Source organism: Delphinapterus leucas, chromosome 3 (assembly GCF_059928025.1).
Source record: "Delphinapterus leucas isolate spDelLeu-1000000601 "Yukka" chromosome 3, BTC_Dleu_Yukka2, whole genome shotgun sequence".
Lineage (NCBI taxonomy): Eukaryota > Metazoa > Chordata > Mammalia > Artiodactyla > Monodontidae > Delphinapterus > Delphinapterus leucas.
This window is the reverse complement of record NC_143131.1, coordinates 155,624,818-155,750,792: the sequence shown is the minus strand read 5'-3', so window position 1 is coordinate 155,750,792 and position 125,975 is coordinate 155,624,818. Positions and strand designations below refer to the sequence as shown.

Genomic DNA, 125,975 nt, shown 5'->3' with positions numbered 1-125,975 from the left:
AGTGTGAACAAGATAGCATTATTTCTGTTATGAATGAAAGCAAAGAAAGTTTTCTTTATGTTTTCAAATTTAGTGCCAAAATATAAGATATTATTTGAGATTATACTTTTTAAGAGTAAAACTGTAGCAAACATTAATTAAAACGGACAAACCAAAATTTACACAAATGGCAGATAAGCACTTTAGAGTATCTATACTGTCCATATGTATCAAACTTCTAATAAAAATTTTCTCTAGGTTTTTGAGTTAAACAAGACACTGATTTCCTTGATCGTCCAATATTTCTCCAATAAGCTTATAAAAGTTTGGAATTCTGAATTATTATCTTTATTTAAACATATACATTTTTAGTTTTAGTAGGATATTTACACACTACTGATTTACCAAAGAGTTTGTTTCTTCCTGTCTTCAATCTACTCACATACTGATAAAAGAATATATTCATCTCTGTGGGAAACTGTTTATTCCTCAGTTTTAGCTCACTCAGTTTGGATGGACTTAACCTGTTCTCAATTTCACAAGCAGGCAATTTTTTTTCCTAAAGGAACAAAATCATCCTATCCCCTTGACCACAGTTCATCCTGTTATCATTAGTGTAAGAGAAAGACAGACTCAGGACACCTACTTATTCTTCCTACTAGATAGGAGGTTAAAGTGACATTACACTTAACATTGCTGTAGCTACCCTAGGGCTAAGGGAAGAAGCTTGCTGAAAATAAGATCCACACAAGGAAAAGAACATAAGCTATGAGATGTAAAATTGCTTAGGAATGGAGTGGCCTCACTGTTAATGAGCTACTTGAGCATATCATGGAGTAAAATGATGTGATGAAGTACTCTAAGTAGATATCAGAAGATAATCCCAGGCAGAGGAAGCAGAACTGGTGTAGGTGGGAATGGGCTTATTGTCAAATTTGGCCTAATGTCCAAAAAATAAAAGTTACTGTATATCTAAAATAGCGGGAAGGTAATAGAATCATGAGGAGGTGCAGATAACATCCATGCTTGTAGGTCATCGAAAGATTTTGATTTTATTCAAAAATAGGTAGTGACTAGAAGATTTTGAGTAGTGGAATGACATGATCCCATTTACATCTTTAACTTGATAGTCAGAACCCTAAATGGAGAAGAGTTCTGGGGTGGAGTAGGGAGAGTTGCAAGACAAACATGGAAGCAGGAAATCAGTTCAGAGGTTAGTGCAGCTTTCCTATTGACAGCAAGGGTGCTGTTATTGAAATAAATAAATATTCAGAATAAGATGTGAATTGTGAAGAGTCTAGAAATGTGATGGCAGTTACGAGGTCTTGTTTTATTTCCCCTGCCATCACATCCAAATATTAGCTGCATTAATGTGAAAACACAGAGGTACTGTTTAGGAACTAATGAACACTTTATGTAGTATAAGCTGTGGGGGGTGCAAGATCTTTAATAAAGAAAAAATGTCCATCACTGTACTCTGATTACACTTGCAACGTTTTGATTAAATTGCTTGTATTAACTATGAGCTAGAAAATTGCTGATATAATATGAAACTTGAAAGTATGATCTAAAATGCATTTAACCTGCAGAAAACTAATGAAGCAATTGATAATAAGATGGAATAATTTGGTATTTACATAGTTGCAAGTGGGCAGCTTCCAGACACTCAATTAGGAGAATTAGAACACTAAGTGCTATTTTTAAAACAGATTTTCTAACATGGGAAATCTAAGCAGTGTAAAGAAATTCAGACTGAATTATTTTTTAGAAATCACATAAGGACATGGTTATTGATACTATGTCTCTCTAAAATTAACTTGTTAAATGCATGCTTATATATTTATTAGGTTATAAGCTTTATAAATTGTATCTCTGGAATGAAATCAAAACATTGTATTTGTGTAGGTGCAATACTTAAAAATTTTTTTTTAAAAATGTTTAAGGAGATGCAGTAAAATTAATTTTCCTCTAGTGGACTCGGGGAATATTTGTTTTTAGGATTAAAAGAAAAATATTCTCCTCTAATCCATTTTAATCTCAGAGAAAGATGATTAATGGGTACTTGTGCATTTTTGAACTAGGAAATTGATCTTTTATATCTTCCCTCACTTAAGAACATCACCAGCTCCAAAGCACGTACATCAGCTTTGTAAGGATATAAAGCCAATCATACCTCACATCTTGACATCTCAGAATGGCAATCATTCTCATACCTATTTAGTTAACACAGAATACAGAACACAAAGATTCTCATGGTTAGGACCATCTTCATGATGTAGGATTAAGCATTAGTGGCCATTCTGGATATGCAACCTCTCTCTCAACTTTATGGAGGGGTAAAACATATCAATTGTCAGTTTTAGTTTTGTTTCATATATATGTGTATATATATGAAAATATATACATATTGTTTCATACATACTTTATTTACATATATATAAGGTGAGATGTAATTCCCATAGCATAAAATTTACCTTTTTAAAGTGTAAAATTTAATGGTTTTTAGCACCTTCACAAAGTTGTGTAACCATCACCACTATCTAATTCTCCATTTTTCACACCCCAGAAGGAATGAGGTACCCATTAGCACCTATTCCATATACCCCTCTTCTGCCTGGCAACTGATAATTTACTTTCTATCCCTATAGATTTGCCTATTCTGGACATTTTATATAAACAGAATCCTGCAATGTCTGGCCTTTCATGTCTAGCTTCTTTCACTTAACATGATATTTTCAAGATTCATTGTTGCTGTAGCATCTATCAATAATTCCTATATTTTTATGACTGAATAACATTATTACATGGATATACCATATTTTATTTATAGATTCATCAATTGACAGATATTTGGATTGTTTCTACCTTTTGGCTATTATGAAAAGTACTGCTGTAAAAATTTGTACACAAGTTTTCGCGTGGACCGATGTGTTCAGTGTTTTTTGGTGGACTTTCTGGGAATTGCTGGACCATTAAGTAACTTTATGGTAAACATTTTGAGGAATTTTCAAATCGATTTTCTAAACAGCTGTAACATTTTATATTCCCACAAGCAATAAATGAGGGTTCCAATGTTTCCACATCCTTGCCAAAACTTTTTAATTTGCATTAAAAAAATATAGCTATCCTAGTAGGTCTGAAGTGCTATCTCATTGTGGTTTACATTTGCATTTCCCTAATAACTAATGGTGTTGAATACCTTTTATGTGCTTATTGGCCATTTGTATATCTTCTTTGGATAATGTTTAACCCAAGGGCTTTGTCCCTTTTTTAATAGGATTGTGTCAAGAGTTGAGTTAAACTACTCCATGGTATTACTGCTTTGGTGTCCATTTTGTTTGGTCAAGAAACCTGCAGTGACTTTAAACTGACACTAGCCCCCTCATTCAAGCACATGCCCTAAACAGCAGCCTGCAGAGTCACAAGCAAATGTAAGTTCCTTATATGATTTCCCAGCAGCCCTTGTGATTAAACAGTCTCCTCTGCCTTCCACTGCCATTTGTTTATGCTCCCCTAGGTAAGACCTCCATATAACTTACCAAAACCCTGCTCATTTAGTTTGAATTAACCAATCCAGCCCTAGCCCAGGAACCCCAAAGCACTCTATCCATGGACTCTAATAAACGCATGTGCTCCAGGTCCTTCCTCTCTCTTTCTGTACTCTGTCTTGATCTCCCCTTCAGGTCCCTCAGATTATACCAGATACTCCCTCCAGGACTTGTGAGTAATAAACTTCTCTATTTCAGTTCCTCTTGTGGTCTTTTGTTGAATGGTGATGTACCGTCTGGCACCTTCTCCTCCCCTTGATAAAGGTTAACTTGACAAATTCATAATAGGTTGCTAGTCTTACAACTTCTGTCTGTTTTCATATCTAAAACAGAGTTTCTTATAGACAGTATATAGAGGGATCTTATTTTTTAATCCATTCCTAAATCTCTTCCTTTTAATTGAAAAATTTATTACATTTACTTTTAAAGTAATTACTGTTAAGGACTTCTTTCTGCCTTAGCTATTTGATTATTGTATGTTGTATATTTTTTTGTTTCTCAATGTCTCCATCACTGTCTTTTTGTAATAGTTAATTTTTTGTTGTGTAAACTTTTGATCCCCCTCTGCTTTCCTTTTATGTGTGTGTGTGTTAACAACACAGTTTGAATTCTACCAACTAAATTTCAATAGTGTACAAACATTTTGTTCCTATGCATCTCCTTCTTACCTCCTTTATATTGTTATTCTCACAGATTAATGCTATATATGTGTGAATATTAATCTAGATTTATAATTATTATTTTATGTATTTGCCTTTCAGTCATATGGGAAATAAAGAGGAGTTATAAACTAAATGTAAAATAATACTAACATTCATATTTACATATACAGTAAGTCTGCTACATGAGTTCCATTCTGAGAGCACGTTCGTAAGTCCAATTTGTTCGTTAAGTCCAAAAACGTTAGCCTAGGTACTCAACTAACACAATCAGCTATATAGTACTGAGCCATGATAGGTTTATAATACTTTTCACACAGAAGTAAAGTACACAAAAGCACAACCACTTGTAGAGGTTGCACGCATGTGACAATGTACTCCAGACATGTGAACTAACTTACGTGATTGGACATCTGAATGCACGTTCGCATCTTTGAAAGTTCACAACTTGAAGGTTCGTATGTAGGGGACTTACTGTACAGTAACCTTTATTAAAGTCCTTTATTTCTTAATATGACTTCAGATTACTGGCTAGTATCATTCCATTTCTGTGTGAAGGGCTGCCTCTAGCATTTAATATATGAGAGGTCTACTAATAATAAAATTTCTTAGCTTTTGATTATCTGAGAATGTTTTAATTTTTCTCTCATTCTTGAAGGATGGTTTTCCAGATACAGAGTACTTGTTTGTCTTTTGTTTGTTTTTGTTTTAAACTTAAAACACTTTATGTCATCCCATTTCTTCTGGTCTCCATGATTCCTGGTGATAAATCAACTTTTAATCGTACTGATGGCCCCTGGATGTATGATTCACTTTTCTCTTGCTGCTTTAAAAATTCTCCTTGTTTTTGTCTTATGGTGATTTGACTATAACATGTCTATGTATCAGACTCTTTGAGTTTTTCATGTATGGAGTTCATTGAGCTTCTTGGATGTGTGTATTCATAGATTTCATCCAAGTTGGAATGTCTCCTTCCACTATTTCGTCAAATTTTTTTCTGCCACTTTTTCTCTTCTCCTTCTGGAACTCCAGTGATCCATATATTGGTGCACTGTGTGGTACCCAACAGGTTGCGTGGTTCTGTTCATTTTTTCTTAATTTCTTTGCCTGCTCTTTGGAGTGTCTTATTATCTTCAGTTTTCCTGATTCTTTATTCTGCCTGCTCAAATCTGCTGCTGAATCCCTCTAGTGAACTTTTAATTTTAATTATTTTACTTTCAGTTCCAGAATTCTATACTTTAAGGCCCAGAAATTCTATTTAGCTCTTTTTACAATTTCTCTTTGTTAACATTCTCTATCTGTACATACATCTGTTCCCTAAGTTTCTTTCTTTTCCCATTTTTTTTTCCTAGCACACTGAGCATATTTAAGATAGTTGATATAGGTTCTTTGACTAGTAATGTCAATGTCAGAGCTTCCTAAGGGATGGTTTGTGTCTTTTCCTGTGAGTGATTCATATTTTCCTATTTCTTTGTACACTTTGTGATTTTTAAATGATAACTGGATGTTTTGAGTATCATTAATGTGGTAACTCTGGAAATCAGATTCACCCCCTCATCAGGGACTGCTTTTTTTCCACTTGTTGAGGGATGCAGTCACCCATTTGTATAGTGGCTTTCCAAACTAATTTTGCCTCGTCTGTATATATTGTTGTGATGGATCACTGATGTTTCTGTTCCATTATCTCTTCAGTCAGGCTGTTACCTACAAGGGATGTCCTTAAATGTCTGGAACCATAAATAAATGTATAAATAATTTAATTACAAGTGTGTTGGTTTCTTTGAATCTTACAGTAGATAGTGCCGGGGAAGCTGCTGCCAGCAGAGGAGGCCAAAACAAAAGCACGAGCCTACACTGATGCATTGAAAATGACAAATTCACCAAAACACACAACCCCAATTTTGGAGGACAAGGTTTTTACTCTCCATTCTTTTCTTTCTTTAAATTGAAGCATAGTTGATTTACAATGTTGTTTTAGTTGCATGTGTACAGCAAAGTGATTCAGTTATACATATATTCATTCTTTTTCAGATTCTTTACCCATATAGGTTATTACAGAATATTGAGTAGAGTTCCCTGTTCTATAAAGTAGGTCCTTGTTGGTTATCTATTTTATATATAGTACTGTGTGTATTTTAATCCCAAGCTCCTTATTTATTCCTCCCTACTACATTTCCCCTTTGGTAACCATAAGTCTGTTTTTGAAATCAGTGAGCCTGTTTCTGTTTTGTAAATAAGCTCATTAATATCATTTTCTAAAATTAGATTTCACATATGAGTAATATATGATATTTGTCTTCCTCTGTCTTACTTATTTCACCTAGTATGATAATCTCTAGGTCTGTTCATGTTGCTGCAAATGGCATTGATTTGTTCCTTTTTTATGGCTGAGTAATATTCCATTGTACTATGTACCACATCTTTTTTATCCATTTATCTGTCAATGGGCATTTAGTTGTTTCCATGTCTTGGCTATTGTAAATAGTGCTGCAATGAACATTGGGGTGCACGTGTCTTTTTGAATAATGCTTTTCTGCAGATATATGCCCAGGAGTGGGATTGCTGGATCATATGGTAGCTCTATTTTTAGTTTCTTAAGGAACCTCCATACTGTTCTCCATAGTGGTTGTACCAATTTACATTCCCACCAACAGTGTAGGAGGGTTCTCTTTTCTCCACACCCTTTCCAGCATTTATTGTCTGCAGACTTTTTGATGATGGCCATTCTGACCGGTGTGAGGTGATAACCTCATTGTAGTTTTGATTTGCATTTCTCTCATAATTAGTGATGTTGACATGATCTTTTCATGCGCTTTTTGGCCATCTGTATGTCATCTTTGGAGAAATGTCTATTTAGATCTTCTGCCCATTTTTGATTGGGTGCATTTCTCTAATAATTAGTGATGTTGAGCATCTTTTCAGGTGCCTGTTGGCCATCTGTGTGTCTTCTTTGGAGAAATTTTGGTCTTGAGCCCATTTTTTATTGGTTTTCTTTCTTTTTTTTTTTGATACTGAGCTGTGTGAGCTGTTTGTATATTAGTATATTTTGGGAATTAAGCTCTTGTCGGTCAAATCATTTGCAAATATTTTCTCCCAGTCTGTAGGTTATCTTTTTACTCTCCATTCTGACACCAGCCATTCTAAGAATGTAGGCCACCATCCTTATGGCCAGAGTAAACCTGAGAAATGGTGAATGGTAGCAGGTTTGCACATTCTTCTCTCTTACCAGAGTTATGCAGTCTCTCCCTTCATCAAGCACTCCCCTGGTTGCTCTAAGTGTCTGATCAGGTTCTGGAGTTCCAAAATAGTCGATTCTTATAATTTTTACAAGTTAATTGCTGTTTTGGTGTTAAGACCGACTCCTGGAACTTCCTAATCTGCCATTGTTTGTGATGTCACACCCACATTTTAGTTTTTATTTTGCTAACGACTAAAGATGTTGAGCTTTCTTTCATGTGATTATCGATCATTTATAAATTTTCCTTGGAAGAATGTCTCTTCAAACTTTTTGCTCAATTTCAATTGAATTGTCTTTTTATTGTTGATTTGTAAGATTTCTTTATATAGTTTGAACACTGGCTTCTTATCAGACATGTAATTTTCAAATATCATCTTCTATTCTGTGGATTATGTTTTCACATCCTTGATTGTGTCTTTGAAGCACACTTAAAAAATTTATTTTTAATTTATTTTTTTTTTTTCCAGTACACAGGCCTCTCACTGTTTTGGCCTCTGCCATCGTGGAGCACAGGCTCCAGATGCGCAGGCTCAGCAGCCATGGCTCACAGGCCCAGCCGCTCCACGGCATGTGGGATCTTCCCGGACTGGGGCACGAACCCGTGTCCCCTGCATCGGCAGGCAGACTCTCAACCACTGTGCCACCAGGGAAGCCCTATTTTTAATTTTTTAATTGAATTATATTTGATGTACAATATTGTAACTTTCAGGTGTACAACATAGTAATTCACAATTTTAATGGCTATATCCCATTTATAGTTATTATAAAATATTGGCTATATTCCCTGTGTTGTACTATATATCCTTGTAGCTTATTTATTTTATACATAATAGTTTGTACTTCTTAACACCCTTCTCCCATCATGCTCTTCCCACTTCCTACTACCTACTGGTAACCACTAGTTTGTTCTCTATATCTGTGGGCCTGTTTCCTTTTTGTTATATTCACTAGTTTTATTTTTTAGATCCCACATATAAGTGATATTCTACAGGTTTTGTCTTTGACTTATTTCATTTAGCATAATACCTTCCAAGTCCATCTATGTTGTTCCAAATGGCAAAATTTTATTATTTTTTATGGCTGAGTAGTAGCCCATGGTATGTATGTATATGTGTGTGTGTGTGTGTGTGTGTGTGTATACACACACACACACACACATACACATAACACCACATTTTCATTATCCATTCATCTGTTGATGCACACTTTGGTTACTTTCATATCTTGGCTAGTGTAAATAATACTGCAATGAACACTGGATTGCATGTATTCTTTTGAATTAGTGTTGTCATTTTGGGGCGATATATACCCAGGAGTGGAATTACTGGGTCATATGGTAGTGCTTTTCTCAGTTGTTTGAGAAACCTCTATTCTGTTTCCCATAGTGGCTGCACCAGCTTACATTCCCACCGACAGTGTATGAGGGTTCCTTTTTCTCCACATCCTCGCCGACATTTGTTATTTGTAGTCTTTTTGATGATAGCCATTCTGTCAGGCGTGAGGTGATATCTTATTGTGGTTTTGATTTGCATTCCTCTGATGTCTAATGATGTTGAGCATCTTTTCATGTACCTGTTGGCCATCCGTTTATCTTCTTTGAAAAACTGTTTATTCAGGGCTTCTGCTCATTTTAAAACCAAGCTGTTTTTTTGATGAGTTGTGTGAATGCTTTATATATTTGGATATTAATCCCTTATCAGTCATATTTGCAAATATTTTCTCCCATTCCTTAGGTTGTCTTTTTGTTTTGTTCATGGCTTCCTTTGCTGTGCAAAAGCTTGTACATTTATTTTTGCTTTATTTACTTCGCTTTAAGAGACATATTTTTAAAAAATTGATTATGTCAAAGAAGGTTCTGCCTATGTGTCCTTCTAGTCCCTTTCCAGCCTTAAATTTAGATCTTTCATCCATTTTGAGTTATTATTGTATACAGTGTTAGGAATGTTGTAATTTCATTCTTTTACATGTTGCTGTCCAGTTTTCCTAACACCAGTTATTGAACTGCCTGTCTTCTCTACATAGTATATTCTTGCCTCCTCTGTTGTAGTTAACTGACCATAAGTTTGTGGATTTATTTCTGGGTCTCAATTCTGTTTCATTGTTCTATGTGTCTGTTTTGGTGCCAGTACCATACTGTTTAGACTTCTGTAGCTTTGTAGTATAGTGTAAGTTAGGGAGCATGATTCCTCTAGTTCTGTTCTTCTTTCTCAAGATTGTTTTGACCATTTGGAGTCTCTTGTGTGTCCATACAAAATTTTAAATTATTTTTTCTATTTCTGTGAAAAATACCCCTGGTATTTTGATAGGAACTGCATTGAATCTGTAGATTGCCTTGGGTGGTATGGACATTTTAACAGTATTAATTCTTCCAATCCATGAACACAGTATATCTTTCCATCTGTTTGTGTCATCTTCAATTACTTTCACCAGTGTCTTATAGTTTCCAAATACAAGTGTCTTACCTCCTTAGGTAGGTTATTCCTAGGTATTTTATTGTTTTTGATGTTATTGTAATGGGCTTGTTTCCTTAATTTCTCTTTCTGATAGTTCATTGTTAGTGTATATAAAAGGAAAATAGATTTCTGTGTATTAATTTTGTATCCTGCAACTGTACCAGATTCAGTGATGAGACTACTAGTTTTTTGGTGGCATCTTTAGGGTTTTCTCTGTATAGTATCATGACAGCTGCGAACAGTGATAGTTTTACTGATACTTCTACCTTTCCAATTTGGATTCATTTTGTTTCTTTTTCTTGTCTGATTGCTATGGCTAGGACTTCTAATATTATGTTGAATAAAAGTGGTGAGAGTGGGCTTGGGCTTGTCTTGTTCCTGATCTCAGAGGAAATGCTTTCAGATATTCACCTTTGAGTATGATGTTAGCTGTGGGCTTGAATATATGGGCTTTATTATGTTGAAATATGTTCCCTCTATGCCCACTTTCTAGAGAGTTTTTATCATAAATGGATGTTGAGTTTTATCAAAAGCTTTTTCTGTATCTATTGAGATGATCATATAGCTTTTAATCTTCAACTTGTTAATGTGGTCTATCAGACGGATTGATTTGCAGATATTAGAAAGAAATTTTTTTGATGCAGCTAAGTTTATTAATTTTTCTTTTGTTGATTGTGTTTTGATGTTGCATAAAAGAAACCATCATGTAATCCAACAACAGAAAGATTCAGGTGTATATTTTCTAAGGATTTTTATAATTTTAGTTCTTATAATTTGATTCATCTAGAGGTTTATTTTGTATATTGTGTAAGGTAAGGATTCAACATCATCATTTGCATATATACAATATGTATATCCAGTTTCTCAGAAACATTTATTAAAAACTATTATTTCCCTATTGAATTGACTTGATACCCTAGGAAAAATTAATTAAACATAAATGAATGACTTTATTTTTACACTGTAAATTTTATTTAATTGTTGTATGTCTAACCTTATGCTAATCCATGAAGCCTTGATTTCTGTGGCTTTGTCTTAGGTTTTAAAATCAGGAAGTGAGACTTCTAACTATTTTTGTTTGGCTTTTTAATTTGTTTTTCAAGTTTGTTCTGACTATTCTGTGTATTCTGCAATTCTATATGAATTTTAGTAACAGATTAGAAATTTCTGCAAAAAATCACCTGGAGTTTTGATACAGTCTGTGTTAACTCTGTAGATTAATTAAGGGATTTGCTATCTTAACAATGCTAAGTCTTCCAATCCATGAACACAATATGCCCTTACATTCATTTTAGTTTTTAATGTCTTTTAACAGTGTTCTGTAGTTTTCCACATGAAAATCATGTACTACTTTTATTCAATTTACTTCTAAATATTTTATTTTTTGATGCTATTATAGATGAAAATGTTAACTTGGTTTTATTTTCTGACAGTTTTTGCCAGTGTATATAAGTGCAATTTAGTTGTTTATTAATCTTGTATTCTGAAGTTTTGATAAATTTCTTTATAGGTCTAATTATTTTTTGAGGATCCTTATAATTTCCCATACACAATATCATGTTATCTGTGAATAGAGATAGTTTTAGTTCTTTCTTTTCAATTTAGTTGCCTTTTATTCCTATTCTTTTTAATGGCTAGAACCTATATTACAAGACTTGATAAAATAGATGCACTGAGAGCAGACATTGTTGTCTTGTTCTTGACCTTAGGGGAAACAAATCCAATCCTATTAAGTGTGATTTTAGCAATGTGTTTTTTAGAAATGTGTTTTCTTTATTTCCTTATTTTCTCCTCTCTAATTGTTTTGGTTGGAACCTACAGAATAATTTTGAATTGAAGTAGCAAGAGAGGACATTCTTGTCTCGTTCCTGATTTTAGGAAGAAAACTTTTGTTTTTTTACTGTTAATTATCAAGTTTGCTGTGAGTTTGTCAAAATGTGTTCATTGTTTATTAAGACCATTTTCATGTCTTTTGTTCTATTTTCATGGTATTTTACATTTATATATTTTCATGTGTTGAAACAATCTTGTATTTCTTGGACAAATCCCACTTGGTCATAGTGTATAATCCTTTTAATATTGTTCTGGATTTGGCTTGTACACTTTATTGAGGATTGTTACATCTATATCATAGACATACTGTTCTATAACTTTCTGTTCTTGTCATATCTTTGGTTTTGTTATCAAGGGAATAGGGAACCCATAGAATGAGATAAGAAATGTTTCTTCCTCTTCTGTTTTTTGGAAAAGATTAAGTATCAGCATTAATTCATCTTAAATATTTTGTATAGTTTTACAGTAATCTTCTTGTCTAAGTGTTTTCTTTGTAGAATATTTTTTGATTACTAATTCAATCTCATTACTTACAGGCATATTCAGATTGTCTTTTTCTTGTTGGGTTAGTTTTTGTTGTTTGTGTTCATCTAGAAATCTCCCCATTTCATTTAGATTTTCTATTATTTTTGGAATACAATTATTCATAGTGTTCCCATATAATCCCTTTTATTTCTATAATGTCAGTAGTAGTGTCCCCTCTTTCATGTCTGATTATGAAATTAGAGTCTTCACCCTTTTTATCTTGTTTAGTTCATCTAAATATTTGTCAGTTTAGCTGATCTTCTCAAAGAACTAACATTTAGTTCTGTTGAATTCATCTTTTATTTATATAACACCTGTTCTGTTATCTCTGCTCTTGTTTTATATCCTTTCTTCTGTTTGCTTTGGGATTAGTTTACCCTTATTTTTCTAGTTCTCAATTGAGAACATTAGGTTATTGATTTAAGAAAGAATTTTTAAAATAACATTTATAACAATAAATTTCTCATAAACAATGCTTTATTAGCATCCAATAAGTTTTGATGTGCTGTATTTTCCTTTCCATTCCTCTCAAATTATTTTATGATTTCACTTGTGATTTCTTATTTTACCCAGTAGTTATTTTGGAAAACATTATTCAGGTTCTCATAATTTCTTCTATTATTAGAAGAACATATATGATTTTAATTTATTTTAAATTTATTGAGACATTTTATGACCTGACATATAATCTAAGAGAATATTCTGTGTGCACTTGAGATGAATGTGTATTCTCCTGATGTTGCTAGAGTGTTCTGTGGATATGTGTAAGTCTATTTGGTCTGTAGTGTAGTTCAAGTCTTCCAAACCTTTATTGATCCTTTTCCTATATAATTAATCCATTATTGACAATGAGGAATTATATGTTCAGATGTGACTTAAATTATTTCCCTTTAAGTTTATATTTCTGGTTTATGTACTATGGAAATCTATTATTAGGTGCATATATGTTTACAAGTCTTACATAATTTAATGAAATGACCCCATTAACATTAAAACCCCATGTATCTAGGGACCCCATTTGTCCCTAGTTACAATTTCTGTGCTAAAGTCTATTTTTTTCTGATATTAGTCACTCCAGGTTTTTTTGATTACTGTTGCATGAAATAGTTTTTCTATCATTTTATTTTCATTCTGTTTGTGTCTTTGAGTCTAAAATGTGTCTCCTGAAAGCAACATATTGTTAGATTTTGTATTTTTATTCATCCTGCAGGTCTTTTCTGTTTGACTGTAAAGTTTAATCTATTAAAATTTAACATAATTACTAATGAGGTAGGATTTATATCCTCTATTTTGTTATTTGCTTTCTACCTGTTTTATGTCCCATTTGTCCCTCTGTCCTTCAATTACTGCTTTCTCTTGTATCTCAAGGGTGTTTTTCTAGTTTACCATTTTCACTCACCTGTTATTTAATTCACTATGTTTTTTCAGATATTTTCTTAATGGTTGTCCTAGCTCTTACAATTTACATCTTAAGTTATAACAGTCTTCTTCAATTAATACTAACATTTTCCATAGTATACAAAATGTTTTTCCTTTATATTCATTGTTTCTTTCTTATTTGTGTGGCTATTGCCATACCAATTACATCTTTATACACTACAATGCAATCAACAAAGATTTATAAATATTGCTTTTTTGTAGCTGTCATTTAATTCATATAGGAGAAAAAAGAGCTGCAAAATCTATGTATATAGTTACCTTTATTGGTAACTTTGTCTTCCAGTGGATTCTATGAATTGTCTAGTGTCATTTATTTCAGTGTGAAGGATTCCTAATATTATCAATTGATATCAATTATCAATTGATAATTATCAATTATCAATGCTAGCAAATCTGCTAGCAATGAAATTCTCAGTTTTTCTTTATCTGAGAATCCCTAAATCTCTCCTCTGATGGATAGGTGTTCTGGATATAAAATTATTGAATTACAAACTTTTGTTCCATTACATTGACTATGTCATCCCACTGCCTGCTGGCTTTTATAGTTTCTGTCATTTTTCGTCAAACTTGTGAACTTTTGGTCCATTATTTCTTCAAATATTCTTTCTATGCACTTTTCTCTCTCCTTTCCTTCTGTTCATCACAATAAGTCTATGTTGGTGCATGTCATAGTTCACCACAGATCTCAGAGACTCTTATATTTTTCTTAATTCCTTTTTCTTTCCATTTTTTGGACTAAAATAATTGAGACTATCTGAGCAACATAATCTGTTATTGATTAACTGAGATAATTGAGATGATCTCAGTTGAGCTCTCATCAAGTATGCTGTTTCTTTCCTTTGCCAAGTAAAAATTACTCTGGAGGGCTTCTAATGAATTTTACATGCTAGTTATTGTGCTTTTAACTTCTTGAATTTCTATCTGGTTCTTTTTTATGATTTCTAATGCTTTATTGATATTCTATATTTGATAAACATAATTCTTTGCTTTAGTATTAGGTATGTTTTCTGTAAGTTCTTTGAACATGTGTAACTGATTCACTATCTTTGTCTAGTAAGTCCAACATCTGGCTTCCTAAGGGACAGTTTTTATTGACCGTTTATTTTCCTTTTATGGGCCACGGTTTCTTTTTATATTTTGTGTTTTAAAATACATTTGTTAAATAATATAACATGGGAATTCTGGAAATCAGATATTTCCCCCTCTAGCATTTGATGTTTTTTGCTGTTTGTTTAGTGACTTTTCTGAATTATGTAAATTTTTGTAATTGCGTTGCCACTTAAATTTCTGCTTGTTTACCTTATTGGGCAGCTAATGATTTTATAGAGAATCCCTTAAATGTCTGTGATTAATTAGGCTTCCATTCTTTGCTGAGGATTTCTGCACATGGACTATGTCTCGCATGCAACCCTCAGCCAAGCACTCAGAACTTCACATGTGCATAGCCTTCTAGGAATATGTCAAAGCTATTCAAAGCCCTGTATGGACATCTCATTTTCCCAGCTTTTCCATTTAAGTCTTTTTGTTAGTCTATTGTTTGTCCCAGTTGTTACTGCCTCAGACATCGGTAATGTTAAACAATTGCCATTGATCGTTTTCAACAAATGCCCACCAAGAAAATTTATCTTGCAATTGGTTAACTCTGACTTAGGTCAAATAAATACAAGCCTTTTAACTGCATCTTTTAGGGAATTACCAGACAGTTCAAATATTGACGAGAATGAGGCTTTGAAAGAGCTCTATCCCATTTGCAGGTTTAATGCTGTCATGCTGCTGCGTTTCACTGTACTTTTAGGCTGTTGTTTTTTTACTCTAGAACATAGAGAGAGGGATGATAGTAGGACAAGATAAAATACACAATGCTGAATGCCCGGTGCATTCATACCTAGGTTTCTTTACCTGGGGTCCTCAGCCAACGTCTTCCTCAGGCACCTCCTTATCAGGGGAGCAGGGGGATATACCTTGAAGACACGTTTCCTGAATCTGACTCAATACTCAGTACTTCTCTACTTGTAGCCCTCTCTTTTCTTCCTACTATCTTATCTCCCCCTACCCCCAGCCTCAGGGTACATAAATCTGCAAAAACTTTTTGTTTAAGGATTCCTCCACAGTGAGAGGATTCCTTCATGTCTCTGCTGAGCCATCTGACCCTTGACTGGCAAACCATTTGTTGGGGGAAAACGAAATGGGGGTGCTTGTACTTTCTCCTGTTTAGATTCTTGCTTTTTTCATGGCAGTAAGCGATTAAAGCCTTAACTTTCATATTGGCTTTTTGTTTTTAATCAATTACTCCAATATTTTGCATCTCAGATCCTTCTCCAGCTCAACTGTGTGCCAAACAATACAATTCTATGTATGTAGAGATCTATATATATTTCTAAATGGTATTCACATCAAGTTAAGCATGAGTTGATTAGAGTCAGATGCATCAGTATTCATTACCACATGTATCATTTTAGCATCCTTCTCTATCTGTAAATTCCTATTCCCAAAGTGAGGAAACTGATTCCTACCATTCTCCACCCATTTACTTAATTCTTGAATGCTAGTATATGTGTATTTTAGTATCAGAATTATTAACCCACACCCCACTTGATAGTCATTTCTAGTTGAAAGACATGACTATCATCTAGATACAGTTCTTATGTGCAGTTTTCTTTACCTTTAGTCTTATGGATTACACTCATTTCCAAAGTCACTTGGATTGCTAATCTCTTGTACACTTTCCAGTGAAGTTATTTAATGCATTTCTAATACAGTTATTGATTTTAATATTCTGCATTCTATCCTGGAATCCCCTGATCTTCTATAGGACTTTAACATTTTTTCATACATTAAAGTTCAATTTTTATGCTCTAAAAGTCTGAGTATTGACAAATCTGTAGTTTCATGTAATCACCATTACTGTCTTATGCACATAGTCTCACCATAGTAAAATTCTTCTGCATTTCCCCTATTCAACCTATTCCCACATACTCATGGGGACCCCATGCAGCCACTGATCTGTTTACCATCTTTACAGTTTTACCTTTTCCAGAATATCATGTAATTAGAATAATAAATAGTTCTTACTACTCCACATGCTTATCAGCAACTGGTTTTGCTAGTTTTTGGATTTTAGCAGTTGTAATGGGTATCTTTGTAATAGGTACATGTGTTATATTATTGCTGTATTTTGCAAATCCCTCACGAGAAATAATTTTGAGTATAATTTCATATGATTAGTTACCATTGAATATCTTTTTTGGAGAGGTGTCTATTAACATATTTTGCATGTTTGAATTGAAGTTTTTGGTTTCTTACTGGTGAGTTTTAAGAGTTCTTTGTATATAGGTACAAGTTCTCTATCAGATACGTTTTGCAAACATTTTCTCTCAATATGTGGCTAGTCTTTTCAACTTCTTAATAGTGCCTTTGCAAAGAGTAGATTTTAAGTTAATAAAGTTAAACTTATTAATTTTTCTTCCATGTTTTATAATTTTGGTGTTGCATCTAAGAACTTATTTAAAAGAGCCAATGTCTCACAGATTTTTCTCTTTATTTTTTTCTGGAAGTTTTATAGTTTTGCATTTAACTTTTGGGTCTATGATCCATTTTGAGTTAGTTTCTGTGAATGGTGTAAAATCTGTTCCTAGATTTATTTATTTTTTTTGCTTATGGACATCCAATTTTTCTAGAATTACTTGTTGAAAAAACTATCCCTGCTCCATTGAATTGCCTTTGCTACTTTTCAAAGACTAGTTCACTGTATTTGTGTGAGTCTGTTGCCATGGGTCTATGTGTCAATTCACTCATGTTGATTACTATAGCTTTATAATCACTCTTGAAACTGGAGAACGTGAGTACTCCAAATTTGATCTTCTTGAGCATTGTGTTGACACTTCTAAACCTTTTGCCTTTTAGTGTCAACTTAAAAATCATTCTGTCTACAATAATAATTACTTACCTATTCAGATTATCTATTCCTCCTTTTGTGTGTGTTAGTAATATATATCTTTTAAGGAATAAGTACATTTTATCTAAGTTATCAAATAAGTTTGCATACAGTGTACATAGCGTTCTATGTCTTTCCTTTTAATACCTGTGGAATCAGCAGTGATGCCCCCATTACATTATTTTAATTTTGATACAGGTAATCTGTTCTCTCTCCCTGGCTAGAGGTTATCTATTAATTTTACTGAACTTTTCAAAGAGCCAACTTTTGGTTTCCTTGATTTATTGTTTTCTGTTTTCAGTTTCATTAATTTCTCCTTTAATTTTTATTACTGCTTTTCTTCTTCTTGATTTAGTCTTAAATTTCTGTTCTTTTCCTAGCTTCCTAAGATGGTCACTAAGATTATTGATTAGTTCTTTCTTGTTTTCTAATATATGTATTTAATGGTAAAATTTTTCCTCTTAGCACCACTTTTACTACATCCCATAATTTTGATGTTCTATCTTCATTTTAATTTAGTTCCCATTTAAAAAATTTCTTTTGAGATTTCTACTTTGTAGTGTCAAGTTTTATTTAGACATGCTTTATTTAAATCATATATATACATATAATGTTTTAAATTCACTTGTAGTGCAGATATAACAGATTATTCTCTCTCCCTTATCTCCTTTACTACATTGCTGTCATTTGTTTCACATATTTTATGATATAATCACCTAATACATGATTATTATAGTTACATTAAAATTATCTTTTAGATCAATTAAGAATAAGAAAAAAATAATTAATTTTCTCTTCATTTATTCTCCCTGTCCACTATTTCTGATTAATATAGATCTGAATTTCTGATCTAATTATTTTCAATCCTGGAGAACTTTTAAAAATATTTCTTCCATATAAGTCTGCTGGCAATGAGTTTCTTCAGTAATTTATTTACTTATGCTTTTTTCTAATAAAGTCTTTATTTCTCCTTCAATTTTGTAGGATAATTTTACTGGTTATAGAATTCTAGGTTTTTTTCAGTACTTTGAATATTTCATTTTATTCTCTTCTTGATTGTAGTTTTGGGGGGAAGCCCCATGAGTTTCTTATCCATGTTACTCTAAATGTATGTATTTGTTTTGAGTGTATTTGTTTTCTCTAATTTCTTTCAAGATTTTCTTTACATCTGGTTTCCTACATTTTGAGTATGATAATCCTACATGTAATTTATTGTTGTTTAATTATTTGGATTCTCCTTTTTTTTCTTTTTTTTTTTTAGGTTCACTGTCTTATGGTCCTTGCTTTTGGAATATTCTCAATCAGCATTAATTCAGATAATTCTATGTTCTTTTTTCTCCTTATAGTATACCAATTATGATTATGTTCCACCTTTGTAATTGTCCCACTGATTTGGACATTGCATCCTTTTATTTAAATTTTCTTCTATTTGCATTTCAGTTTGGGAAGTTTCTATTGACCAAGCTCACTGATTATTCCTTTAACCATGTCCATCCTACGGATGAGTCCTTCAAAGATATGGGTATGATACACTGCTTTTTATTTCTAACATTTATTTTTGATTCTTTTTTAGAGTTTTCATGTTTCTGTTTATAGTATTCATCTCTTCTTGCATTTGATCTACTTTTTCATTAGAACCTTAAACACATTGAACATTGTCATTTTATCTAGCTGATAATTTCAACATTTATATCATGTGTAAGTCTGGTCCTTAAGCTTGTTTCTCCTTGCAGACTAATTTTTCTGGCATTTTAGAATGACTTTTAATTTTTTATTGAAAGTAGGACGTATATCAGGCAATAGGAACTAAGTTACATAGGCCACTAAAGTGAGGATTTATGTTAATACAGATAGAAGTTGGACCCCTTAATATTTTCTGTAACTAGAGATTCCAGAGCCTTCATTTTGTGTCCTTGTTTTTATCTTAGTTTTGGGCTTCTCTAATTACTCCTCCTCAGTGAGTCTGCCTCTTGGAATGTTTCAGCTATAATCCACTGTTACTATACTAGAGCAATGTTGGTGTGGTGGTATGGTATGAGGGAAGGAACAAGTTCTATAATCTTATAATTAAATCTCAGTGTTTCCAAAGGCCTGTGTCTCTGAGCTGTGACCTTTACAAGTGTTTCTTTATTTGAATAGTTTTTTCTTCTTCCCATTTATGTGAGACAGGAAAACTAAATGGGGCTGTTTTGGGATAAATGTTCTTCCCCAGGTGGGATAAGACTATAGTTAAGTCTTTCCTTATGGATTAGCTCATTGTTATAGAGACTATTCTGTGCATATTTCAAAATGCTTAGTGTTGTAATGGAATAATGGCCTCCCAAAGATATCAGGTCTTAATTCATGGAATCTGTAAATGTTATCTTATAAGGAAAAGGGCTTTTTGCAGACATGACTAAGTTAATATATTGACATCAAGAAGATTATCATGGATTTTCCAGATGCGTCTTAAATTCAATTATATGTGTCATTATAAGAGAGGCATATAAAAGAGGAGGCAATGTGGCCACAGAAGCAGAGATTGGAATGATGTGGTCACAGTTAAGGAATGTAGCAGCTACCAGAAGCTGGAAGAGGGAAGAAATGGATTCTCCTCTCCTGTCTCCTGAAGGAGCATGGCCCAGGTAACCCTTTAATTTTAGGTCAGTGAAATTGATTTTCAGCTTCAGTACTTCAGAATTGCAAGAGAGTAAATTTCTACTGTTTTAAGCCATCACATTTGTAAAGATTTGTTATAGCAGCCCTAAGGACTTTCTTTTCCGACCCCCACTCCTAACACCAGGAGGAAATTTTTCCTGACTCTTTATTGTGAGAACTTGTGTGTATTTCTGTAGGTTAAAGGCCACAAAATTTTGAGATTCCCTTAAAACTGTAGCACCCGGGAGTTTCTCACTCACACTGGTTCCATACTCAGTGTTTAGCAGTTCAGCAATATTATGATTAAAGGGGCCCTACCATTTTATGGCTCCCGTAACTTTTTTCTCCAGATAAGCAGATCTTTGCTGTGACTACGTGGGTTCACCTGTGTTTCTAGACTTTGGAGTGGTGTTTTGCCCTGTAAGCTCTAGTCCATGTTGAGTCCAAAAAGATACATTGGTTTTCAGGGTTTTTGTTGTTGTTGTTGTGAGTATTAAAGGTTTGATTTCAATATTCTTTATGTGTTAGGACTGAAACCAGAAGTCCTGTTAGATATATATTTTAAATTGTGATTGAAGTAAGTAATGATTTAAAAGCAAAAATGGTAACATTCATAAAATAGAAAAAATTTTAGTAATAGATTGTCTGAATTCAATCTAAAGCAAAAGGAATGGAGCTGAGAAATGATTTATTTTGTGAAAATTATTATATCATGCTTTATAATTACATACTTATTTCATTTACAAATTTTATCAAATTTTAGTCCAGTAAATTATCTTCCTTTTGCCATTTGATAATCTATTGTTTGATTTTAAAACTCTGATAGAGTTTTACATTTCTCCTGAAATTGTTTTGTAAGTTTATTGATATTATTGAGTTATCTTAGCTGATACTGTATAATTAAAATGTGGGTTTGCACTCTTTAAGCATTTTATGTGTGACTGCACTGTGTGATGCTCTTCTATAAACTGTGAAGAAAATGAGCATTTAAATATTTGCAAATTTCAAGTTTTATTTCTGCAAAGAGAATATAAAACAGTTAAAAATAATTAAGAAAATAATGGAGTGAATCTGTCTTTAATGAGCTTGTTTTTATTTTGTATATTTATCTTTCACAATCAATTAATACTGAGATGCAAATTGTTAGCCAAATAGCAAACACATTTCATTTTCAAAGTGATCTCCATTAATACTAGTCAAAATGTATTATAAATTGCAGTTAGTACAAGCCTTTTCTACTTTAATGATCAAGTTAACATTAATATTTCATATTATTTTGATATGTACTTTATATCATTGCCAATGTTATTCTTGTCACAAGTAAGGACACCAGTGGACAAAAATCATTCTACTTTCACTGATAAATTATAAAGATTTGTTTCATCAAAACTATAAAATGTTTCACTCAGCCAGACAGTGTGGTATCTTGATTACATAACCCTTTGCTGAGTTTTGACATATGAATGTACCTGTTGAAGGGTACACTTCATATGCTTACAGATTGTTGCATGGTGACTGTACCGTAACCAAATAGTTATTCTCTGTAGTTTTTTTTCTTTTTTTTAACTTTGTTCTAGTGACAGGAAATTTCCTAGGTGCTACTGTTGCAAAGAGTAATAAGATACTTGTCACCTTGAGGCACACTAGAGTAAGTAGATACACTCATTAACAGATCTTTCATGTAATATATTCAGTGCTATGAATGACAATGCAAAGGGAAAAGTGAGAAGTACTATGGAGAGGCACTTAGCTTTGTGACTATTAGAGAAGGCTCATAGAGGATATTCAATGTCAGTTGAAACCAGAGGGATGAACAGTGCATTAGTTTCCTAGAGCTGCCATAACAGTTTGCCACAAGCTAGATGACTTCAAACAACAGAAGTTTGTCCTCTCACAGTTCTGGAGGCTAGAAGGCTGAAATGAGAGTGTCAGCAGCACTATATTCTTTCTGAAGTTTCCAGGGAAGAATCCTTCCTTGCCTCTTCTTAGCTTCTGGTGGTTTGCTAACAGTCCTTGTCATTCCTTGGCTCATAGCTACATCGTTACAATTTTTGCCTCCATCTTCACATGACCGTCTTTTCTCTGTATGATTCTATTCTTTGCATTCACATATCCTTCTCCTTTATCTTACAAAAGACACTAGTCATTGGATTTATGGTCCATTCTTATCAAATATGACCTCATCATAACTAGATTACATCTGCAAAGATCCTATTCCAAATAATGCCACGTGTGCACATTTAGGATGGTTTGAATTTTGGGGAGAATTATTCAACCCAGTACAGTTCTTCCATTGTTCCCTCCAAATTTTCATTATTTCTATATACAAAATATATTCATACTATTCCATCGTCACCAAGTCTTAATCCATTCCAGTATCAACTCTAAGTTCAAAATACCATCTCAATATAATTAATTCAAAAGTCTCAAATTGTGTATCTTCTAAATAATTTAAGTCAGACATGGGTGAAGCTCTGATATGGTCCATTGTGGGGAAAAATTGTTTTCTACTCATGGACCTGCCAACCTAGAAAAAAGTTATCTGCTTTCAAATTATAATGGGGGATATGTATAGGGTAGGTATTCCTACCTTAAAAGGGATGAATAGGAAGGAAAAAAAAGTCAAGGGTCTCAAGGAAGTCCAAAGCTCAGTATAGCAATTTCTGTTAGGTGCCACGACCAGAGAATAACACTCTGTGGCTCAATGCTTGGTCTCCTTACCCCACTAGGGCAGTGGGTCCACCTTCTTGACCCTATCCAGTGGTAGTCCTACTTACTCAAATATTTTCATAAAGATTAATATTTTACAGGTCAGATTTATTATAATATTGATTCCTTATTTCCATTTTATATGCTAGGAATTGGCAATAGGCAGCTCTAGGAACCTTGCAAGAAGACTATTTTTCTCACATTGCTTATTTCACTTTTACTAGTTTTATTTCAGGAACAGTTAGTCTACTCATGTTTTGTAATTATTTTCTCCTTTCCTGAATTAAGGTCTGTAATGTGAAATTTTGTTACATGTATTATAAGAGAAAAACATTCTATTGTTAACTAGATGTAGAAAATGTGGAATAATAGTAAACTAATCTACCTTCTCTTCCCTTGGCCTTTGTGTATGATAAACAACAAATCAGTTTTACAAGAAGTATTTTCTTTATAAAGCTACTTTAAAAATCACATACATCACTGTTTTGTGAGATATTATTTTTAACCACTTTTTGTTTCCAACATGATTATATCTGATTTATGCTAATATATTTATCATAAAGTGGAAAATATCAAATTACAATTGTTAAACAGTACATTTTTTCTTTTTGCAAAATTGTAGTCACTAAAAAAAGTTTTATCCAAAATTGTCTTCAGTCTCCTATTTTTACTAAATATGCAATGCATACTGACTTATAGATAATTTATGTGCTAAGTATTGTTAAAATAAAAAAGAGACCAAACTTGAAAACTCCCTGAAAAGACAAAACCAATTTAGCCATACAAACAAAGCTTAATTACTAGCTTGACCTCACTCATTTCTTGTTTCTGCTTCTGCAAATCATAAGCAAGACTTAAACTTCTTCTCAAGCTTGATAAGAGGTAACAACTAACCAATTCCCTATCACTTAAATTCTAATATTATAACCAATCACTGAAGAATAAGCAGTCACTGTCTTCTCACTAAACTGCTTTATAACAATTGCCTATGAGCCTCTATGTTTTGCTTTGAGTGTGCTTGGTTTGCAAACTATCTTTTTGGTGTGTGCACAACAAACTTTTACTAATTACTACTTCAGTGATTCATTGGTTTTACTTCTGTTATCTCTGAGCTTTTGACAGTATACTTATGAATTATTTTAATTCTCATAGGATCCTCTTGATAAGTCATACAAGGGAGTGTGGCGTTGTTACTCCATAACCAGCTTGTTATTGTTACTTTTAATTTTTAAGGTAAGACCTATTAACAATAATACTAAATCAGGGGTTTGGCATAGAGATATTAAAAAGGTCTACACTGGATAATATTCCTAAACTATATCTCCTTTATAAAGAAACAAAATCTCTTTTATAAAGTAAGAATAATATAAATTATTGATTAATATGTTAAAATAGTGACTGGTTTCCTTAAATTCTCTTTCTGAGCTTTTGTTGTTAGGAATGCAAGAGATTTCTGTGTATGGTTTTTATATCCTGCAACTTTACCAAATTCATTAATGAGCTCTAGTAATTTTCTGGTAGCACCTTCAGGATTTTCTATAGATAGTATTATGTCATCTGCAAAGAGTGACAGTTTTACTACTTCTTTTCCAATTTGGATCATTTTATTTCTTTTTCTTCTCTGATTGCTGTGACTAAAACTTCCAAAACTATGTTGAATAATACTGGCAAGAATGGACATCCTTGTCTTCTTGTTCCTGATCTTAGAGGAAATGCTTTCAGCTTTTCACCACAGAGATTGATGTTTGCTCTGGGTTTATCGACTATGGCTTTATTATGCTGTGGTAGGTTCCCTCTATGCCCACTTTCTGGAGAACTTTTATCATAAATGGGTTTTGAATTCTGTCAAAAGCTTTTTCTGTATCTATTGAGATGATCATGTGATTTTTATTCTTCAGATTATTGATGTGATGTATCACACTCGTTGATTTGTGGATAATGAAAAATCATTTCATCCCTGGGCTAAATCCCACCTGATCATAGTGTATGATCCCTTTAATGTGTTGCTGGATTCTGTTTGCTAGTATTTTGTTGAGGATTTTTGTGTCTATGTGCATCAGTGATATTGGCCTGTAATTTTCTTTTTTGTGCTATCTATCTTTGTCTGGTTTTGGTATCAGGGTGATGGTGGCCTCATAGAATGAGCTTGGGAGTCTTCCTTCCTCTGCAACTTTTTGAAAGAGTTTGAGAAGAAAAGGTTTCCTGTAATTGATTTCTAATCTCATAGCATTGTGGTCAGAAAAGATGCTTGATATGATTTCAATTTTCTTAAATTCATCAAAAGAAATTAAGAAAATAATACCATTTACCATGAATCAAAAAGAATAAAATACTTAGGAATAACCCTACCTAAGGAGGCAAAAGACCTGCACAGAGAAAACTATAAGATACTGAGATACAGATGTAGAGAACAGACTTGTAGACAAAGGGGGAGGGAAGGGGAGGGTGGGATGAACTGAGAGAGTAACACTGAAATATATACACTGCCATGTGTAAAAGAGATAGATAGTAGGAAGCTGCTGTATAGCACAGAGAGCTCAGCTCGGTGCTCTGTGATGAACTAGAGGGGTGGGGTGGGGATATATGTATAAATATAGCTGATTCACTTTGTTCTAGAGCAGAAACTAACCCAATATTGTAAAACAATTATACTCCAATAAAAAGAAAAAATATACTGATGAAAAAAATCACAGATGACACAAACAGATGGAGAGATATACCATGTTCTTGGATTGGAAGAATCAATATTGTCCAAATGACTATACTGCCCAAAGCAATCTACAGATTCAATTCAATCCCTATCAAATTACCAGTAGCATTTTTCACAGAATTAGAACAAAATTTTTTAAAATTTGTACAGTAACACAGAAGACCCCAAATAGATAAAGCAATCTTGAGAAACAAAAAAGGAGCTGGAGGAATCAGGCTCCCTGACTTCAAACTATAGCACAAAGCTACAGTCATCAAAACAGTATGGTACTGGCACAAAAAGAGAAATATAGATCAATGGAACAGGATAGCAAGTCCAGAGATATATCCAAGCACGTATGGTTCCCTAATCTACTACAAAGGAGGCAAGAATATGCAATGGAGAAAAGACATCCTCTTTAATAAGTGGTGCTGGGAAAACAGGACAGCTACATGTAAAAGAATGAAATGAGAACACTCCCTAACACCATACACAAAATAAACTCAAAATGGATTAAAGACCTAAATGTAAGGCCGGATACTATAAAACTCTTAGAGGAAAACATAGGCAGAACACTTTCTCACACAAATTGCAGCAAGATCTTTTTTGACCCACTTCTTAGAGTAATGAAAATAAAAGCAAAAATAAACAAATGGGACCTAATTAAAAGATTTTGCACGGGGACTTCGCCAGTGGTCCATTGGTTAAGACTGCACTTCCACTGCAGGAGGCACGAGTTCGAACCATGGTCAGGGAACTAAATTCCTGTATGCTGTGCAGCACAGCCAAAAATCCCAAAACCAAAACAAAAAAACTTTTGCACAGCAATGGAAACCATAAACAAAACGAAAAGACACCAAACTGGAGAAAATATTTGCAAGTGAAGTGACAAAGGACTAATCTCCAAAATATACAAACAAACAAACAGCTCATGCAGCTCAATATATATATATATATATATATAAAAAAACCCAATCAAAAAATGGGTGGAAACTCTAAATAGACATTTCTCCAAAGAAGACAAACAGATGGACCAAAAGCAAATGAAAAGATACTTAACAACACTAATTATTAGAGAAATACAAACCAAAACTACAATGAGGTATCACCTCACACTGGTCAGAATGGCCATCATCAAAATATCTACAAACAATAAATGCTAGGGAGGGTGTGCAGAAAAGGAAACCCTCCTCCACTGTTGGTGGGAATGTAAATTGGTACAGCCACTATGGAGGACAGTATGGAGTTTGCTTAAGAAACTAAAAATAGAGATACCATATGATCCAGCAATCCCACTCCTGGGCATATATTCAGAGAAAACCATAATTCGAAAAGATACATTGCACCCCAATGTTCATTGCAGCCATAAAAGTAGTATGAAATAATATCATTTGCAGTGACATGAATGGGCCTAGAAATTGTCATACTGAGTGAAGACAGAGAAAGACAAATATCATAAGATATCACGTACCTGTGGAATCTAAAAAAATGTTACAAATGAACTTATTTACAAACAGAAATAGAGTCACAGATGCAGAAAACAAACTCATGGTTACTGGGGTCGGGGGGGATAAATTGGGAGACTGACATATACACACTACTATATATATATATATAAAATACATAACTAATAAGGACTTACTCTATAGCACAGGGAACTCGTCTTAATACTCTCGAATGACCTGTACAGGAAAAGATTCTAAATAGGAGTGGATATATGTATACGTACAACTGATTCACTCTGCTATACAGCAAAAACTAATACAACATTTTAAATCAACTACACTGCAATAGAAATTTTTTAAAAGTCACAAGTATGATAATGGCAAAGTGTTATACTTTTAATAAATGATTAGGAACCATAAAAAATACATTATGGAACACAGTTTGAGGTCAATTTCAGTTAAAACAAACAGGGACAACACACATATTCTACTTGCAGAAAAAGATAGTGAATGGTTACATGAAGTCAAAGCAATGATATTTCCTAATTAATGCAGCTGCAGTTAAGAAATCTCCCAAACCTTCAATTCATTAATTTATTTATTTTTCCAAATAAATTTACTATTTAAAGTTTTACTCCATTCGAGTAAGAAAGGGAGGGAGTGGGGGAGAGAGGGAGAGAGACCGAAAGTTCCATTAGCTTTCAAGTCTACCAAATATTGCTTAAAAGAATCATAAAAAGTAGTACTAAATTATCCTATTAATGCACCCCTCTGTTTTCACAACCTTGCAACTTTAGTCTAATCAAATTTTAATGATAAGGTGTAAGATATAGCCTGATCTAAGTTCTGCCTTACTTTCCTTGTTTTATTTAGTCCTGGATGAAAATTATTCTCATTTTAAAAATGTTTCTTAGTATTGTGTTTTGAAGATATTTAACCACTTTTCTTCTCATGATGGACTGACAAGTAGATTAATGTAGACACTTGGTGCCCAGGGGTCTTGACTTTATATCAATTAAAGGAATTTGGGATAGAGAATAGAAAAGATAGAGGAGACACAAATCAATGGTGAAGATAAAACAGGCTAGTTGGAGGCACAAGGACGTGAGATTTCAGATGTTTCATGTTAAAGTAATAGTACTCCTCATATCTTAAGCCAAGTTGTTGTAATTTAAAATGTGTCCTCCCCCCCACAAATGTTGGAGTCCTAATCCCCAGTGCTTCAGAGTGTGACCTTATTTGGAGATAGTTTTTACAGAGGTAATTAAGTTAAAATGTGGTGGATAGGGTAAGCCCTAATCTAATATGGGTGGTATCCTTATGAAAAGGAAAATAATTTGGACAGAGAGACAAGTACAGAGAGAGAATAATGTGAAAAGACACAGAGAGACAATGGCTGTCTTTAATGTAAGGAGAGAGGCCCTTAGAAGTTACTAACCCTGTTGACACCTTTATCTTGAACTTCCAGGCTCCAGAACTTTGAGACAATAAACTTCAGTTGTTCAAGCCACCCATTCCTGATATTTTGTTACGGCAGCTCTAGCAAACTATTACACAAGTGATCCATCTTTCAGACAGACAAGAAAGAGAATTTCCTTTTGAGGCTACTTTACTTTTTTTCCTTTTTATAGGGACACAGGGCAAACAAAGCACACTTAGCCTCTAAGGTCAGCTGATTAGTGACTTACAAGCTCTGTTGTCATTAGAGTCCTTTACAAATTATGTCATAACATCCAACACAGAATTAATTAAACAAAGATAACAGCCAAAGTCATGGTATGAAAAAAGTTGAAGCCAAGGAGGATAAGTTTTTATTACCGAATTTCTTCTAATTATTTTTATTGTGAGAACTAAAATGAGTTAATTCATGTAATATGATTAGAATAAGTGGCCAAAACATGGTAAGTGCAATGTAGGCACTTGCTATTATTACCTAATTGGGATCCTGAATTTTCTTACGCTAATGTATTGGTCAGAGCGATCGAACTAAAATTTGAAATTATTGTGGAGATGAAGATGGTAGAGTAGGAAGATGTAAAACTCACCTCCTCCTACAAAAACATCAAAAATATATCTACATGTGGAATGATTCTCACTGAAAACTAACTGTAGACTGGCAGAAAGACTCCTGCACAGCCAAGGCTGTAAGAAAGATCCACACAGGATTAGGTAAGGAAGGGAAGAGAACTGATCAGATTTGGACCTGTGCACCTGGGAGGGGACTCAGAAGAGGAGGGAGGTTACACAAGTGGAGATCTCCCATAGAGAGTGATTGGCTCAAGTCACATACTGGGTGCCCCAGGGCTGGGGTCTGACACCTGGAAAACAAGTCCCCTTGGCTGGTTGGAGGACTGGTGGGACTAACAGGAGAGCTGTGGGAAGCCTGGACTCTGCTCATGAGAGTGCACACATGCTTGCTTACTTCTGAAACAGGGTGGAGAGAGTGGATTGAAACTGCACAGGATGCAGGCTGGTTTCCTAAGACCGCCCTGGCGTGCACCCCAGCCTGAGATGAGTGCCCACTCATGCCCCACCTGCTCATGACATAGGTTCACATTGGGGCAAGGGCTACCACTGCTGCAGGGAAAGCTCAGCTGTGAGGGACAAAGGCAGCTCAGACCAGGAGCTGCATCTGAGCAGGGTAAGGGCAACAATTACTGGTGCTTACTCAGGCAGTGCATCATAAGTGATCCAGGTCTCTGACTGTGTCTGGGACTGCCCTCAGCCTTCTCAACAATCCATGCTAAGCACCTGCACCAGCCCCACCTACTCCACAGCACAGCTCCACACTAGGGTGAGGGATACAGTGGCCAAGAGGAGAGCTCAGTTGTTAGGGACAAAGGCAGCACAGACCCAGAGAAGAGAGAAAAAAGGGGGTAGAAGATGTATTTGATAAAATTATTGCTGGAAACTTCCCAAACGTGAAGAAGGAAACATATCCAGGTATGGGAAGCACAGAAGATCCCAAACAAGATGAACCCAAACAGATCCTCACCAAGAAATACCATAATTAAAATGGCAAAAGTTAAAGAGAGAATTTTAAAGGCAGCAAGAGAAAAACTGTTATATACAAGGGAGTCCCCCAAAGGTTATCAGCTGATTTCTCTGCAGAAACTTCTCAGGCCAGAATGGAGTGGCTTGATATAGTCAAAGAGCTTAAAGGAAAAAACCTGCAACCTAGGATACTATACCCAGCAAGATTATCATTTAGAATTGAAGGAGAGAGAAAGAAATTCTGAGACAAGCAAAAGCTAAAAGAGTTCATGTATACTAAACCTACCCTAAAAGGAATGTTACAGGGTTTTCTCTGACTGGAAATGAAAAGGCTATAATAAGAAGTAAGTATATATAGGAAATGAAAAATCCCACTAGCAAAGGTAGATATATAGTAAAGGTTGAGGATCAGCCAGTTAAATTGCGCAAAGAATAAAATGCAAAAATTTGTAAAATCATCTACAATAATCAGTAAAGAGATGAAGACGTGACATTAAAAACACAAAATGTAGAGGATGGGAGTTAAAAATGTAAATCTTTTAGAATGTGTTTGAACTGAAATGATTACCTGATTAAAACATATAGTTATAGATCAACATATATGAATCCCATGGTAACCACAAATCAAAAACCTACAATAGATACACAAAAACTAGAGAGTAAGGAACACAAATATACTACTTAAAATTATCAAACCAAAAGGAAGAAACTAGAAAAAGAATTAAAAAACAGAACTACAAAAAGGAACCAGAGAACAAGTTTTTAAAAAAATGACAATAAATACACACCTATCAATAATCACTTTAAATATCAGTGGGCTAAATTTTTTTCAATGGACAAAAGGTGGTTATTGGAAAAAAAAATAGGACCCATCTATAATGCTGCTTACAAGAGACTTACTTCAGAGCTAAAGATACACACAGACTGAAAGTTGAGGGGATGGAAAAAGATATTTCATGTAAGCAGAAACAACAAAAAGCATGGTAGCAGTGCTCATATCAGACAAAGTAGACTTTAAAACAGAGGCTATAACAAAAGACAAACAAGGATATTACATAATGATAAAAGGATCAATAAAAGAAGAGGGTATAACACTCGTTATATATGAACCTAATACAGGAACACCTAACTAAAAGCAAATATTAACAGACATAAAGGGAGAAATTGACAATAATATTAGCAGGAGACTTCAGTACACCACATACATCAATGGACAGATCATCCAGATAGAAAATCAATAAGGAAAGAGTGGTCTTAAATGACACGTTAGACCAGTTGGGTTTAATACATACCTATAGGAAATTCCATACAAAAACAGCAGAATAGACATTCTTTTCAAGCATGCATGGAATGTTCTCCATGATAGACAACATGTTGGCCAAAAACCAAGTCTAAACAAATTTAAGTGGATAGAAATTATATCAAAGCATCCTTTCTGACCAAAATGATATAAAAATGGAAATCAGTTACAGGAAGAAAAATGGGAAAAAACATACACATGGAGACTAAACAGTATGCTACTAAAAAACCAGTGGGTCAATGAAGAATTCATTGAGGAAATCAGAAAATACCTTGAGACAAATGAGAATGGAAATACAACTTTCCAAAATTCATGTGATGCAGCAAAAGCAGTTCTAAGATGGAAGTTTATAGTGACACAGGCCTACCTCAAGAAACAAGAAAACACGTCATAAAAACAAGATGAAGTACCATCTAAATGAATCAGAAAAAGAAGAACAAAGTCCAAAGTCAGTAGAGAAAAGGAAATAATAAAGATCAGAAGGGAAATGAATAAAAGAGACAAAAAAAGAGAAATCATCAGTAAAACAAAGAGCTGATTTTTTTTAAGATAAACAAAATTGAGAAAAATTTAGCCAGACTCATCAGGAAAAAAGAGGATTCACATAAACAAAATAAGAAATGAAAGAGGAGAAGTAACAAACAATATCACAGAGATACAAAATAAAATCATGAGAGAATACTATGAACAGCTATATGCCAACAAATTGGACAAACTAGAAGAAATGGACAAATTTCTAGAAAGATACAATCTTCCAAGACTGTATCAGGAAGAAATAGACAATGTAAACAGACCGATCACTAGTAGTGAAATTGAATTTGTAATAAAAAAACAAAAACAAAAACAAAACTTCCCAGTAAACAGAAGTCCAGGACTGGATGTCTTCACAGGGGACTTCTACCAAATATATAAAGAAAAGCTAATACCTATCTGTCTCAAACTATTCTAAAAAATTTAAAAAGGATGGAATACTCCCAAATTCATTCTACAAGGTCACCATCACTCTGATATCAAAACCAAGGAAAGAGTCTACAAAAAAGAAAATTATAGGCAAATATATCTGATGAATATAAATGCAGAAATTCTCAACACAATATTAGAAAAACAAATTCAATAATATATAAAAAGGATATATATGCCATGATGAAGTGGAGTTTATTCTAGGGTCACAAAGATGGTTCAACACTTGCAAATCAATTAATGTGATATACCACATTAACAAAAGGAAGGAGAATATTCACATGATCATCTCAATAGACAAAGGAAAAGCATGTGAGAAAATTCAACATCCATTCATGATAAAAACTCTCATCATAATTGGTATAGAGGAAACATGTCTGAACATAATAAAGACTATTTACAACAAACTCACGACTAACATATTTAATGGTGAAAAGCTGAAAACTTTCCCCCTAAAATCAGGAACAAGACAAGGATGCCCACTCTTGCCACTTCTATTTAACATACATAGTACTGGTAGTCCTAGCCATAGCAATCAGACAATAAAAAGAAATAAAAGGCATCCAAACTGGAAAGAAAGAAGTAAAATCCCATTTGCAGGTGGCATTATACCATATGTGGAAAACCCTAAAGTCTCTATCCAAAAACTATTGGAACTAATAAAGGAATTCAGTAAAGTTGCAGAATACAAAATTAATATACAGAAATCTGTTGCTTTTTTATACACTTATAATGAACTATCAAAAAGAGAAAGCAGAACAAAATCATGTTTAAAATTGGATCAGAAAGAATAAAATACCTAGGAATAAACTTAACCAAGGAGGAGAAAAACCTAAACTCTGAAAATTATGAAACACTGATGAAGGAAATTGAAGATGATACAAAGAAATGGAAAGATATCCTGTGTTCTTAGATTGGAAGAATTAATAGTTAAATGTGTCCATACTACACAAAGCAATCTACACATTTGATGGAATCCCTGACAAAATAACCATGACACTTTTCACCAAATTAGACCAAATAATCCTAAAATTTATATGGAACTAACCACAAAAGACCTCAAGTTGCCACAGCAATCTTGAGAAAAAAAGTAGATAGCTCAAATTATCATGCTTCCTGATTTCAGACTATACTACAAGTCTACAGTAATCAAAACAGCATGACACTGGCACAAAAACAGACACACAGATCAATGGAAGAGAACTGAGACCCAGAAATAAACCCACACATCTATGGTCAATTAATCTACAAAAGGAGCCAAGAATATACGGCAGGAAAAGAAAGTCTCTTCAATAAATAGTGCTGGGAAAACTGGTCAGTTACATGAAAAAGAATGAAATCAGAACATTTTCTCACACTACATACAAAAATAAAATGGATTAAAGACCTACCTAAATATAAGACCAGAAACTATAAAACTCCTAGGAGAGAACAAAGGCAGAACACTCTTTGACATAGATCCAAAAAATATATACTGCAACAATTTATCTCCTAAGGCAAAAGAAACAAGAGCAAAAATAAACAAATGGGGAATAATTAAAGTTAAAAGTTTTTGCACAACAAAGGAAGACATTGACAAAATATCTGAATGGAAGAAAATATCTGCATATGATATGACCAATAAGGGATTAATATCTAAAATATATAAACAACTCATACAACTCCTTATCAAAAAAACAACCAGAGGGCTCCAATCAAGACGGAAGAATAGAAGGATGTGGAGCTCACCTCTTCCCACAAATACTTCAAAAATACATCTACATGCAGAACAATTCTCACAGAATACCTACTGAATCCTGGCAGCTCTCAGACACACAAAAGTGAAAGAAAGATCTCCATGTATCCAGGTGGGATGAAAGAAAATAAAAGGAAGCAGGACAGGACCTGAACCCCTGGAAGGGAGCTGTGAAACAGGAAAGATTCCTGCAACCTGGGAAGCCCCCTCACTGGCAGCAAGATCAGCTGGGACAGAAAGAGAACTTCAGAAGCTCAGAGGAAAGTACAGCAACCAGTTTCGGCAGGCAGAACAGAGAGAGACCTGCACAGATGGTCCGTGCCACCACCCTGCACTCCCTAGGCTGATAAGTGCCTCCACTGGTGTGGGTGGGGGCTGGGTGCTGAAACTCGGATATTAGAGGACAGACCTGGGGACAGGACTGGGATTGGCTGCACAGAGACAGCCTGAAGGGGCTGGAGTTTGGTACAGGCTGCAATCACGGATGTATGCAGAAGAAGCCTGGGCCTGCCATAGAAGTGAAATACCATTTTTAAGCGGCCTGTGAAGGGAGGGGCAGGGCCTGCCATAACAGCCTCTTTCTCAGTGAGCTCTCAGCCAGCTTGGTCCCACCTCTACAAGCTCTGGGAGCACACAGGTGCAAGTGCCAGCATGTTGCCCACAGGCAGAGGTGAAGCTGAAATCAGAGCTGATCTCCAGGGGCCATTCAACTTAGGAAGCAGGGCTGAAATCTGAGCCCTTTCCCCATGGCTATGCAATCCACAGATTTAAACTGCCACCACCAGCTTTGTAAAATCTGCACCTGCAGGACATTCAAGTGGACAATGGGTACTCCCACAGCCGGGACAGGTCTGGCCTTAGAATCTGTGGGCTTATAGGGTGTGCATATGTGGAGGCATGGCCAGGGTCTGGGCTGTTTCCATAGCTCCCATGGTGGGTCCAAGTGTGCAACAACTGTGGCCCTGTTACCTGATTTCAGTGGATCTGTGCCTATGGATCTGCACTGATGGTTTTGTGAAAGCAACACCTGAGGGACACCAGGGCCGATTTCTGGCATTCTCACAGTTGAGGCAGGTCTGAGGGAAGTGCCAACAACAGTGTACTTTGTGAGGCAGGTGATAGGTAACACCACAGAGCACACTCTCCAGTGGACAGCTCCAGCAGAGGAATACTTAGTGGCTTCTCTCTCAGTGGGAGTGCTCCAATCCTGCCTACCTCAAACCACAGCTCACAAACAGATATGGGGGCTTCTAGTCCAACAACTAGGGAGCAGATCCTGCCCCCAACAGGGCTGTGACAACCATAGAGCAAAGAAGAGGCCCCATTCAACATTCAGTGCAAGCTCTAGCTAGACACCACAACAGTCACATCCCCGAATGAGGGGATAACAGCCAGCACACACTGAGAAAAGAGGTCACAGGCATCCATACTAAAAACAGTCCTCACACCAAAAAACATTAAACCCATGCAGGCTACACAGGGATGTTCCCATGCAAAAATAGCCCTCCAAGACCACAGTAGATAGCTGTTTCTCCTAAACTCATAGAGTAAGAGAAATAAAAGTAAAGTGAAGAAGATGAGGAACCACTCCCAATGAAAAGATCAAGAGAATTCCCCTGAAAGAACAAACAAACAGACCTCTTCAGTCTAATAGAAACTGAGTTCAAAAAGGAGATAATGAAAATATTGAAGGAATTAAGAGAAGCTATCGACAGAAATGTGGATTACTATAAAAAGGAACTAGGAACTAGAAACTATAAGGAGGAGCCAAGAAAAATTAGAAAATTCATTTGCAGAGATGAAATCTGAACTAAAGGCAATGAACAGCAGAATGAATAATGCAGAAGAAAGAATAAGTGATCTGGAAGATAGAATAATGGAAATCAGCCAATCAGAACAGCAGACAGAAAGTCAAATTTAAAAAAAAATGAAAGCAATATAAGAGACCTATGGGATAATATAAAGCATGCCAGTCTATGCATAATAGGGATTCCAGAAGGAGAAGAAAGGTGAAAGGGGATCAAAAATGTAGTTGAAGAAATTATGGCTGAAAACTTCCCAAACCTAAAGAAGGAAACAGATATCCAGGTACAGGAAACACAGAGGGACCCATACAAGATAAACACAAACAGACCTACACCAAGACATATTATAATTAAAATGGCAAAAGTTAAAGAGAGGATTCAAAAAAGAGCAAGAGAAAAACAAAGAGTTTATTACAAGGAAACCCCCACAAGGCTATCAGCCGATTTCTCTACAGAAATGTTGCATGCCAGAAGGGAGGGGGAAAATATATCCAAAGTCTTGAAAGGGAAAATTCTGCAATCTAAAATACTCTACCCAGGAAGATTAACATTTAGAATAGAAGGAGAGATAAAGAATTTCTCAAACAAAGCTAAAGGAATACAGCAATACTAAACCTGTCCTTAAAAGAAATATTGAAATGTCTTTTCTAAACAGAAAAGAAGCAAGAACCTATAGGAAAGAGAAAATCACATTTGGAAAGTATATCACTTAAATTAAGGTAGTATACAGATTAAAAAAAGAAAAAATAAAAAAAAATTTGTGAAAGCAGTGGTAACCACAATGAACAGCAAGATGATAAACATGAAGATTTAAAAGAGGACATCAAACTCATAAAATGTTGGGGAGGAGAGTAAGAAAATGTAGGGGTTTTTTTCAGAATGTGTTGGAGCCTATATGACTATCAGTCTAAAGCAAGTAGATATAGCAAGGGGTTAACATTTTTGAAAAACAGTGTAGCCACAAATCAAAAACATGCAATAGGTTCACAGAAACCAAAAAAAACACAAACATAATACAAAAGGAAGGCATCAAAGTACAAAAGAAAAAAGAAACAAAGAAATACAGAATCAACTGGAAAGCAAGGTTTAAAATGGCAATAAATACGTATCTATCAATAATCACCTTAGATGTCAATGGACTAAGCATTCCAATCAAAAGACATAGAGTAACAGATTGCATTAAAAAAAATAAGAGCCTACAATAGTCTCCCTACAAGAGATCCACTTTAGGTCAAAGATCACACATAGATTGAAAGTGAGGGGATGGAAAAAGATACTTCAGGCAAATGGAAAGGATAAATTGGGGGTTGAAATACTCATATGATACAAAATAAACTTCGAAACAAAGGCCATTAAGAAAGAAAAAGAAGGACACTATATAGTGATAAAAGGATCAGTACAAGAAGAGGATATTACACTTGTCAACATATATATATGCACCCAATATAGGAGCACCCAAATACATAAAACAAATACTAACTGATATAAAGGGAGAAATTGATGGAAATACAATAATAGTAGGAGACGTTAACACCCCACTCACATCAGTGGCAGAACTTCTAGACAGAAAATCAATATGGCAACAGAGATCCTAAATGATGCAATAGAACAATTAGACTTAACTGATATTTTTGGAACACTACATCCAAAAAAAAGCAGAATACACATTGTGTTCAAGTGCACATGGAACATTTTCTAGGACTGACCACATACTAGGGCACAGAAAAAACCTCAGCCAACTTAAGAGTATAGAAATTATTTCAAGCATTTTTTTTTACCACAGTGGCATGAAACTAGAAATCAACCACAGAAAAGTAAATGAGAAAACAAAACAAAATGATTACATGGAAACTAAACAACATGCTACTAAAAGACCAAAGGGCCAACGATGAAACCAAAGAATAAATTTAACAATACCTTGAGATAAATGACAGTGAATACACAACCATACAAAAATTTACGGAATGCAGCAAACGCAGTTCTTAGATGGATGTTCATAGTGATACAGGTCTTCCTCAGAAAACAAGCAAAATCTCAAATAAACAACCTAACCTACCTCCTAAAATAATTAGAAAAAGAAGAACAAACAAAACTTAAATTTAGCAGAAAGAAGGAAATAATAAAAATCAGAGGAAATAAAAGATATTTTAAAAACAATAGAAAAAGAAATCAATAAAACCAATAGCTGTTTCTTTGAAAGGGTAAACAAAATTGACCAACTTCTGGGCAGGCTCACCAAGAAGAAAAGATAAATAATCCAAATAAACAAAATGAAAAAGGAGAAACAATAACCAATACCACAGAACTACATAAACCATAAGAGAATACTATGAACAATTGTATGCCAACAATTGGAGAGCCTTGAAGAAATGGACAAAATTCTAAACATTTACAGTCCACCAAAACTGAATCAGGAAGAAATAGATTATTTGAACAGACTGATCACTCACATGTATACACACATATATGTATATATGTGTCTCTATATAAACACACAGAGTATATATGTAATTATATATATACATGTATACATATGCACATAATATTTTGAGCTATTTTAGGGTAAGTTACACATGTATAAGAGTTTGACCCTTTATCGCTAAATATGTCAGTGTGTGTTTCCTAAGAATAGGGTTATCCTCTTACATTTTCACATCATAGTACAGTTATCAACTTTAAAAATTTACATGAATATAATCCTTTAATCTACAGTGCATCTTTCAATTTTGTCAGTTTCTTAATAATGTCTTTATAGAATAACCCCGACCAACTCCTCCAGGAGGCAGTCAACTGGGTCTGTGACTAAGCTCCAGTTAAAACTCTAGAAACCAAAGCTTAGGTGAGCTTTCCTGAATGCAAATTCTTCATGTCTATTAGCACACGTCATTGATGAGAGGAGTTAACACTGTCCATGACTTCACCAGGAAAGGACAGCTGGATGATCCGTGTTTGGAGACCTTCTAAAGTCTACCAATTGCATTTTTTCCTTTGTCTGATTTTAATTGGTATTCTTTCATTGTAATAGGCTATAGCCATGAGTATAATAGCTTTCAGTGATATTTGTCCGTTTTTCTAGAAAATTATCGAACTTGCGGGTGGTCTTGGGGATCTCTGAACTTGTAATTTGTGTCAAAAGTGAGGGTGATTAGGGAAATGCCCAGACTATTTAGATGGTGTCAGAAGAAAGGGCGGTATTGTGGACAGTTCTCTAGCATCACAGTATTACATTGACCTGCCCCCGCCCCCTGCCCCAGCTATCAGAAGTGCCCTGTGGTACCTCAGACACCTGGAAAAGGTCACCAAACTTAAGTTTGCTTACACTGAAATTGCCTTTACTGGGTGGGTTCTGTAATTTAATCTCAAACAAAAGATTGCTCTCAAAACACAAGCCTATTTCTTTTGTTCTGAGGGTATTTTAATAGTTGTCTCCAAAAGATGTGAGGACATGTACCATATGACCTGCTCTACTAGATAGCCTAATGACAGTTTTGGGAGAAAGCTTTCTGGGTGCAGCTCTTATTACCTCATTGCTGACTTTATGAGTTAGCGGGAGGTAAGGAAGAGCAATTCGATAGGATAAGACATGCTGGGTTTAAACCAATTTCTACCCCCCAAAACACCTTTGGAGACTTTTCATACTATAATATAGCACATACTTGAGAAATAGTTAATATTTTTCCATAGTGAATCTTGCTAGTGAGGGAGGGAAACACTACTAAAAGGAATAGCAGCCTAAAAATTGATTCAAACAAATGCGCCATTAGAAGCATGCAGTTAAAGTAGTGAGTAAAGATGTGATGCTTTATTTCTTACAGTTCTTTCTATGAACATCCATACTTTAGGACCCATAAAAAGGATCAATGGATGTTCTTTCTTTTTTATTAAATTTGTAAGTCATTGGAAAATATACAGGCCCACACTTCTTTGCTCATATCCCGTTCATCTGTGAGAGAGGGTGAAAATAATGGCTCAAAATGTTTCCCATCTTTGTCAGAGTCATATATCCTATTGATTGCTTGTTTCCAACAAATGGTGATGAGCCATAAACTCTAAAGCCCTCCATGCCCCATCTCCTTAACATTCTCCTCATAACAACCAGAATCAGGTCCATTCTATCTGCTTTTGTGATTTTAATCATTAGTTTGTAACTTTAATACCATCCATTTTGCTATCAACACGGTATGTAAGGGTTTTTTTGGATGAAGAAAAATGAACATTTTGCATTTTAAAATTGCATTTAATAATTTAGAACCACCATGGGTTTCTGTTCTTAGAAACTGCAACCAGATCTCATATCAGCAGATTTGATTATTGAAAGCACAGAGTAAAAGTTGCATTATAATGTATAAAGATGCTGATGAAGAGCAATGGAGTGCTGTGTGGTACAGCTTTGATTTACAGATCAACTAGGGTGGCCAGTTATTGATCATTACCTGTGAATTATTGATACCCTGAGATCAGTGAAATGGTTTCTTTTCAGCTTGTCTCAATTTACACTTCCTTCAAAGAATGCAGGTTTTGTTTGTAGGACTGTCTTTGTTTGACTTCCCTGAAACCTAATGGTTCACAGTACTTGTTAGAAGAGGATTCTATTGCATCTTGATATTTTAGGGGAATAAAAGTGTCTCCTTGGAAGGAAAGTCTTTCCGTTCAGTGTAGTAGTATTACCCCTTTGTATCAGATTCTTGTAGGGTCCTGGTTCTTTTAATATGAATTTGCCTTAATCATGTAACGACCTTTCCCACTTTTCTTGACCAAGTGACATTAGAGGTATTCTTTTCTTTCCTTCCTTCCTTCCTTCCTTCCTCCCTCCCTCCCTCCCTCCTTTCTTTCTTTCTTTCTTTCTTTCTTTCTTTCTTTCTTTCTTTCTTTCTTTCTTTCTTTCTTTCTTTCCCTTTCTTCCTCCCTCCCTTCCTTCCTCCTTCCCTCCCTCCCTTCCTCCCACCCTTCCTTCCTTTTCCTGTCTCTCTGTCTTTCTTTCTATCTTCTTTCTGATGTGAAAAAGTTGTCAAGTGACAATTAAAACCATCATTATTTCACCCCAAATCAGAACCTTGAAACCACTTTTAAGTATACACTCCCCTTTACTCTTCTTGTGCAATTAGTTATCAAGCTGTATTGATAGTTTTCCTTGATATCTCATCAGTCTTTTCCCCCTTATTCTAATTGTTGCTACCATAATTAAGCACTTGCAATAATCAGCTATTTTCACTATCTGGAGCCCTGGCTCTATATAATACATGATGTTCTCCACTTATAAATTTCAAAGGTTCAGCCCCTGACGTTGAATGCAAAATACTACAATCAGATTTTGATCTGATTTTTAGAGGAAATCTATGATTAGAAAAAAGTTAAAGATTTCTTCTGTAAATCATCTTCTGGCACATTGCTTTAAATTTTTAACATTATTCTATACAAGTCTGTATGGATGTTCAGAGTGGACAGCTCATCTGTGCAATAGGATGTTTTATTCTAGATCAAAGAACAATTACCACTCTTAGTATGTGAGATATTTTAATGGTTGTATTTAAACAGTTCCTTTTCTTTAAAGTTTTTGTTGTCTATTCAAAATCATCAGTGAACTCAAATGCCAATCAACTGGGGCTTGGTTGAATCAATAATGCTGTATCTGCAAAGTAGAATACTATGTAACTATTAAAAGAGATAAATCTACCTGGCTTAACATAGAAAAATCCCCAAGATGGATTGTCAAATAAGAAAGCAAGCTATGAGGGATTTTAGAGTAGATACACAATTTAGTTGAGAAAATAAGTATGTGTTTACATATGTACCTGTGTATGTACAGACAAAGCTTGGAAGGATATACCCTATTTTATTAGAACAGTTACCTCTTAGAAATAAATGTAAATAGATTTTTAAAAATTTATACATTTAATTACTGATTGAAATTTTCATTAGGAGCTTGTATCACTTTTATATGCAACATTGAAAGAAAAAAATGACATATACCATGAGCGTTTGTAACTATATAAGCAAGTCTAAAGTTAATATTCAAAGCTCCTCATAATTTAGCCTCTGCTGATATTTCCACCATTACTGTTCACTTTGTTAGGATCAGTTGCAGTTTTCTTCTGGTTTACTAACTCTGTTTTGGCCAAAGCAATCTCCCTTTTCCTGAATATGCCTCATGTGAGTGTATAGTAATGTCTCTGAACACCTCCATTCACAGGGAGGAATCCTGGCCTCCTTTACATGCTAGCATGTGTTCTTCCATCATGTTTTCACATACCTAACACTCCTGCCTACCGATACCAAGAGCAGAATTGTCTGAACGACAGGGATTGTGTACCACTGCCATTGTTTTCTCCAAATCCCTGTGCAACCTGTAATTTACATAATTTATTTAGATTGCCCCATATTTTCTTTTTTTTTCACATGTTTATTGGAGTATAAATGCTTTACAATGTTGTGTTAGTTTCTGCTGTACAACAAAGTGAATCAGCTATATGTATACATATATCCCCATATCCCCTCCGTCTTGAGCCTCCCTCCCACCCTCCCTATCCCACCCCTCTAGGTCGTCACAAAGCACCAAGCTGACCTCCTTGTGCTATGCAGCAGCTTCCTACTAGCCATCCATTTTACGTTTGGTAGTGTATATATGTCAGTGCTACTCTTTCACTTCATCCCAGCATTGCCTGCCCCCTCCCCTGTGCCCTCAAATCCGTTCTCTACGTCTACATCTTTATTCCTGCCCTGCCACTAGGTTCATCAGTACGGCTTTTTAAAATTCCATATACATGTGTTAGCGTACGGTATTTGTTTTTCTCTTTCTGACTTGCTTCACTCTGCATGACGGATTCTAGGTCCATCCACCTCACTACAAATAACTCAATTTCATTCCTTTTTATGGTGGAGTAATAGTCCATGTATATATATATATACACCACATCTTCTTTATCCATTCATCTGTTGATGGACACTTAGGTTGCTTCCATATCCTCACTATTGTAAATAGAGCTGCAATGAACATTTTGGTACATGACTCTTTTTGAATTATGGTTTTCTCAGGGTATATACCCAGTAGTGGGATTGCTGGGTTGTATGGTAGTTCTATTTTTAGTTTTTTAAGGAACCTCCATACTGTTCTCCACAGTGGCTGTATCAATTTACATTCCCACCAACAGTACAAGAGGATTCCCTTTTCTGCACACCCTCTCCAGCATTTATTGTTTGTAGATTTTTTGATGATGGCCATTCTGACCAGTGTCATGTGATACCTCCTTGTGGTTTTGATTTGCATTTCTCTAATGATTAGTGATTTGCATTTCTCTAATGATTAGTGATGTTGAGCATCCTTTCATGTGTTTGTTGTCAATCTGTATATCTTCTTTGGAGAAATGTCTATTTAGGTCTTCTGCCTTTTTTTGGATTGGGTTGCTTATTTTTTTGATATTGAGCTGCATGAGTTGTTTGTATGATTTGGAGATTAATCCTTTGTCAGTTGCTTCATTTGCAAATATTTTCTCCCATTCTGAGGGTTGTCTTTTCGTCTTGTTTATGTTTTCCTTTGCTGTGCAAAAGCTTTGAAGTTTCATTAGGTCCCATTGGTTTTTTTTCATTTTTATTTCCATTTCTCTAGGAGGTGGGTCAAAAGGGATCTTGCTGTGATTTATGTCATAGAGTGTTCTGCCTATGTTTTCCTCTAAGAGTTTGATGGTGTCTGGTCTTACACTTAGGTCTTTAATCCATTTTGAGTTTATTTTTGTGTATGGTTTTAGGGAGTGTTCTAATTTCATTCATTTACATGTAGGTTGTTTATTTGAGATGTTTCTTGTTTTTTAAGGTAGGGTTGTATTGATAGAAACTTCGCTCTTAGAACTGATTTTGCTGCATCCCATAGGTTTTTGTGTCATCATGTTTTCATTGTCATTTGTTTCAAGGTATTTTTTTATTTCCTCTTTGATTTCTTCAGTGATATCTTGGTTATTTAGTAGTGTATTGTTTAGCGTCCATGTGTCTGTATTTTTTGCACATTTTTCCTGCAATTGATATTTAGTCTCATAGCGTTGTAGTTGGAAAAGATACTTGATACAATTTGAATGTTCTTAAATTTACCAAGGCTCGATTTGTGACCCAAGATATGATCTATCCTGGAGAATGTTCCATGAGCACTTGAGAAGAATGTTTATTCTCTTGTTTTTGAATGGAATGTCCTATAAATATCAATTAAGTCCATCTTGTTTAATGTATCATTTAAAGCTTGTGTTTCGTTATTTATTTTCATTTTGGATGATCTGTCCATTGGTGAAAGTGGAGTGTTAAAGTCCCCTCCTATGATTGTGTTACTGTCGATTTCCCCTTTTATGGCTGTTAGTATTTGCTTTATGTATTGAGGTGCTCCTTTGTTGGGTGCATAAATATTTACAATTGTTATATATTTTACTTGGGTTGATCCCTTGATCATCATGTAGTGTCCTTCTTTGTCTCTTGCCTTTGTTTTAAAGTCTCTTTTGTCTGATATGAGAATTGCTACTCCAGCTTTCTTTTGATTTCCATTTGCATGGAATATCTTTTTCCATTCCCTCACTTTCAGTCAGTATGTGTCCCTAGGTCTGAAGTGGGTCTCTTGTAGACAGCATAAATATGGGTCTTGTGTTTGTATCCATTCAGCCAGTCTGTGTCTTTTTGTTGGAGCATTTAATCCATTTACATTTATGGTAATTATTGATATGTATGTTCCTATTACCATTTTCTTAATTGTTTTGGGTTTATTATTGTAGGTCTTTTCCTTCTCTTGTGTTTCCTGCCTAGAGAAGTTCCTTTATCATTTGTTGTAAAGCTGGTTTGATGGTGCTAAATTCTCTTAGCTTTTGCATGTCTGTAAAGGTTTTAATTTCTCTGTCAAATCTGAATGAGATCCTTGCTGGGTAGAGTCATGTTGGTTGTAGGTTTTTCCCTTTCATCACTTTAAATATGTCCTGCCATTCGCTTCTGGCTTGCAGAGTTTCTGCTGAAAGATCAGCTGTTAACCTTATGGGGATTCCCTTGTGTGATATTTGTTGCTTTTCCATTACTGCTTTTAATATTTTTCTTTGTATTTAATTTTTGATAGTTTGATTAATATGTGTCTTGGTGTGTTTCTCTTTGGGTTTTTCCTGTATGGAACTCTCTGCACTTCCTGGACTTGATTGACTATTTCCTTTCCCTTGTTAGGGAAGTTTTTGACTCTAATCTCTTCAAATATTTTCTCAGACCCTTTCTTTTTCTCTTTTTCTTCTGGGACCATTATAATTCGAATGTTGGTGTGTTTAATGTTGTCCCAGAAGTCTCTGAGACTGTTCTCAGTTCTTTTCATTTTTTTTTTCTTTATTCTGCTCCCTGGCAGTTGTTTTCACCATTTTATCTTCCAGCTCATTCATCCATTCTTCTGCCTCAGTTATTCTGCTATTGATTCCTTCTACAGTATTTTTAATATCAGTTATTACATTGTTCATCACTGTTTGTTTGCTCTTCAGTTCCTTTAGATCCTTGTTAAATGTTTGTGTTTTTCTCCATTCTGTTTCTGAGATTTTGGATCATCTTTACTGTCCTTACTCTGAATTCCTTTTCAGGTAGGTTGCATATTTTGTCTTCATTTATTTGGTCTTGTAGGATTTTACCTTGCTCCTTCATCTGTAACATAATTTTTGTTGTTTCATTTTTTTTTTGATGGGAGGGGCTGTATTCCTGTCTTACTGGTTGTTTGGCCTGAGGCTTCCTTCAATGGAGTTTGCAGGAAGTTAGGTAGAGCTGGACCTTAGTGCCGAGATGAGGACCTCCAGGAGGCCTCACCTCAATTAATATTTCCTGGCATCTGAGGTTCTTTGTTAGTCCAGCAGCTTGGACTTGGTGCTCCCACCACAGGAGCTCGGGCCTGACCTCTGGCCTGGGAACCAAGAACCTGCAAGCTGCATAGCATCATTAAAAAAAAAGAATAAAAAAGAATAAAAGGAGCAGTACAATAACAAAGAATAAATATAAAATTAGAACAATAAAAAATGTATTAGGAAAAATAAAAATATAATTGAAACAACTGCAACCGCAACAAGGGAAAACAAAACCACACCAGAAACAAGAAAAAAAAGTGGCGGGGGGGAACAACCCAAAAGGAGCAGAACAATAACAAAGTATAGAGAATAAAATAAAATTAGAAAAATAAAAGGTTTATTAGAAAAAAATAATTATATTAATGAATTATCAAGAAGAAGGTAAAACAGCACCCCAACCTAAAAGAAGAGAAAGGGAAAAAAAAGGCCTTGGCTCTTGGGGGTGGAGTTTAGGTGGGGGGGTGGAACTTAGGCAGGGGCAGGGTTTAGGGTTGGGCAGGGCCTAGCCAGGGTGGTGACGTTTGAGTGTGGGGCGGGGCCTAGACTCAGGACCCACACAGCCAGAAAAGGCCTTGGGTGTGGGGAATAGGCTGGGCAACATTCAAGTGTGTGGTGGGGCCTCTGCCTAGAACCTACACGGAATGGGAGAGGCAGCACATCCAAAGGGGTTCTCTGGAGTGTGGATTTCGGGAGTTTGGAGGTAGGGCCATGGGTGAGGGTGTGTGTGTGGGGTTTAGGCCCAGGGTGTTTGGAGGAGGTCTCAGAAGGGGTCTCCGAGTGTAGAGGTGGGGCCCTGGGTGGGGGTGTAGGGGCAGGGCTTGGGCTCTACCTGGTAGGAGGGAGGCTCCCAGGGCAGAGAATTAGGCCTGGGAGCCCAACAGGCTCCCCGGTGCCTAAGTGGGCAGCGAAAGCGCTGGCCATGTTCCTTTCTGTTCCTCCACGCCCTCCCCCATGGTCTCCCCCAGGGTCTCCACAGTCGCCGCTGGACCCTAACTGTGGGCTGGTCCCACTGAGTGTAGGAACTCCTACCCCCACCCATTTGCCCCTCAGGGGTGCAGGTCCCAGAGGTCTGGCCTTTACTTTTGATCCCCCTTTCCTCCCTCCCACTCCGTCAGGACCCACGCAGCTGGAGGGGTTTAGGTGGGCAGAGGGTCAGGTCCGGGATTTCATCAGGCTTCTGGGGCCCAAGAGAGTAGGGGAAACCTAGCCACCCTCTCTTTTGATCCTCTGCCCTCCCAGTGGTCCCCCAATTTCCCCCTCCAGGTGTGGGATCTCTTCCTCTCCCCCAGCTGCCCCTCAGGGGCGCCAGTCCAGTCCCACCTCCACTTCTCCTCCCCACTCACTCTCCCCATGCCCCATGTCGTACTTGGTTGCTGGGGGTTCCTCCCGTCCCCTTAGGCGTCCGTGGTCCCCTACCGGTGCCTGGTAGGTGCTCTAGTTGTGCCAAGATGCGAATTTCATGCCCTCCTAGTCTGCCATCTTGACTCCCCCATATTTTCTTTAGTGCTTTATAAGGGTAACTGGGTAATTAAGTATGAAAAGTGAAACCACTGATATAAGTCAGTTCTATATTCACTTTAATAACTGTTAGAACAAAATAGCTGTTAAAATATCTTACACACTGAAAGTGGTAATTGTTTTTTGATCTATGATTATGTATCTTTTGGCACAGAGAAGCTGCCCACTCTGGCCATTCATGTAGCCCTGTTTGGAATCACTTTAAAATGCTTATCTTAGATTTCTAAGTGCTTAAGGCCAATGTCCCGTTTAAAAAACATTCTTCCATACAGGTCCAGTGACCCCTTTTCAGCACCTTACTTATCTTTCTATGCCTTAGTTCTTCATTTGGTGATAACAGTAGTTCCTACCTGATAGAGTTGTTATGTGATTATATGAGGTAATGATATTTCGAACGTGCTTAAAATAGTTGTTTGGCATGTATTAGTGATGTTTCATTTAATCCTCACTTGGGACTTATCTTGAGAGCTTAGTAAAACACCATTCAAATATAGCACTTAAAAGAGTGCCTGGCACACAGTAAGTATTCAGAATAATTTATGGAAATAATTCTTCTTAATTTTTTTCTCCTCGTCTGAATCCTCCCCAGCCACATTTCACAAAAGTATCTTAGCACCTTTTATGCTCTTTTGTCTCAGGGCAGGCTTGTATTTCAGTGCTAACTTGCAGAAATTTCCTGGACGATATATTCCTCTCCTGGGTTTTGATCTTTAAAGGCTGAGCATCCTGGAAAGATGATACTAAGTGCCTATGTTTAGGATTGGAATTTTGGAGGATGCACATTGATGGTGACAGGATTTTGGAAGGAATGGGAAGCAGTTTGAAGGTGAGATTCTAGAGGCTCCTAGTCTCAGCGTACATCCCCAGGTACATACATGGCGTAAAATCAAATAGCTTTTAGATTATAGACTTGCATAATGAGGATTTCTGCTGTGGCCACAGAAGACTGCAAGATGAAGCTCTTTCTCTAGAATGTCCTAAATTATGGGTGAACCCTGAAGGTGATACACCCAGCAATGGCAGAGATCAGAATTTCCTAGCAGCCCATTAGGCTTTTGAGGCTGAATATAATTTGATTAAATGAAAATAAAATCATTGATCATTCTTGCATACCCTATAAAATGAGATTCACAGCCCTTAACCAGAGAAATTGGGTCCTTTTATAGGCTAACTTTGTCTCTGTCAAACTGGGATATGCACCTCCTGATGATCCAGAAGGACAGTTGAATATTTAATAATCTGAGCTCCAGGATCCATTACCCATCTAATAGCTGTTCTTTGGAGGAAACGCAAATGACTTTTTCCTAATCCTTATTCAAGGATGAGTCTTAAAAAACTCTGGAAACATAAACAGCATGAGCTCCATCGAGAATAGTGCAGAACAAGCACACATTAAATAGTAAACTAGAAGGAATCTGAAAGAGTCAATGGTGGTCATTTTGAAGTAAAAATTCTAAACCCAGTGGTGGATGGTAGGACAGATAATGACACATCTAGTCACCACAGACTCCCTAATAAAGCATAAACCTTAGCTTTGTTGCAAGGATGAAAGTAAGAATAATCTCCCTTAATGGGAGCAGCAGACCAGAGGTGTTTAATCACCTAAAATCACTGATGGTAAAATCACCTCATCGTGCTCATGGAGGCAAGGATCATTTACACACACTTCAAGTCACCCTTGACAAACAGGCTCTTTGTTGATTTCATTAAGTGTCGAACTTTTCTCACCCAGCTCGCCTCAGGATGCACACATTTCATTTCCATGCGTGTTCTGGGAGGACAGTCCATGTCATTTGCCAGCATTTCGGCCAACATATACATAATCAAATGCAGCCACCATGGAACATGGGCTGAGAAACAATCCATCCAGTGTTTAATGAGTAACATTAGCATGCTCTTAAAAGCACTAATAGCAAGTTTCATTACTGTTCATTTTAGTGTGGATGGCAGCTATCCAAAACCTAACCATGTACTAAATTCATTTTAGTAAAAGCAGAAAATAATAAATAAAATAAATGATTGTAATTACAAGTTACTTCTAGAAGTTAGACTTATATTAACATGACATTAACTCAGAAAAGAAACACTTTCTTCTTTTTTTTTTCCAGATTACAATTTTCTTTTAGGAAACCCTTTCTCTCCTACAGTGACTTTCAATCTAATATTGTCTTCAAATTAATTTTCATTATTTTATTATAAAAGTGATGTTATTATACTTTTGGGGATTTTGATCCTGAGGATCAGAAATTGTTCAGAAGGCATTTGGAGTTTTCTGTAAATTTGTTTATATTGACTTTTGCAGTATCCACTCCCACTGCTTTCTTGTGTGCCTTCCTATACTTCTTCCCTTTCCAGTCTCTTCAGGATGTTCCCCAGCTCCTTTACAGCTATGGTTCTGGATGTGATTTTAGTTCTGCAAGTCACACATTCTCACGGGGACATGGATTTGGAATTTTCTGGTGCAGATGGTGGCAGAGGTTCTCAGTTGCTGGAGTCATCAGCTTCAGCGGTGTTTCCTGATTTGAGAATCTGCTTCCTCACCATTGCAGAGGCAGTAGCTGTTGTGGCAGCCTGGTGTGGCCAGAACCTCAGTCTAGGGTCTGTTGCTTCCCTTCTCTCTAATTATAAGCTTTTCTACTTCAGGTATCTAGGAAAGATTCTATGCTCTACAGCTGAACCCTGAGTAAGACTGCCTTGGTGCCTACTTCATAGATTGCAAACATTTTGGTGATTAAATGGGATACTTGCATACAGTTTCCTTAGCCAAATGCCTGGCACAGAGTGGATAATAAATATTAGCTTCTATTTTTCCCCTCATAATGCCTAGGGTGGTTCAATGTGAACCTACCTGATAGAAAAATTAAATCCTCAGTATACTTTTTAGTTACATGGTGACTACATATGACACAGTAGAGAAAGACATAGAGACAGTGTGTTATAATGGTAGGGCCAGAGAGTGGTGAACAGTATTTAGAGTAAAATGATCTAGGTTCAACTCTCAGACCTACTTATTGTTTGGCCTTGAGCAAAGTTTTCTGGGGTTTATTTGTTCCAGCTACAGTGGGAGATGAACTGCGTTTTCTTTAATGTTTCTCAAGTTTTTAAAATTCTGAGACTTATATTCTAGCTTCATTTGCTTCTAATTTTCAGTAATGATTTGAAATAACAAGAATGTTCACTTCTTTAGATGACTCATTGTTTAAGGCGTATGATAGCAAACGATGAAGTTGTTTTTTTTTTTTTTTAAGACCTGCCTGATGCTTGCCATCATAAAAGGTGAATTAAGCAATGCAAGGAAGAAAAAAAATAGAGGTGAGGATAGTACATTTAACGCATTTGGGAGGGTAAAGAAAAAAGTCCTCTTAGTTTAGTTTGTCTTATCAGTGACAAACTGAAACTGGTTTTTCATAGTAACACCTGGTCATTGTTCTAAAAATATGAAACTTGAGGCCTGTTTGTTGTTGTTGTGTTTTTGTTTTTTTACAGTTAGAAACCTTGATTACAGTGCTACATTTAGAAAATTTAGACAAGGCACTCTGAGGAACTGAAAATTGTAGAAGAAAATAGAATCTCTTAAGGGTGTAGGAAGTAGATACAATCTCTGGCAGAGAAAAGCAGTTTTCACAAAAATATAATAGAGAAAGATAACTGAACTTATTATAAAGGCACCTAACTAAAAGGGAAAAATCAGTAGAGGAAAGGAAGTTATCTCCTAGTCTTAAGCTGTTTAAGGTCTTGGGATGCCAGGAAAGATGCAAAATGCCATTTTTTCTTTCTCTCTCAAAACTGCTTTAAAAATCCACAAAAAAGGGCTTCCCTGGTGGCGCAGTGGTTGGGAGTCTGCCTCCCGATGCAGGGGACGCGGGTTCGTGCCCCGGTCCGGGAGGATCCCACATGCCGCGGAGCGGCTGGGCTCGTGAGCTGTGGCCGCTGAGCCTGCGCGTCCGGAGCCTGTGCTCTGCAACGGGAGAGGCCACAGCAGTGAGAGGCCCGCGTACTACAAAAAAAAAAAAAAAAAAAAATCCACGAAAAAATCAAGCCTGCCTTTTAGCTATTAAAATTGAATTTTTAAAAAAATGACATGGGTTCAGATTTGGATTGACATTATTGACTAGTTACTCTTCTTTTCATACAAATGATAGCAGTATCAGTGTTTGAATCTGGCTCATTTGGTTACGAGGAAGAATTCAGTCAGATTATTGCAGTGGACAAATGGTTGTTATAATTACATATGGACTCTGACTGGACCTGGAAGCTTAGGCATAGAGAGAAATATTTTGCTCCCTCTCTGAGTCTTTGGTGCTCTGTGTCCATCTGCTGTATTCCCCATTCCAACCTCTGGAACTTATCTGCTGACGCTGGTTTTCTACATCTTCATTGTCCAGCTTGCCTATTTGCGTAGGTTACTTCTCCTAGATTATCTTTGTCCCCTTTCTACAGCACACATTTTTTTCTCTAACTTGTATTTTAATCTCATGTATAACATAGGAAGCCTTGCCTCTGTTGGGGTAAGGAAAGCATTTTCCTCTTTTCTCCTCAGAGCAACTCCTTCATTTGGGAATATGTAACTAATATGATTGAGGGAATTGGGACCTGGGCTGCCAAGAATTTACCACTCGTTCTTATTCTCATTCTCTTGTTCTTTCTGTTTCTCACTAGTTTCACTTCAGAGGGAAAGAAAGAAATCCTTTTTTTTTTCTTTTTTGGCCGCACCACGCAGCATGGGGGATCTTAGTTCCCCAACCAGGGATTGAACCCGCAGTGGAAGTGCATAGTCTTAACTGCTGGACCACCAGGAAAGTCCTGAAAGAAGTCTTGATTTTAAATTCCAAGCTGTATTCTGGCTTTACCAGAATGACAGCTGTTAAATTTTCCCTTTTGATTTCTATGTATATTGATCTACTGGTTCAAGATCCATAAGGCAGTGATTCTCAACTGGAAGTGATTTTGATAGGGGACATTTGACAATGTCAGAAAACATTTGTGATTGTCAGGACTGAAGAAGGAGATTCTACTGGCTTCTGGTCATTAGAGTTCAAGGATGCTGCCAAACATCATTCAATGCACCAGGTAACAACCCGCGTTAAAAATAACAATAATAATACTGCTATATTTAAAATAGATAACCAACAAGGAGCTACTGTATAGCACCAGGAACTCTGCTCAATACTCTGTAATAACTTATATGGGAAAAAAAATTCGATAAAGAGTAGATACATGTATACGTACAACTGAGTCACTTTGCTGTACACCTGAAGCTAACACAGCATTGTTAATCAACTATACTCCAATATAAAGTAAAAATTAAAAAAAATTTTTCTAGCCCCAAATATCAGTAGTGCCAAAGTTGAAAAATTCTGCCATACGAGAAGTAAAGGGTTTGAGATTAATTATTGCCTTTTTATTCAAAAACTATTTTATTACCGTTTCTAACTATCTAATCTCTCAATTACACCCTTCCAGATTCCCAGGGAAAGATATGAATGGTGAAGCCTATTTTTGAACTAAGCTCCACAAAGCACAGCCTTCTGCCAGTCCAAGGGTTCAAGTTCCTTAGTCCAACCCGAACAACTATGACTCACAAGGTATCAGCTATGATTATAAAATAAAACATGGACATGTTAGCTCTTGTCTCTAAAAAAGGTAGATAATTTTTTTAGAAGGAGATGTGATTAGATAGGAATCATAAAACATGTTCAGACCAAAAAAATAAAATATAATTTCCTTAATACTTAATAACTTTTAATTGATGACAAAAATCAAGTGAGTCTTCTATCATGTACATTTTAAGCCAACATGATTCAGTAATATTGTTTTGGATATTCAGTTACTATATTTGTGAGAACACTTAATTTTTATTATCTCTGAGAAAAAGGAAAAAACTAATTACATATTGGATTAATTTGTGAGTTTCCTATCCTTAGGTACCCTGGGGGTCTATAATTCTTACTTCCAGGAACTCTTTGTAAGCCTTTTTTCCAGAAAAGAGTTTCAGACCAGGAATGCAGAGGCAAAGCAGAACACATTGTAGATGCTAATATTCACCAGAAGAGGAGCAAGGGAGCTGTTTTCGAAGGAGTGAGAAGGAGTGTTGTGCACAGATTCTGTTATGACTTTAATGGAAACAGTGCATGTCATTCCCACACAGCTTGCTGAGTACTTGCCCCTGAGAATATAGTGATTAGAATGAATGATGTGCTGGGATTAAAACACTTTACTGTTTAGTTCTATTTGTTGGGAAACATTTACTGATTCTAGCCCTGGTTTCCCTTATGATATGATTAGGCAGAGAGGAGTCACTTTCCTGAGGAAACTGAGGTCACAGCGTTCTCTCACGATATAAAGCTCGTGAGGCATGTGGAAGAGCTGAGATCATGGATTTGGAAAGGATCGCCGTAGAGTTGTTAAAATAAAATTTTCTACAGATAACTTACTGATCTAGTTGACTTCTATTCAGTGATTCATGACTTGGGTACTGTTTAATCTAGCAGGTAGAAAGGAGCTCTGAAGAGCAGTACAAGGTGAGAGCTTTTTATAGACCAAAGTGAGCAGGGTCAAGGACGATATACTGGTCATTTGCTAATGGGTTAATGAGAGTTCCTTTCCTTATATGGAACAAGGAGCTGGATAAGGGTTTGGTAAGCAGGCAAGCATGATTGGTTGGTTGACCTGGGCCTTCCTTTGCTTGGAGAGCCCAGGTAGGGAAACTTAGATAAATTTTGGTTTGCTGATGTGGGGCTTAGCATGAGTGATTCCATCTTGGACCTAATCTGGTTACTTTGACAGAGTCCTTGGCCTATCACATAGTCTTTACTATGCAAATAGGGCCAGTCACTTCAGAATTTTGAGAATTGATCTCAGTATCTTTCTACTGAAGACAATAACTGCTTTCCAGCATTGTGGCAAGACATTTAAGAGCTTCCATCACAGCTTCAGTGCAACTTAACCACGTAACCAGTTCTGTGAATGCTGTCATGTTCTGGAATATTATCGTGCCTCACTTTTCTGTTTTGTAAATTTGGGAAGATTGTATCTGCTTCACAGGGTTTTTTGAGAAAGAAATGAGTTACTAATAATGACTGCAAAGCACTTGTGACAGTGTCTGTCTCAAATGTTATTATCATTGTTAATGCACGTTGAGCTTTTAGCTCAGTGCTTGAAAACCTGGCAATCATTCAGTCAATGGTAGCTAGTTTTTACACAGTGCCCGGTATTATTATTGCTAGAAACAAAGAAAAATAACAATTTACGTCAAGGGAGGATCCAGTAAATGATCTATGAAGGTCTGTTATTGCCTAAACCAACATATGCTTTGTGATAGTGATTAGGCTGGGTGGGAGCCATCAGTCAAGCCAGAAGGATGAGGCAAATGAGGAAACCTTTCCAGAAGACATGTGGATGATTCTAGGGAACTGGATGACGTTTTGGTTGGGGGCATAACTTCACAGTAATTGAACACTCCCCAAATATCATTTTTAAAGTAAACTTACCTTATTACTGTTAGTTGGAGGCATAAATTTCCACTCGGTGAATGCCCTGTGCATTTGTGGATCCGATTGCAGGGTTAAACAAAATCAACAGAGTCCTTCCATCCCATTCATTTCTAATGCAACCTGTATTGCTACCATCAGCAGCAAAATAAAATCTTTTCCATTTACCTCTGACTCAAAAAGCAGAGGGAGAGGCATTTTGAGATAGTTTAAATAGGGAAATGGAGATTTAGAGGTTAAGTGATGGGTTTAATGACAGTGGTGCTTCATGTTAGCACTGTATTTCATTTTTCAAAGTATATCCTCATAAATAATCTCCTTGGATCTATACAACTAAATAGAATAGAAACAAGAATATAAGACTGTTATCTCCGTATAACAAATCAGAAAGCTGATGTTTCTCTATCAGATGTATACTCAGGCTAAACTGGAGACATTGATTCCAGCTCTCACTGTTACGTAGGGGAGCTTCTCTTGCTATCATTGTAAAGCCTACAGCATTTCCCCAGCATTGACTTTATTCTGATTTCTTTAAAAATAAACTCCTGGGCTTCCCTGGTGGCTCAGTGGTTGAGAGTCTGCCTGCTGATGTGGGGAACATGGGTTCGTGCCCAGGTCCGGGAAGATCCCACATGCCGCGGAGCAGCTGGGTCCGTGAGCCACGGCTGCTGAGCCTGCGCGTCCGGAGCCTGTGCTCTGCAACAGGAGAGGCCACAACAGTGAGAGGCCCGCGTATCACAAAAAATAAATAAATAAATAAACTCCTGCTAGTCTTTCTTGAATTAGATGCTGATAGACCTAAGAAAATGAGTCTAATTCCTCTTCCCCATTAGCCCTAAAGCTAACATACCTGCAGATCTTCTAAGTTACTCTTTTCTCTAAATCAGACTTCCCTCAGTAGTCTGAACTTATCTATCACAAATTCTAGAACTTTCATCATACGTCAGAAAAATGTACTTTATCCACTTCCCTGAAGAAAGAAAACAAGTATAATTCACTCAGCTAATATTGACTGATGGCCAACAGTATTAGAATCTTATTGTGTGTTTATGTACAGTCATGAACAAAAAAGATACAGTCCTTGAAATTAGGTAATTTGCTTATTAGGGCAGGGACATAGGTGATATTCATGAAATAATTTAAAATTTTATTCAGCAGTAAGTTGCCATGAAAAAAATAAAATAAAAAACAGTGTTCTTGAGCATTATATTATATTGAATGGAGCAAGAAGTTATCCCTGAGGAAATTGCCTTTGAAAGACAAAAAAGGAGCCAGGCATTCAAAAATCTGGGACAAGAGAGAGCCAAATAAAGGAAAATGTTAGTGCAAAGATGGGAGCCAGGCTGGTGTGATCAAAGGATCAAGAGGATTCCAATAAATAAGGACTAAGTTGAATAAGGGTGCAAATGAGAAGAATTGAAGTTAGGGACATAGGCAGGGACAGATATTCTGGGGCCTTAGGATGCCCCATAAAAGGGATTTGGATTTTATTCTAAATCCTAGTGCTATCTATTGGTTTTGAGTGTGGAGAGACTTGATCTGATCTCATTTTTAAAAGAATACGCTGGCTGTTTTAAGAAAAATGAATTGTGGGGAGGCAAGAGTAGAGTCTGGGGACTAGTGAGAGGCTTCCAGTAAACCAAAAGAGATTATCATGTTCAAACAAGGACTTGATGATGCATTGTCTTGCCTTAGAGTTGGGGCGGATGGTGATTGAAAGGGAAGAATTGGACACTTCCTAGCTGGGGATTTGAGTAGCTGGGTGGACAACGCTCACTTGAAGTAGGAAAGACTTAGGGTGAGAGAAAAGGTCTTGGGGCTGGGGACAAATGGGTAGTTCTGGTTTTAAAAAAATTATGTCTGGAATTTATATTTTGTTTTAGATGTGTTCTCACTTATATGCAGTACAGGGTAACAGTAGTTTCCCTTGAATTTGAGCCGTTATTTCTATTATATCAGCCTCAGGTTGTAGTTGTTTATTAAGCAGTCATGTGTAGAAAAAAATGTATTCAGTGAAAAACTATGCATCCTTTCTCTCTCTCTCTCTCTCTCTCTCTCTATATATATATATATATATATATATATATATATATATACACACACACACACACACACACGTACTTTTTTTTAATGCAGGCTTCTTAGATTTCCCTTCTTGGTTATCAGATTCTAGCTCTGTTTCTTGTCTCTGAGCTATTTTGCACCTCTTTGTAAGTTGCAGGTAATAATAGATATATAAACTCTTCTCTGTGCAGTAGTGATTTTAATTGAGTACCTTTTTTCTGTGGAAAACTGGTTTTGTCCACATTTGCAATTAATTTCAACATTCCTTTACTCCATATGAATTTTTCTTCCTTTTCCCTTCATTCAGTTACAACATCTGCTTGATTTCCTCATCTAAGTAAAGTAAAATCTTTAATGTGCATTCCTTTTTATATCTGTATGAGAATCATAGCTTTACTTTTTCCTAAAAATGATCTTTTAGCACAGTTCTCACCAATGGCTCATATTGCTCTCCTGGGCAGATGAACACCCATATGTTTTCACACAAACTACTGTAAAGTTGTGCTCCCGAATTCTGTATTTAATAATGTGACATTAACACATTTCATTTCATATGATGCCAATTTCCCAGAAAAATTCTGGACTCTCATGTGAAATACCCAGAATCAATTTTGCCAGTACAATTATGAATTCAAATGTCAAATGATTCATTTTATACCTCAGCCCCAAGAACATTGCATCCTCCTAGTGGAAGGGAGAATTTCTAATGATCAGTCTTTGAGCTTCCACAAGCCATTTAGTAAAATTTTAGACACTTTGTGTACAACAGAATTAGTTTGTCAATAATGAAAGATATCATTGAGTGTTTCTAAGCAAATTCATACATTGCCTCTATTCTCAGAAGTGTATACTTCAGTGACTAAGGTTCTGAGAGATTGTAATTCATTAATTCTTAGAGGAAACTTACTTGAAGTTATATTCTAAAACTGTCTTTTAAAAAAGATTAGCTCATGACTCATAAATTGGAGTGGTTCATTTTTTGTCTTGTCAAGGAAGAAGAAAACGTACTTCACTGACAAGGAAAAAGAAACATTGCATCTTTGGCAAAGGTGCAGTTTAAATATTTAGAAAATTGTGATTCATAAGTCAAAAAAGGTAACGATATAATATCATTTCCAGAGCTGTATCTGTGCAAGCACTTTTTGTACTCATATAACATTAATTGATTTTAAGGTATCATTTGTATAAGTTATTATTAACATTGAAAATATAAATCATGAAGATTAAATGACACAATTAATTTACAAAAAATAAGTTCATCTAACGTTTATTTTGTAAGACTTTTTAAAAAATATTATGCCAGGCCTGGCAAACTTTAACAAATATTTTAATTTCTTATAAATCATTTTTTGAATGTGACTATTTTAGAGGAATTATAGATGAAAACAGAGTTTTGGTTGACAAATTGAAAACTTCACAAAGAAAGAAGCATAGATTTATTGATTGATATAGCTAATATGTTTATGGCATCTGTGAGAGCCACGTATACAGGTAGATTGTGAGATGGGTTGATGATTACCAATTTTGTTCTGACGTTATGAAAATAAAAACTCAAATGTTACACAAAACTTATTCTTTGAGTTGGGGTGGATGGTTATTGAAAAAGAATAATTAGATGCTTTCTATTTTGGGGATTTCAGTAGCTGGGTGGACACTGTTGTCCTGACCTGAAATAGGAAAGACTTATGGTGAGGGGGAAGGTCTTGGGGCTGGGGTAAGAATGGATAGTTCTGTTTGTAACAAACTTACTTCTAGAATTCACATTTTATTGTAGATGTGTTTTTACTTGCATGCAGTAGAGGGTGACTGTAGTCTTCCTGGGACTTGAGCCTTTATTTCTGTTATATCAGTCTCAGGTTCAGTTGTTTGTTTAGCAGTCATGTGTGGAAAAGAAAGATGTATTGCATGGAAAACTATGCATCTTCCTTAGATTACCATCTGTAAAATGCTTACTTTAAAAACCTTAGCTGAACTTACTTTTATCCATACTGGGTTGACATTTTTGGTATATTTTTAACAGTTCTAAGACAAAATATTTCACTTGTCATTGAGAGATTATACACTAGACTTGGGGAAACGTGGGGGCTATCCTGATGAGGCCTCTCATTTACATTTCCTCATTTGTGAAAGAGAAAGTATTTAGTTTCTGGAAACTTGGGGTTGCCTCCCCCCTCTTTATGTTAGACTACATTTTGAATTGGCCTTAGAGTTCCTTCAAATAAAGCAACAAGCAATAAATGGATATTTTCATACTTCTATAAGCTCTCTTCTTGAAGGAGAGATCCCTTGTAGTATTCACCATTTTAGCTCCAGAACCTACATTGTTGATGGTTGAGGGTAGATCTCATAGAGGTGTCTTTGCCTTACTGGGGAGTCTTTGTATGGCTTATAGGGTACAATTCTAAGGTCAAAAGGAAAGGGATTGACTCTATCCCTAACATTTCTCAAGGACCCGTGATGATAGAGAATCACAACTCTCTTCCCACATTTGGTACCCTAAGAGGTAGATTTCTGTTTATTCTGTATAAGAAATATTTTTATTTATTACTTTATTTTATTTTATTTTATTTTTTGCGGTACACGGCCTCTCACTGTTGTGGCCTCTCCCGTTGCGGAGCACAGGCTCTGGACGCGCAGGCCCAGTGGCCATGGCTCACGGGCCCAGCTGCTCCGCGGCGTATGGGATCCTCCTGGACCGGAGCACGAACCCGTGTCTCCTGCATCGGCAGGCGGACTCTCATCCACTGCAGCACCAGGGAAGCCCAAGAAATATTTTGAAAAGAAGCAAACATCATTTCTAATCAAAGAGATGTTTTTCAAAGGAGTTCTTCAAAATGTACGTGTTCTTTTCCTTTGGGATAGTACATAAGACCTACCTTCTGGAAAGGTACACACATATCAAATCATGTGCTTCTTCCTTAAAAGGAAAAATTCATGTTTGGTCAATCCTCTTTACTTCCCATAAGGAAAAATTAACTCATTTCTTAGAGTGTCCAGAGAGTCTCAAGCTCATAATGAGTATTTTATGGAAATTTTCTCATAATTGAAGATTAATGTTTAGTTTATGATTTTATTTCAATAATCTCTACCATATTTATTTTTAACCCATTGCACAAATAGGGGTAACATAAGTTGACTAAAGCAGTATAACAAAGATTTTATGTTTGATGGACTTGGGAAGAGGGAGGAATAAGAAGTTTTTACACCCTTTTTCTCACTTGTTCCCAGCAGTGATCTCAAGTTTCAGGACAGTCTGGATGGCAAATAGGCAAATAGAGAAAAGTATGCTTTGTTTCTGTGGCAGTCTCAGAGCCAATGACTTCTCTGGGAGAGAGGTAGCTTATCCAGCCTAAAATTTTGAGACTGAAAACTTGGAGGGAAGCTGGTCCAAGATTTCTGCAGGATAAAACCCTTGGTGCTACTGCCAGAATAGAATAGATGTCTGGTTTGTGATATTAGTTATCTATTACATTCTTGGAAAGGCTAAATATCAGCTTCCCTGGTACCCAGCAAATGGCGATAGGTCAATTACTGCTGCTCTAAATGAATATTTTTAAGCAACTTTTTTCCCTTGGCATTATTTAAAGCATAAGTGGTTAGATTTATTTATTTATTTTTCACCAGTGTATACATGTCGATCCCAGTCGCCCAATTCATCACACCACCACCCCCACACCCCCGCTGCTTTCCCCCCTTGATGTCCATACGTTTGTTCTCTACATCTTTGTCTCAGCTTCTGCCCTGCAAACCAGTACAAGTCTACCATTTTTCTAGATTCCACATATATGCATTAATATACGATATTTGTTTTTCTCTTTCTGACTTACGTCACTCTGTATGACACTCTCTAGATCATCCATGTCTCAAGAAATGACCCAATTACGTTCCATTTTATGGCTGAGTAATATATATGTGCCACATCTTCCTTATCCATTCGTCTGTCGATGGGCATTTAGGTTGCTTCCATGACCTGCCTATTGTAAATAGAGCTGCAATGAACATTGGGGTACATGTGTCTTTTTGAATAATGGTTTTCTCTGGGTATATGCCCGGTAGTGGGATTGCTGCATCATATGGTAATTCTATTTTTAGTTTTTTAAGGAACCTCCATACTGTCCTCCATAGTGGCTGTATCAATTTACATTCCCACCAAAAGTGCAAGAGGGTTCCCTTTTCTCCACACCCTCTCCAGCATTTGTCGTTTGTAGATTTTCTGATGCTGCCCATTCTAACTGGTGTGAGGTGATACCTCATTGTAGTTTTAATTTGCATTTCTCTAATAATTAGTGATGTTGAGAAGCTTTTCATGTGCTTCTTAGCCATGTGTATGTCTTCTTTGGAGAAATGTCTATTTAGGTCTTCTGCCCATTTTTGGATTGGGTTGTTTGTTTTTTTAATATTGAGCTGCATGAGCTGTTTATATATTTTGGAGATTAATCCTTTGTCCGTTGATTTGTTTGCAAATATTTTCTCCCGTTCTGACGGTTGTCTTTTTGTCTTGTTTATGGTTTCCTTTGCTGGGCAAAAGCATTTAAGTTTCATTGGGTCCCATTTGTTTATTTATTTTTTTAATTTCCATTACTCTAGGAGGTGGATCAAAAAAGATCTTGCTGTCAAAGAGTGTTCTTCCTATGTTTTCCTCTAAGAGTTTTATAGTGTGTAGTCTTACATTTAGGTCTCTAATCCATTTTGAGTTTTTTTGTGTGTATGGTGTTAGGGAGTGTTCTAATTTCATTCTTTTACATGTAGCGGTCCAGTTTCCCCAGCACTGCTTATTGAAGAGACTGTCTTTTCTCCATTGTATATCCTTGTCTCCTTTGTCATAGATTAGTTTACCATAGGAACATGGGTTTATCTCTGGGCTTTCTATCCTGTTCCATTGATCTATATTTCTGTTTTTGTGCCAGTACCATATTGTCTTGATTACTGTAGGTTTGTAGTATTGTCTGAAGTCAGGGAGTCTGTTTCTTCCAGCTCCGTTTTTTTCCCTCAAGACTGCTTTGGCTATTCGGGGTTCTTTGTGTCTCCATACAAATTTTAAGATTTTTTGTTCTAGTTCTGTAAAAAATGCCATTGGTAATTTGATAGGGATTGCATTGAATCTGTAGATTGCTTTGGGTAGATAGTCATTTTCACAATATTGATTCTTCCAATCCAAGTACAGGGTATATCTCTCCATCTGTTGGTATCATCTTTAATTTCTTTCATCAGTGTCTTATAGTTTTCTGCATACAGGTCTTTCCTCTCCCTAAGTAGGTTTATTCCTAGATATTTTATTCTTTTTGTTGCAATGGTAAATGGGAGTGTTTCCTTAATTTCTCTTTCAGATTTTTCATCATTAGTATATAGGAATGCAAGAGATTTCTGTGCATTAATTTTGTATCCTGCAACTTTACCAAATTCATTGATTACCTCTAGTAGTTTTCTGGTGGCATCTTTAGGATTCTCTATGTATAGTATCATGTCATCTGTAAACAGTGACAGTGTTACTTCTTCTTTTCCCATTTGTATTCCTTTTATTTCTTTTTCTTCTCTGATTGCTGTGGCTAAAACTTCCAAAACTATGTTGAATAATAGTGGTGAGAGTGGACACCGTTGGCTTGTTCCTGATCTTACTGGAAATGCTTTCAGTTTTTCACCATTGAGAATGATGTTTGCTGTGGGTTTGTCATATACGGCCTTTATTATGTTGAGGTAGGTTCCCTCTATGCCCACTTTCTGGAGAGTTTTTGTCATAAATGGGTGTTGAATTTTGTCAAAAGATTTTTCTGCATCTATTGAGATGATCATATGGTTTTTCTTCTCAGTGTGTTAATATGGTGTATCACATTGATTTATTTGCGTATATTGAAGTATCCTTGCATCCCTGAGATAAATCCCACTTGGTCATGGTGTATGATCCTTTTAATGTGTTGTTGGATTCCGTTTGCTAGTATTTTGTTGAGGATTTTTGCATCTATATTCATCAGTGATATTGGTCTGTAATTTTCTTTGTTTGTAGTATCTTTGTCCGGTTTTGGTATCAGGGTGATGGTGGCCTCATAGAATGAGTTTGGGAGTATTCCTTCCTCCGCAATTTTTTGCAAGAGTTTGAGAAGGACGGGTGTTAGCTCTTCTCTAAATGTTTGATAGAATTCACCTGTGAAGCCATCTGGTCCTGGACTTTTGTTTTTTGGAAGATTTTTAATCACAGTTTCAATTTCATTACTTGTGATTGGTCTGTTCATATTTTCTATATGGTTCAATCTTGGAAGGTTATACCTTTCTAAGAATTTGTCCATTTCTTCCAGGTTGCCCATTTTATTGGCATAGAGTTGCTTGTAGTAGTCTCTTAGGATGCTTTGTATTTCTGCAGTGTCTGTTGTAACTTCTCCTTTTTCATTTCTAATTTTATTGATTTGAGTCCTCTCCCTCTTTTTCTTGATGAGTCTGGCTAATGGTTTATCAATTTTGTTTATCTTCTCAAAGAACCAGCTTTTAGTTTTATTGATCTTTGCTATTGTTTTGTCTCTATTTCATTTATTTCTGCTCTGATCTTTATGATTTCTTTCCTTCTGCTAACTCTGGGTTTTGTTTGTTCTTCTTTCTGTAGTTCCTTTAGGTGTAAGGTTAGATTGTTTATTTGAGATTTTTCTTGTTACTTGAGGTAGGCTTGTATAGATATAAACTTCACTTTTAGAACTGCTTTTGCTGCATCCGATAGGTTTTGGATCATCTTGTTTTCGTTGTCATTTGTGTCTAGGTATTTTTTGATTTCCTCTTTGATTTCTTCAGTGATCTCTTATTTAGTAACGTATTGTTTAACCTCCATGTGTCTGTTTTCCCCTGGAATTCATTTCTAATCTCATAGCATTGTGGTTAGAAAAGATGCTTGATATGATTTCAGTTTTCTTCACTTTACTGAGACTTGATATGTGACCCAAGATGTGATCTATCCTGGAGAAGGTTCCATGTGCACTTGAGAAGAAAGTGTAATCTGCTGTTTTTGGATGGAACATCCTATAAATATCAATTAAATCTATCTTGTCTATTGTGTCATTTAAAGCTACTGTTTCCTTATTTATTTTCATTTTGGATGATCTGTCCATTGGTGTAAGTGAGGTGTTAAAGTCCCCCACTAGTGTGTTACTGTTGATTTCCTCTTTTATGGCTGTTAGCAGTTGCCTTATGTATTGCGGTGCTCCTTTGTTGGGTGCATATATATTTATAATTGTATCTTCCTCTTGGATTGATCCCTTGATCATTAAGTAGTGTCCTTCCTTGTCTCTTGTAACATTCTCTATTTTAAAGTCATTTTATCTGATATGGGTATTGCTACTCCAGCTTTCTTTTGATTTCCATTTGCATGGAATATCTTTTCCATCCCCTCACTTTCAGTCTGTATGTGTCCCTATGTCTGAGTGGGTCTCTTGTAGACAACATATGTATGGGTCTTGTTTTTGTATCCATTCAGCAAGCCTGTGTGTTTCGGTTGGAGCATTTAATCCACTCACGTTTAAGGTAATTATCAATATGTATGTTCCTATGACCATTTTCTTAATTGTTTTAGGTTTGTTTTTGTAGGTCCTTTTCTTCTCTTGTGTTTCCCACTTAGAGAAGTTCCTGTAGCATTTGTTGGAGAGCTGGTTTTGTGGTGCTGAATTCTCTTGGCTTTTGCTTGTCTGTAAAGCTTTTGATTTCTCCATTGAATCTGAATTAGATCCTTGCCGGGTAGAGTAATCTTGGTTGTAGGTTCTTCCCTTTCATCACTTTAAGTATATCATGTCACTCCCTTGTGGCTTGTAGAGTTTCTGATGAGAAATCAGATGTTCACCTTATGGGAGTTCCCTTGTATGTTATTTGTTGTTTTTCCCTTGTTGCTTTCAGTAAGTTTTCTATGTCTTTAATTTTTGCCAATTTGATTACTATGTGTCTCAGCGTGTTTCTCCTTGGGTTTATCCTGTATGGGACTCTCTGCTCTTCCTGGACTTGGGTGGCTATTTCCTTTCCTATGTTAGGGAAGTGTTCGACTATAATCTCTTCAAATATTTTCTCGGGTCCTTTCTGTCTCTCTTCTCCTTCTGGGACCCCTATAATGCGAGTGTTGTTGCGTTTAATGTTGTCCCAGAGGTATCTTAGGCTGTCTTCATTTCTTTTCATTCTTTTTTCTTTATTCTGTTCCGCAGCAGTGAATTCCACCATTCGGTCTTCCAGGTCACTTATCCATTCTTCCGCCTCGGTTATTCTGCTATTGATTCCTTCTAGTGTAGTTTGCATTTCAGTTATTGTATTGTTCATCTCTGTTTGTTTGTTCTTTAATTCTTTTAGGTTTTTGTTAAACATTTGTTGCATCTTCTCAATCTTTGCCTCCATTTTTTTTCCAAGGTCCTGGATCATCTTCACTATCATTATTCTGAATTCTTTTTGTGGAAGATTGCCTATCTCTACTTCATTTAGTTTTTTTTTCTGGGGTTTTAACTTGTTCCTTCATCTGGTACATAGCCCTCTGCCTTTTCATCTTGTCTCTCTTTCTGTGAATGTGGTTTTTTTCCCATAGGCTGCAGGATTGTAGTTCTTGCTTCTGCTGTGTGCCCTCTGGTGGGTGAGGCTATCTGAGTGGCTTGTGCTAGTTTCCTGATGGGAGGGACTGGTGGTGGGTAGAGCTGGCTGTTGCTCTGGTGGGCAGAGCTCAGTAAAACTTTAATCTGCTTTTCTGCTGATGGGTGTTGCTGGGTTCCCTCCCTGTTGGTTGTTTGGCCTGAGGCAACCCAACACTGGAGCCCACCTGGACTCTTTGGTGGGGCTAATGGCGGACTCTGGGAGGGCTCACGCCAAGGAGTACTTCTGCTGCCAGTGTCCTTCTCCTCACGGTGAGCCGCAGCCACCCCATGCCTCTGCAGGAGAGCCCCCAACACTAGCAGGTAGGTCTGGTTCAGTCTCCTCTGGGGTCACTGCTCCTTCCCCTGGGTCCTGATGTGCACACTACTTTGTGTGTGCCCTCCAAGAGTGGAGCCTCTGTTTCCCCCAGTCCTGTCGAAGTCCTCTAATCAAATCCCGCTAGCCTTCAAAATCTGATTCTCTAGGAATTTCTCCTCCCATTGCTGGACCCGCAGGTTGGGAAGCCTGACATGGGGCTCAGAACCTTCACTCCATTGGGTGGACTTTTGTGGTATAGTTCTCCAGTTTGTGAGTCATCCACCCATCAGTTATGGGATTTGATTTTATTGTGATTGCACCCCTCCTACCATCTCATTGTGGTTTCTCCTTTATCTGTGGTAGTGGCGTATCCTTTTTGGTCAGTTCCAGTGTCTTCCTGTCGACGACTGTTCAGCAATTAGTTGTGATTCTGGTGTTCTGGCAAGAGGGAGTCCTGATCCCTTACTTGAAACACCTATCTTTCCAAAGATTATGACAAGAAGAAGGTTCAAGTAAATAATAACCTTTCTTCACTTTAATGATAACTTAGAAACTCCACTTCCTTTTGCACCACCCTGGTCTCGCAGCTCCCGCCCCTGCTCCTCGGACCAGGTCCCCTATTTATTTTTTTAATACATCTTATTTGGAGTATAATTGCTTTACAATGCTATGTTAGTTTCTGTTGTACAACAAAGTGAATCAGCCATATGCATACATATATCCCCACATCCCCTCCCTCTTGAGTCTCCCTCCCACCCTCCCTGTCCCACCCCTCTAGGTCTTCAAAAAGCACCGAGCTGATCTCCCTGTGCTATGTGGCTGCTTCTCACTAGCTATCTATTTTACATTTGGTAGTGTATATATGTCCATGCCACTCTCTCACTTCAATCCAGCTTACCCTTCTCCCTCCCCATGTCCTCAAGTCCATTCACTATGTCTGCATTTTTATTCCTGCCCAGCCACTAGGTTCATCAGTACCATTTTTTTTTTTTAGATTCCATATATATGTGTTAGCATGCGATCTTTGTTTTTCTCTTTCTGACTTACTTCACTCTGTATCACAGACTCTAGGTCTATCCTCCTCACTACAAATAACTCAATTTCATTTCTTTTCATGGCTGAGTAATATTCCATTGAATATATGTGCCACATCTTCTTTATCCATTCATCTGTCAGTGGACATTTAGGTTGCTTACATGTCCTGGCTATTATAAATGGTGCTGCAATGAATATTGTGGTACATATCTCCTTTTGAATTATGGTTTTCTCAGGGTATATGCCCAATAGTGGGATTGCTGGGTCATATGGTAGTTCTAAATTTAGTTTTTTAAGGAAACTCCATACTCTTGTCCATAGTGGTTGTATCAATTTACATTCCCACCAACAGTGTAGGAGGGTTCCCTTTGCACCGCACCCTTTCCAGCATTTATTGTTTCTAGATACTTTGATGGTGGCCATTCTGACTGGTGTGAGGTGATACCTCATTGTAGTTTTGATTTGCATTTCTCTAATAATTAGTGATATTGAGCATCTTTTCATGTGCCTCTTGGCTATCTGTATGTCTTCTTTGGTGAAATGTCTATTTAGGTCTTCCACCCATTTTTTAATTGAGTTGTTTGTTTTTCGATATTGATCTCCATGAGCTGTTTGTATATTTTGGAGATTAATCATTTAGATTTATAACTAGAACCAAATATATACTTAAGGACAACTTGTAAATATGAAAAATAATGATTTTGACTATGTATCCTAAATATAGAAATTACCTAATGAATATATTTAAAAGTAATTTTAATCTTCATAGCAGTGATGTGGCCCAGGGTTATTTTTGGCAAGCAGAAAATTAGACAAAGAGTTGTATACAAAGAGTATTGAAGAAATTGTAGAATATCAGTTTTTCCTTTAAGATCGGTATACTTTTAATCAGCTTGTGTTAGCATAGGAGAGAGAGACCCCAAAAGAAGTAAAGAATAATTATCAAAAGTATATATACCTAGTCTTCAAATTTCAACTGGATTGAGAAAACTTATATTCTTCTAATGATTTCCCAAATGGGAACTCCAGAAGTTTTTGGAAAATCCCAGTGTATTATAGGCACAATTATTTTTCAGAGTAAATTAAATCTAGAAACCTTGGCTTATTAAACCCAGACTTTTCAGATTTTGTAACCTGTTATTTTACTGATTTTTTGGAGCAGGGGAAATAGAAAGACTCTCATACCAAAATTCACCAAAATTTCTTGACCAGCTAAACTGGTATTGAAAGTAAAATCATGCAGTTTCAGAAGTATTTATTTAATCTTTAAAAAACAGTTTCAATGGAACTTCACTATTATTTAAAGAAGAAAAAAATCAGTATGATTTTTGGCATTATTTTCAAATTTGGATTTATGAAACTGTTTAGCAATGCTGTGAAACAAATTCTTTTTACTCTATTTTTTTGAAAAATATCTTTTAAATAACGAATCGAAAATTTTTTGGCTGGAATTTGTTGCTATAATTCCATAAAAGGACATCAGTTGATCATGCTTTTCTTCTGAGGTTGGGGAAATTTTACCTCTTCTACTTTATACTCCTGTGATAGGAGCATTTAACATTTAAATGCTCTTTTAACTGATCTGGCATATTACAGGTTACAGGGTATGAGAGGAAAATTAAGTTTACATATATACCATATATAAAGCAGATTTTCATTAATAATACATATTTATTTCAAAAGTAATAGTAATGGTAATAGTAAGTAATAATAAAGAATGGATGATCAGACAAGAGCATGATAACCATGAAGCAATCTCAAAATGATTTTTTGGTAAATATTATGGTTTGACGTATGAGAAGTGGTATGTGTTGAAACATGAAATTCTTCAAGCATTCTTTGATGATGATAGCATTCCTTAGGAATTTTTTAAAAATATTTTATGTACACCAAAAATACCAGTTTCATATTTTATCACTGTTAGAAAAAAAGGCTTTCCAGTAGTTTTCCTTTGGGTTGTAATTTTTTCCAGGGGCAGAAACTATGACAGATTATCCATTTCCACAAAAGTGAAGCTAGTCCACCATTCTGTGTTCAATCAAAGGTACAGTTCATCTATAAAGTGTTGTCATTGTGTGTTTCATGTAGAGAAAGAAACTAGTATGTCATAAATGCGCTGCAGTTATTTTCCATTTCTTGTTTCAACAGCAATAAAAGGAGAGAGAGAGTTACACATTTATTTACTTGTCAGACTGGACAAAGTTCTTCAGAAAGAAAAATCGTATGCTACCTTAACCACTTTAGCAATTTTTGCAATCCAAAAGGAAAAAAAAAAAGATTGATTTCTGTTTAGCCTGTTTTTTTTTTATTCTGTGGGTAACACTATTTTTTTTTCCTAGACATTTCTCTCCCTCAAAATTAAGGGGTTATTTTAGAACCATTTTACAGTGTTTCTTGAAAAACTAAAGTTCTCTAGGAGACTGTCTGTTCTGTACTTGAATATGTAAGTACTAACCACGTCTGAAGGTATTGAGATAATAGATACATTCTGTTTACGTGCTTTGTAGTGAGCTATTGTTCTTAAGCCTGTAAGATGCAGCTACAAAGAAGATGTAAATGGAGAATTCACTGAATAAGCCAGAAAGAGTGTTACCAAACTAGACCTTTGGGTCCACTTGCCCACACACAGTAAAGCCAAGCTCTTGTGAAGGAGAGTGCAGCCTTTATTGAAAGGCCAAGTAAGGACCTGAACTCTCCCATGGATTTCAGGGAAGGGTTTTTAAAGGCAAGATGAGGGAGATAGTTGCAGGGTGCCTGGTAAGCTCCTGCATAATTCTCTGATTGGTTGATGGTGAGTTAACAGGATGGCGACAAGGGATTAACATCATCAGTCCTCAGGCCCCAGCTGGTCTGGGACCTACGTGCTTATAGTCATCATGCAGTTAGCTTCTTCTGTCTAGTGGGGGTTTTAGTATATGCAAAACAACTCAAGAGTATGTGTCAGATGCTGTTATCTATGTCCTTCAGGGAGGAACTAAAGATTCTGTGACTGTAAATTGTTACCATTTCTCCTGGTCCAACTACTATTTTTTGTTACTACGTGTTCACATTCTTTCAATCATTAATTCTTGAGCCAGCCTTTTATGACTCAGTGGAGGCCTGGGGGAATAAATATTTTCTACAAACAAGAGGCAGGCGGAGGACATGTGGCCGGGGTGGGGGTGGTGGGGACGTTTGTCCTGGGAAGGCCCCACAAGGTCCTGCTCAGTTATAAGAAGAGAGAGAATTCTCTTTTTAGGCATTTATTAAGTATAACACTGTGTTCACTTTTTAAAATCTAATAATTGGCATCATTTGGAGAATAATACACTAATTCTAGAGGCAGAACAAAGAAAAGGTACATTGCCTCCCTTTTAAAATATTTACTTCTCTGATTAAGTAAAATCCAAAGAAAAACACAATGTAGATATGGGATACAATATCTTTCATAACCAGCAATGGTGATAAGACTTTCCAAAGAAGGATTCATCTACTTCAGTGAAGCTCCATGAGCCTATGGGGAAGAGCCCTTTTCTGCAACTTGCATTTTTAGATATTTTTAACATCCTATGGAGTGTGGGTTCCTGGTGTTATCATATGTCAGGCCTTATTAATCAGACCATTTTATACAGATTGCCATCTGCAAACACATCTGTAACTGGGTCAACGTTGTTCTGATTAAATTACCATGACTATTTTTCTTTCTTCGTCTTTCCTTTTTAAACATGGGATGTGAAGCCTCAGATTCATACTAACGTAACATTTATCATCCATATGTGCCAATTTTCTTCTTTGAGGCAAAGCATGACAAATCATTTAAGTGTTCACATTAGGAGTGCTAATCCTCTATGTCAGGAGTAGTCAAACTATAATCTGTCAGCCAAATGAAGGCTGCAGTTTACTTTTCTATAACCTGTAGGCTAAGAATTGTTTTTACATTTTTACAAGGTTGTTACCCCCCAAAAAAAAGAATCTGTGATGGCGACCTTACGCCATGCAAAGCGTAAAATATTTACTATCTGGCCATTTAAGAAAAAAAAATTGGCAGATCCCTGTTATATCTGATGGCATTTATATATGCAAACATACAAAATGTTCCTCTTTTGTTAAATCTCTCATTTTCAGCTCTGACATTTTTTCCTTAGGCTTGCAGCCTATTACCCTTCTCTTGTTTCATATGCCATAGGCACTAGAGAAGAGTGTGTTGTTGCTCATGTGTGTAATCAAATGAATTTAAATACAATTAACAGGGCTTCCCTCGTGGCACAGTGGTTGAGAGTCTGCCTGTTGATGCAGAGGACACGGGTTCATGCCCCGGTCCGGGAAGATCCCACATGCCACGGAGTGGCTGGGCCCGTGAGCCATGGCCACTGAGCCTGTGCGTCTGGAGCCTGTGCTCTGCAACGGGAGAGGCCACAACAGTGAGAGGCCCGCGTACCGCAAAAAAAAAAAATAATAATACAATTAACATATGTCCTTTGTTTTTCACCCCTCTAGTGATGTAGTTAATTTAGTAATATTTGATTTATTTCATTCATTTTACCCAGAAAATATTAATAAACTATATATGTGTACAGCAAATAAGGTACAACCCCTGACTTCACATGCTTATAGTTTGTGAAGACAGAAAATTAAATAGGCATCACAATCCCTTATCAAAATATTCAGTACTACTATATAACGTAGAGCAGGTCATAGTAGAGAGACAAAATCAAATGGTGAATATTATGGAAGGCATTTGGAGAACTTGAACTCTGCATTCTGAAGGCCTACTTGAAATTGTCCAAATGTAGGAGAAATATAGGGAGAGGAAGTTTATGTAAGGTTCCAGGGTTGTAGAGAAATGGTCCATTCTAGAGTGAAAACGATACAGTGCATGATTGGAAAGCTGGACATTTATAACCAAATTTCTAGCTTCATAGAGCCATAAACAGGGACAATGTGATTGTCCCAATATTTTCAAGAAAAAGTAAATAATTTTCTAGTAGTTGTAGCTTATTATTGACTTAAAAAATAAAGAAAAGAGAAAGATGGTGATAAAACATATATTTTCATGACAGCAAATCCTTAGACCTTTAGAGAAAACCGTTTAACTAGAAAGCAGTTGTTCCATTAGAAAATAAAGCTCACTGGCAGTGTCATTTGGAACGTATAAGCAGTGTCAGTTTTCTTCTCTTAGGGAGTAAATGGTCAGCCATGCAGGTGTTATCAGCAGTAACGAGGCACTTCAGACTAGGGGATGTAGAGACCGAAGAGTGGGGTTTCATTTTATTTTCTCCAGTACATACAATCTTATTAACTTGAAAATTAAAGCTAAATAGTTGGTTTCCCATTGCTTACTCTTAGCTGTGCTGTAGCCACTAGCCAAATATGACTATTAAAATTCAATTAACTTAAATTGATTTGAAAACTCAGTTTCTTAGTCACACCAGCCACACTTCAGATGCTCAACAGCTACATGTGGCTAGTGGCTACTGTATTGGGCAATGGAGATTTGGACATTTCCATCATCATAGAGTGTTATCTTGGAAAGGACTGGCAGTTGCATTAATTACAGTAAAGTCATTTCTGTTAAGTTCTCTAAATAGATGTTATTTGTCATACCCATTCAGACAAGTTTTTCTTTTGTTATTGTACTTAAAGGGTTCAATCTTTGAATTTCAGTTCTTTTTGTCTTAGCTAGATATGAATTCCTTCAAAGTTTTCTTCTTCACATGGGATCCACAACATACAAAGCATTTGCAACCATATTTACTTCTCAATACTTAGATATTAAATGTTTTCATTGGAAGTTAACATAAAGAAAACATATGAAGTTAACATAAAGAAAACATATGAAGTTAACATAAAGAAAAGCGCCTATAGCTCAGTAAATCATCTCAAAGTGAACCCATACATGGACCCTAAGTAAAGTCAAGAAACAGAATATCCTTTGCTATAATTGTATTTATTGAGTAATTAATGTTTTTGAAAGAGTAGATTTTTAAGTTCTTTCTGTTTTTTTAATGTGATTAAATTTAAAGCTTCACTGAGAAAATTTTGGTTTATTCAAGAAATAGTTAGACAGTTTTCTAATTATCAGTTTTTCTCTTATTTTCTTCCTTCATGATGCTCATAATGTTGGCCTCCTTTGTTAATTATATTAATTCTCACCTCCTTAGCCATAGTTTAGAGACGTATATGGAGCTGAGGGGAGTGTAGACAAAGGCCAAATAATAAAATATTGAAGTTATCATATTCTACAGTTTAATTCTTTGACTGTTGGTTTTTACTAGCATTCCATATTCTGAAAATCTGAAAAACACATATTCTGAAAAACACATCTAAATGATACAACCACATACTAAGTGAGAATGGCCAGATATATTATTAATTTTTTTAGAGTAACCTTTTCTTTGAAGTATAACAGTCATGCAGAAATGTAATCCAACATCAGAGACGTTGAATGTCATTAAAAATATTCTTCCACAATTTAAAAAGCTGCAAGGTACTCCATCCCACAGATGTACCATGATTTAGCTTTCTAACTCCTGTTGCAGTTTTCTGGCTTTTTACCTAGTCGTCTTACCCCTCTTTCCATAATTCTGCAAAAATGAATTCATCTGTGTTTAATATCTTTGTGCCAATTTCCAATTTTTCCTTAGAATAAAATTCCTAGAGGCGGAATTTCTGAGTCAAAAGGCATGTGCATTTTTTGTTTGTTTGTTTGTTTTTTGCGATACGCAGGCCTCTCACTGTTGTGGCCTCTCCTGTTGCAGAGCACAGGCTCTGGATGTGCAGGCTCAGCAGCCATGGCTCACGGGCCCAGCCGCTCCGCGGCATGTGGGATCTTCCCGAACCGGGGCACGAACCCATGTCCCCTGCGTCGGCAGGCGGACTCTCAACCACTGTGCCACCAGGGAAGCCCCCTAATAAACCATATCTAAAATAAAATTTCACTGAATCAGTTTGAGAAGTAGGCCAGTCTTCATTGTAGGTGTTTAACAGCAATGGTAGTTTGATAGTTTGAAGTGAAAATTAATTTCCACAGGTATTCATCACAGTTTTACTTATTATAGATGAAGCATTCTTAATTGAGTATTCGTAGACACTTAGGATGAGCTTTAAATTATTTGACTCCCTGAAATAGTATGCAAATCCTGAGGTTGTGTATATATTGGGATGGTCCATACCTTGATCATATAGATTAATCTACTTAATTTCTAAATTTGTTCTTCCTTCTCTATCCCTGTCACCACTTCCCTAATTCAAGGCTTCAGCATGTCTTACACAAATTGGTTTGTTGTACTTGGGCGGGGGAACATGGCTTGTCCCACTAAAGCCATCTTTTATATAACCATTGGAGAGCTCTAGCAGCTATGGAAAATACATGGTAAAGATGAATATAAGCATTAATTTGATTATCTTGTCAATTCCCTGTAGTGGTTCACATCTGAACTATAACTGGTGAACAAGTTTTGCTGTCATCCGCTCCAGGTGGAAAAGTTCATCCTTTGTCTCTCTTTACTTTGAACTCAGTGTTTTCCAGCTCTTTGGCATGTTCTTTCTTATCCCTGTCCCCCTAGATATCTCTATTAATACTATATAATTTGACTAAGGCATTCCCTTCTTTTCTTCAGGAATCCTTCACAGGCTGTTACTTTTCTTCATGCCTCTCTAACTCATACCTGGCACTATCCCTATCATTATAATTACCATAGCATGTGTGTGCAACTTTAGTGTGTGTGTATATCATGTTTCACTTGCCATTGATCTTCTTGAAAGTAGGGCCTATGTTATTAATTTTTATATTCCTGGAGTCAGGCACAAGACCTGGGACACCAAAGGTGCTCAATAAATATATGGCAAATGAGTGAATGAATGAAAATGGATTTTCAGGTCTGCTCATTAATTTAAAATAATTCATTTCAACTAGAACTTGTTTTTATAATATACACACTAAAGACCTGATAATTTTAATTCTCATAATATGACTTCTGAAATTATAATACGTTTAACTTGGTGAACTTTTTATGGTAAGAACATGCAAGTCTCACAGTCATATGTGTCTGGACCCCTTTACACCAGCATTTGAAGAGATCAGAAAGGTCATCATTTCACAACTGAGGAATGGTTGGGGGGTGTTAAATTCAGTGGGTAGGTGTGAAGCAGCATGGTATTATATCACCCCAATTTACCAGTACTGTACACCAGGGTCAAAGACATTGGACCGCTTTGATCCTTACATTTCCCCTCTTTAAAGTGAAATAATGATGACCAGTTCACAGAGAGCTCCTTTCATCGTTTTGGTATATTCCCTACCACACTATCTCCAATGTAGTTTTTTGTTTGAATTAATGGGGAAGAAAAGGAAAGGAAAGGAAGAGAGAGAAAAAAAGGAGAGAATGAGTTAAAACTACAAAACTTATAAAAGTAGTAGAATCTAATATTTATTGTTATCTTTTACTGTTTGTGCTTTTTAAGTGTGGTCTTTGGTGACCACATAGTATTCCTTAACGAGAATGCACCATATGTGTTTAACAGCGTCCCCATTTTGGGACAGTAGGAAAGTTTCCATTTTTAGCCACGTACGTGTAATACGGCCTTGAGGGTGGAGCTTTGCCTGTATGTTTGCAATCACTGCCATACTGTTGGCTCTGAGGGATGGAAGGCTCTCCTGTAGATACTCCAAAACTCTGCACCTGTGTGCCTTGCCGCAGCAGTGTGTCGGTCCCTCTTCACCAGCAACTCTCTGACCATCCATTACAGTTGAGAGTAGCCATCTTTCAAGAGAATGGAAACTGTCTCATCCCCCTTCATACACTACTTGGACCTTCTTCTTGTGCTCATGAGGCACTTTTGAGAACTTGACTCTCTCTTGATCCCTTCAAGGGGATCCAGTATGTGTGGTGGCATTTCTGACCTCTGAGAGGGAAACAGCTGTATTTGAAAATATGAAGTTAGTAGATGAGCAAGATGCTCTTTGGGAAAGAAGAAGAACGAATGTTTTCTTTGAGAAGTTGAGCAGTCACTGTAACGTACAGTAGACGATTCATGTCTCTGTGTAAATTGAATTGTGATTATCTTTCCCATACACTCAAAGCCTTATTTATTTTGAGTACATTATATAGATGCTGCTATCCACAGGATGCATAGAGGATCCTATGTAATGTGTCAGCCTCGACACTGCAATAGAAAGAACTCATTTGCTTACCATGTTATACGTACTGGTCTGCATTTCCCCAGGCTGTGAATTACTCCCTTCCAGGGAATTTCTGCCTTGGAAGGATCATTAACTCTTTGAGGGTACCAGCAAACCAGGTAGCAGATTCACCTTTTGTGAACTAAAATTCTAAATCCAGAAAAGACGATGAGAGTTCTGAAGTCCATCTCCCTATCTTTGTAAGAGGATCATCTCAGTAAGGAATGATTAAGGTTGTGATTTTTAAGGAGGCATTCCTAGATTCAATTCCTTCCTCCATAAGGTTTAAAATTCCTCTATGCCTCAGTTTTCTCATAGGTAAATAATATCTACCATATAGTTTATTATGAGGATTAAATGATAAATAGAACTTAGATACTAATAAGAGCTCAATAGGGAATTCCCTGGCAGTCCAGTGGTTAGGACTCTGTGCTTCTACTGCAAGGGCCACAGGTTCAATCCCTGGTCTGGGAACTAAGATCCCGCATGCTGTGTGGTGTGGCCAAAAAAAACCAAAAAAACAAAAAAACCCCACAAACTCAATAAAAGCTAGCTATCATATTATTAGTCTTATTATTATTGTCATTATTAATTTGATGAGCTTCAGAAAAAATTGTGCACCTTTCTTCATGCCGTTGAGACCTGGCTGTCCCTTTAAGACCTGCTACTCTGAAATAATAACCAACCCCAAGTAAACCTAGTCAGTGGAGAAGAATTACAGCCATTTTCTTTCCTTTTTTTTTTTTAACTTTAAAAAAAGAGCATTACAGATAACCCCAGTTATACAGATTTTTTCTTGTGTCATTCCATTTAAGCTCTTAGGAGCACAAAGTTTTAGGTCTCTAGTCTCTTAAAGTAGTAAATTGTTTAAGCAAGAAAATAGCTGCATTGATAGGATCCTGATTAGCTTATTGGCATTTGGCTTTGTGGATGCAAATGCTGAGCGAAGATCTAGGATGCAAAGATTTAGGAAAGCGGTGTTTAAGACCAGCTCTGCCTCTTAGCATTGCGACTGTGGACTACTCAGTGCCTCTCCTTTGCAGATTCTTATCCAAGTTATGGGACTTGGTAATCTCTGAGATACCTAGAAGAGCTAATATCTTGTGATTGATTCAGAAAGGAATCATGCTTTAAAGAATGGGGAATGAATTCTGCTCCCAGTTCCTCAGGTAAACTATTACTATGGTATAATAAATTGTTGGGAAAATTATTCTAATTTTCCTTGCCATTGGATAGATACAGCCATTGAAGCATTTCAGGTGAGAATAGCTTGTCTGGACAGCACCACAAAACCACTGCTGGGCTGGATTAAGTTCCTGACATAACAAGCTGATATAAAAGGTTATCAGAAGTGAGTTAGCCACACAGAGAATTGGCAGGTGTAGCCACTATCAGCAAAGCTTTGTTTGTCAACAGTGTTCCTAAGGGAATCACCTTCTCAGCAATGCCACTGTCCCTGCAAAGTCATTCTCTCTGTAGCTTTGAGAAACTCGCTTCTTGGTACAGCCAAACCCTTTTCTATTCAATGTGTCTGCCATCTTTTGAGAAGAGCTTCCACCATAACGTGTCATGTTCATTTCTGTGACTTCATAGTATTTGGCACTTTCTGGGTCTTGAAACAAACACAGTGTCAGCAAACTCATTTCTTCATCCAGGAGGAAAGGGCCAAGTTGTTGTTGCCCAGTTGTTGCTGGTGGACAGAGGCTCTGTTTCCAGGTTTTCAGGGTCCTGGTATACCTGTGTTTACCTTGGAAACTAAGACATGCTGGGGTTTTTTGTTTTTATTTTTGTTTTTTAATCAGGGGTATAGTTGCTTTACAATGCTGTGCTAGCTCCTGCGGCACAGTGAAGTGAACCCGCCATATGTATACACATATTCCCCTCCCTTTTGGATTTCCCTCCCATCCAGGTCACCACAGAGCACCAAGTAGAGTTCCCCTTGCTATACAGCACATCCTCACTAGTTTTCTATTTCATGCTGGCTTTATCTCAGAAATCACTCTTATCCCTGCACCTCTTGGTTCACCTGTGAGTGAAGACTAGAAACTTCTCTTTTTATCTGACCTCTTGTTTAAAGAAGAAGAGTATTTTGATGTTCTGTTGACACACTGATTACGGTGGAGTAGTGTCTGCCTCAGCAATTAGGGTTTAGTCAGCACTTAGGGCAGAAACCATGTATAGTAAAAAAATGCCTTTAGAAATCCGTTAAGTTTGACATAAAGTGCAGCGTAAGTAGATTTGTGTACAATTCTATGAAGTAAAATACGTATATGAAAAATGCATATCTTCAAACTAGAACCACACTGCACACACTGCAAGCTGATTACTCTGAGAGAGGTTCCAGGGACCGACATACCTTGTAGGCACAGTTAATTTGTGTCTCCCTGTTCACTACCCTCCTGGTTATATTTACTGCATGGAAGGGCAGGCAGACTCACTCAGGCTACTTAAATTCTTGTTTCTCTCCTTCTCTCTTTATCTCCCTAGATGTGTACAATTAGAATATTATAAGCTAAATACCCAAATGATGTGGCTCCTCTATAGCTAGGGTTAGCTCTGTATTCATAGAGGGGAAAGATGATTTAAAAGATGTTTCAGTAATAGGCTGCTGCAGAGAATCAGTTTAAATTACTTTTTTTTTTTTTTTTGCGGTACTAGGGCCTCTCACTGTTGTGGCCTCTCCCGTTGTGGAGCACAGGCTCCGGATGCGCAAGCTCAGCGACCACGGCTCACGGGCCCAGCCGCTCCGCGGCATGTGGGATCTTCCCGGACCAGGGCACGAACCCGTGTCCCCTGCATCAGCAGGCGGACTCTCAACCACTGAGCCACCAGGGAAGCCCTAAATTACTTTTTGATGCATCAAAGAGCACTTATTGAGCACCTATGTTACGGACTCAGTGTTTTGTGTGCTCCCTCGAAATGCATATATTGAAACCCTAACCCCCAGTGTGATGGTTGGAGGGCCTTTGGGATGTAGTTAGGTTTAGGGTGATGCCCTCATGATGAGATTCGTGTCCTCATAAGAAGAAGAGACAGGAGAGTCAACTCCCTCCCCACAAGCACACATGGAGGAAAGGCTATGTACGCACAAGCTGGAAGGAGGCCCTCTGTAGCCAGGAATCAGCTCTCACCAGACACTGAATCTGCTGGCACTTTGATCTTGGACTTCCCAGCCTTCAGAACTGTGAGAAATAAATGTCTGTTGTTTAAGACACCTGGCCTGTGGCATTTTGTTATGGCAGGCTGAGCTGACTAAAACAACTTACTGTCCTCTTGATCTAGATTTTTTAAACCAGGGAAAGAATGCTGTTGCCTGCATGTGAATGTAAACGTGATACATAATAGAGATGACATTACAGATCACTGAAGAAAAAAATGGACTGGTAAATAACTAACCTGGAAGTACTATGTTATCCATATAGAAAAAAAAATCTATACCATTCAAATATAAAAAAAATCTGTTGCATTTAGGTTAAATACCTAATTATGTAAATAAAATATTAAAATTTTAAAAATAAAATGTAAGATGATTTCTTATAAACTTAGAATAAGAATGAGGTTGTTTAATGAAATATAAAATTCAAACCTTGAATAAAAGAGTTGACACATTGATCCACATAAAAATATCCTGTTCAATAAAAATCACTATAAACAGCCAAGTCACAAACTGGGAGTAGATGTTTGCAATACATGTAAACAATGTAGGATCAATATTTCATATTTATAAAGAATTTCTATAAATTAGCAGGACAGTAACTAATAGGAAAATGGACAAATGAGGATCGAAGCAGGCAATTTCTAGAAGGGACCATACTGGACTGATGGATAAAGAATTGATAAGATGTTCAACTTCACTAGAAATTGGTGAAATATATGAGAAACAAGGAGATCTAGGAAATCGGTAAAATATTTTAAATTCTTACAATACCAAATGTTGGTAAGGGTGTTTAGAAAGGGACATTTTTAGACCCTGTTGTCTTTTGCATAGCTTGATAAGCCTAATTTGCAGAACAATTGTGTAGTATCTAGTAAGTAAAATTGTACCCATTTTTAACCTAGCAGTTCTGTTACTAGCTGTGATTTTAGAAAAACTCCCTAGTATGTGAGCAGGGAAACATATACAGACTTAATTATGGAGTCATTTGCATTAAAACATTAAATACAATACATAATGTTTATTACAAGGTCTTTCTTTTACTTGTTTTCTCATGTATTTATTTATTCAGTTTACATGGTCTATACATAAAATCACTTTAAAACCTCTAAATTATCTCATGTCCATTAAATGGAAACAGTAATGCTAGGCCTGTTTAAATTACAAGAAAAAATCACTCTATACCAACAAAGTGTTTTAAAAGACCAAGGTCAAAGGAAGTAGTCTTGGGGGAGAGGCATTCCTGAGCTGGTGGCTGGATCCCAGGAGCTGCTGGGTGAAAGAAAGAAAAAGATGCTTTCAGACAGGAGTGGTTTGATTAGAGCCCAGTGACACAGCTAAAGGGAATTAATCATAATTACATGTCTCAACATAGTAAATCTCAAATGCAGTGTCAAGAGACAAAAAAAAAAGCATATGCCATGGCAAAAAGACAAAAAGACTAACAGCATTTATCGGGTGTTATTCTATGTTGAGCATATTGTAAATACAGTTTATATAAAGTTTAAAGTAACGGAAAATATTGCAAATATTGTTTAGGGAGAAATATTTTGTAAAAGAATAATATGGACAGTAATGATAATCACCAAAGTCATTAGAGGGAGTGCCTGGGAAAGGGCTGGTGGGGGAGGATGTGGGAGATTGAGCAGCAGTTCACAGAAAGCTTTAGCTATATCTCTATATCTGTGAAGACCTAGTCCATTAAAAACAAAAAGTTTTGAGACAAATTTGGCAAACTGAATCTGTGGTGTGGTGAATATATGAATATACATTACTTTTTCCCCTAGGTAAGTTTTAGTCTATTTGAAATATTCTAAATGTTTAGAAATTTTAAAATTGCCATTGCAGTTATTTTTGCAATGTGTTTAACTTAGCAGCTTTGTGAAATGTATGGCGACACAGGGTAAATTGCCCTATACTTAATATCTCCAGTGGTAACAAGGCATGATTTAGAAATTTCACCCAGAATTCACCTCTGTAAACTCTGCAGTAACGAAGTAGTTAAGTTCAGGACTTCTATATTGATCAGGATTGCTTTGAATATAATTCAAAGATTAGTGCTAGAGGAATACACACCTGTGGGAAGGCAGAGTGAACTAAGAGGACTCAGATCATCTATGGATTCACTGCATATTTACATTTTTATATGTTTACAGTGGAAAAAAGTTAAGTTGCACAATGAAAGCATTAAGAAATATGCTTAAAACTTCCTGCTCAACAAAAAATGCTATAAACAAATTTAGTCAACTCACACACTGATTTTAAAATCATTAAATCTGAAGACATTGCCTCCATTTTCTTGAGTTTAGTTAGGACACTTCTGGCTCCTTAATATGAATTTTCAGATTTAAATTGGAGTAAAGAGAATGAATGAAGAATATGTATAAAAATTTATAGGTATCTTTAAAATTTTTTCTATTAGTTTTCTTTGGTTACATTTAGATATCATGCCAAAAAAAAAGCAAGTACTAAGAATGGAAAACAAAGATTTTTCAGCTGAGAGGATTTATGACTTTATTATCAAATATGTAGTCAGTCATTCAAGCAACAGTTAGTTATTGAGTATCTGCTCTGTGCCAGGTACAGTTCGAAGTGCTGAGGAAGGAGCAGAGAACAAAGTAAGTGAGAAACCCCTGGCCTCATTTTATTTATGCTCGAAGGAGGAAGGGGTAGAACTTACTTTCTCATCGTCTAGTGCCCATATACAAGGAAACCTACTAAATGGTAATTGAGAATCTTTGTGGTTTGGGGAAGGAAAGGGGTGGGGGAAGTGCAGTGAATGTGATTTCTTGGATAACCGTAATTACAGAAGGAAAACACGCACTGGCTTCTCCTATTATATAAATGAGAACGTTTATAGTAATTTTCTGAGAATGGCATTCTCAAATGTTTTAAGTGCAGAAGAAGAATAAATGGTTGAGTCTGCTTTTCAGCTGTGCTATGACTGCCTGTTTTACTCTTTTTCCTTCCCAACTCTACTGAGCTTATTACTTAATTGATGGGTTTTTCGTTTTCTTTTTTTTTCCCTGAAGAGTAAATCATTGTCTTTATTCAGTAAGGAGTTCAAGTGAAATGTAAAGTACTCTTTTATTCAACTAACTCTTTACTTTCTTGTTAAGACCTCCTGTGTGTGTCAGGCACGGTCCCAGGCTCTGTGTGTTCAGAAATGCACAGCTCCTCCTCCAGGGGGTCTGTGGTCTAACAGGCCAAATGCCAGTGCCAGTTGTCGTGCAGCATGGCAGGTGATCTTAAGGAGGGATAGACATAGTTCTGAGTGAGCAGTCCTGCCTGAGGTTCAGAAGCTGTGTAGCTGGAAGATTTTTTTCATTGTTGGGGCTTCAAAAATGAGTGATGGTTTGCCAGATGTGAAGTGTGAGGTGGACTTCCCAGCAACTTCACAACCCCATGACTCCCGTCAGTCACTCAGTGCATTCATTGCCTCAACGTGCCATAGCTTCTGTATGTCATTCATTCGGTCATTCATTTATCCGTTGATTTATGCCATCAATTTAGTATATGTATTATACTCCTTTTGTGGGCCATTTGCTAAGCAGTAGTGAAATGTGTAAGAAAGATGCTGCATTTACCTTCATTTTATATGTCAACACCAATGGCTAGAGCTATTGGCACGTAGGCATTCTAATCCAAAGATTTTTCAATTCAAACTATTGGGTTGGCCAGAAAGTTCCTTTGGGTTTTTTGTAACGTCCACGGAAAAACCCGAAGGAACTTTTGGCCAACCCAGTGTGTGAGTTATTATAGTCAGATGGGTAACATGACTTGGTTTTGAATAGAAGTACTTAGTTATATTCTACAGTGGACAAGAGCATTTAGAGGTTATATAATGCATCTGATCATAGTATCGAACCTGATCAGAAAAACAAAGAAAACAGAATTCTTCTGGAGCTTGCTTTATATACTTGTGTCCACACAATCCAAATAATTCCCATTCACTACAATTCTGGGAGAACATAAGAGCACACAGCAATTTTAGGTAGGTTATCTTGTCGGTTCTGACAGCGTCCCTATGGATCATGAATATAGACTCCATGACTTTTCCAGAAACATAGGAATAGTATGTGGTAGAACTCTAACTTGATTGTAGTGTTCACTTCACCATGCCCATGAGAGAACTCTGAAATTCCTAGATGCCTCTCATACTTCTTTTTCTTCTGATATATCTTTTTATAGTTTTAAAGTAACGTTTTTTTCCTTACATAGCTTTCCTTTAACAAGAAGGCAAATATTTCCTTTTTTTTTTTAAGTAAAATAAGTAAAACAGTGGGGTAATGTAGCTACCAATATAAAAATGTTTACATTTCTAAAATATGGTAGATTTAGGGAACTGTGAACATAGCCATTTTTGTGTGTGTGTGTATAGAAATATAGCTTCAATAAATTAGATTTCGTCACAAATACAAAATTATATTTTTTAACATATTGATATTTCACTTCATCATATGATATAACCACGTGCTGAAAATGAAGATGAATTTGGAATTTCAAAGACACACGCAAAAGTATAATCCATCAATTGTCCTCATTCTTCTTGGTGAATCCTTCCCTTTTAGGATATTTCCTTTCACTGAAATGACTGGACATAAGGCATGTCAATGCAAAACATAAGTGAAGAATTTAGAGAAGCTAAATTTTACCAGGGGAATAGATGGGAAGTAGAGATTAAGGAAGCAGGGAGCCATTGAAAAATGTTGGGTGGAATTGAGAGGGGCTTAAAGTAGCTTAAGGGAGATGGGCTTTCAAGAGAGCTCCAAAGTCAGACGAGTGGAAACAAGAAAGTGATAGAGAGCTATAAGGAAGGGTCAGCAACTGTTTAGTAACTGTGCGCCTCTGCAAGACCCCAGTGCCTGGTGGTGTGGACTCAGTGGAGTTCTCAAGATTCTTGAGGTCTGGAAAAACATGTTCTCATCAGATGAGAAGAAAAGATCTAAAAAAGATAAAGCAAGTCTGAGAGGTGGAGTAGAAATTGAAATTTAGGACTATTGTTGTCAGTGGCACACTATGAGCAACTTTTAAAAGCCTTGTTAGGGTAAAAATGCACTTTTTGGCTTTTTAAGAAAGCATACTATGAAGAAAGAAATAATTGATCATATACTCAGAGCTAAGCATAACTATTGGCTTGCTGTCCCTCCCATAACAACCAAAAATTGAGGGGAAGGGAGAGCAAAGATGCTGATCTTGTGAGCTTCAGATTGCCACAGCAGCCAGCAAACAACGATTGGACCGTAGATCAGTATTTCAAGCAAACAGTCTTGACTGTTTTACCAGCATAATCCCAGGATCTTCACTTTAAGCCAATGTTCTTTGCCCTAAGAGAGCGTCACGCAAAGCATTTGTTTCTTTGTGAGTGAAGAACAATTAATTTAGTTCAACTCACTTCGTTGAGCATGTACTATGTGAAAAAACCATTCCTAGTCCATAAATCGTAGTTCTCCATGACCATAACCACTGGAGGCTGCTGTTTCAGCATACCAACAGAGGCAGAGAATCTCTAGAAGCAAAACAATCTAGGCCAAAACAAATTAGTAAAGGATGTCTGAGGGTAAGTGGTTTTTTTTAATTGATAAAAAATTTATATCCAGTGAAATGCACAGTTGAGTACTCTCTTCTACATGATTTTTTTTCTACCTTGAATTCTGTGAAACCAGTTTGCCCTGGTCTTTCTCCTACACCTTTGGCTATTCCACCCCTCTCTCATCATAGTTACCTATCGCTTCACTAAATGTTGATATTCCAATGTCTGACTTCTTCTCTTCTCAGGTTACATATTCTCTTTATACTGTGTTGCTTTCAATAACCTCATCAGCATCACATCTACAAATCTAGACCCTATTTCCCATCTGCTCCATTCGTATATATCCAGCAAGCAATGGGACCTCTTTGCTTAGTGGTCCCATAAGAACTTTAAATTTGTCATGTGCAAGAATGAACTTATTGCCTCTCACTACAAACATGCTTTTAATTATGTTTTCATTATTAGCACTAATGAAAACATACTATTCAAAACAATTCAAGCAATCGAGCACTTTTGTGTGATAAGGGATGTGTCAAACATTATAAACCAGGTAACCCTCTTTTGGGAGAACTGATAGTTTAGCCATTTATTCACACCAAACCTGGCCATCATTCTGGAACTTTCCTCCTTCCTCATTGCACCCACCCAGAATCCCCCCAAAATTTCACCTCCCCCTCATCATCGTGGTCCTTGCTTCTTTCTCTGGAATCTCTCAAATCTGTTTCTTTGTCCTTGTCAAAAATCTTTCTACTTTCTTTCCAGACTTCCACACAGGGAGTATTGTTACAACAGATTCAGACTCTGTTCCTTAGGCATAGAGGTAACGGAGGGATGAATTCTGATTGGAGATTTACTCATCAACCATGTATTGAGTTTCTGTTAGGCATAAAATAAGTCTATTAAAGTAGCAGAACAGAATTAGTCCGAGTGGAGCAAGCGAGCTGAGTGCTTGAGTAGTTGAGTCCCGGAGACCGGTAACGCTTGCAGCATGGCTGACCAGCTGACTGAAGAGCAGGTTGCAGAATTCAAAGAAGCTTTCTCACTATTTGACAAGGATGGTGATGGAACTATAACAACAAAGGAGTTGGGAACTGTAATGAGGTCTGTTGGGCAGAATCCCACAGAAGCAGTTACAGGACATGATTAATGAGGTGGATGCTGATGGTAACGGCACAATTGACTTCCCGGAATTTCTGACAATGATGGCAAGAAAAATGAAGGACACAGACAGTGAAGAAGAACTTAGAGAAGCATACCTTGTGTTTGATGAGGATGGTAATGGCTATATTAGTGCAGCAGAGCTCCGCCATGTGATGACAAACCTTGGAGAGAAGTTAACAGATGAAGAGGTTGATGAAATGTCAGGGAAGCAGATATTGACGGTGATGGCCAAGTAAACTAAGAAGAGTTTGTACAGATGACAGCAAAGTGAACACATTGTACAGAACGTGTTAAATTTCTTGTACAAAATTGTTTATTTGACTTTTCTTTGTTTGTAACTTATCTGTAAAAGGTTTCCCCCTATTGTCAAAAAATATGCGTGTATAGTAATTAGGACTTCATTCCTCCATGTTTTCTTCCCTTATCTTACTGTCATTGTCCTGAAACCTTATTTTAGAAAAATTGATCATGTAACATGCTGCATGTGGCTTACTCTGGATATATCTAATAAGCCCTTCTGCACATCTAAACTTAGATGGAGTTGGTCAAATGAGGGAACATCTGGGTTATGCCTTTTTTTTTAAGTAGTTTTCTTTAGGAACTGTCAGCATGTTGTTGTTGAAGCGTGGAGTTGTAACTCTGCATGGACTGTGGACAGTCAACAATATGTACTTAAAAGTTGCACTATTGCAAAACGGGTGTTTTATCCAGGTACTCGTACACTATTTTTTTGTACTGCTGGTCCTGTACCGGAAACATTTTCTTTTATTGTTACTTGCTTTTTAAACTTTGTTTTAGCCACTTAAAGAAAATCTGCTATTGGCACAATTTGCCTCAAATCCATTCCAAGTTGTATATTGCTTTATTATCTTCATGGTGCTATGTCCCTCTCTAAATCATCTAGTTTATTATCTGGTTTCCTACTTTATAGTCTTTCTCCACTCTCGTATGTAAGCTTGCTAAGGACAGGGGTGTGTTCTAACTTGTTCATTACTCCATCCTTATTGTGTAGATACAGTGGTAAACACACAGTAGGTGCTCAGGAAATATTTGTTGCATGTTAACAAGTAATCTTCCCTCCAGCCTTAAATGAGAGTTTTTGACTGGCGCAGTGATTCATATTCACCTCTGCGGATTTGTATAATACCATTATGAAATGTTGCTGGGTGTATTATCTGCCTCATAGGGATATAAGGATGTTATAAGGATTAAATGAGATAATGTATATGAAAGTTACTTTGTTAGAGAAACAAAAACTTATAATAGTATTTATGATCACTCTCCTGATTTCACAGATGAGCAGATGAGAAACCTGGAGCCCCAGTGGGTACATAATCACCCAAGGGCATAGATATCAGCTCTTACATCTTCTGCCAACCATCACAAAGATGCTTTTACATATTTTTTTCCCCTTTATGCTGAATGTCCCTCACTGAAAGGTCATAAGGATGACAAAGATGTTTCTGAAAATTAGAAAGGGAGGAGTAAAGCCACTTTTTGTTGAGAAAGAGCGTGCAGATCAGTAAAAACAGCCACAGGGAATATAGGAATGAAAAATTCAGGGTAGAATTTGGCCTACTGGCCCAGATGCGAATAAACTAGTTGCGATGTTTAATGTGAAGCTATAGAAAAGTTAATAGGTTTGTGAACAAATGTTCCAAACTCTCAGCTCAGAGTATGATTTCCCAATTCAAGAAACTTTTCTACCCTGAGGGTAACAAGTGTTACTCAGCTTTTGTGCAAAGAAACTGCCACTATTTCATATTTTCTTTTCTTTTTCTGTTTCCTTAATAAAAGTATTCAGTATTACTTGGTGGAGTTCTGCCCTATTGTTTGATATCATGACACTTTCTTCCAGGCAGTGCGGTGTCCTGTCATTGGGAGCCATTGGTGCTAACCAGAATGGTGTACAGTACCAGGGAGTATGCTAGTATATTGAGTTATATCCCATATTCTTATGTAATTCACAAACCAGCCCTTGAAAAGAACTCAATTTCGGACCTGTGTGATGTCATTTGTGGTATACTTAAGCCACACTTTATTTTTAATTTGATATATGCTCATTAAAAAACATTATCTTACTTGCTTTAGGGTCACACAACTAGTAAGTGAAGGAACCAGTCTTCCAAACTCCATTATTTGCATTTTTAAAAATTGTTTAGCATTTATATGAAGGCAAAAATTAACCTTCCAGCTCTGTTATCAATTTCTGTATCCCAGTGGATATACCAATGTCCTCTGAAGTTGCATAGCTCTGATTTGTCATGAGGTGGCAATGTGACAACACCTTGAATTGGATCTATGATGAATTCCCCCACCTTGGTGAATTTCTGAGGGAGCTGTCCAGAGCTGAGTTTGCTATGGAATGGCCACTGAGTGAGGAGGCATGAGAACAGACTTCTAGGGCTTGAATATTTGATTTTATGCACATCCAGTCTTAGCTTCTAGCTGAAGAATCCTAATGTGGAACCCTAGGAGAATTTGCTTTCTGGATTTCAAATACAAAAGTTCAAAGCGGTCAGGTTCTATTTAAAAAGCCCACATGCAAAAGTAAGTGAAGTACCTTGAAATTGCCAGTGAAGAGGTCATCCTGAAATCTACAGAGTAAAAAAATGAGTTTTAGAGGAGGAAAATATGTTTTCAAATAAGGGAATGTATATTATAGCTTTTCAAATTCCATTCATTCAGAGAAAGTGAATAAACAGGGATAAAAGACCTTGAACAAGACTCTTTTTCATGTCTATTTAAATAAGAACTTTATTCAATTTGTGGTACTATTAAATAGGAATACAATATTAAATAGCTTAAAATTTATAGTGGTATTTCTTATATCCAAATATGTGAAAAGAATTTTATATAATTTATTATGGCTCATTCTGAGGTGGCTCTGAAATTATGAATTGTGAACACTGTCTAATACTTTTCCCTAAAATATTAATAAATTTATACTTATGTATTCTTAAAACTTCAAATATTATATTAAAATAATGTTCATATTATCATTTAAAGATCTAGAATGTAATTTCCCAGTCTTGATTTTAATTCGATTATATGAAAGCTGAAAATATAAGATTGTAACACTTTTTCTTAGATTGTGGTTATTTTTTAAAAAGTCATTCACCTGTTGAATCATTCAGTAGATATATAGTGGCACATTCCAAGCTGTGGTCACGTGGTTCCAGCCTCCATTAGACTTATAGTCTAGTGCAGGAAAGGTTAAGTAAACTGAAGCTTAAAATGCACGATAATAAGTGCTATGATGGGGTTGGTACAGCGTATTATAATCACACACTGCAGGATCCTCTTATTTGAATTTGGTGGGGGGGCTGGTCAGAGAGAGTTCCCAGGGAAAGTGATATGGAAGGTGATACCTGAAGTATTAGTAGAATTCAGCCAAGCAAAGAGATGGAGAAGAATCTTTCAGTCACAGTGAGCATAATATGTGAAAGTATGGAGACAAAAGAGGATGTGGTGTTCTTCGAAGAGAAGTTAAATTTAACTAAAAGTTAGAATTCTTAAAAGATAAAACAGGGACTGGGGATAATAAATAAGACTGAGGCAGTAAGCTGAGGTTGTACCATGGAAGCATGAACATCCTTCTAAGAGCATTGGGATTCTGTAGTAAGGTTTTAAATAAGGAAGCTGCCTGGTCAGGTTCACATTTTAGAAAAGTCATTTCAGTGTAAAGAAAAGATCACGGTTAGGTGAGAGCCTAAGTCTAGAGGCTGAGGGACTCTTTTGGAATCTGCTACAGTGGTTCCAGATGATACATGATGCTGGCCTCAACTAGAATAGCACTAAGTGTTGATGGAGAGAAGTAGCTGGAATCATCATTTTTTAGAAGATTAAATTGAGAGAGCTTCACAGCTGTTTGGAAGTAGAGGAGGGTGAGAATATGAGGTCAGGGAAGCTAATTAGATTTCTGGAATCTGCAGCAGTGGTGGCTGGTTCCACTTCCAAAGATAGAAAACACAGAAGTTTGCAAGTGAAGGTAGTGAGATCATTTGGGGGCATAGAAAGTTTTATGTTTCTGTAGGACTCTAAATGAAATGGCTAGCAGAAATTTGGGCCTGTGGATTTTGAAGCTCAGGAATGAGATGTGACCTAGAGATATAAAGTTTAGAACTTTTATCAGGTGGATGGTAATTGAGCATTTAGGAATGGATGATATTACCCAAGGAAGATGTTGAAGAGATTCTCAAACTTTGGGGTCAGATGAATTACCCAGGAGGTATGATAAAATTCAGAATCCTGGGCACCAACTCCAGAGTCTTACTGAGTAGTTATAGGATGTAGCTCACAAATCTACACGCTTGACAAATAGAGTTCCTTACCATGGTTTTGATGCAGATGATCCTCTGACCCCACTTTCAAGTAAAAGGAAAAGTGGATCTTGCATAGGAGCCTAAGTAGTATCAGCACATAAAAGATGGACAGAGGAGGAGGAACCCGGAAAGAAGGCTGGTGAAGAAGTAACCATAGGTGTGGAAGGAAAATTAAAAGTATAAAATATCACTGATTACATGGAAAGAGAATCAGTATAAGAGAAGGAATCATCGACAGGGCCAGAAGTGTTGAGACAGGAAGTAAAGATAAAGGCTGGAATACACCTACTACATGTAACAAAAAGGAGGTCATAACAAAGTTGGCAAGAATAGTTTCAGTAGAATAATGTGGGCTGAAGCCAGATTGCAGTGGGTTGAGGGTTGAATATGATATGAGGATGAAGAGACATGAAGCAGAGACAAAATCTTTTAAAAGTAGTTAGAAGGGATGGAGGAGGTTGCTACAGCAGGATATGGGTAGGGGTGAATGTTTTAGGAAGGAAACAGCGTGAGTCAAAGTCTTATCTCACCCTTGGCCTGGTCTTATCTCTAATTTTTTTGGAGCTTTTCATCTTATCAACTTATGAATGGATATATTATACAATTCAGCAATAAAAAGAATGGGTTGTGTGTTAAGTTTATGTCGAAATTTCTAAGAAACTACCAAATACTTTTCCACAGAGCTGTTCTGTTTTACATTTGGATATTGGGGAGCAAATTAAGGTGCTGCTTTGTGTTTTGTGCATTATGGTTATGCCAAAAAATACTGAAATATGCCTGAATATTAGCCTGACCCCTAGTGGTGGTCCACATCCATGGGGCTAAACGTGGAACTGAGTTTTTTCTACGCTTTCCATCACATGAGCTGCCACTCCACCTCCATCGTTTCTTGCAAACACATAACAGTAGAGAGATGGTGTAAATATGCCCAAACAAATTTAGATGGTGTACTGCGGGGTCCAGTGGGCAGAAGGAGGGAAGTCCTTACACCCTGCTACCTGCTTGAGATCAATACCTGCTGTCATAGCTTCAGCATCACCACCATCCGGGGGACTTTGAGAAAAATACTGAACTTCATTTAAGCTCAATTTCCTCATATTTACAACGACGATTATAGTAATACCTACCTTAGAGTGATTAAGTGAGGTTAAATGAGATTGTGTATGTAAAGCGCCTAACACAGTTCAGCCCAGAGTTGACATTCATGAAAGAGCAGGTGTTCATATTTCATAATGATAAAAACAATCAATAATGTAGTCAAACCCTACAATGAAATTTTATTCATGATATTTTTTTTTCTGGTTCTCATTTGCTTGCATTCCATGTTAATGTTCTCTATTTCAATTGGAACCTCTTTAAATTTAGGACTGGGTTTTATTTGATAAAGATAAAAGCCACAACCATACCAACAATAACATCCTCTATTATTTTAGAGTAACTATATATCAAGACATTGCTAAAATATTTCTTATGTAAAATTTAATGCTGAAACAGTTTTATGAGGTAGGCAAAGATCTCAGATGGTCTATGTTAAAGATTTTCATCTGTACCTTTTTCACCCAGACCCCACATCTTGACTCCTTGATGTGCTGGCCCTGCCAGTGGCAATGATAATATCAGTTACAGATGGTTGATACAAGAAATACAAAGATTATGTACAAAGTATTGATATTGATACTGATATTGATAAAGCTAGCTTTCTTCTCTTTGAGCTTTTCCATTCTAGAAAGCTAGCTCTCACCGAGAAAAAAAGCTACCTCTTATTTAACCCTTGAGAAACAAAAACAGAATGAACAAAAATCTATTTGTTTCTTTTATTACCCCAACGATACTAGGGCTGACTGTTGTTATTTTTAATTATTATGTTTCCAGGTATTTTTCCCCCGCACTCAACTGACTGATTAATAACCACATAATTTCTCTTTAACAATGACTTCTTCAGCTTATGTCAGAACAAATAATGAACATCCAGAACTATAAAGGACAAACCAGAACATTAATCCTTATGTCCCTTATTCATTGGCCAACAAACTTACTAGGCCTCTTACTGAACTCATTTGCGCCCCTACGCAACTTTCAATAACCTTAGGCACAGTGGTCCCTTTATGAGAAGGCACTGTGATCACTGGCTTCTGCCATAAAGCAAAAGCATCTGTAGGCCGCTTTCTATCACCTGGGGCACCAATCCCTCTTATCCCTATGCTAGTAATTATTGAAACTATTAGCTTATTTATCCAACCAATAGCCCTAGCCCTATGACTAACAGACAGTATCACAGCCGGTCACCTGTTAATTCACCTAATCAGAGGAGCATCCCTTTCCCTATTAAGCATGAATCCTCCCACAGCCCTCATTATATTTATTAGTCTTGTTCTTCTCACTTTTCTCGAATATGCAGTAGCCCTTATTCAAGCTTACGTGCTCACCCTGTGAGTGAGCCTCTACCTACACAATGACACCTAATGACTCACCAAACCCATGCGTATCATATAGTAAATCCTCGTCCCTGACCTCTTACAGGAGCCCTCTTAGCCCTTCTCTTAGCATCCCATCTAGTCATATGATTCCATTTTAACTCAACTTTTTTATTATCCTCGGGCTGATTAACTAGTATGTTAACAATATGTCAATGATGATGAGACATCACCAGGGAAAGCACTTTTCAAGGCCATCACACACCAGTTTCATTCAAAAAGGATGTTGATATGGCATAATTCTGTTTATTATTTCAGAGGTTCTCTTTTTTATAGGCTTCTTCTGAGGTTTTCATCACTCAAGTCTTGCCCTTACACTTGAACTAGGTGGTTGCTAACCACCAACAGGCATTCACCCCCTAAATCCATTAGAAGTACCACTTTTCAACACCTGTCTTACTGGCCTCTGGAGTACCTATTACCCAAGCTCATGACAGCTTGATAGAAGGAAATTGTAAGCATATTCCTCAAGCTCTTTTGATTACAATCTCCCTAGTTTACTTTACACTACTGCAAGCCTCAGAATATTATGAAACAGCTTTTACAATCTCAGATGGAGTACACAGGTCAACAGTCTTCATAACCAAAGGTTTCCATGGCCTACACGTGATCATTGGCTCTACTTTTCCTCATTGTCTGCTGCCTGTGCCAACTACAGTTTCAAATCATTTCAGATTTGAAGCCACTGCCTGATACACTTTGTAGACATAGTATGGCTGTTTCTATACATCCCCATTTATTGATGAGGGTCTATTCTGTTTTTTCTTTTATTGGGGTAGAGTTGTTTTACAATGTTGTGTTAGTTTCTACTGTACAGTGAAATGGAGTTGAGGGTGTGTTCTTTTAGTATCAATTAGTTGTCTTCCAGTCAATTAGTACAATCTGAAAAGAATAATAAACCTTATAGCATTAACCACAAACATAGTACTAGCTTCACTACTTGTACTTAGCGAATTCTGACTTCCCCGACTAAAGACAGATACAGAAGAATCAGGTCCTTACAAACGCGGATTTGACCCCATAGGATTTTCCATAAAGATTTTCCTGGTAGCCGTTACATTTCTCCCCTTGATCGAGAGAAATTGCCCCCCTTCGGCCCCTGCCCTGAGCAGTCCAAACTAGCAACCTAAAAACAATACTCATCATAGCACTAATCCTGATCTCACTACTAGCAGTAAGTATAGCCTGTGAGTGAACTCAAAAGGGATCAGAATGACACAAATATGATAATTAGTTTAAATGAAAACAAATGATTTTGTCTCGTTAAACTATGATTAAACTCATAATTACTGAGTATCTTTTGCCTACATAAATATTATTCCAGCATTCACAGTTTCCCTTATAGGGCTATTAATTTATTGATCTCACTTAATATCTTCTCTGCTATGTCAGGAAGAAATAATATTTTTATTATTCATTATAGCAACCCTAATAATTCTAAATGTCCATTTCACTCTAGCTAGCATAATACTCGTCATCTGACTAATATTCATAACCTGAAAAGCTGCGCTAGGTTATCCCTGCTAGGAATATTATCAAACACCTATGGCACTGATTGCATCGAAATACAAACCTTCTCCAGTGTTAAAATTACTGTTCTAACTATTATATTCATGCCACTAACACGTTTATCGAAAAGCAATATAATTTGAATTCACACCACAACCTACAGCATACTAATTAGTTTTGTTAGTCTTTACCTTTCTAACAGCAGCCTTAACTTTAATCTTCTCTGACCCTCTGTCAGCACCTTTACCAACTCGAACGGCATGACCCTTACCACTAACACTCAGAGCTAGGCAATTCCAGCTACCTAAAGAATCACTGGCTTGGGAAAAAAGCAAACAAACTGTCTATTACTATATTAATCATACTACATATATTCTTAATCTTAACATTCAAGGCCATGGAAATGATTCCATTCTACAGCTGATTTGAAGCAACACAAGTCCCAACATTAGTTATTATTACTTGATGAGGAAACCAAACAGAACGGCTTAATGCAGGACTCTACTTTTTTATTTTACTCACTAGTGGCATCCCTTCCACTTCTAGTTGCACTAATGTCTATCCAAAATACTACAGGCTCGCTAAACTTTTTAACAATGCAGTACTGAGCCCAAACAATATCTAACTTTTGATCCCATATTTTCACACGATTAGTGTGTAAAGTGGCTTTTATAGTAAAAATACCCCTTTATGGGTTACACCTATGATGTCAAAAATGCACGTAGAAGCCCTTATCGCCTGATCTATGATTCTTGCAGCCCTACAACGCAAACATGGTGGCTACGAATCACAATATTCCTGAAACCCCTAGCAAAGTATGTAGGGTACCCATTCCTTATATTGTCCTTCTAAGGAGTAATTATAATGAGCTCAATCTGCTTGCACAAAACAGACTTAAACTAGCTCATCACATGCGCCTCCGTTAAGCACGTGTCACTTGTCATAGTAGCTCTTCTTACCCAAACACCTTCAAGTTCCATAGGAACTAGGGCCCTAATAATCACCCACAGCCTCACATCGTCTATATTATTTTGCCTGGCAAATTCAAATTATCAGCGTGTTCATAGCTGAAACATAATTTTAGTCCGTGGTCTACAAACATTTCTTCCACTAATGGCAACATGATGACTACTAGTAAATCTTACAGACCTAGCCCTGCCCCCAACAATCAACTTAATCAGAGAACTATTTGTAGTAATATCTTTCTTCTAGTCCAATATCACTATTATCCTCACAGGGGCTAAGACAGTATTACCGCCCTATACACTCTCTCTGTATTAATCATAACACAACGAGGTAAATATATGTATCATACCAACAATATCAAACCACCATTTACATGAGAAAACACCCTCATAACTCTTGACCTATTACCCCTTCTGCTCCTATAACTCAACCCAAAATTATTTGGGGACCTAGGTACTGTAATAGACTTTAACAAAAACATTAGGCTGTGAAGTAAAAGAAGCTTAAATCTCCTTTTTACTGAAAAGCTTAGCCTTTTCTCGGGTGAGCCTCCTCACTCTGGAAAGCTAGCTCTTACCCAAAGCCAGCTACCGCTTATTTACCCCTGAGAAACAAAAACAGAATGAGCGAAAATCTGTTTGCCTCTTTCATTTCCGCAAAGATAATAGGGCGCCTGTTGTTATTTTATTTTATTTTTTAAAATTAATTAATTTAGCTATTTATCTTTGGCTGCGTTGGGTCTGAGTTGCTGCACGCAGGCTTTCTCTAGTTGTGGCGAGCCAGGGTTACTCTTCGTTGCGGTGCGTGGGCTTCTCATTGCGGTGGCTTCTCTTGTTGTGGAGCACGGGCTTCAGGCTTGTGGGCTTCAGTAGTTGTGGCTCGCGGGCTCTAGAGCGCAGGCTCAGTAGTTGTGGTGTACGGGCTTAGTTGCTCTGCGACATGTGGGATCTTCCCGGACCAGGGCTCGAACCCCTGTCCCCTGCATTGGCAGGTGGATTCTTAACCACTGCACCACCAGGGAAGTCTTGTTATTGTTTTAATTATTCTGTTTCTGAGCATTTTATTCACATCCAACCAACTCAGCTACCTCCTCAATGAGGAGAAATGTGGGCATCTGTGACCTCCTCAGACTCAGTATCTCACGAGCGTTTGTTACTCTGGAGAAGAGAAGACACAACACCAGGAATGGCCAGTACCTGATGATTATTCCAATCAGCCATTTGGCAATTTAAGATAGTTGCATTCTTTTTCCCACCCCACCCTAAGCACATTTATTTCCTTTTTTTTTCACTGTAGTAGCTGAGTTTCACCCTAAAATAGTCAAAGGAGTCTATTCACATTTTGTCCTTGTAGATTAATGATAGTGTTAAGACACACAGTTCCTTCATGGAAAGTAAGAAAGCGTCTTCTTGGCCACATGTGATTAGCACCATCCAGACTTCTGCCTCACATTGCCTGGTGAGGCGTGCATTCTCTTCAGTATCCAGTTGTTTTTCAAGAGAGATGTGTAAATTAAAGTAGTGACAACGATGTTAACATATGTGTTAGGCAACAAAATAGATGGCGCTGATGCAGATGGTGTTACAAGTTGTATTTTCAACTTGGGTCTGCATTTGGAAAATATTTCTACTATTTCCTTCCTTCAATGTCATCAATTTTAATGGCTTCTATTCCATCTAATTTTTAAGCTGTAAATATATTCTAGTATTTGAAAAGGAAATCAAAACGATCCTTTGTAACAGAGGCTGAACCTAGTTTGTTTTCTCAGCAAAATTAGTCTTCAGTTTATATGTATCTAAATGCTGGATTATGAGTTCCCAAATCCGTAATTTACCCTAGAATTCTTCAGTTAATAAAAACCGATGTGAGAATAAGTTTGTCTCATATGATTATTAAAAAACCTCTGAGCAAGCATTTAAATATTAGGAGATTTCATATAAAAAATCTTCCTTTGGGCTTCTCTGACAAATCAATTGTTTCGAAATGCTTTCAGAGACCTGAGTAGGGCCTGGACAAGTCATACGCACTAACACTCTCCTATCAGCCTGAGAGCCCCTGGACAGTTTTGACTTTTGCTTAATATCAGTGGATATTTAGTCTACTGAAATATTTTAATCCATCTTTCCCTGTAGAAATTTGAACCTAAATTTAAAGGGGCTTTTCTAATGCAGTTCAAGCCAACAGGTATAATTCATTTTAAAGGTAATTTTTAGGACTAGCTTCAAAGTGTCTAGGCAAACATTTATTTAATTTCCTATGTTTCTGTAGAAATGATAATACCTAACAAATATTACTTACTCTTTGTCACATGCTGTGGTTTACATATCTCATATTTTAATTCTTACAACAAGCCTTAAGGTAGGTGCTAAATGCTATTATTAGTTTAACAAGGACAACCTGAACCTTCAAGAGGTATGTACATTGCCCAAGGTCACAAAGCTTGCAAGGGGTTGAGCTGGGAAAATCTTTTCTCTAAAATTCATGTTCTTAACCACTCACTGTCTTACTCTGACATATATGTTCTAAACTAGTTTCAAATGTATCTTTAAAAATAATTTAAATATGGATACTTTAAAACACATAAATATATAAATAGGGATATTTATATAAAGAAACATTTATCCTCGTTCTGAAGTAAAGGCTCCAGATACTCTCTGCTCCCTATGCCCCCTTTTAGGTCACAAAGGGACCTCTTTTTATGCATTGTCCACCAAAGGGGTCAGGGTTTGAATTCTCCCCTAGTCTTTTCCTTTTTTCCCTGTTGTAAATGAATTACGTATATGCCCTGAAGTAATTAGCAAAGACGCTGTTGTTCAGGTGAATTTTAAAATAATTAATCTGACCTAATACCTGTCAAGAATAATTAGGAGAAAATATGTCCTCCCTGAGCAGCTCTTTCAAGCTAAGATGCTAAAGCACGATGTCTCCTGTGTGTGCACTGCATGTGCACTGCGTGTGCACTGTGCTAAAAGTGAGAGGGCTAAAAGTGAGAGTAAATCTTAATGGTTTTAGAGGAAATGCTAAAATGATACCTCTTCAATCGCCACCTGGGCATCAGCTCTTCAGTTTCTATATCTGAATAAAAACAAGAAGCTGAACTAACGACAGGGATTCTGACATGAGTGATATCAGTGACTCCTTAAGACATTGTGGTTTGCAATTAAAACTTAAAAACTAATCCCTCCTCTTCCAAAAGGCTTTTGAATGAAGTCACATGCCCCATTTCACAGCCTGTTAATTTTCTTATCATAAGAGCTATTCAACTGTCTTCTAACCCTCTCTCCCATCCCCTACCTGTCCTTTTTTAAATGTTTAGCATCCTTAGTAATCTAATTAACTGGTGAAATTTCTCATGTAATAACCAAGTCCTAAGCAGTATGTTTCGAGAAAGATATTTTAGGAAAAATCAATAAGCAAGCTTTACCCACAGATGCAGTTTGTCAAGAAGGGGAGATAATCTCTGGCTGCAATGACGGCAGGTTTGAATATGATGACATTTGCTGTCCATGATTGTCTGGAGCCCTAAGCACTGCTCTGTCATTGTATAGCAACCTCTCTGCATGCCCTCTAACCTTGCCTTCTAATATATTAAGGGGCTTGTGGAAGAGGAGAACACTGGAGAACTTATATCTCACATCGCCACGCAGTTCAGAGTTAATAATTTCCTTATTAAACCTATGAACCCTTCACGTTTTGTAGTCCTGCCTGCCCAACCCCCTTCTAAGTTAGTTTCTAGGCAAACCAATAAACATGGAATTACATTAAGCTCCTTATTTCAAGGCTGCAGTTCAGGATTTTGCTGCATATTTGTTGGCTCATTTATGGAGACTGCAGCATAATATTCATTAATTCTGTTTAATCTCCAGTACTTCAGTGATTTGATTCTCAACCACATTACCTATGCCAGTTTGTCCATGTTTAAACCACCCCAGTGCTGTGATGCTGTTCTATATGTTGATTACCCAAAGGTTCTGTGAGCTCTAGTCTGGAATCACAGAGGCAGATTATCCACCATTTCCAGTTCTTGGTGATCACTCAGCACTTGAAGGTAACCTATTAGAAAATTTAAAATGTCAGCATCTGTCTTGAATGGCCAACATATCTGTAGCTGACTTTTAATAAGAAAGAATGTGCAGTTTAGGAATAGTCTGAAAAGGTAATAAGCATTTGCAAAAAGAAGGACATTGTTTGCTTTGACAAATTAAGGTTTTGATGTGAAAAAGAGCTTCTTGGAAATATCCCTTTATTGATATGAATCAAGGAATTGAGGTTTTAATTTCAAACTTACCCAGCACTATGTGAGAATGAATATTAATCTTCCAGCAGAACTGTTCTCTGTTTTGAATGTTGAATGTTTTGAGACATTCTCTAAAACACTCTTGCAAGTACTCTCTCGCTCTCTCTTTCTCTTTCTCTTTGTGTGTGTGTATGTGTGTGTGTGTACATCTACGTCTTCACAACCAAACAAAAACATAAATTAAATGTTTACTCTCTAGTTTCATAACATAAAGTAATCACTGATATTGGTCACACTGAAGGGTGGCTTGGAAAGGAGAGAAGTGAAGTCCTTTCAAATGCCGATTCAATATCTTTCCTTCACCTGCTTTCTGGTGGGGAAGGGTGTATAAGGCTGGGTGAAAAAAGTCAATTGAGTAGTTTTTGCAGGCTCAACCAAACTGTAATAGTTAATAATAGTTTTACTGGCAGGGTCTGGAACGGTGGTGCTCCTGTGTGTCGCTGGTGATGGAGGCTCTGCCAGGATTTCTCATTGTGCCCCCATCACTAGTGACACAGGAGCACCACTGTTTCAGACCCTGCCAGTAAAGCTACTATCCGTCACTGAGAATTTGCGTGCATCTGTTCTTTTTTTTTTTTTTTTTGCGTGCATCTGTTCTAACAGCTAGTATTACTTTTCACTTCTAAAAGTACCGTGAGCCCTGTGATAGGATAACTTGAATCAGTAGAACCACAGAACACTCTTCACTGCCCGCTGTGTGCCACATAGTACTGCAGATTCCAAGGATTCTACAGTCATTAAAACAAGAAAGGGCCCTACCTCCATTCAGTTGTTAAAGTAGCAGGGAAAACAGACATAAACTATTGCAATGAGTCTATTAGTTATGCACATGTAAAGAAAGGCAAAATAGAAATTCAATGGCTATGGAACACACAGTAAGATCTAAATTACTCTAGCAATGATGAATTATATTTTTTAATTTATTAATGCTTATTTCCAAATGTTAGTTTGTACAAACATAAATCTGGATTTCATGTTACACCGAGGGAACTGTGTACAGAGTAGGCTAGTAGACTCAGTAGGTTAAACTGTTTCTTTCTTTTATATATATATAAATATATATATATGTATATTTATGTATTTATGTATGTATGTGTGGCTGCGTTGGGTCTTCCTTGCTACGCGCAGGCTTTCTCTAGTTGCAGCGAGCAGGGGCTACTCTTCATTGCGGTGTGCGTGCTTCTCATTGCGGTGGCTTCTCTTGTTGTGCAGCACGGGCTCTAGGTGCACGGGCTTCAGTAGTTGTGGCTCACGGGCTCTAGGGCGCAGGCTCGGTAGTTGTGGTGCATGGGCTTAGTTGCTCCGCGGCATGTGGGATCTTCCTGGACCAGGGATGGAACCCATGTCCCCTGCATTAGCAGGCAGATTCTTAACTGCTATGCCACCAGGGAAGTCCCTAAACTGTTTCTTAAAATAGGTGTGTTTTTTTTTTTTTTCCTTTGAGCTATCAGGGTATTTAGAAAACATTTCACCTAATCCTTCTCCAGGTAAGGAGAAATGTCTTATCCAAACTAATAATACCATCTTTTTAAATGAATGGAATATTTAGTGTACACTAGGAACTATGTTATTCTCTACTTTTAACCAATTTTTATTGTGAAATTTAGTATCCTTAAGGATGAGTCTATAATAAAAGATATGTAGGTCACTGATTTATCAAAAAAAAAAAGAAAAAAGAAAAAAGAAAAAAGACACGTATGTAATGCCACTCAGGTCAAGAAATGGATAATTGCTTGCTTCCCAGATTTGCTGAGCAGCCCAGCCTACTTCTGACTCCATTCCTTCCCCCCTCCCTACTGCCCTTCTTCTGAGGGTCATGATTATAATTTAGCTTTTCTTTATAGTTTTACACATTCACATGCATTCAAAAATGATGTTTTTTAGGGCTTCCCTGGTGGCGCAGTGGTTGGGGGTCCGTCTGCTGATGCGGGGGGCGCAGGTTCGTGCACCGGTCCGGCGGGATCCCGCGTGCCGCAGAGCGGCTGGGCCCGTGAGCCATGGCCGCTGAGCCTGCGCGTCCAGAGCCTGTGCTCCGTGGCGGGAGAGGCCGCGGCGGTGAGAGGCCCGCGTACCGCAAAAACAAACAAAAATGATGTTTTTAAATGTACTTTTAACTTCAGATAAACTGATTTGTAGTAGTGTATATGCCTTTATGTCTATCTTCTTTCACACAACTCAACATTTGTGATAGTAATTCATGTTCTTTTTTGTAGCATTACCTTGGTCATTTTCATTCTATTGTATGAATGTATCACAATTTATTCTACTGTAAGTATTCTAAAATTAATCCATTTTAGAATAAATGGCATTTGTTCGTCTGACTGATATGAATAGCATAACTCTAAATAGTCTTGTGCTTGTTTCTTGGAACACATATGCATATATTTCTATCTCCTAATTCTCAAAATTTGGTGTTATGCTATATCCCACACTCATGTTTCTGTGGAATTCAAAGATATATTCTTATGAAAGAAAGTTGGAAAGGAAGGACAGGCTGAGGTAACATAACAGAACCAGATGTACTGAATTGGTTGCCTGATTGCAGTCTCACAGATTTTTGGTTCAGTATCTAATGGGTTAAGCTGAGTTCCTTCACGTGTCACTGAAACAAATGAATAGAAGAAGTAAATGATCAGTGTCATCTTTATCGTTACTAATTCTTTGTTTAACCTTTGGTAATATGGGTGAGATGCAATGCCTTCCTGCTCTTATGCTTGGTTCAACCATTTTTATTGCATTATTTCTGTTCTTTTGTCTGGCTAAGTTTTTCCCATCACAGAGTATGCTGTTCCCCTTGCCCAAAATATGTTCTTATTGTAAAACATTGGTCACATGACTAACTCCTTTTGTTATTGAGGTAAAGCTGACGTACAGTGTTAGTTGCAAGTGTATGACCTAATAGTTCAGTATTTGTATACACCGCTAAGTGATCACTATAATAAGTCTAGTTACCCTCTGTCACCTTACACAGTTACAAACAATTTATTTTTCTTGTGATAAGAACTTCTAAGATTTACTATCTTAGATTCTTTCAAATATGGAACTCCTCCCTTCCTTCTCAGGATCATTTCATCTGAACTCGGAAATCTTCTTTGATAGTCCTACCGCCCCCAGTCACTCTCTATTACATTTACCCCTTATAATTGCTGTTAGTTAATTCATCTCTTCAATGGTTATCTTGTTTATAGTTTATTCTTTTTTCTGGTCCCTCCTTTCCCTGCCTTCCAGAAATATAAGCACCAGGAATCTCATTTCTTTTGTAGAACAAGTTAGCTACAGTATGTGGAACAATACCAGTTCATAATAGGTGCTCAATAAATGTCTAATGAATAAATGGAAGAAAGGAAGGTAGAGGTTTGGAAGGAGGCCAAGCAGTAAAGAGACTATTTGCATGTTTCAAAAATGCTGTAATTCTTCATGACAGGTGTAAAAGAGGAGATTTGTGGATTCAGATCTTATAAGGAGACTAAGCAATCAAAGATACCAAACCATTGAAGGTTAGAAAGAAGCAGGGAGCTCAGTGTTTCCACACAGTGAGGCAGACTGAAAGCAATAAGGGAAACCAAAAGCCCAGGACGGTGTGTGACTGTCATTCCAATGTTCTATATACCTCTTTGCCAAGCTATACATACATGAATTCCTAACAGTCTGACTAATGTTCATCTCAAAGAAAGAATCTGAGTCAAAGTGACCTCAGGGTTACTAGCCATGGAAACAGAGGAGGGAGAGTGTGGTCATTAGACGCTGTTGTCAAAGAACAAAGGAGGGACAAAAAATAGAAGTTTGGTGCTCTCCCACATTGATTTGGAGGAAATTGGCCAACATCCAATGTGAGCAAGGCAGTTGGGTAACCCTGGGAGAATGAGTCGTCTTGGCAGGCTCGCAGAAGTGCCTGCTTGTGTGGATCATCACTGTAATGACAGATACCAAGGGTCAATATTTACAAGGGTCCACTAGGATGAGTAGTAAGATGAGTCTAGGAGTGGTCCCCAGGAAATCACAGAGCAGTGAGGCTCATAGAAGAGATATAAATTCCAGGAGTTGACCAAACTGTTAGCTATAAAGGAAATGTATATTTAACACATGAAGAAAAGAGAGCCAAGTACTACTGTAGGCAGATCCAATAGGAATGTAATATAATACTTGTGGTTACAGACGGGGAAAATGTTTAAATATCTGTAGTGTCAAACTGCCATATATTAACCCTTTAGTCAAACACGGTTTCTACCCATTTAGGCTATTTTCCTTCCCTGCCAAAGATGGCAACTTTCATTTTACCATGTTAGTGAGTAAGGGAAATGACTCATTTTACAGACAACTTGGCAAGACTATAAGTAAGAAAAGGAGGGCATGAACTGTGTCCTGTAGGTAACAAAATGCTTTTCTAAAGTCATTGCTGGGGAAATAGTAAAACATTACAACCCAGGAAGTCCAGGTAAATTATATGAGAGAGTAGTCAGTAGATGTCACAGGGTCAAAATACAAGCATTTCTGAGAGGAAAAGTAAAAGGCTTTGATGTGATGTCTCTGACACCTAAGTGGAGCAGAGAATCTGAGGCAGAGATCCATGCCTCTCATTTGTGAGAGCTCAAATAGGGAGGGTTGTGCTGAGTAATTTTGCTTGGCAATGAACTTAATACCTCCCTCCTCTTCCCCTCCCCCCACAAAAAGCAAAATTAAACTAGGTAGCAGAGGTAGATCATCTCCCTCCTAAAGCCGACTCAGCATTCCACAGCATTTATACATCAAATTCCAAGAACTAGGCTATAAAATGTGGAGTTCATTTTGCCACCTTGCAAAAGGAGCTTCAGCTTCTCATTTCTCTTACCTTGTGATGAGGAGGCCTTGAATGGGTCGTTCCTGAGGACCAAAGAGACCCAAAGAGTGATAATGGCATCCCAACCTTGATCTCTGTCTCCCCTAAGAACTGCCAAGCCCTGTGGGCCTTGAGGAATTTTCTGTTTCTCCCCCAATCTCTAGGAACAAAGGTGTGACTGACTCTTTCAACTGAGTGACTCTCAAGGATCTGTAGAGAATGAACTCTTTCATTAAAGTAGCACAGGAAATCCCAATGCTAAGAGGAGAAGCCAGTCTCAGTACAACCCTATGAAACTAGAAACATCTTATTCTCTAGTCTAGGGGTAAGGCAATGAAAATTCTCAGTTCCTGCCTCACTTAGAGGTAGTACAGGTCAGGACTTCCCTGGTGGTGCAGTGGTTAAGAATCCGCCTACCCATGCAGGGGACATGGATTCGATCCCTGGTCCGGGAAGATCCCACGTGTCGCAGAGCAACTAAGCCCGTGCACCACAACTATGGAGCCTGTGCTCTAGAGCCCGTGAGCCACAACTACTGAGCCCACGTGCCACAACTGCTGAAGCCCACATACCTACAGCCCATGCTTCTCAACAAGAGAAGCCACTGCAATGAGGAGCCCATGCACTGCAAGGCAGAGTAACTCCCACTCGCCCCAACTAGGGAAAGCCCGCCCGCAGCAACGAAGACCCAACACAGCCAAAAATAAATAAAATAAATTTCAAAAAATGTTAAGAGTGAAGGGTTTTTTTTTTTTTTTTTAAAAAAAAGGTAGTAGAGGTCAGAGAATAATTGAATTTCAGAGCTGAAACGGATATTTCTGACTACCTACTGTAATCACCTCACCTTCCTGTTAAGGATATTACCAGGAAGGAGAAGTGACTTATACAGTTCATCCCATCATGGGTTTATGTAATGTCTATTTACATAGCACCAAACATACTTTTACCAGGCACTTCGTTATTGGTTATACAGATAAAATATGACTAAGACTTGATTCTTGCCCTCAGGAACTTGCTATCAATTGGGCAGTTAAGATGAGTAAACCGAGAAAGGCATTGCCGTAGTACAAAAGAGGACAGTGTACACAGCGGTTAAGAGTACAGGCTGTGGGTTGAAGCTATCTGAGTTCAAACACAACACCACTGCTCACACGTTGGGTGGCCTTGGGCAACTGAGTTCACTTTACTATGCTTCAATTTCCTTTTCCATGAAACGTTGATAACATTAGCATTTATCTTATAGGGTTACTTGATGATTAAGTGAGAAAATGTATACTCAATGCTTAGTAAAATATTTAGTAGTAGTAATCGATCAATAAATGTATTATTATCAGTAGTAGGTGCAATAGAGTAGGAACATCATCACTATCATTAGATTCCAGGTGTGGTAGTTTAAAAAGAAAGCTTCCCAGCAGTGGGATTAATAGTCCATGATTATATTAAGGTTTAGGAAGAGTGTTCTGGCAAAAGGGGTTAAATTATTTTCTGGTTTCCTGGACTTTGACTTTGTGGAGCCTTCTGAATGTCAAGGTTTTGGCTAGAGCTGTAACTGAATTGCAAACATAACTCTCATGCTCGTGATGATCCTGGGTTTATATGCCATGTGTTCCAGAAAATGGCAGTGAAGTTTATGAGGAAGAAACAGCTCTTTCTTTCATACAAAGGTGAAGTTTCAGTTGGAAGTGTGGCTTCCTAGGGTGTTTGTTCTTACCCCACTGACCCAAACAGAGTGAACTATATGACAACAGGGTGTATATCACAGTATGTCATAGAGATGTAAGTTGGTAACATTTTGTATCTTCCACTGTAGGCTGTAAGTATTCTGAGGTCTGGGATGTAGCAGTTATCTATTGCTGAGTAACAAACCACTCCAAAACTTAGTGACTGTTTTTAGTGACTGAAACAACAGTAGTTATGGAATTTGCATTTCGGGCAGGGCTCTGTGGGGATGACTTGTTCTGCTCCATGCTTGACTTGAGGCTGAGATCCACTTTCTGGATAGCTCACTCATGTGGCTGGCAAGGTGGTGATGGCTTTTGGTAGTGAACTCAATCAAAACTGGAGTACTCATTTCTTGCTGGCTGCTTATTTGGGTTTCCTTACAGCATGGCTACCACCTCAGAGCAGTCAGACTACTTACATAGTAACTTATTGCCACTCGTGAGTGTCACAGAAGTACCAGGCAGAGACTGTGTGGCTTTGTAAATCTAGCTTCAGGAGTCAAATAACGTTACTTCTGCCATAGTTGCAAGTGCATCCACATTCAGGGGGAAAGAACATAGGCCCTCATCCCTCTATGGTGGAAATGTCAAAGTTACATGATGAGAGGGACATGTGGGTATGACTCTGTCGAGAAACACAATCTGCCAAAAATGCCACTTCGGTTTTGCCCACCAGAGTGTCCAGAACAGTGGTGACACAACACGGGTACTTAATAAATATAGCTCTGAATGAATTATAGCACTGAATACATTGAGTGAATGAAAATAAATGAATAGATTACTATTGCTACCCCAGTTCCTGACCCTTTCTGAATGACACGGATATTAGTATCAAACTTGGCTCCTGGCTTGAAATTTTGCTCTTTAATCTGGGCACTTACTTATGTATGTCTGTAGTTGATGTTGGAGTCTTAAACTCCTTTGGGGAATAAGGAAATGATTACAAAGACAGAGCGGTAGTGCCTTTGAAGAAAAGTAATTTGAATAAGTGAGGTAGAATTTGGTTGTAAAGATTTATCAAGTCGTCAAAGAGAGGAAAGTAGTTCTGAAGGAGGAAAATAATTGATGATGAACCAGCGTGGTTGCGATGAAGGAAACAGTATGATGACAAGAGATCGGGCAGCTTCTAGGGGAACAGCAGCCAAAAGAATCATCAGCAAAACTCTGTTTAATTAATGAACGGCAGCAGAAGAAGGTGCTCTAAAAAGATTAGAGATGGCACTTGAGGCTGTGCCTCCTGGGAAATATTGGATGACTGAAGTACTTCTGTGTGTGATGTGATTAAAATAATCAACTAGAATGTTGAACATTGAATCATGAATTTAAAAGATTTTGTCTGCCTGTGTAAAGCAAACATAAGACAGTCATTTTTGATTAATCTTGGCGAATAGGGAAGACCACCAATATAATGGTTGTTTCCAGAAGCCATAGTGGAAATGTCTTATTCTTTGCCCATAGCAACCTGATATATTATTGTCCATCAAGATTTTAACTCTGTGCCCTTATTATAAAATATATTTGGAGCTGACAGTTGCAACTTGAGCTGCGTAACTTAGGATAAAAGGTACAGATTGTAAATTTCTCCTCTGTATCATCCATGATTATTTTTATTTTTTTAATGAAAACGAAAGAGTGTGTAATCTTGTTAGTAAGTGCAACTCCTCAAACTTCAGAACAGAAAAAAAAGTAGAATTTTGTTGATTATGTCACTCTTGATCATTTTGCCATTGTCAAGTGTTTCTTGGATTCTTCCAGAATGTTGACATTTACCCAACTTTGATTGAAGTTAAGGGAAAACTGTATTCCCTTTTTATTTGCTTTTTATCATCCTTTTCTAAAATTTTGTTATAGGAAAAGAGGCACACAGGGATTTAGCTATAAGGCTTCTGAGTGTTATGAATTAACAAGAGAGCAGTATTATTCCCATATCTCTGATTCCTACTGTCGTGGTGGGAATGACCAATAATTACGTTTTTTTTCTTATTTCACTGTACTACAATAAATGCATGTTGCAGCTGAACGGGTTTGACAGAAAACATACTTCAACTATGTGACTACATTTACAGTTATTTACATATTAATGCTATAGGATTTGGACATCATAATGTCATCACTGGCTTTCAAAAACACTTAGAATATTCTTTTAATTAAGTTTAGATTTGCTATGAGAGTTTGAAAATATAATTTGTGCCGAATTCTAAAGCTGAGTAGTCAAGGACATTATTTAAAAGTTCTCATAAACTTTAAATTATGCTTCAGTTGATGTTTCTTGCTAAGCAGAACATTAATTTGGTTTTGCTGTATATAAATATATCAAAATTAAGAAGTAAATATTTTCATCGGCTCTTTAGACACTCGGATTAAGGTATCTGAAGCAGGCTGGTCAGGAACCTTTGACCTAGTAGTGGAGTTTACAGATATGGCAAACCCCTACGGCAGATTAAAACATTGCATACAAAGACACCAGCTATGTCTTCAAAACACACCAAACGTCACTGCATAGTTTGTTAAGGTGATCATATAAGAGGGCGAAAAAATTCAGGTGGGGCTTTGGCTACAGAGTGAGACACTGCCGCCCCAAGCTACAGTACTTCCACTTCTTTGTTCTCACTAGCTCCTCACTTCCCACCAGCACCTTTCAGTAGAGTCCTAATCGCCACCTATAATTAGATTTTTATTTGTGCCTTAACATGCTTAACGTCCGCCTCCCTCAGACAGGGGATACCCTTGATGGAAAGACTATGGGTAATTTGTGTTTCCCTCTGAATTCCTGATACTTAGTATAGGACATCACATATAGTAGGCACTTCAGTTAATTTTTATTAAATGTTAAAAGATGCCATTTTGGGAAAGAGATTTCTCATTTAACCTTAATCAGAGCAGCACCAGGATTGGTCCCAGGCATAGACTTTAGAGCCTCAGTTTACATTCATATATATGTGAAATCATCAGCACTGCCTTCTCTCAGGCAACAGAGTCACATGCGTTTAATTCAGGATCTGTTTTCTTTTTTTTTTTTTTTTAACATTTTTATTGGAGCATAATTGCTTTACAATGGTGTGTTAGTTTCCGCTTTACAACAAAATGAATCAGTTATATATATACATATGTTCCCATATCTCTTCCCTCTTGCGTCTCCCTCCCTCCCACCCTCCCTGTCCCACCACTCCAGGCGGTCACAAAGCACCGAGCTGATCTCCCTGTGCTATGCGGCTGCTTCCCACTAGCTATCTACCTTACGTTTGGTAGTGTATATATGTCCATGCCCCTCTCTCAGTTTGTCACAGCTTACCCTTCCCCCTCCCCATATCCTCAAGTCCATTCTCTAGTAGGTCTGTGTCTTTATTCCTGTCTTACCCCTAGGTTCTTCATGACATTTTTTTTTTCTTAAATTCCATATATATGTGTTAGCATACAGTATATGTCTCTCTCTTTCTGACTGACTTCACTCTGTATGACAGACTCTAGGTCTATCCACCTCATCACAAATAGCTCAATTTTGTTTCTTTTTATGGCTGAGTAATATTCCATTGTATATATGTGCCACATCTTCTTTATCCATTCATCCGATGATGGACACTTAGGTTGTTTCCATCTCCGGGCTATTGTAAATAGAGCTGCAATGAACATTTTGGTATGTGACTCTTTTTGAATTATGGTTTTCTCAGGGTATATGCCCAGTAGTGGGATTGCTGGGTCATATGGTAGTTCTATTTGTAGTTTTTTAAGGAACCTCCATACTGTTCTCCACAGTGGCTGTATCAATTTACATTCCCACTAACAGTGCAAGAGGGTTCCCTTTTCTCCACACCCTCTCCAGCATTTATTGTTTCTAGATTTTTTGATGATGGCCATTCTGACCGGTGTGAGATGATATCTCATTGTAGTTTTGATTTGCATTTCTCTAATGATTAGTGATGTTGAGCATTCTTTCATGTGTTTGTTGGCAGTCTGTATATCTTCTTTGGAGAAATGTCTATTTAGGTCTTCTGCCCATTTTTGGATTGGGTTGTTTGTTTTTTTGTTATTGAGCTGCATGAGCTGCTTATAAATTTTGGAGATGAATTCTTTGTCAGTTGCTTCATTTGCAAATGTTTTCTCCCATTCTGAGGGTTGTCTTTTGGTCTTGTTTATGGTTTCCTTTGCTGTGCAAAAGCTTTTAAGTTTCATTAGGTCCCATTTGGTTGTTTTTATTTCCATTTCTCTAGGAGGTGGGTCAAAAAGGATCTTGCTGTGATTTATGTCATGGAGTGTTCTGTCTATATTTTCCTCTAAGAGTTTTATAGTGTCTGGTCTTACATTTAGGTCTTTAATCCATTTTGAGTTTATTTTTGTGTATGGTGTTAAGGAGTGCTCTAATTTCATTCTTTTACGTGTAGCTGTTCAGTTTTCCCAGCAGCACTTATTGAAGAGGCTGTCTTTTCTCCATTGTATATTCTCACCTCCTTTATCAAAGATAAGGTGACCATATGTGGGTGGGTTTATCTCTGGGCTTTCTGTCCTGTTCCATTGATCTATATTCCTGTTTTTGTGCCAGTACCATACTGTCTTGATTACTGTAGCTTTGTAGTATAGTCTGAAGGAAAAGATTTTTGTTGTTTTTCTCTTAGTGATTATGAGCCCTCTTAACTCAAATACACTTGAATTTATACTTTTTGATCGAAATTATCATTACTTTTGGATCACCCCAGGTAGAAGTTCCAATGATATTGTCCAAGTTAATTTATCTTATAGAAAATTTAGGATGGCTGCCCATTTCTGGTGTAGTGAATTTTCCAGTTCCTAACAGAATATCACCCACAGAGACTTGGCTGCTCCTTTCAACAAATGAAAGGGAACACACTAATTTCTTAGCTCATCCCAGGATACAAGACAGCACCATGAATCAAAGATCAGAGTTTTGCTTGATTCAGCCACCAAATGCCACTTTCTTCTCAGTGTCATCTAGCGATGACACTTGGATCTCTGCTCATCCTGACTCTAGCCAAGAGATAATTGCTTGGACTGAAGCCTAGGCATGCAGTACACATTGGCCTCCTGTTGGGAACCACACTCAGAGAGAGAGAGTGTGTGTCAACCTTCGGTTCTTACGTAGCTTTTTCAAAGAATTCTTGACATCGATGATTCCTCCTTGCAATTTTTGGAATACTAAGACTATATAACAATTTATTAGGAGCCTCTTTAGCGACACCTAAAGACTGTGGGAAAGATGAAAAGAATGCACACAAAGGACAGGTGGACTTGCTGGGGCTCAGCGTGCTGTTTGCTCTGTTTGTATGTCATTTACTGCTGCTGGCAATTTTAAGAATATATTCTTCATTGGATATCTGAAATGAAATACGTTTGTCTCAACTTACCCTAATTCAGCCTTTGAAAAAGTTTATCTTACTTTGGAAAAATAGTTTAAGCAAAGCACTTGAGGGAAAACGGGTTAGAGAAAATGTCTCCAAAAACTCAATGTCTTCATTAGTAGAAGTTACAGCTACCCCACTCATCTTTTAGATACTGAAATCTGACCTAACAAAATGAAAAATAAATAATCTAATTAAATATCAGGGAACTCCAGTGGTTATTAAGTATAAATACAATTAATGAATACAAAAGGACTTTCATAGTACATTATATTTTACAATTATTTATAATAGAAATAAAATAAAGATAATAAAAACCTTGGAAACTTTATTAATTGTAAGAGTTTATAGTGCTTGCAGTTACTGTGTTTTGTTTTGTTTTATTTTCCTCAGAAAACAGGTTGAAACCTCTAATTTATTTTATGAACTGCCAAATTTTGCAAAAGAGTCTAGGAACTCGTCATGATTTGCCCCCTTCCAGAAATTCGTGTATTCCTCAGAAATCAATTCTACTTAAAACTTTCTGATTAATTCAATCATTTCTGACTGTTCTGGGAAATAATTTATTTAATAATCTCTGCTTTGGAAAAGATATTTGGAAAAATGAAAAAAGAAAGAATCATTAATAGAGTATGAAATAGGTTTGTTAGTTGACTCCAAGGAGGGTGGGGAATTAGACTGTGGACGCAGAGTTTATAAGAGAAGAGGAAGAAATATGGAAGCAGTCATTATAAATACAGGAGGAAATCACATCTGTTAGAACTCATGGCCTGTGGCTATTCTGGACCACAGTTAGGAAAATGGTAAAGTAGATCTAGGTGGTAGACCAGGCGTATGACCCAAAGTAAATCCGTTCAACTGTGTGTGCCTAGACTCTTGAGCCTCAAAACATTCTCGTTCCTATTGGAAAAAAAAAAACACTATTATTTTCTGAAACCACACACACACACACACACACACTCTACAGTGCTCGTACACTGGGCATCTTTGCATTATTAGGAATTGATGGTAGGAAGAGCATCATAGCTCGACAGAGTGGAGAAGTGTTTGTGAGAAGTGTTTGTGATAGAAAGGATTTTCGTACTTTAGAAGGCAAGTGTGATCACAGAATTCTTAAATCATGGCAAAGAACTCATTTCTTTTTGCCCTGTCAGACATTTGGTATTTCAAAAATGAACAGCTCTTACATTTTTGCAGTTACAGCAAGGCCTTCTCATGACTGCCATGTCCTGGCTGCTGACCTTTGCTCCAGTGTCATCTGGTGTCACTTTCCACCTTGCTCGTCTCACTGCAGCTACTCTGTTCTTATTTTAGTTCTGTGCTCCGATCTCTTTTCCAACACATAGCCTCACACTTTCCCCCAGAGGAAGGATCTTTCTCTTTCTTTCTTTCCCTTTCTTTCCTTCCTTTCCTTTCTTTAACCTGAATGCCTTCCTATCAGCCTTTCTGTCTTCCTTTCTCTTTTCTTTTTCTTTATTCTATCTCTCAGCTCCTTTTGTAATTAGTCCCTTCTCATGTTTCTGTCCTGCCTGACATGTTTCTTACTTGGAGATACTTTTCCTGTGCACCTCATCTAAGATGGGTTCCCCCGTCTTACCCTCAGCTGTTAACTGCCTCAATATCCCATTTTCATTTAAGAAGTAAGAATTTTTTATTCTGCACTTCTTTGATATTGATATTTACATCTATCAGAATAATTTAACTCTGGGACATGAATTCCTATGACTGTCTGAAAACATTCTGAGGGTGTATACCAAAGAGTTTCTGTTTTTCAAAACTGTTCATAAATCATTTTCATAAGTAAAACGAAGACTCTTAGAGCTACACATTTTCATTCATTCCAATTTCCATAGAATCAATCGAACAAATATTTTTTTCTCTGCAGAGAGATCAAGATGGTTTTCCTCCCGGATACTTTAGTTTTCTATTCTTAGATTTGTATGTATATATCTTTGAGTGTGTATGTGTGTGTGTATATATATATACATATATATATATGTAAAAACTGTATTTGCTCCCACTCAAATGTGGAAAGAATAAAATATGATGCTTTATTCCTCCATAAGTGTACTTCAGAAAAACTTAAACTTCCTAAGGGAATGTAATTCATTATGAGGTGAATACTCAGTGAAGTCATAGTTCACACTTACTATCAAGGTTATTCATCCCATCTCAAAGGGTGTTCCATCGTTTCCTTCCCAATGCAGGCCCGCTCTAGGTGCACGGGGATACCTACCTGTGCCCAGAGATTTGACAAAGGGGCCTATGGTCTGCATGTTCTTCTCTTCCTGACTTATAATAAATTCTAGATTACCATAAGTGATCTTTACTAGACTCTGAGTCATGGTTTCACATCTTGCTCTACCTGCTGCTGAAGTAGCTTAAAGCTGGTATAACTCATGGTCTTTTCAGAGTACAGTGGTTCCCTTTCTGCAGTAACTTGGCTCCATCTTGATTTTCTTTGCTTCAGATGCTCTGAGAGCATCTGAAATGCCTGCTTTCCAGGTCCTGGCATAGACTCTTCATGTCAAGGCATCCATCCCATGGCTACCTATTCCCTTACCATGGTGGTCTCAGCCTCCCCAGGAAGTTTAGCTCTCAATCCTCAGCAATTCCACTGGGGGTGTACCAGGCCTTCTAGATCCCTCTCCAATCCTGTGCAGACCTGACAGTATCTCATGTCTACTCTCTTCTTAAACATATCAAGCCACTCTCTTTCCTTAGCTATAAACAACAGCTAGCAAATCCTTTTCAGAGGGAAGAACTTTCAGGGTACTTAGCAAGTGAAGAGGCATCACCATGCAATTTAAAAAGCAGACCTTCAAAGCAAAATAATTTTCTAGGTACCTCTCTTGCAAGAAGAGGTTTTTTTAAAAGTTATATATAAATGACTGTGAGACCACTAACTAAAATACACATCTAATTAATATATATTTTTTAATCCAACACTGCCTTCTACCTTGTTAGCTACAAGATCCCTTGGAATTTTGAGATTCTGATATTGTTGTTGACATAGGGTATTAGATAAGTTTTTTCTAATAGGAAAAAAAATAAGTCAGCATTGAGACTTGAAGCTGAATCGTGACTGTGTTATTCTGTGCTGAACTTGCTCTATTTTTACCTGAGGTAACAAACTTCATGGCCAAGCCTTCATGGTAGAATGGGCACAAAGAAAGAAATTGGCTTACCAGTAAGAAGAGGTACTAGGAAAGTGTTTTAAATTTTGACATCTGGTATCATATATTATGTTTAGTTTGGACAGAGTAGTCTTTTCTTATTCACTATGACTGGCCTCACCGGTCGATTAATGACAGAAATAATTTAAAGAGGGGAGTCATTTAAAAATGTTTGATATAGATGTACTATTTTAACTGTCATTCACTTTATAATAATTTGAAGCAGGGCTACATTTACTGTTATTTGGTTTTTGTTTTATTTTGTATCTTAACATGAATTTACTTATCTTGTATAAACTGTATTTATAATGCATTGTCTTTTATTTCCATGTTGTTTGTCTTTTTTAAGTGAAATGAGAACGTAAATGTATTTGTAAAATGATCCAAGACCATAATCCTCATAGATTTTATATTCCTCTGCCTAATTTTTTAAATTTATGTTTTTCTATACATAATTCAAGACTTTGTTTGTAACCTGCTTAAGTATTTTGAAACCATTAAGCACAGACTTCAAAAGAACTGCTCTTTCCATGCTCATATTCCATTAGGTTATATAAATAACAAAGAAGTAATAAAAAGGACACCTGGGGGAAACAAATTGAGAAAAAGCACAAATTATTCTTGATAAACATGCAGCTTATGTGGTGGTGGCAGAAATGGGAGAGTATTAGACCATAATTTAGTATCCTGGTGCAGTCCTTGGTTGATGAACATAAGTTTTAAGTCTTGCAAAGAAAATTGGTATTCTTAGTTAACCCAATAGGTTAGTTAAATTGAGACCAGTTAAAAGGGCTTCTCCCATGTTTACACACATTTTATATAATCATATCAATCATGCATGTATTTTGTATTTCTTTTCTTTTGTCTTTTAGCTTGGTTGAATTCAGTAGCCTTCTGGAGCCCCTTCTCCTGGACACCTACTCAACTATGTGTTGGGAAGACCAAGGCGAATAAGGACTGGACTCTGAATGCAGTGAGGGTCTAAAAGGGAGATAACAAACACTCATCCATGCTTTATGTAGTAAATCCCACCAAGCACAAAAACTAAAAGTACATCGTTTCACATATTAAAAATAGGCCCCTATGTCACTTATTCTTATGCCAGTTTTTCTTCAGTATTTTATGTAAAATTTTACTTGATAATTTAGATCAAGTTTTAAAGATGTAAAAATATCTGGATAAAAGTATGTGCCCTTATCACTAATTGTCAGTCTACATCAGCTACTATTTATTTTAAAGTACTTCATTCCAGTGTGAGGAGGGTTACATTTAAATATTTCTCAGTCTCCTGAGATTTCTGATTCATATATGTAGCTCTGAAATACTGTGAGCAGGGTGCCATTCAATGCTTTTATGGAGTTTGTTTTTTTTTTTTTTTTGCTGCTCGTGAACTGCTATGTGCCAGATGCCCCATTCATAACATCTCTTAACTCTGATAATGAGTAGATGTCATTATTTTGCCTTCCAGCACTTCTGATCAATATCAGGCTAACATTATTTTCTCTCTGATTTTCCTTTATATTTTCAAAATTTATAGCAAACACAAAATGAAGTAATTATTTAATGTTTAACACAGTACAGTTTTTTTTTGACTGCCCTCTAAGCCCTTGCAACTAGGATCGACTTTATTACAAGTTTAAAAAATTATGAAAATATTTTAGCATAAATATTTATTTAGTGGTACCCTTAACAGTGAATTTATGAGTTTTTTAGGCCACTTTTCAAACTCATTTTAGTTTCAATTAAGATTTGGTGGAATATTTTTTAAACTCATATAAGAAAATATAAGACCTAAAGAGGAAATGTAAGTCACATTCTTTAGAATTATCTTTCTGTTTATACCCAGTATTTCTTAGTTATCGGAATAAAATTGTGAGCCCAGTGCCTGACACATATTTGGCACTCAGAAAAGTGTATTAAATGAATGCATTCAAACTGAAATAACGTAACTGCTTAGTTAAGGCTTCTCTTGTTTTAGGTGTTTTTTTACAAGATTCTTTTCATTTTAAAAGAGATAATAGAGACTTTAGAAACTGAAAGGTAATGTTAATAGGAATCATAGCAATTATCTCGTCTATCTTCTCCAATTTTCAGATGGAGCTGACAAAGAAATTAAGTGATTTAACCAATGGCAAGTTAAATAGACTTCAAACTTTCAGATGTATTATTAAGCCATGTAGTTAATTTGGTTCAAAGTTTTGATTTAACCAACATGTATTAAGTATGTATAATGATGAAGGCACTCTAATGAGCGCCAAGCTTAAAAAAAAAAAAGAAACACGAAATTCCTACCCAAAGTTTGTAAACTACGGACTAGTATTTGGGAACCACTGAAATTTGATTCTTAGGCTCAGGACTGGAGTCCGGGCGGGCGATACTGATTTGAGAGTCATTAGTATACACTTGTAATTGAACGGATGCAGTGAATGAGATCACACAAGAAGAGGAAATAAAACGAAAGAAAGAGTAGAACTAGTGGATTCCTGGTGAAGACGTATTTATAAGATGATACAAAGAGAATCAAGGGGGAAAAGAGACATATAAAAGGAGTGAGAATCAGATGATAAATAGTTCCTTGAAAATCAAGGGACAAAGAGAACCAGGTAGTAAATGATGGGAGGTTTCTTGTACCTTGCAGAAAACTCAATTATGATGAAGACTTAAAAGACACTATTAAAATCAGACATTCAGCATCACTGGGGATTCTTGCAAAAGTGCTTTGCTACAAAGGGAGTAACATATGAGCCACAATGAAGATTGCAAATTCTTGGAAAGAAGGAAAGAGGAGGAAAGAAATAATACAAATAAAAGACCAGCATTTTCCAGAATGAGTTCTGCTATCTTCACAGGTTTTAGTAGCTATTACTTGAAAAATATAAAGGAGAGCGTTGGGGTAGAGAGTTCACTTGTGAGATATCTTGAGGAAACAATTTAAAAAGTTAATTTTGCTGCAGGACTTCAGAAAATTTATTTGGCAAATGGGAATGGAGAATATCCAAAAGAGGGTATATTTGGTCATCTATTTTCTTTAAAAAAAAAAAAAACAGTTTTTGGGATTACTATTCTATATTAGTCACTTGGGAAATTTTGCTTTGGAATAAAAAGAAAAAGCCAAGATATTTAACACTAATAGAAAAAGAAAGAAGAGAAAGAAACAACAGGAATTCAAAAAAAATTCTCCAGTTTTATTAAGATATAATTGACATATAACATTGTGTAAGTTTAAGGTATACAATATGTTGATATGATACATTTATATATTGCAAAATGATCACTACCATAGTACTAGCTGACACCTCCATCATGTCACATAACTACCATTTCTTTTTTGTGGTGAGAACATTTAAGGTCTACTCTTAGCAACTTTCAGGTATATTAAACAGTTTTATTAGCTAAAATCACCGTAATGTAATTAGACCCAGAGAACTTATTCATCTTAAAACTGGAAGTTTGTACTCTTTGGCTGACATCTCCTGATTACCCCCAACCCCCTGCCTCTAGTAACCACCATTCTAGTCTCTGTTTCTATGAATTTGACTTCTTAAAAATTCCACATATAAGTGATATCCTACAGTATTTGTCTTTCTCCAACTTACTTCAGTTAGCATCGCGCCCTCAAAGTCCACCCATGTGATAGGTTGAAAGAAACCTTGTTTGTGTTGAGGTGTGAATCCCTTCTACTCCAGGATAAGTTTGATTAGATTTGAAAGCCCAAATATTGGAATTTCAATATGTTTAAAGGTTCAGTGCAAATAAAGACCTTCTGAAGTCAAGTGTACACTCAGATAGTGACAGAGCCATGCAACAGAATTTCTATTCATTTGTGTTTTCTTCACAAAGACATCCAGGAAAGATGCATCAAAGGGGAAACCTAGCAGAAAATCTTAAACCAAAATAATTGGTAAGGTTGATTAAGAGAGGAGGAAGCATGAAGCAAAGAAACTTAGTAAGTACTTTTTTCCAGCTTTATTTCAATATAAATGATATATAACATTGGGTATATTTAAGGTGTACAACATGTTGACTTGATACACGTATATATTGCAAAGTAATTACTACCATAACATTAGCTAATACCTGAATCATGTAGCATAATTTCCATTTATATTTTGTGGTGAGAATATTTAAGATATACTCTCTTAGCAACTTTCAAGTGTATAATACAGTATTATTAACGTAAATTACTATACTGTACATTAGATTCCCCAGAACTTATTTATCTTATAACTAGAAGTTTATAACCTTTGACCAACATATCACTTCTCTGCCACCTCCCAGCTCCTGGTAACCACCCTTTTTTTCTCTGTTTCTACAAGTTTTATGAATTTTGGGTTTTGTTTGTTTGGTTTTTTTAGATTCCATATGTAAATGAGATCATACAATATTTGTCTTTCAGTGTCAGGCTTATTTCATTTAGCATAGAGCCCTCAAGCTCTATCCATGTTGTCACAAATGGCAAGGTGTCTTTCTCATGGCTGAATAATATGTACATATGTATATACACCCCCCACCTCATCTTTATTCATTCATCTGCTGAGGAACACTTAGGTTGTTTCCATATCTTGGTTATTGTGAATAATGCTGCAATGAACATGAGAGTGCAGATATCTCTCCCAAGATCCTGTTCTCATTTCCTTTGTATATATACCCAGAAATGGGATTGCTGGATCATGTAGTAGTTTTATTTTTAATGTTTTGAGGAACCCTCTTAGTTTTCCATAGTGGCTGCACCAAGTTACACCCTCACCAATGGTGCAGGAGAGTTCCTTTTCTCTACATCTTCACCAACACTTGTTGTTTCTCGTCTTTCTGATAATAGTCATTTTGACAGGTATGAGATGGTATCTCATTGTGGTTTTGCATTTTTCCGGTGATTACTGATGTTGAGGACTTTTTCATGTACCTGTTTGACTGTCTTCTTTGAAAAAAATAAAGAAGATTGAAATCATATCAAAAGCCTTTTCGTACCACAGTTGCATAAAACTAAAAGTTTTCCTAGTTTCCTAGTTTCTCCTAGTTTACCAGGAGAAAACTGAAAAATTAACCAATATGTGGAGATTAAACAGCATGCTACTGAACAACCAGTGGGTCAAGGAAGAAATCAAAAGAGAAATCAAAACCGTTTCTTGAGACAAATAAAAATGAAAATACAATATACCAAAACTTATGGAATGCATCTAAAGCAGAGGGAAGTTTTTAGTGATAAATACCTACATGAAGAAAAAAGAAAGATCTCAAATAAACAACCTAATTTTACAACTCAAAGAACTAGAAAAAGAAGAACAAACTATGACCAAAGTTAGTGGGAGGAAAGAAATAAAGATCAGTGCAGAAATGAATGAATGAGAGGCTAAAAAGAAAATAGAAAAGATCCCTGAAACTTGAGTTTTTTTGAAAAGATAAACAAAACACACAGACCTTTAGCTAGACTTATCAAGAAAATAAAAGAGGATTCAAATAAACAAAATTATAAATGAAAGAGGGTACATTACACCTAGATACCACACAAATGGAAAGGAATATGGGAAACTACTATGAACAATTATGCACCAACAAATGGACAAACTAGAAGAGATGAACACATTCTTAGTAAGTACTTCTACTGGTCTTACATTCCTGCTCATTTTCTGGCATTCCAAAATCTTATTTGAAATTTTGGACATAAACATTCTTAGAAGAATCCACTGGTTAACAAAGAAAATTTTGTTTCATACTTAAAATTTTCTTTTCAATTCATAACTGGTTTTCTGTATGTGAGACATATTGTTTTCTTATACCAAGCGAATGCTGTCGGGAGTGATCTTCCATCACTTGTTCCTGTTTCTGGAACACGGCTTGCTCTGTGGCTTGGCATTTTGGAGCTGTCCCTTTTAGACAAGTCTTGAATAAACCATCTTCTCACATAATTTGGCAGAAGCAAAATGGCATCCTCATGTAAAATGTCACCTGCTCTAGACTGGCATTATTCTTGAGATTATAAGTATTCGAATAATGCTCTAAGATTCCTCTCTGTTTATCTCAGAAATATTACTCCCTGATGGTTTCTAAGAGGATAGATTTGGTTATTTTATTAGGTCAAACTTTAATCCTTGATAGAGAGCAAAATATTTTAAAAACGGAGCCTAGGACAGATAAAGTTTGATTTAGTAATTAAACATTAGAGCTGGAAAGGAAAATAGAGTTCATTGAATTCAGTGATTAGTGAGATGACTCTAGAAGAATTTCTGTTTCAGTACCATTGTGGAGAAAGATGGTAAGCTAAATTAGGATTTTTGGTTCCTTGGTTTTCTCCCCTCATAGCATTTCTTTGGGTTTCTTTTTACATTGTGTTTTTCTTTAGTAGATTAACATTTTATTTTAAAACAATAATTTAATATAAATATTTCATATTAAAAAGTTGGAAAATTAGTTTTTAAGGGATTAAATGATTTTCCCAAGTCATAACTCTACTAAAAGATACAATGGGAACTAGGAACATGGTTTCTTGTGTTTTAGTGCTTTTTGATTTTTATTTCATGTTTTTGTTCTATTAAAGATCTAAGAACCCAATTGGAATTCCATAATAGGACATGATGGCTTAAAAAAAAAATAGAAAGAATGAAAGAAAAGAGTTATAAAGAGAATTAAAATCATCAATAATTATTCTTGCCTACTGCATTTTTCCTTCAAATAATTATTTCTTCACCTGTTTATATTCTTCATACTGTATGTGATAAAGAATTTAAATAATAAAATAAAAATTTCCCCAAAATGTATTCATCTCGATCAGGTTTTCTCAACCTCAGCACTAAAACTTTGGAGTGACACATTTTTTTGTTGTTTGCTGTCCTATTCATTGTATAATGTTTAGCAGCATCCTTGGCCTCAACCCACCAGATACATGGAGATATGACAGTCTTTTACTCAGTCATGATAATCAGAAATGTCTCAGAGAATGCCAGATATCCACCAGAGACAATACTACCCCCGGTTGAGAACGATTGATCTAAATAATGTACAGTCTAGATCCAAACTGAGACACCAAACTGAAGATAATCTTACCATATGTTAGCTATTGTGAGTAGACACTTGTTCCAAGATTTTAAGCAGTCCATTGTGATATTTTAGAAATTCTAAGGAAAACAGTCGTGGCTGTAAGAAGTGAGGCAGGTGTGGGAGTCAAGCCTTAATGCAAGCAGGTGAAGTGGGCTGCATGAGTGTTGACTATGTGCTTGGTGGGTGTGGAGAGTCCACAAAAATATTTAATATTCTAATTTAATTGAACTCAGTTCTTGTTAACTTTTTGTATTATGTGACCCTACATGTAATAGGCCAAAAGAGTTAAATATTTGTCTTTGATGGCTGGACAAGGCAGTCAGACTCTAGAGTAGAGTATGGTGATGGTGATGGGGATTTTAAGCTTGCCACTTTGATGTCCAGATGTGTCTTAGAATGAAAGACGGAAAAAGTCATGAAGAAAGGGCTATCTTGAGGACTAGCTTTCCCTAGTTACAATAAAAGGGAATTATTTGTTGTTTTTTTGTTGTTTTTTTTTACTTTGTATTAGTGAACAGCTATTAATCCCAGTGTGGAATTGTTCCTCTATCACCCACATAGTTCTCTTGAGTCTCTCAGCCACAGTGTCTGATCACTTCCTGGTGTAAAGCATGACTCAGCTTTGCCCAACTAGATTACTTTCATGCTATTTTCTGTACTTGTTCTATGGTCATTGGCATAGAGGTAACTATTACTTTAGCATTTTGACCTGTAATGATTTTATAAAGTAGTTGGGACAGTGATTATCTTACCTGTCAATGCAAAGAGCCTAGCCACAACAGGAGAGAACTAAGCCACCAAGCAAAAAGATACAAAGGCAAACAGACCCTGAACGATAAAGCACCTCAAGACTCTTTAATCACCTGGATCCAGCTGTATCTGAAGCTCAGGTTGCCCCTTGGACATCCAGCTACATGAGTCAACAAAGTAACCTTTTTTTTTTTTTTTTTTTTGCTTCATCTAGTTTGTGTTAGGTTTCCATCACTTACAATTGAAAGAGGTCTGCTGAGTATGGAGAATATTCCCATTGAGCAAATGTGAGCAAGGAATTGCAAATGCATAGAAATAAAATGACAGCTATACAGATGAAAGACTAACACGAAACAACAAGAAAAGCCCCTTGAACTTTAATGCAGGAATAATGAACAAATAAAGAGTATGTGTGAGCTATCTCACAAAAACCTGTTCTTCAAGGAGAAGCAAGGCATCAGAGAAAAATGACCTCATAACAGATTGAAATAGAGACGATAATGGAGGAGGAAAATGTCCAGAATCAAACCAGAGAGTGTGTCCTTCTATTCACATACTGTTTGCAAATTCTAATGATGGAGGACCAGTAATTGAGTTCACCTGTGTAAGAACTGTATAATTCATTTATTCAGCCAACATTTACAAATTATCAACCAAGAGGGAAGGCTTCCAAGTTGTTAAACACCAAGTCTCTGAACTTCAGTCTTTATCCAAGATGTAAGTCCAGGGAGGGGAAAAAAAATTCAAGAAACCATGAATAGTATAAAAGCTATTGTAGGCAAGTGCAGAGTGAGACAGACAATTCACTCTATTACTTATGGCTTCTTCAATTGTAAGTGACAGAAAAAGGAATTCAAACTAGCTTAAGTAGGAAAAAAATTTGCATGAGGTTGCATTCAGGTTTGAACTCCTGAGTCCATGCACAGCTGGTCTCCTGGTTTGAACTCCTGAGTGCATGCACAGCTGGACTCAGGAGTTCAAACCATGGCACCTGAATTCTATCTCCTTCTCTACCTCTTAATTTTGTTTGCTTCTGAGTTGTCTTTCCACATTGTTGCAAAGAAGACAATTAGCAGATCTGGGTTAATGTCATTAGAGGTCATGACTCCAAAGGTAAAGTTACCTCTTTTCCTCACATGACATTTATTGACTCTGCTTTAGTCTTAGGCCCATTTCTGGAGCAATCTCTGTATCTAAGAGGATGTGCCTCAGCCTTGTCCATGTACCACTTCTGCAGCTGGGTGCTGGGGCCATGATACTGACAGACCCACCAAGATAAGGTGAAGTGAGAGTTACTGAAAGGAAAAGAAGCTATGTAGTCAGTATCATTTATGATGATGATGGTTATGATGATAACCTTCATCATCATTATTCTAGACGACATTCAGTCTCCTAACACATCCTGGGTGGGACCTAGAAGTTGTCATGTCACATCTGAGCTAACTATTAAAGAGTAAGTATTTGTATGACTACTGTTGGTTAGGGTGAAAAACAAGAGGATACATTAGTGTAGAGGATTCAGTGTAATTATGCAGGCATGCTTTAGCAAAATTCGCTAATGTCCAAATATACACAAATTGTCATCTACCATTTATTGAGTACTGATTATGTGCCAGGCATTTGCTAAGTAAGCTCTTTAATTTGATCATCTCATTTAATTCTCCCAAATTTTACAAGGTATTACTCTCTTTCTCAAATTGCAAATAATGCTCAGTGAGGTGAAATAATTTACTTAATTAGCAAGTGGTAGAGTTTGGATTGAGACACAGGAAGTGTGAAACAAGAGCTTGGATATTTAATATGACTTTGTACTTAGGGGGACCATACATCTCAGTTTATGCCTCTTGTCCTGATACAATTATTAATTGCATCCCCTTCTACTTCAAAACATGTTCAGATTTTGACAATAAATTATATAACATGAACACTGCCTCCTTCATGGATATGTTTGAGCTCCCTTGTATTGTATATTCTTGTCTTTCATTGAGAATGATTTTAATAATCTTTTGTTTTAGGAGAAGAGCTTCATATTTACAAAGAAGGTGCAAAGATAGTACAGAGAGTTCTGATATCCCCACACCCACTTTCCCTTATTATTAGCACCTTATATTAATTTGTCACAATTAATGACAATATTGATACATTATTATTAACTAAAGTTCATACTTTATTCATATTTCCTTAGTTTTCACTTAGTGTATTTTTTCTGTTACAGGATCCCATCCAGGATATCACATTATGTTTAGTCATCATGTCTCCTTAGGCTCCTCTTAACTGTGACAGTTTCTCAGGCTTTCCTGGTTTTTGATGACATTGGCCCTTTTGCGAAGTACTGGCCAGGTGTTCTGTAGAATGTCTCCCAACTGGGATTTCTCTGATGTTTTCCTCACAATTATAATGGGGTTATGGGTTTGGGGGAGGAGATCACAGAGGTAAAGTGCCAATTTTATCACATAACATCAAGGGTGTATACTATCAATGTGGCTTATCATTGTTGACATTAACCTTGATCACCTGGCTGAGGTAGTGTTTGACGTGTTTCTCCATTGTAAAGTTACTCTTGTAAAATGGTTGTTAACCTTTTCAAGTTATGTTTATACAGAGAACATGCACACATTTTAAGTGTGTGAATCCATGACTTTGGACAGATATATTTACCCATGTAACCACTATCCCTTTCAAGATGTAGAACATTTCTGTCAGCCTTCTAAAGTTGTTTTAACTTGTCTTAATTTAATCTTTTGATTTCATAGAGTCCCTAAAGAATCCTTTCAGTTATGATTGAGTCAGAAGTGCCCCAACTCTTAGCAGACATATCACAATTTTGAGCTGCTCTCGAAATAAATAACCAGATTCTTAACTATGTTTGACTCTATCAGGTTACCTTTTATAGACTGGCCATCTCTCCATATATCTTTCCTGACTGGAATAACTAGGTAATGCAGACTTACCATCCCATGGACTTGAAACCTTGTCCTATAGGTAAGAACACCAGGATGAACAAGCCTCAGAAAGGGAGACTTAACGAAAAATCACAAGGAACCAATCTTTATAACTGCTAAAGTGTGACAGGATGTGAAGAAGGCTGACATGACTGTGACAAATCTGGCTTAGAGAAGACTATTGTGGATAATATCATGGGATACCACCGCATTTTATATTCAGAGATTTCTAAGAGTGGACCTGAAGTAGGAGCAAGACAGGTATGGTCTTAACATCCTAAGTAAGACATTATCAGTATTCGAAAGAGGTTTCTAAAACACTTTTATCAATTCCTTTTTTAAAGTATTAATTATAATATTAATCACTGTTGGATTTATAGGGAAATAATGTTTTACAAGAAGCAACATAAATATAAGTGTAAAAGTTCATGAGGCGGCATCATGCAAGTTATTTTATCAAAACTTATATAAAAATCATGGCATATAATTAGAGCTGAAAGAAATGTTAAATCTCAGAGAGCCACAAAAAAAAAAAAAAACTCTTCAGTTTATAGATAATAAAAATGGATGAGTTGAAAAATTTGCCCAGATAATTGGATCTTAACCTTATATATAAACTTTATTGTGGTATAGTTTACATAAACAAAAGTATATGCATATTAAATATATGATTGATGAGCTTATAAAATATAAACTAAGCATAAAACTTTATATACTAAAAACCACCACAAATTAGATATATAACATTTTCATCACCCTGGAAAGGTACCTTATACCCCTGTTTACTCAATCCATCCCCTATTCTCAGACCCAGGCTGATCTGCTCTCACTACATATTAACTTTGACTTTTCTAGAATTTCATATAAAAGATGTCATATTGCATACACTG

At 36.6% G+C, this 125,975-nt stretch overlaps 1 long non-coding RNA gene and 1 pseudogene across 3 annotated transcripts; both read left to right on the top strand.

Moving 5' to 3' along the window:
* Positions 1–46,343: 46,343 nt before the first annotated feature.
* LOC149749835 (uncharacterized) lies at positions 46,344–116,577 on the top strand. 3 transcript variants are annotated; one of them, XR_016392545.1, is made up of 5 exons: positions 46,352–46,413; positions 47,870–48,057; positions 52,226–52,301; positions 52,695–52,816; positions 115,231–116,577. It is a non-coding gene; the product is annotated as an uncharacterized LOC149749835 (long non-coding RNA). The 3 variants fall into 3 exon arrangements; XR_016392543.1 differs by having other exon boundaries at positions 51,891–52,301; XR_016392544.1 differs by lacking the exon at positions 47,870–48,057 and having other exon boundaries at positions 46,344–46,413.
* On the top strand, positions 83,575–90,343 carry LOC149749836 (calmodulin pseudogene; annotated as a pseudogene).
* Positions 116,578–125,975: the final 9,398 nt, after the last annotated feature.